This window comes from Sapajus apella, unplaced genomic scaffold (genome assembly GCF_009761245.1).
Source record: "Sapajus apella isolate SASKATOON/1434 unplaced genomic scaffold, GSC_monkey_1.0 scaffold1, whole genome shotgun sequence".
Taxonomy (NCBI): Eukaryota; Metazoa; Chordata; class Mammalia; order Primates; family Cebidae; genus Sapajus; species Sapajus apella.
Genome location: NW_022436941.1, coordinates 85,051,570 through 85,195,748, shown reverse-complemented (window position 1 = coordinate 85,195,748; position 144,179 = coordinate 85,051,570). Strand labels below are relative to the sequence as shown.

At 38.7% G+C, this 144,179-nt stretch overlaps 3 protein-coding genes and 1 long non-coding RNA gene across 7 annotated transcripts in view; 3 read left to right on the top strand and 1 right to left on the bottom strand.

Annotated features, from left to right (window-relative positions):
• Positions 1-17,611, top strand: part of ITGA1 (integrin subunit alpha 1) — a 106,308-nt gene extending 88,697 nt beyond the window's left edge. The window contains exons 25-28 of the mRNA XM_032281092.1: positions 38-142; positions 6,409-6,501; positions 8,933-9,049; positions 13,620-17,611. Coding sequence (XP_032136983.1) covers positions 38-142; positions 6,409-6,501; positions 8,933-9,049; positions 13,620-13,664 — 360 coding nt within the window. The 3' untranslated portion in view covers positions 13,665-17,611. The remainder of the gene's footprint in view (positions 1-37; positions 143-6,408; positions 6,502-8,932; positions 9,050-13,619) is intronic.
• Positions 9,056-12,992, top strand: LOC116553610. The gene is made up of 2 exons (XR_004269837.1): positions 9,056-12,266; positions 12,435-12,992. It is a non-coding gene; the product is annotated as an uncharacterized LOC116553610 (long non-coding RNA).
• A 21,095-nt stretch (positions 17,612-38,706) lies between the features above and the next one.
• ITGA2 (integrin subunit alpha 2) lies at positions 38,707-138,719 on the top strand. Of its 2 annotated transcripts, XM_032281079.1 has the most exons (31): positions 38,848-38,936; positions 52,695-52,817; positions 70,474-70,594; positions 86,049-86,158; positions 88,581-88,672; positions 92,008-92,122; positions 92,284-92,411; positions 94,752-94,900; positions 98,485-98,635; positions 98,936-99,101; positions 100,934-101,010; positions 105,141-105,279; positions 106,131-106,276; positions 107,989-108,132; positions 110,187-110,390; positions 111,106-111,242; positions 112,076-112,215; positions 115,044-115,195; positions 116,827-116,937; positions 118,507-118,589; positions 119,009-119,150; positions 120,254-120,346; positions 120,932-121,008; positions 121,092-121,175; positions 124,921-125,023; positions 126,632-126,742; positions 127,689-127,793; positions 130,540-130,653; positions 134,296-134,385; positions 137,560-137,676; positions 138,129-138,719. In XM_032281079.1, the coding sequence occupies exons 2-31, from the start codon at positions 52,760-52,762 to the stop codon at positions 138,207-138,209; spliced, it is 3,540 nt and encodes a 1,179-aa protein (XP_032136970.1). In that variant the 5' UTR covers positions 38,848-38,936; positions 52,695-52,759; the 3' UTR covers positions 138,210-138,719. The 2 variants fall into 2 exon arrangements, with proteins under 2 accessions (XP_032136962.1, XP_032136970.1); XM_032281071.1 differs by lacking the exon at positions 52,695-52,817 and having other exon boundaries at positions 38,707-38,936.
• Positions 138,720-141,740: 3,021 nt separating this feature from the next.
• The window catches only part of MOCS2 (molybdenum cofactor synthesis 2), a 16,532-nt gene continuing 14,093 nt past the window's right edge, over positions 141,741-144,179 (bottom strand). For all 3 annotated transcript variants that reach the window (XM_032281099.1, XM_032281098.1, XM_032281101.1), the window contains one exon: positions 141,741-144,179. This exon is cut by the window's right edge and continues 2,415 nt beyond it. The gene's annotated coding sequence lies outside the window, so the exon portion shown is untranslated.

The window sequence follows — 144,179 nt, the reverse complement described above, 5'->3', positions numbered from 1 at the left end:
CGAGAATACTGATATGTATCTCTGGACATTTAAACAGGACTGCAGTACATGTAAATTTTCTACCATCACATGTAATCTCACTCCTTCTGACATGAGCCAAGTGAATGTTTCGCTTATCTTGTGGAAACCAACTTTTATAAAAGTAAGTAATTACATTGTTCTATGCACTGATGAATAATATCAATAAATGTTTGTTTACCGCTTAGAATATGCAAGGCACAGTGCTGCTGTTGGAAAGAATGTGAGACTAGAAGTCTAAGAGAATGTGACGAAGCCCCAGCTCTACTTAACCAGCTGTGTGTGTCTCATTTCCCCATCTGTTAGGAACTAAGTTATTACCAAGGTCCCTTCCAGAGAGATATACTTTTTTCAATCTCTCTTATCCTTTTTCTTTGTACCTTAAGAGATGAATGCCTTTCCAGTACCAAAGCTTACCTTAATACGTTGGAACTCGGTTAATGTATAGAGAATTATAAAGTGGCAAGCTTTGACCCCACCAACAAAGGAAACAGCTAACATATACCACAGACTTACTGAGTTTTATCAGACTTGTATTATATATATATATATATTTATAATTTTATAATATATATGTATATATGAAGACATTTTAACCCCTTATTAAGCCAAATCTGTCTGACGATAAGCTACTTTAAAACTTTTTACTGTATTTTGTATATTTGTTTCTCACTTAGGAAGTATTTAGTTGACCATATGACATTGCCATTTTTGAATTTGATCATACTAAGTTGCTATTTCTGTGTCATTAACTGTTAATATTGGCAATTTCATTTTTAAAATTTCAACTTTTGTTTTAGAGGCACAAGTTTGTAACAGGGGTATATTTGCATGATATTGAGGTTTTGGGAACAGATTCCATTGCTCAGGTAGTGGGCCTGATACCCAACAGGTAGTTTGTCAATTCCCCCAAGTAGTGCACAGTACCTGTTGTTCCCATGTTTATATCCATGAGTACCCAATGCTTAACTCCCACTTATAAGTAAGAACATGTGATATTTGGTTGTCTGTTTCTGTGGCATTCGCTTAGGATTATGGCCTCCATCTGCATTTATATTGCTGCAAAGGACATTATTTTGTTCTTTTTTTTATGGCTGTGCAGTGTTCCATGATGTATATGTACCATATTTTCTTCATCTAGTCCACTGTTGATGGGCAACTATGTTGATTCCATGTCTTTGCTGTTGTGAATAGCACTGCAATGAAGATATGACAGCATGTGTCTTTTTGGTAAACAGTTTATTTTGGATATATACTCAGTGATGGGTTTGCTGGGTTGAATGGTTGTTCTAAGTTGTCTGAGAAATCTCCAAATTGCTTCCCACTGACTGAACTAATTTACATCCCCACCAATAGTGTATAAGCTTTTGCTTTTCTCCACTGCCAAACCATCATCTGTCATTTTTTTATTTTGCTTTGCATTTCTCTAATGATTAGTGATAATGAGCGTTCTTTGATATGTTTGTTAGCCACTTTATGTCTTCTTTTGAGGAGTGTCTATTCATGTCCTTTGCTCGTTATTTAATGTGGTTATTTGTTGTTTGCTTGCTGATTTGCAAAAGTTCCTCATTCTACATATTAGACCTTTGTCAGGTGCATAGTTTGCAAATCTTTTCTCCCATTCTGTAGGTTATCTGTTTACTCTATTGATAGTATCTTTTGTTGTGCAGAAGCTCTTTAGTTTAATTAGATCCCATTTGTCAATTTTTGTTTTTGTCTCAATGGCTTTTAGAGACTTAGCAATGTCAGGCAGGATATTTCCTAGGTTTTCTTACAGCATTTTTATAGTTTATGGTCTTACATTTAAATCTTTACTATATGTTGTGTTAGTTTTTGTATATGGTGAAAGTTAGGGGTTCAGTCTCATTCTTCGGCATATGGCTAGCCAGTTATCTCAACGCCATTTATTGACTAGGGAGTCCTTCCATGGCTTACTTTTCTTGACCTTCTCAAAGATCAGATGGTTGTAGGTGTGTGGCTTTATTTATAAATTCTCTATTCTGTTCCACTGGTCCATATGGCTCTTCTGTACCAGTACCATACTGATTTGGTTACTGTAGTCTTATGATAGAATTCAGAGTCAGGTAGTATGATGGGTCTGGCTTGTTCTTTTTACCTGTGCTCTTTTTTTTTTTTTGGATCCATATAAATTTTAGAATTTTTTTTTTTCTAATTCTGTGAAAAATGATGTTGGTACTTTGATAGCAATAGTGTTGAATCTAAAAATTGCTTTAGGCAGTATGGCCTAATGATATTAAATGAAGGTTTTTCTTTTTATTTGTCTAATCTCTGATTTCTTGCAGCAGTGTTTTGTAGGTCTTCTTTTAGAGATCTTTCACCTCCTTGATTAGTTGTATTCCTGGTATTTCAGTGTTTTTTGTAGCTTTCGTAAATTGTGTTCTTTATTTGACTCTCAGCTTGAACATGATTGGTGTATAGAAATGCTACTAATTTTTGTACATCTATTTTATATTCTGAAACTTTACTAAAGTCATTTATGAATTCTAGGAGTTATTTTGGCAGAGTCTTAAGCATTTCCTAGGTATAGGATCATATTACCAGTGGAAAAAGATAGCTCGACTTCTATTTCTATTTGGATGTCTTTATTTCTTTACTTTGCCTTATTGCTCTGTCTAGAACTTATAGTACTAGGTTGAATAGGAGTGGTAAGAGTGGGTATCGTTGTCTTATTCCAGTTCCCAAGGGGAATGGTTCCAGCTTTTGCCCATTCAGTATGATGTTGACTTGGATTTGTTATGGATGACTCACTATTTGGAGGTATGTTCCTTTGATGCCTAGTCTGTTGAAGGTTTTTATCATGAAGGGGTGTTGGACTTTATCAGAAGCTTTTTCCCCATCTATTGAGATGATCATATGGTTTGTGCATTTAATCCTGTTTGTGGGGTGTATCACATTTATTGATTTTCATGTGTTGAACCAGCCTTACATCCCAGGAATGAAAACTACTTGATCATGACATGTTAACTTTTTTGATGTGCTGCTGAATTCGGTTTGCCAGTATTTTTTAAAAATGTATCTCTGTTCATCAGGGATATTGGCCTGATGTTTTATTGTGTATCTGCTAGATTTTGGTATCAAGAAGATGCTGGCTTCATAGACTGAGTTTGGGAGGAACCACTCCTCTTCAATTTTTTGGAATAGTTTTACTTGGTACCAGCATTTCTTTGTACATCTGTTAGAATTCAGCTGTGCCTCTGGTTCAGAGCTTTTTTTTTTTCATTTTTTTTTTTTAATTACTGATTCAATTTCAGAACTTGTTACTGGTCTGTTCAGATTTTCATGTTCTTCTGGTTTAATCTTCCTATTTCCAGGAATTTATCTATTTTCGTTTTCCATTTGCATGGTAGATTGTTCTCCATCCCTTTACTTTGACCCTGTGGCTGTTGTTCAATGTAAGATGAGTTGAAGACAGCATACAGTTGGGCCATGTCTAGTTACACATCTTGCAACTCTATGCATTTTAAGGGGATGTTTAGCCCTTTTACATTCAGGGTTAGTATTGACATATGTATAAGATTTTGATACTGTCATTGTGTTGTCAACTAGTTGTTATGTAGATTTGATTGTGTAGTTGCTTTTTAGTGTCTGTGGGCTATGTGCTTAAGTGTGTTTTGGTGATAACAGGTGTCATTCTTTTGGGTCCATATTTAACACTCCCTTGAAGACCTCTTGTAAGGCTTGTCTAGTTGTAATAAATTCCCTCATCATCTGCTTGTCTGAGAAGGATTTTATTTCTTCTTTGCTTGTGAAACTTAGTTTCATGGGATATAAAATTCTTGGTGGAGTTTCTTTTCTTTAAGGATACTGAAAATAAGTTCTAAACCTTTTCTGGCTTGTAAGGTTTCTACTGAGAGGTCTGCCACTAGCTTGATGAGGTTCCCTTTGTACATGACCTGACCCTTCTTTCTAGCTGCCTTAAGTTTGTTTTTTGTTTGTTTCTTTGTTTTCTGAATTAACCTTTGTGAATCTGATGACTGTGTGCCTTGGGGATGGCCATCTTGTGTAGTATCTAGCGAGGGTTCTCCATATTTCCTGAATTTGCATGCCAACCTCTCTAGCAAAATTAGAAAAATTTTTGTGGACTATATCCTCAAATATATTTTCCAAGTTGCTTTCTTTCTTTTCTTCTCTCACAGGAATGCCAATGAGTTGTAAATTTGCTCTTTATAAACTATGTAAATAATATCGTATTTATTGGCGGTTTTGTTCACTTTCTAAAATTATTTTTAAAATTTTTGTCTGAGTTAATTTAAAAACCCAGTCTTCAAGATCTGAGATTCTTTTCTTAGCTTGATCTGTTCTACTGTTAATATTTCCAGTTGTATTATGAAATTCTTGCAGTAAATTTTTATCCCAGAAATTCAGTTTTATTCTTCCTTTTTGTGGGGGTGGGGATGGTTCTTTTCTTTTCCGTTTTTTTGTAGAGACGAGGTCTCACTAGGTTGCCCTGGCTGACCTTGAACTCCTAAACTACCATGCCTGGCATTTTCTTTCTTAAAATGGCTAGTTCATCTTTCAGCTTTTGGATTGTCTTACTGGATTCCTTGCATTGGGTTTCAACATTTTCTGAATTTTAGTGAGCTTCCTTGCCATCTAGATTCTGAATTCTGTATCTGTCACTTTAGTCATTTCAGTCTGGGTCAGAACCATTGCTGGGGAGCTAGTGGGCTCATTGGAAGTAAAATGACATTCTGGCTTTTTGAATTGCTAGAGTTATTGTGCTGATTCTTTCTCTTCTCGGGAACTGACGTTCTTTAACTATGGTATAAGTTGAGTGTAGTCAGTTGGGTTTGTTTTTGGATGATTTCAGAGGGCCAAGGCTCTGTACTGGATCTTTATTTGTGTGTGAATTCTCACAGGAATGTTTATTAGCAAAATAATTTTTGGGTTGTAATTTGAGCTGTCATCCAGTAGAGGATACTTAAGAGCAATGGCCAGTAGATAGGCTCTTAGTTTAGTCACTCTTGTATTTGCTCATCTTTGCAGATGTGCTCTGCAGTGGGCGGAGAGAGGCCTTCTCCAATCACTGGCACTGTACCCATGTTTCTTTTTTTAGGTTTTCTGAGCCACAGGCTCCCTCAGGCAGAGACCAAGGCAGAGAGATAGGTGACACCTTTTCCGAACCAGGCCTGTGGAAAGTAGCATGCCCTGCTCCCACGCTGGCCTGGGGCTGGATCATAAGTCCATGTGTTACCTGTCTCAGTGCTCTGAGATGGGGATTCCTCCCCCACTTGACCGTCAGCCACATATCTCAGCTTGGTACTCCTGGGCTGGACATGGCATCTCTGAGTCTCCAGGGCACCCCACAGCTCAGACTCGGGCTCTGGTTGCTTTGGAGGATCCGAAAGGCTCCCAGGTCACAGCGAAAGTAATCAGGTGGTGCAGCACCCAGGCTGGGCAGCAGAGACTGTGCTGTGCACATGCTCCTGTGGGGCAGCTAGGCAGGGACCCTAGGAGAGGCCGGCAGGCAGGAGAGGCCGCAGAGCAGATATGCCCCAGTCCCATGGGGGAAGCCTGCTCTCTCCTGGCTTGTGGTCACCTAGGGCTAGAGCCTCTCTGAAGGGATGGGCACCTATGTCTGTGCTTTGCTCACAAAAGCTCTTGGGCTCCCTGCTAGCTGAAGCCCTGTGTCTACCTACTCCCTGGGAAAATCCACCTGCCAGGTCACACATCCATTGGAGATGTGGGTACCCTGTAGCTTAGATCCCAGAGATCTGCGGAGAGAATGAGCTGTCCCTCAGTCCCCTCCATCTCCCCTTATTCAGGAGCCTTTGGGGATCAGGAAGTAGCCCAAGCATCCAGGTACCCTACACAGCGTTCCCAGCTTTGCCTTCTTCAGCCTTAGTATCTATGTTGCCCCTCCACATACTCTTGGTGTTTTCTCCCTGGAGATCAGATCTGCCCAAATTATGTTGGTCCACTTGATAATTTGGGCTCTCTCAGTGGGAGTGGTGCTTCCTGGATACGTCTAGTTAGCCATCTTGTCCTCCCAGATCATCAATTTCATTTTTTAATCCTAAGTAAGTACCTGGATAAACTTCATCACCAGAGTGTAGCTGTTACATGTATTGTTACATTAAAGATAGGCAGAGTTTGATGTTTGTTTCTAATAATAAATCGATAGAAAATATTTTTAAAATTTTTTTCCATTCCGTAACAAGGATCTAAGTAAGGATTTTCTGTGGCAAAGGATGGAGGATGAGTGCACGGTTATTATTTGATTCTACCAGTTCCATTTGGAAGCTAACAAAACCAGAATTTCTAATCTTTCAGAAAAATCTTTGCTTTTATAATTGTCCTACTCAAACATGACTAGCTCTCATTTTGATTAGCATAATGTATTAAAAACAAATCCTGTTTGCTTTTCAGTCACATTTTTCCAGTCTAAATCTTACTATAACGGGAGAACTTCGGAGTGAAAACACATCACTGATTTTAAGTAGCAGCAATCAAAAAAGAGAGGTAAGTACAACAGTGAGTTTTGAAAACATGCATTTCACTCTGAATTTTGTGACATAATGTTTTATAATTGTTGATACTCCCTTAAGCAGTGACTGGTATTGCTCTCGGTAAGTGACAGACACTATTTGCTTCAAATTATACTTCATTAGCTTCAAGTGTGATTTTAGTCTTATGCTTCCTTCTAAGAAACTGGGAAAATCATGATATTTACAATTCACATGCCATGTTTGACTTTATCACTTTTCACTATCACAGTAAATGGATGTTTTTACTTTCACTTTGGTAACAAATGATGCAGTTGTAACTTTCCTCCTTAAAAGCTGACATTATAAAGTGCAGTTGACATCTGAGGAGGAGCCTCAAAAAACAACTTCTTTATAAAAAGTGCCTTTATAATGTACAAGAATACATGTACTTTTTAAAGTTTTCTTTCAAATTTCACGGAGAAATTTGAAACAAAAATGAGATGGTATTTCCTAATACAAATTCAGGTTTCAGTCCTTGGTAAAAATACAAAGGTTTGAGTTTTCCCCTCTTGTCCTTTTTATAAATTAACATGCCAAGGTGACAGAGTAAGACCCCATCTCTAAAAAAAATAAAATAAGTACTTGTTACACATGCAGGCACTTCAGCATGATCTTCCCTCTTCTCGTGGGAGACTTTAAATATCCTATGCAGATAAACAGCACCACACGAATCACAAAATTCAATTTGGAAGCTCCCTAACTTTCACACATTCTTTTTAAATTGCTTATTTCAAATTATTCCAATGACTTCTGATAAGTATACACCTTTCAAGAAAAGTCATATATCAATGACTTCTGATAAGTATACACCTTTCAAGAAAAAGAAAAATACATGCATATAATGTTTACTTATGTCATAAAGAGCACCTAGCATAAGCACGCAAAATTCAAAGTTGTTCCTTACACAGAATAGCCAACAGTTCACTAAAACCTAAAAAAACTGAGTATGGCTTATATTGGCAAAGTGCATTTGATTCCTAAATATATGTGTTAAAATTTTATCATTATATCATCATAATTTAAAATATCATATATATCATCATATATATATATTTATCATATATATCATCATAATTTAAAAATAACATTTTATTTCCCCTAAATGTTAGTTAAAAACTGCCCTGGAAATATTTATTCTACATTCATCCTAAAGGAAAATTATACCCATATTGATAAAATTACTAAAAGTGACAATTTTGTAATTGTATGATCTGAGGAAAGTCACTGATCTTATCTAGATTCCAGTTTCCATATCTGTAAGTTCAGGGAATTGTTTTACATGTGCTTAAAATCTGCCTTGCTGGGCATAGTGGCTCATGTCTCACCCCAGCTACTCGGGAGACTGAGGTGGAAGGATCACCTTAGCCCAGGAGTTTCAGATCAGCCTGGGCAAAATAGTGAAACCCTGTCTGTGTTTTGTTTTGTCTTGTTTCATGAAACTGTCATAATGGTCTGATGCTGTGTGTGTCTACATTCTTGCCAGCTCTGTGACCTACCTGGAATGATTTGAGAGGTTTTGATTAGTATCATGTATATACAAATCTCTCCCGTTAGCTTCTTTCTCTACCCTAATCTTCCTTCTAGGTAAAGAAATCGAGAAATTATTACTGTTAAGGGCAAATACAGGGCTTGAACTATTATTAGTCATTAATATCTACCCTGAACTAAATTTTTTCAGATATCCCAGGGATGGGACACAGAGCAGATAGGTTTCATTGATGTTTGAGCGCCACCCTGGGAGAGGTCGAGTAGCTGGAACACTAAAAGTGGTCCATTTTACAGGTTTGCTATAAATCACTTAAGACCTGATTTATAGATGTGGACCCAGTGATAAGTCAAGTAGAAGAGCCATTGTGATATAATGAAGAGCACACTGGGAGTGAATATATATGCAAACATTCACTTATCCGTACACTTGACATTTATGCATTTTATTATATGATAATTACACTTTCAATTTATAAACAAAAAATGAAGCACACTAGAAATAAAATAAGAGGACCTCCTCAAGTTTTTATGACAAGGAACTGCAACATTTCAGCCTAAACTAATGCTGTTATGATAATACAGTACTCTACTAATTAATCTTTAACACACATAATACGTTGGTATTCCCCGAGTTAAACAGAAATTCACTGCTACCCTTGAGCATTCTGATTCATTGACATTTAACTCTTTATGTATAAATTTCTGAAGGATAAGTTTATAAATACCTTTTGGTAGTAATAAATTTGACAGAGATTGAAACTAGATAAAGGGCATTTTCTAATATAAACTTAATGTTTTCTCTGTATATAGTAACAAGATGAATGCACTGGTACAGAACTGTAGCCTGCAAGAACTCAGTGTTCCAGAAGTTCTGATAGGTGTTTATTATGTTAACAATCTTGTTTAATGATTTTTAGCTTGCTATTCAAATATCCAAAGATGGGCTACCAGGTAGAGTGCCATTATGGGTCATCCTGCTGAGTGCTTTTGCTGGATTATTGCTGTTAATGCTGCTCATTTTAGCACTGTGGAAGGTAAGCACCAAAATTCCTTTGACTTTCTACTTCAATCATTAACAGCAAACTGGAGAAATAAACTATAATATATTCAGACTATGTAGTATAGTATTACTTCAGCAATGAAACAAATGTTGAAATGATGGCTAAGAAAAAGAAAAAAGAAACAGTCATATTTCAAACACCACAGACAACTTGATCCAATTTTTATAAAGGAAAAGAAAACTTATTTTGGGTTAGGCATATTCAAAAATCACAAAAGTATCTTTCTAGAGTTTAGGATGATAGGGGACTTTCATATGCCTGTAACAATTAAAATTTTATAATAAGTATGTATTTCTTTTATAAACAGGGAACAGTGAAAACTGTCTTTTATAGAAAAAGAAAAGAACAAATTCCTATTTCAATTTAAGGGTATATAAGCAGTAGTTTCATGGTTAAAATTAGCCTTGTTTTAATCACACATCTCTATGTGTCTTAAATATCATAAAATTATTTAATGTTTAAACAGACATGGCACATTTTAGATAATAAATTGTGTGCCTGAGGGGAGGATAAGGGATCAGCTGATAGAGGGGAGATCTCGAAGTTTCACAGACTCCTATTTCAAATTCTATGGTAAAAGTGAGTAACCACCTATTTTGTGTCAAGTAACTCTGGATATTTATGTAGATGTTTTGCTTAGGCTGAAATGGGGACGATTTTAAAAACTCTTAGCAGCTGTACAATTTTCACATTAAGCAGAACTGAGATAACAGCTTTTAGGATAAGCTGAATAGAGAATAACATCTCATACACAGTTAAATTTAATGTTTTTTCAATTAAATATCAAATAGGCATTTCTTCTAGCATAATATCCCTCTATGTCTTATCTATTATTTTGTTAAATGGTTAAACTATGTTAAAAATATAGGTTGTGGCTACATATTAAGTGTTCTATTACCTGAGCAACGTAATTATTTAATCAGATAGTTTAAATAGCAGTTTCTCTCCCACTGAAATACCACCTGTTCCTATCCTTTCTTACTCTCCTGTGGCTCACTTCTTCCTTTGAGGGGCTTACTCTCAGAGGAGACAGCGAACAAAGTCAGATGTAAGTCAGTGGCATTCAATTCAGTAAATAGAATCCATGGCGTTTCTCCAGCAAAGTTCCCAACACAAAATCCTCCACTATATCCAATGTCCAGCTCCTCCTTCCACTTTATAAGGGGTGTATTCTCTCTGTAATTCCTAGCTTTGCCACACTGTGGTACCCAAGGCCTGGCTTACTGGTGTCAACGTTGCACTTGAAATATAGGAAGTGATTTCTTCATTTATATGCACCTCTAATAGAGAGTGTTACTGTTGATTTTTTTCAGCATAGTCTTCTATTCTGAGCACTGCACTTACCCTTATGGTTTTAGGACATCACTGACAAGAGAAGAGGAAAGCCAGAGCTGATATTTGGATAGGTTCTTTCCGGCCTTGTTCCTCTGTTTCAGACAAAGAGAAATTTCAGTCAACTGTTTTTCACTAGTCTAAAAAAGCATAAATATAAAAATAAACTCATTGTTTCTTCCAGATAATGATGTGTTGATACATTCAGATAGCTTCTTAGGTTATTATTACTGTAGGCCCAAAAGCAGGTCATTTGACAAAAACTTTGGGCTCTCTTACCCGGTAAAAATAGTTCCGCCACTTGACTGGGAGGCCCAGCAATCAGAACTGTGATTCCAATGTAGAAGAGAAGGAACCAGCTCTTATTGAATGCTTACTATGTGCTGGGAACTGTTTTAAACACTTCTGCTTTAAGCATTCCTACTTAATACTCATATCAACCTTATGAGGTCTTATGAAATTCCTCTTATAAATGAGGAACATAAAATTAAGTAAATTTCCCAAAGACACATAGGAAGATTCAGAGTAAGGATCTGAATCCTGTGCCAAAACCACTGACTGTTATCACTATGTGTTCTCTCTTGCTTCCATTCACTCTGGTGTCCTCGCGACAATCTTTTCGACCAAGTATTTTAACTACATTTTATACCCGAGGACATTACAGTGAAGGGAAGTAAATACACCTGAGGACATTAAAGTGAAGGGAAGTAAAGTAACTCTCCCACAATTAGTAGCTAGTAAATGACTAGATTCAAGCAATGATCTACAGAGCTCATTCTTTTTCCGATATATCCCACTGCTGCAGGCTGTAGGGCTGGCCTCTTTACTCTGGAGCTCCAGGAGTTGGGTTTTGTTCAAGAGGGTCATGAACTCTCTGAAACACAAAATACTGTCTGGTTTTAGATGAGGGTCCCTGGTTGGATTCAGACTTTCAGTAGTTCAATTATATTAAGAAAGCTAATCCCACTTGCCCCTACTTTAAAGTTCTGTTGGAAGCTCCCTGAAGCATGAGTTCAGTTGCAGTGGGCTTCAGAAGGGCTACTCTTATTCCCAGACATTTTTTTTATACTAACTAGATCTGAACGAGACACCTCAGGACTATCCCTTCCTCCTTCTGCTCCTGAATCCCACCACTTTGGAGGTTCATTGGAACTCCCAAGTCTGAGTCTCTGTGAAAGAGGCAGGCCAAAAATTTCTCTTAGAGCAGAGACTCCATTTCAAAAGACACGGTCTTTATATCTTTGTCTTCATCATACACGTGGCAAAAATTAAAGCTTGACAAAGTGTTAGTAACTGCTTAATACACTTCATGATTGATGGGAGGAGCCTTGTAGGGGACATAGTGTAAATGGGTGGAGAAACTTGTCCTGAAATATGGTACCACATGCTGGGGGAGATGCCCAGCCAGAACAGCATATCCAATAGAGTAGAATGACATCAGCCCACGTGGAGCCATGAGAGACTCAGAACATTTCTCTCTCCTAGCTTGATGTCATAATGATGCCTGAAGTTCCTCAGCTGATGATTTATATATTAATCCTAAAGCTTAAGCCTAATGGTTTGTGAATCTGAGACTTTTACAGTTGGCTCACATAAAACAAGCCTGAGACATGTAGGAGAGCTGATATTTGGGGAAGACAAACTTATTGTTTTCATGTGTATTTGTTCTGTTACCACTTCTCCCTCATCTACCACCAACTAGATGATGGTGTGACAGAAGACATAAGCCCTGAATAAAGTTTCTAGCCTAAAAGTGCACATTTTTGAGGGCTTATCCCCTCTAAGTCCTCAATTGTTTAATAATTATTTTATAAATATATAGTTTCTTGGCATAATTTGCCATAATTTCATGATTAAAGTGATATAGAGGCGTGCACCTATAGTCCCAGCTACTAGGGAGGCTGAGGCAGGAGAACTGCTTGATCCCGGGAGGCAGAGATTGCAGTGAGCCGAGATTGCACCACTGCACTCCAGCCTGGCACCTGGCAACAGAGCAAGACTGTGTCTCAAAAGAACATAAAAAGAGAAGATATAGAGGTACCACACTTTTAAAGAATTAACTCATTGCCTTTGCTCGATCTATTATGGCCCTCCCTCAAATTTAAAAATATATACAAATTTGAAAAATCACCCATCTGTGACCCTTAATTTTCTTTTTTTAAAAAATAAGCATTTTAGGTTAGATAATTGCAAAGATCCCTTCTATTCCCCATACTTAGTATTCTATAGACTAGGAAACAATTGCAGCACTTACAACTTTTTATGATGTCCCAAATTGCAAAGCATAATGAAATACCACTCGCCATTCTCCACAAAGTGAAATTTTTCTTATGGTCAATGACTTTAGTTTTTATTTCCAAATGATATAGTGTGTTTTCAAGAGGCTTTTCATATCAAATCTATATAAGCAGACGTCCTGATGCAATTTAAATTAATACTGACAACTCAGAAATCTCCCTAATGCCCTAGCAATGATATATACCTGTCAGATTCCCTGCCATCTCTAATGACCTCAACTTATAGTGATTGATCATTTGATGGAAATTTCTCTGCCATATCCCTGAAAAAAACAAAAAAGATGATGGCAAACTAGAGACAATGCTATAATAGTAGTTTGTTTGTTTCCCAAAATATTTTCCCAGAAACTTTTAATTCAATGTGTATACTATATTTTACTAGAAGTCATGATATATTTAACGAATAAAAACGTTAAAAATGAAACAGCGGCCGGGCAAGGTGGCTCACGTCTGTAATCTCAGTACTTTGGGAGGCTCAGGTGGGCAGATCACAAGGTCAAGAGATCGAGACCATTCTGGCCAACATGGTGAAACCCTATCTCTACTAAAAATACAGAAATTAGCTGGTCATGGTGGTACACGCCTGTAGTCCCAGCTACTTTGGAAGCTGAGGCAAAAGAATCGCTTGAACCCGGGAGGCAGAGGTTGCAGTGAGCTGAGATTGTGCCACTGCACTTCAACCAGGCAACAGAGAAAGATTCCGTCAAAAAAAAAAAAAAAAAAACCAGCAATTTAATAAATGTTATATTTTGACTTGAATATTAATAGGTGAATGAGAAAATATTTCTTAATTATATTAGTTTCATGCCCAGCATTGCTAATATATTATTAAATTTAATTCTATTCAAAAGGATTAATATTTATTACCTAAATTAAAATAGTGAATTGTGTTATGTTTTGTATTTTCTCAACAGATTGGATTCTTCAAAAGACCACTGAAAAAGAAAATGGAGAAATGAAATATTTTTCAAAAGAAAATAATAATTATTCAATGATCTATCCTCAGGTTTGCCTCAAATATGTGACAAGAAATGTATAATTCATGACATAGTTACATAACTATGTAATCCATCAGGGAGTAATTACTTGGAAAATGGCAGGTCATGCATTATCCAAAAACAATACCAAAAAGACATATTTTATAAAATGATAAAAAATATTTTAAATAATTACTCATTTTTGTTGAGTAAGCAAAATTACAAAGTGTTTTTTAAAAAACCTGTGCAAATATGTTTATGTATTAAATCATCATCCAAAGTATTTAAGGAATACATAAAGAGATTTTTATAATCATGGAAACATTTACTTTCAAAACAATATGAATTAAGCTTTTCCCCTTGATTCCCGGTGGATATTCATGTTCAGCATGTCAGTCAGTGCTTGTAAATGCCAAGAAAGGAATTAGCTGAAAAAGATAATTTCCCCCAGTTCAAATGAGAAAACTTTCCTTTGGTAGAATCCATATGCAATATGGACTGAAAATTAAGTCACAAAGAATACATTTAGCATCTTTGTGTTGGGTTTTATACCTGAAAAGTTTTTTTTTTCCCCTCAAGGTGATTGGAAAGTACTGCAATTGAGCTGAAATTTTATCTAGGATAGAAAATCAGGATAGACTCATTTAAAAACAAGTATGCTGAATGGGATAAATTACGTTTTTACAAAACATGCTTAATTTTGATATTGAGCTCTAAATGCAAAACCCTTTTATACTGAAAAAACACTTAAAGCAGTTTTGTGTGGCATCACAGTGACTTGTCATGAAAAGCCATGTATGGAGGATATGCTAAAATAGCTTCTGAATGAAACATGGCAGCAGAGAAGGATGCCGCTGAAATGCTGAAATTATCTTTGCTGAGCAGCTTTTGAATGCTAAGCGTTGCAGCATGTGACCCAAAGAAGGAGTTGTCTCAACTCCTTGGTACAGGGTTCATTCAAACCCCCAAGCTGTGAGAGTGTGTTTATTTTTAATTTTGTAAAGGGTATTTAATTTCCAATCACATTTCTTATTTTTATGAAAAGACAGTATTCCATTTCAGTATTACATTTTACCAACAAGTCACTGCATTTTAAGTGTGGTGCATCAATATTTAAATAGAATGCCAGAGATGTATTTTAAAGAATTTCAGATTTGAAAGCTCAAACCAACAGAAAGATAACATACCTTTGTATGTACTTCTTTGTTCTTGGAGTAGTCGTTATGGATCATTGGAATCTACTGTAGCATAAACTCCTAGGTTGCTCCGTTTCTTAGGAAAACAGCAATGAATGAATGTATAGTAGTTGCTTGTGTGAACTACTGCTGTAAAGTTTGCTCACATTTCTGTATCAACTCCATTTCTCCACCTGATTTACCAGCACCTGTAACAAGACCAGAACCTGTATTTATCCAGAAACTCCTGGGCTCTGCTTTGCTCACAAAGGAGCAAATCCACATAGAAATTAAATGACATAAATTTAATTTTTTTCAAAGTAATTTCCAAAGAATCAGCTGAAGACTCAGAGTCAGCCTACCTCTGGACTCTCCTTATCTACATCTAAGATCACGAAGGCCAAAGGGATGTGACTGTGGGATGCCAAAGCCATCAGTAGCTGGAAGAAAGAATCTATCTTTCTAGAGATTTGGTATCCTCTTGCTGGCCTGTTATTATTCAGAAATATGTGCTTTTGGAATTTCCTTCATTTTTGCTGTCTCCAGGTTCAGAAATCATACCTTCCACTTGTTCTTTCTTTGCCCAATAAAACTCAGGGTTTCTCTTATTCAGAGTTAACGTGTTGCACACCTCCCGTGCTCAGCCTGCCTAGAAGCCCTGCTCTGATCTCAGCAACATCTTAGAAGCAAAGCTAACAGATCCATTGAAATTCATACTCTGCATCTGTGACTGCTAGACAGAGCCCATTTACTGAACCATGAGTGTGTACTTTAAATACATTGTTAACTGAAAGGGAAAAAATAAAAACGAGGGCATTTTGAAGTTTTTAGAAAAGAGAGGAAGAGCTGTTGGCCAGATCAAATAGGCACTTATAAGCCTGGCACAATTTTTAACATAAGTCATTCCTGGTTATTAAGTAAAATATTTCATAAACCAGAAATCCCATTTCTCTAATATTATAACTAGTTGAGGTTTGTGTGTGTGTGTGTATGCAAATGCAGACACATGTACACACATAAATTGAATACAAAATACCTCTATAACACCAAATAACAGAGTTTACAGAAAATAAACACAAAAGCTTTACATGCAAGACAAGTTTAATTCACTTTTCATATCATTTCATTTTTATTAATATTTAGATTTAACTTATAGTTCTGCAATTATCTAAAAAGCAAAGCATTTGATTTAAAAAAAAATAAGTCAACAGATGTTTCAAAATAGCTTCGTACAAATAGTATGTTTGAAATGGTATATTTCAAAATAGCTTTGTACAAATCTTAATGATTAAGAAATATACTAGACTCTATCATTAACTTTTAAAGCATTTAATTAGAAAAACAGGTGATGTTTAAGACTATTTATAAACTTATTGGCTAAATTGCCAAAAACTTTCTTTCTCTCTCACTGGTGTTCTAAATAAATGATTATTGCTTCCATTGCAAACAACCATGTACGCAATCTCTTTTCTGACCAAACTACGATGGCATATTGGTAAATTATTTAACAGCACACTGTACTGTACAGGAGGGAAAAACAAAAAACAGTCTCTGATTTGTATTATTTGTCAATTTCTATGGTCTAAATATTCTCCCTCCATTTTCAAACCACCAAAGTGACCCTAATTAGCTTGCAGAATTTCTGGAAGTGTATCTGTCAGCTTTAGCAACCAGTATGAGCTGACTTCAGCACACCACTTAGATTACATGATAGATGATAGATAGATAAATTGACAGATAGATAGATAGATGATAGATAGATAGATAGATGATAGAAATCGATAGAGAACATGTTGTGTCTATATGTGTATCCAATGACACACAGTATAATCATATTTTAAATTATGCCAAAAGTGCCAATTATATCAAGCCCAGTAGACATAATGCTACACAGCACCCATTCTTTAATTTCGATTTCCAAAATTGTAACCTTCCTTTGATATTAATAAAATTGTTATGAACTTGCAAGGAGAAGGAAGGAGCTGAAAGCAGAGAAATATAAAAGGTGATCCACAGTGCAAATCAGACCTACATAGCAGCCACAAAAAAAATTGTCTCATATTCCCAAGGAATCTATAGTCCTTCAAGACACATTACAAAAGGTGATACTTTGTAAATATTTTTTACTTCTATGATCCAGTTTCAACTTCATTGATCCAATGTGTCAAACTATTTTTCTCTAAGCACTAGATTCATGGACAAGTTAGTCTCTGAACATTTTCTGTTGTAAGTGTGCTTGAAAAGTGGCTTGTAGTACAGAAATATTTTTACAAAATTTGATGCTTCTGCAACCATAATAATTTTATGTATAATGCATATATATATATATATATATACACACACACACGCATACACTCACATGCAGATATTTACATCTATAGATGTTCCCTTTTCCTTTTATAAAATCAAAGTCTAGGCTCAATTGGAAAATGGAAATATTTGCACCAAAAGAAAAAAGTGGCAGTGTCAGTGATCAGTGGAGTAAAGCTGGGGTATAGCAGAGGCTGCAGAAGCCCTGCCCATGTTCTCTCCAAGGCCACAGCTGGTACACTGTGAATGGTGGCCCCGCTGGCTCCATGGAGTGTGCCTTCCCACGGGGGAATGTCTTTGTCCAGCACGCTGTCATCTACTCCATGTGAATTGACTGTCTTGCACAATATTGAGAAACAGGCCCAGAGCCTGTCTCAGGTGCCAGGTGCAGTCATTGTATTGTTCAAATAAAGTGGCTTCTGACAAATCAGTTTTTGGAAATAGCATCCTATGTACTCTCCATTGTTTCCAACATCTCTCAGGTCCCCTTTGCCAGTTTTCTCCCCCAGGGGAGACTTTCAAGACTACTGGAGAAAAATCTGTTAAAGCATTTGCTCAGAGTACCAGCCTCAGTAACTCAATTATTTCTACAGGATTTCAGTGTTTGATTCTGCAGAGGTACGATAAAGGGTTCACACAGTATAATGGAGGAAGGACAGAGCAGAACATACTTCCGAGCTGGAGCATCTTTAAGACATTTACAAACTGTTAAACGGGACACTGTCAGTAACTGTGCCTGGGGAAGCTAGCAGGATTTAGCGCTTCAATGGCCCTCCAAACACCCTGCGATCGCCAACCTCACCCATGGAAATCATCTAAAAAATGAAAAGTAGGGCCTTAAAAACCCTCAAGTGGGCGCTGTATTTTATAAGCAGTATGTACAGTTTAATTATAAACAGAAGGCTTTTAAATGCAAACAGCATTAAGGTGTGTCCTCCCGGCTTCCAATCGGACTGCTAATTCTCAACCACTCTCACCCAGAAATTCTGAAACCACCACCAGGTGTTAATTCTGTTAACTGCAGTGAAAGGAAACCCAAGGCACATTACAAAAGGCTAAATACTGCTGTTTCTAAACGGAAGCACTGCTGTACAACAATCTTAGGTAGAATAAGAAAAATAGGGTTAAACTGTAACATTGTAATCTGATGAACAAATCAGCATCTTTGATCCTCACGTTAAAATTTAATCTTAAATTTAGAAATTCAAAGTAACAGCCTTTAATCATTAACCTCGAGGAAAATGTGAAGTAGCATCTGAAGTCTCTTAAGCCCCAGCCCTGTTGTCCCCTACAACATCTGGCACCTAGGAAGTCCAGTTCCTAATTAATGGGAATGGATCCTTCTCCCATTATAAAGGGCCTAAGCTTAACCCTTGAATCCACTACTGTTCTTATGCCCTAAGATCTACACCTTACATCAGGCAGCCAGGAAGGCTTCTTATTGAACTTTTACCATACCAATAAATATGCAAGGGTGACTCATCACTCCTAACTTTGGACTCCTTGCTTTAAGATCAATTTTTTCCTTTCTCTACTTATAGCAAAAGCTTTCCCCAGTAGCTATTGAGTTTAAAACTTTATACAAGACTTCCTAGCATTTTTCTTTTCCCACAGGCTGGAGAATTTCAGTGCTATGAGACTGGGCAGTAGGAACTAGAGACATTTTGCAGGATCTCTCTTCCTTCTGCCTTCTGGTTGGTTTCTCTTCTCAGCTGCACATTGGGGATGCTTTGTTTTGATTTGGGGCTTCCACAGCAAGGCCATTCTCTGCCTTGTGTCCATAGCAGGGCCTCGGGTGGTGGCATGTTGTCTTTGTTGGGGAGCAGACACTCAGAGATCCTTTAAGTATCTGATACACCATGGAAATCTTGGCAATAGACTAGGGACCAGAGACATTCATAACTACAATTACATTTGGCTTTTACATATTTCAAGTCATATCTTTATGAAAAAAGACAAAGTATGGAATTGTAGGAACTCCTTTGCAATAGGCTGAGATCCAATCTTTAATTGTTTTATTTCAGTTTGATCTATGCCTTTAGATTGGGGACAAATTTTTGAAAATAAATCTTCCAAATGACACCACACTGAAAGCCAGTTGTGCTCTTGAAAAATCCCTCCATTGCATTACTTGTCCTCACCGTTGTTTTTTAAGAGGTGGAGAGAGATTAGTGGGGAGCAGTGAGCCAACATAATTGTCCCTTTCCTCTACAGAGTAGCTGAGCAGAAGGGGGCCACCACACTTAGGTCCCATGCCAAGTGACAATCTTTCTGTCATGCTGCTGCAGCATTTTGCACCTTGAGAGACAGAGAGCAAAACTGGGGATGAGGGAGTGGGAGATAGATAATGAAACTATTTGTCTTTTATGACTACATCCTTACGCCTCAAATCACTTTGAGTGCACTCAGACTCCATATACCCTGCCCACAATACTAACACATGTATTTTGCATAAGTAAATTGTTGATTAAATAAGAGCAAAAGTATATTCTTAACTGTAGATTAATGAAGGCTAATTTCCTGGAATTTAACACACTTTGGGTCCAATCACTTAATGCAGCAACATCTCAGACCCTCTTCACGCTAGAACCATTTTACACAGGAGAACTCAACGTTTACTGTTTTATTTCTGATACTGCCTGCTGTTACTCAAGATGCAAGAGACGCTCTGCATTCCTTATTAGGAAACAGTAGCCTGTAAGGAGAATGGTAAACTGTGTATTACTACTGTGAGATTGTAAAATTGTTAATGGACAGTGTAAAGAATTGTATTCATTTTGTTAGCAAGAAAAATATTGCATACAAGAACTACTGCCCTGAAACACCCATCGCTCCAATAAACGGTTCTGCCTGATCTAACGTAAAGTTACATTTCAATGCTCGTTTATTATTTGCCTTGGAATAAACTCACTAAAATGAATAACTTAAGGGAATGTGCATTTTTACAAGACTTTTATTGGATAAACTCATTAGAAGAAAATATTCTGATTGCATTCAAGAACAAAGAAGTATAACCTTTGTTGACTTTAGTAATTTATTATATGCTTTCTTTAAACCCATTTTTTAAAGAAATCAGGTAACAGTCATTTAATCTGATATAATTAGAAATAGCTGAGCAAGTAAAAAATCGTGTTGAATGTCCTATGTATGGCATATCCTGTGCACTGATTTAAGGTCAGAGCTTTGGTATTTTTGTATAATTCTATCTTATCTGGTGCATCAGCTATGTACTTTACGTCAAGGTAAATGAACACCCTGTCTTATATGTTAAATTAAAAAATGACTTTTTCAAAGAAGAATGTGATTGCTGTGATTTTTAAGTGCATACATTTTATCCAAAATTAGTATGACTTCATCTGAAGCTACAAACTTTTATTTTAGCTCTTTGTTAGGTTTTCACTTTAATGCTCTAAAAGATAAAAACAAAAAGCAAATTAAGTCTGTCTGTGGTGCTTCCTGTACAAGACTTAGCAATGTGATTAGTTTTTTGCCAACTTGAGACAAAAACCACGGGATCTATAATGCTATATATCTTCTTCTAATGAGATATTTTAATAATAAATAATCTGCAGTATAATCATAGATTGTACCACAGAGGTGAGACCAAAAAAAAAATCAAGAAATTTAAAAATAGTTATTTTCTTTATTCAATTTATAGTTTAAAGAAATAAAATTATTTAATATATTAGGGCTAGAAGAAAATACAGGAAGAAGTTTTAGTGGAAATAACTCATGACTTCCTTATTTAAAATTTCATCCTCGTACTAGGCTGCCAGCTGAGTGGGGCTATTTTTACAGAAGACGCAGACTGAACCATGAAGAGATTATCTGTCAGGTCATCTATCTAAGACTTAGCAGAGCATGTTCTCACTGCCCTATCTTTTCCCTCTTACTATAAAGTAGTTCTTCTCTCTCTTTACCCCTTATCCAGGAACAGAATATGGTGAAGTCACTAAGGAAGAATCTGGATATATTCATTGGAAAAAAAAATGATATACATCAAGATTTATTATTTGTACGTCCAGAGAATAGCACAACATTTGCTTCCTTACCTTTGTTTACTTTGACTATAAAAATAATGTGATTCTCATAGGCAGATGTCAAGTGTAATATTCACCAAACAGAAGTGATCATGAATTAAGAAGACTGAAGATGATGTCTATTTATTCTTTATAAAAGCAATATTCTTGTTATTGCTTAAAAATAGGTGAATATTAATTTTTAAATCAGGAAAACATTTATAGTAAAAGGTGGACATATACACATGTAGGTAATTTGAAAACCACAAGAAATAATTTAAAAATAGCCATCATACCAATACCAAAAATTACATGTTTAAAATCATAAAGAGTGTCAGGCGCGGTGGCTCAAGCCTGTAATCCCAGCACTTTGGGAGGCCGAGGCGGGTGGATCACGAGGTCAAGAGATCGAGACCATCCTGGTCAATATGGTAAAACCCCGTCTCTACTAAAACTACAAAAAATTAGCTGGGCATGGTGGCGCGTGCCTTTAATCCCAGCTACTCAGGAGGCTGAGGCAGGAGAATTGCTTGAACCCAGGAGGCGGAGGTTGCGGTGAGCCGAGATCGTGCCATTGCACTCCAGCCTGGGTAACAAGGGCGAAACAACTCCGTCTCAAAAAAAAAAAAAAAATCATAAAGAATATAGTACCCTGTACTTTTTAAAAGTATATTTTTTAAATTTTTCTCTAGTAAAAAGAGGGTAATGGTCATCAAATACGTTCCCTTGCTTTGAAGTTGACAATAAGGTAGAAAATTACCCACTCACCTCCTCCTGTGCCAGTAACTGTTGAGAAACAGTAAGTTTACCCTGTGGCTCCCTTGTGGAGAATACCTTTTAGTTTGTAATCAGTGGTAGGTGGCTAATAGCTGCCTACTTGGTATATATTTGAGTTATGAGTAAATACAGAACACCTGTTTATTAGTAAGAATCACCTGTTAAGAGAAAATAAATAGCTGAATGAGAATCTCCTTGGGGCCTTCAGCCTGGAATACGGTCAGCCCCTGCGGCTCTCAGGCTGTTGGCTCCCCAGGTAGATCCACTCTGTTGTTCTATCTGGGTGTCTGCCTCTCGTTACCTTCAGCACGGCCTGGATGGAAGTCTCCCAACCAAGCTGGTACTCAGTAAGTAACCACTATACATATACACGTATGCCATACTATAATTCTTCATAGTCTGCATGCAGAATAATTACTTCTTTACCTACTTCTTAAGGCATAAGCGGGGTGGGGCAAAAAGTGGAGGGGGAAAGATGGGTAAGGTAATGTCACTAAGAATAGTAGCATATTTGACCCTGTTTACTATGCAAATCAACTGGATCATTTTATTAATAATCCCAGAAAAAGAAATAATTTTTGCCAGAAACAAAAGACCTGGCATCATTACAAGCATTAGCAAAAAGAAGACAGCAATTAAGGAACAGAGGAGCACATGAGACAAGAGACATATAGAAAACAAACAACAATATGGCAAATATAACTCTGGCCATATCAATAATTACATTAAAGGTAAATGATCTAAACACCCAAATCAAAAAGCAGAGATTTTCAGACCAATAAAAGAATAAGGTTGATCTACATGCCCTCTAAAAGAAAGAGACTTTAGGTTGAAAGGTGCAAGTGAGTTGAAAGAAAAATGATGGAATAAAAATACACCATGCAAATAGTAACCATAGGAGAGCTGGTGTGGCCATATTATACCACACAAAATGAATTTCAAGATGTGTCTAGTTCCAGGCATAGGAAGATTGTAATCTTGTGAGGGAGACAGAGAGCCCTAGAAATCTGCTTAGCATGTAGAAATTCTAGATTTTTCCTTGGATTGACTTCCACGTCCTGTAGATTTTCAAGGACATTAGCAACTGAAATTGGATTGGATTAAGGAAGAATCCATGGAGTCACCCCACTTTGAAATTTGTCTTATGTTCATGTATAGAGGGATCCCTAACCTACACAGATTCTGGTTGCAGTGGTCTAATTCCTACCTATTGGAGGAACAGCAGAGCAGGCACCATAGTCAGTAGGCACCAAGGCTTCCAAGCACTTCACAGATGTATGCAGTTTGGTCATTTGCCAGGTCTCTAGTTCATACCTCACCGGCAAGTGCTGGCTTGAATTAATAAAAGCAGCATTGAAATATCTGCGGGTTTTGTCTTTAGCTTCCACTTCACTCAGCTATTATTTTGTTTTTGTAGTATCTTTCAACTGAATGTGTGGCATGAATTCATTTAGATACCACAACTCAGAGTGGCATTCCAAAGGCAAGAGTGGAAATGTCTCAACTTGGTAAATAAAAATAGCAACCAGATTCAGCCATCAGACGGTAATTAGTGAAGCTGGAAGCTAGCCATGTCAAGGACTAACTATCCTTGATGAAATGCCCAGGGCTCTTTAGCTTTGCATGCTGAGTCTCTCCTTTTCTGTTTTCTTCCTTCCTTTACTCAGATTTTTCTATTCTATTTCACTCAAGTTCCATCTGTTATTCTTTTTCACACACTTTTCAGACCCTTCTTTTATTCCTGCCCATTCTGTATACCTCATCATTAAAAGGCGAGTAATTCTGCAAAGATTCCAATTAGTGTATTGTTTGATAGCTGATCAGGTTTTCCACCTTTTAAGATTAACCACTGAATAAATGGTGAAAAGAATGTAGTCTTGTGTTGCCAACATCTTGTCAAAATTTTTTTTGAAGTTTGAGTTTACTATTGTCCACTTGAGTTGCCATTAAGCAGAATATATACCTCTGTGTGAATATGTCTGAGCCCATATGTGAGCAAACACATGAATGAAGATTGTATGTTTAAATGGAGAGTCATTTGAATTCTAAAAGTGGCAGGACGTGTAAGGCAGTAATACAGGGAAAGTAGGCAGTTTTGAATGAAACTGATGGTGACTGGTGAAGTCTCCCAATTTTCTATTTTTTCTATGGCAGGGGAAGAAAGGTAAGAGACTAACATTTGTTGTCTGCCTCCCACATGCCAGGCATTAAGCTAGGCAATTGTCCAGCATCGTGCCTTTTAATCCTATTGGCAACACTAAATGGTGGAGTTATTATTATTTCTATTATACAGTTGACGTAATTGAGACCCAAAGGACTTAAGGAGCTAATTCAAATTTATAGAAGTAGTGACATAGAAATAAAAACCAAAGTATATCTGAGCCCAAAGCTATTTTCCCCAGGGGCAGGAACTTGAGAGAAAGTCACTGGATGAGAAATGAAAACACAGATGTAAAGGAGAACACACATCTATCTTAGTAATATTTGGCACATAGTAACATTCAATAAACATTCTATTGCTGAATGAATGCAAGAATTGATCAACTATATTAGAGATCTCCAGTGACACTGAGCTAGTAGGAGAGATATATATAGGAGAGATATATAGGATATATATGTGTGTATATATATATATACACACACACATATATATAATTATCTTCTATATGTATGTATAGGAGAAATATCTATATCTTATACACACCCACATATCTATCTATCCATCTGGAGAGACAGAGATTACAGGAACTGGTTCACGTGACTATGGAGGCTGAGAAGTCCCATGGGCTATGGTCTGTAAACTAGAGACCCAGGAAAGCTGGTGGGGTATTCCAGTACAACACTGAAAGCCAAGACCAGAGCTGACGATCTAAGTGGTGGTAGAAAGTTGGTGGTGTAGGTCTAGTTCAAGTCCAAAGGCCTGAAAATCAGAAATGCCAATGGTATAAGTCCCTTCTAAGGAGACAACTGATGCCCCAATTCAAGCTGTCAAGCAGAGAGAGCAAATTCTCTCTTATTCTGCCTTTTGTTCCATTCAGGCCTCCAATAGATTGGATGAGGACTAAAAACACTGGCCATCTGCTTTCCTCAGTCTACCAATTCAAATGCTAATTTCACTCAGAAACACTCTCACAAACATACCCAGAATAATGTTTAAGCAAATATCTGGGCACCCCATGTCCCAGTCACACTGACACGTAAAATCAACCATCTCAAGTCCACCTCTGTCAACCTGTCACCTTACACATCTCCTTAAGCCATACTTAACCGCGAACAAAAGGCAATAACAAGGTCTTAATTTCACCAAACATGATACAACTATCCTGCATGCAACTAAAAGCGCACTAACAGTTCCCCAGAAGAGGGACAAAGTCTTTGAAATTTATCCTTCTCCTTGATGTCTTGTAGCTGAAATACTATGATTGAAAATTATTAATACTTAACTACGATATAAAGTCAATACATCCGGTGTTACAAGTCAAAGTAATCAGAAAGGAAAAATCAAAGACATTTTCTTCACACATACACATATAACTATATTTAAAACATACTCACATTCTAACCAAAATAAGGAAGACTATCCGTAACAATTACAATCCTCTTTTTTCTATAACTGGTCACCTGCAGCTGATGTTTATAACTACTTCCGCTAGCCGTTCCATATTCCTTTTCCCTTCAGAAAGCACCTTACTTGGTCACGGTTCTTAACCTGGTAGAATGACCCAAATCTTCATTCCTGAGGGGTCTGAGCCATCCTGGACTGGGTTGTTTTAGCTTTCCATTGATTATAATCTCAAGATATGGTAATACTCAGTGACACACTAAGGGATCTCTTGGAATTCAAGCATGTTCTTTCTTACCTCTATTGTGGAGTAGCAACTGAATTTCTCCTCTGTAGTGCGCATCAGCCACCTCACCCAGCATAGTGTTATAACTCACTTCTTTGCCTATTGATTCAGAGGCCTGAGAAGCTCAAAGGGGCCAGGTGACAGTCTTAATTTCCAGTTCAATGGAAACATTTTTGTGTCTCCTTGTGGAAACATTCTTCCCTTTGGAACTGAGACCCCTAGGCCATCAGAGCATAAGGTCATGAGAACAGAAAGCAAAAACTTTGCTAGTGGATCACTGAGGATAACAGTGAGTGGAGCCACTCCTATTTCTGCCTTTGGTTCTTGGACTCATGAATCCTAGCTATTGGAGAAACAGCACTAATCACTGGAAGGTGATTCAGAGTATGTTCAAGCTTGTAGAGAATCTTGCCTATGCCCTCTGAGGTACTGCCACCTAGCTGGTGATACAACTGAGTCTTCAAAAAAGGACACTCCACTGTTCCATCAGGCCAGCTGCTTCAGAATGGTGGAGAACATGGTAAGACTAGTGAAGTCTTACCATGGAAGAGAAATAAAAACACAGAGATACAGGAGAACACACACTTATCTTGGTAGTACTTGGCACATAGTAACATTCAGTAAATATTTGTTTATTGCCCACTGCTGCAGTTATTTTGCAGCAAAGTGAGTTCCTCGGTCAGAAACAATGCTATGGGAATACCATGATGGTGAATAAAGTTTTATAGTTGTATTTTTCAGCTCACTTAACATCTCTTTGGCAAGGAAAGCATGAACATACAGAATAGTCATGAATTATAGACTCAAACCCTTGGAGGCAGTTAAAAAATCACCCAATACTGGAAACTTCTTTACACCATCCCCAACAGTGAAACCTGTCTATGCTTGGGCACTTCCAAGCATAAGGTCCTCACTACCCCAGCTGCAGCTTCTGTTCTGCTTTTGTGAAGCACCAGTTATTTGAGAGTATGTCCTTTCATTTCAAATTCTAGTATTAGCTATGCACAAACAAAAGTCTCTCTAGTTATCTAAGTGTTCTTTAACCTATTAATTATAACTTAGGGCAATGATCCATAAACTTACTACTTGCTGTGCAAAGTAAGACTTTAATTTTTCCTTTTCCTTATTAGTTTAATTTCTAAAATTGCCTCTCCAGTTAATATCTCTCAATGTATTTACCTTCTACCAACTGTCAGAACTCTCAACCAGTGGTTTCATTCATCCAAAAAATAAAGAAGCAGTATTAGGACTGTAATATTAGGATAAAATATAGCAATATTAGAATTATTACTATTTAGCCGGGTGTGGTGGCTCACACCTATAATCCCTGCACTTTGGGAGGCTGAGGCAGGTGGATCACTTCAGGTCAGGAGTTCAAGACCAGCCTGGCCAACATGGTGAAACCACATCTCTACTAAAAATACAAAAATTAGCCAGGCATGGCAGCACATACTGATAATTCCAGTTACTCAGGAGACTGGGTCAGGAGAATCGCTTGATCTCAGGAGGCAGAGGTTGCAGTGAGCCAAGATTGCACCACTGCACTCCAGTCTGGGTGACAGAGTGAGACTCCATCTTACAAAAAAAAAATTATTACTATATAATAAAATATTAAACTATTATAAAAATCAAAACCATATAATACTGCAAACATAAGTAAGTCATAGTTATGATGCCTTTTGCATCTAATGACCTTTTCTCACAGTGATAATACAAGTGGGTCCTTGAGAGAAAAGTTATAAGGTAACAGAAATGAATTTTACAGTAACACAATAGCTTATGTATGGTGCTGATCCAAAAAACGCTACCAAATTAAGGTCTCAGGTCTTTGTATTAATAAGAGAAGAGGTAAAATGTTTTACATCACAACTACTCTAACATTAGCAGACTTGCTTACATCTTTAACACAAATTGAAAAATGGTGAAACATCTTAAAATGGCATTTAGAGGATGGGGAATTGAGGCTTTGAAGAATTCCATCTCCAAAAGTGCCTTTAATATTTTTCCAAAGTTTTAAATAATATCAAAGCTATAATAATCAAATATTTAAAGCATTAAGACAAATCATCTTCCATTAGCAAAAAAGAATAAATAAAGATGTATTTGGCCTCATTTAACAGAAAATTCAATTTAGGATGGCTTAAAATTGAGCGTAATTAAATAAGCTATGATAGTGCCATGCAATGGAATACTACTCAGCAATAAAAAGGGAAAGACCTACCGATATTCAACAACACAGTATAATCTCAAAACCGTTAGGATAAAGACCACATTCAACACAACATATTGAATGATTCCATTTGTATGAAATTGTAGAAAATGAAAAGCTATAGTGATAGAAAGCAGAAAAGCAGGGCCGGGCGCGGTGGCTCACGCCTGTAATCCCAGCACTTTGGGAGGCCGAGGCGGGTGAATCATGAAGTCAAGAGATCGAGACCATCCTGGTCAACATGGTGAAACCCCGTCTCTACTAAAACTACAAAAAACTAGCTGGGCATGGTGGCGCATGCCTGTAATCCCAGCTACTCAGGAGGCTGAGGCAGGAGAATTGCCAGAACCCAGAAGGCGGAGGTTGCGGTGAGCTGAGATCGCGCCATTGCACTCCAGCCTGGGTAACAAGAGCGAAACTCTGTCTCAAAAAAAAAAGAGAGCAGAAAAGCAGTTGCCTGTGGCTGACACGAGGACAGGGTTGACTGCACGTAACCAAGAGAGAAGTTTCTTGAAGTCATGGAAAATTTCCATGTCGTTATTATGATGATACTTATACGACTGTATGCAAGTCAAAACTCTCTCAATTTGCAGTAAAAATTGGTAAATTTTGCTTTATGGACACAAACCTGATCCTTACAAAGCTGAACAAAAAATAAAATAAAAAAACAAGAATTTTCAAGAGGAAATTCTAAGTACCTATACATTTACAGAAAATCATCAGCTCAAAGAGTGGTAATGAACCTAAGTGTCACTATTTCCTCAAAGAGATATCAAAGGATGCTTTTTGTTAGCACAAAATTCATTTCTGACAATTCTTTGGGAAATGCTTTTTGCAGAGATTTGAGTTGAACGTCAACTCCAGAGCTTAGATCCTCTCTTTCTTAGGGAAGTCTTAAGCAGGGTCCTCTATGACGTCTCCCTCTTCTGAAATTCAAAGGCAATTAGAGTCTGTCCCAGTCCTTATGGCATAAACAGTATTTTATTTAACTGCATTTACCCATATAATATCTATTATAGGCACACGTGAAGGTAAAACTGGGCTCATATTAACAGTCACAAATATCCTTGGATATATGGACACTCTTTCTGTGAACTGCAGTCTCCCAGCTCCTGGCCCTTAGAAATAACCTCTTCCAATTCTTTCTGTTCTTTCTGTTTTAGCTCACCAACAGAAGCCAGGCCAGGCACTTTTCAGTAATCAAAGTAGTCCCTTCTTTCAGATTCTAGGTCATTGCTTTGTCTATCTTCTTAATTGAGGTAAGTTCATCATTCATGCGGCTCCTCAATCCAGGCAGTAAGTTGACTCCCAGTGAATTCTCTCACCAATCCTCCAGACCGGACAGGCAAACCCCAGTCAGAGGCTCTTACTGCATAAGTATGTCTCACCCCACAGCTGAGCATCAGCTCCCTGAGGAGAGGATGCTTTACATTTCTGTTTCTCCCTCACTGTCCTTTTCGTGCAGTAGTTGGCCACAACAGAAACTCAATAAATACATGCCGAATGGAAGGAAACAGGACCTACCTAGCGTGAGGGAAGAACCATTCCTTACTGCACAGGGTTCAAAAGCTGGCTGAAAGCAAAAATGAAAATGAACGCCAGATTTTCCAGCACGTGATTGAATTGAATTTGATGGTATTGTCAGGGAGATTTTTTTGGACTAATAGAAATAATTAAGGAAGAGGGACTGACTCAGACACCCTAGGGGCTACTTAGCTCTCCAGTGAGGCATCTTGCTTTTATGTTTAAATATTACTTTCACTGATTATAAAAAGAAACATCCGTTCTCTTTTATCACTTTCTAGGCAAGGCAGCCAAATGTGCTTAGATAGATGGAAAATGCCTTTTAAGTAAGTGATTAACTATGAAGAATTAGTCTCTCTTCTTTCCTTTCCTAGACATTGTGGCATTAATATTGGCTTTTTGTTTCTTTAAATTGCATCCTAAGGTCCACTTCCACCACAGCTCCTTCCCAGGCGGCATTACCGTAGACCAGACTTTACCCCACTCATCTCTTTTTCTAAAGACTTACATTTTCTTTTTAGTTTGCACTTTTCAAATTTCAGTCATAATTATTGGGATATTATTTATACACAGTAAAGCTTACCCTTTTCTAGTCAATAGTTCTGAGTTTTGAAAAACTGATATAGTCATGTAATGAACACCACAATCAAGAGGTGAAATCTTACTATCACTTCTAAAAGTTTCCTTGTGCCCCTTTCGTGAACTACCTCTCCCAATTCCCAGCCTCTGCAACTGATGTGATTTCTGTCACTTTAGTTTTGGCTTTTTGAGATTGCCACATGGATAGATTCATAAGGTACATCACCTTTTGTATCTACCTTTTTTCACTTAGCATTCATTTGTGTTCGTGATTCAGCCATGTTTTGTTGCATGTATCCATTGTTCATTCCTTTTTATTACTGAGTAGTATGTCACCCCATGGGGGGATTTTGTGATCATGCTTATTAGTTTGTTTTCTTGTATTCAATATTTGTATATGTGGGGGTTGGAAAGGATTTTGTTTATATCTTAGTTGGATTTTTTTTTTCACTTTGTATTTCCTATCCAACAATATGGTCCTCTAGGAAGACCTGTGCGTGGTATTGAACATATTTACATGCTTGCATTGTTCAGGAGGAAATGTACTCAGTTCCTATAAGCTGTATAAATGACTTACTGCATATATGCGATGATTCTTTCTATAGTTTTAAAGAGCGTAATCAGGGATTTTGTATCTCAAATTGTGCAATTTAAAGATGTGCAGTTTATTGTTTTTTGGTTATACCTTAACAATGCAGCTGTTAAATAAAATATATGAAATCACTATTAAAATCTTAAAAGAAAAATATACATATGCAGCAGGGATTTGTGGTAGGGTTGGAGCTGAGATTTAGTGATACATGTAATGTGGAATTAGGTAGCTGAAGAAGGCAGACAATGGAAAATGACAGAAGCCAAATTGCAGGGAAATATGCAGGGAAAATTCTGAGCCAGATTCAGAAACAGAGCCAAAGGTCAGGAGGAAATGGCGTTTCTGAGTCTACAGTGGTTCCTCTCGTTTGAAGGCTGGTGGCCCAGCTATTCTGGATGCACACAGGTACCCTGCGGGTGGGGCGTGGGGAAATGCCTGCAGTTAAATTAGAATGTGTAACACATTGGGGCATAAGAAAGACTACTCTGGAATCCCTCTAAGAAAATGTCAGTCTGAGGGAAAGCACCAATCTCCTCATTTTCAGACAGACTCACAAGCAGACTTGGCACAATAACATCCAGTGTCATCACAAGTTGTTGAAATAGACAGGGATCCACTCCGATTTTGTGATGGAAAAGTGCATGGGCCGCCAAATAACAGGCCAGCAGCAGCCAGGACCGATCTCCAAGCACAGTGAGAAATAACTCAGGGGATGAGGAACTTAGTCCATTTGTGTTGCTACAACAAAATACCACAGACTGGGAATTTACAAAGACAGAAATTTACACTCTCACTGTTCGGGAGGCTGGGCAGTCCAAGATCTAGTTGCCGACGTCTGGTGAGGACCTTCTTGCTGCAGCCTACAAGGCAAAAGATGGAAGGGTAAAAAGGAGTCAATCTTCCCTTTCAAGCCCTTAGTCCATTCATGAGAGTGGAGATCTCACCTCAACACCCACCCAAAGTCTCCACTTTCCAACACTATTACATTGGGGATTAAGTTTCCAACACATGAATTAGGGGTGATGCATTCAGACCACAGCAGACCATAGCAGGGCCCTGTACATACAAATGGAAACAGTGAGAGGAGGACATCTGGGCCTTTGCATGAATGGGACCTCATATGCACTGAGAGACTGGTGAGGCTGATAATTTTCAGTTTACAAATGAGTAAAAGTCACTGCCTCTAGGTATATGGGCCATGGCTATAAGAAGGAAATGGGCCCCTGTGTACAGGTCACAACTACAAGGAGAAAATAAATGGCATTACCATGAAATACCATGTGAAAGTGTATGGTCCTAGTGGCTTTTAAAATGTTAGTTCCTCCCAGATTTAAACCTTAGAACATCGTCATTTATCTACCTGTGTAGAGTTTTTTGATGGTACAAGCCACCTTCCATGTAACTGTACGTTCTTTAAAGGTTCCTGCTGCATCTAAAGAAAACGTGCCTAGGCTGGGCATGGTGGCTCACGCCTGTAAATTCCAGCACTTTGGGAAGCCAAGGCGGGTAGATTATCTGAAGTCAGGAGTTTGAAAACAGACTGGGCAACATGGCTAAACCCCACGTCTACTAAAAATACAAAGATTAGCCAGGTGTGGTAGTGTGTGTCTGTAGTCTCAGCTACTTGTGAGGCTGAGACAGGAGAGCTGCTTTGAACCTGGGAGGCGGAGGTTGCAGTGAGCTGAGATCATGCCACTGCACTCCAGCTTGGGCGAAAGAGCAAGACTCTGTCTCAAGAAAATATAAAAGGTACTTAAATGTTCTGTCATACTACTGAATAGCATAAACTAGGCTAAATTTCCATATTTTCTGCTCATATACAAGCATATTATTTCAGCTAGAAAAACTCTGAAGACAGTATCTGGTAATGAGATTTCAAGCCCATTAAGCACAGCCACGGAAGATGGTCAGGACTGGTCCTCAACACGGTGCTTGGCTCGATACTTTGCACATGGTAGATGCTAAATAAATATGTGGTAAGTGAGTGACTATTACAAAACTGAAGAGATTGCAAGATTCTCAACTTAATACAAATGAAGGATCATGTTACAAATAATAAGAATCTGTGAGGAAAAGAGATAGAAAGACTGGAGAAGAATTATGCAGAGAACTTAGAGACAAATATTAGAAGACCATGAAATGGGCCACCCTTTGTGAGCCAGGAATGCTAGCCGTTGCTTTCTCATACGGCCTAGTAGGAAATGTGGAAGAGAAAACTGAAGTTCAAAATCTCTCTAGGCTCTCAGCTTCACTGATTCTCTTCTTTTGATGGGCAAAGTTCACTAGTCTGCCAGTCAAATAGATGCTAATGGTAAAATTGGCTCTGTTTGACTTTTCAGTGTTAGACACATTTGAAATGTGTTTCCATCTGAAAGGACAGGCTCCAGTCTAAATGGTATCAACAACATTACTGCAAACAAAGTAGGAGTTAATATCACTCGAGATGCACTAAAAGTTAAATTGCAAAATGGCTGAAAAGGAGAGTCCTTGGCTTCAGAAAAGAATAACAATTACCTGAAGAACAAATGTTTGTGTTCTTGGCAGGGGACTTTAAGAAAAGAAAAATCGTCTGCTGTGGTCATATAGCATATCAAACTGAAGAAGAACCTTTCTTTACTGAGTTAAAATTAGGTCTTATAGAATCCTGACTGGAGACAGACCATGGAACACTAAAGGAACTTGCAAGTTGAAGTTATGGGGCAATGGAGAGGATGAGTAATTAAGGAGGAAGTCAGTCTGCAGAGAAGAGAATAGAGCAGGTACACACGGTGGAGCAAAACCAGCAACTCATGCATTCCCTAAGAGCTGCAGAGAGTGAATCAGGTCCTAATCTTCCCAGTCTCCACTTTTAAGTACCCAAGGGCAATAATTCCTGTCTTTGGGTTCTCAAAAATTTCTTCATATCCTTGCAATTAACTATTCTTTGACTTGGGCTAGCTTAAATATGATTTATTTCCCCCTCCTTGAAAAATAACTGCTCTCTAACTGGGACACGCAAGTTTTCCAGACAGAGCAGAGCAGCAGATAGCCGTAAGCAGCCTTAATCCTTCGCATGACACATTTCTTTAAAAAAGCCTGAAGTGCAGATGAACAATGTTTCCCCTTTGTTGAGCTTTTCCATGTTCTAAGAGATAAAATTCTTCTTTTTTGGTGCTCATCTTAACAAATGAAGACATTAGTCATTAGTTGAAGAGTATGTTTATTCATTTGGGGAAGAAACATTTATTGAGCACCAATGCTGTGTCAGACCCTATTTCAGGAACTGAGAGAAAGAAGGTAATGAGGCATGTTAATTTGGAAGTCCTTAAGATTTCCCATAAGAGAGACAGATATGTCTTAAAGGTAGTCTAGTACAAGGACTAGAAACCTGCTCCAATTAGCTTCAGAGAAAAGGAGAAACTATTATTAGGTTGGTGCAAAAATAATGGCAGTTTTTACCATTAAAAGTAATAGAATGATAAATGGATATTTCATGGAAGTAAACCTAAGAAGAACAGCCAGATCTCACACAACTGCAAACAAAATTAAAAGAACTAGAACAATCTCTCTGTGTGTCTCTCTCTTTCTCTGTCTGCCTATCTGTCTGTCTGTCTCACGCATGCACACTTCAGTTTCTTGGTCTCTCATCTCTCTCTCTGCTTTTCATCAGCAGTGCAGATTGGCTTTTTCTATACTCATTAAGAAAATGAATCGGCCAGGCATAGTGCCTCACTTTGGGAGACTGAGGCAGGAGGAGCTCTTGAGGCCAGGAGTTCCAGACCCAGCTTGGCAACACAGTGAGACCCTGTCTCTATAAAAATAAAAATTAAAAAATTAGCCAGGTGTGGTGGTACGTGCCTGTAGTACCAGCTACTCAGGAGGCTGAGGTAGCAGGATCACTTGAGCCCAGGGGTTCGAGGCTGAAGCGAACTGTGATCACACCACTGCTCTCTAGCCTACGCGGCACAGCAAGACCCCGTCTCAAAAAAAAAAAAAGAAAAGAAAATGGTTGTACAAAGTGAACACAAATTTCCATTCCACGTGTTCGGCAAAGATTCTGGAATCTCTGTACCATGAATATAAATCCTTAAGAGAAAGAATCTGATTGATCGAGTTTGGTCAGGTGTATTGCCTTAGTGACAAGGAGACAGGATTATGTGACTCACTGACTTCTAGAAGGGAATCATGGAAGACTCCAAGAAAGCTATGTTGGCAGGGCTGACAAATCACTTTGCTTGTCTGCCACACGCATGAAAACAAGTAAGGCCAGTTGTTTGTAGTTGTGCTAGAATCAAAAAATGAATACGACTCACAGGTATATTGATGGGCCCAGGAAGATAGGAAGCCTGGAATTAATTTGTTTTGTTTGTGTTTAGGAGCATCTCTTTCATCCCCAGCCAGTGCTTAGAGCCTTGCATGTGAGTCAAGCTCAATGGATTCTGAGCTTTGCTCACTCATGTCATGGATTCATTGACTAACATTGCAAGAGTCACTGGTTACTTCATTTCAAATGTATTAGGACTTACATAGAAGTTCATATTTACCACCCTTTTCAAGTGTAGGGAGAAGAATGTGGAATTGTTAGGAAATTCATTTCAATGTATTATAGCAACTATTAATATTTATTAGAAAGGTATTTATCAGGTATAGGACTAGACTCTTATAGCAAAAATATGTAAGATTTCAGAGACCCAGCATTTAAATAAGGTAGAGTATATACATATAACTAAATTTAAGTTACTCGGTAATACATACAAAATAAAGGTTATTTGGGGAAAACAAAAACAAAAAAATTAGAGGAAACTGGAGCCAAGAAAGAAGAGAGATTAGTTTTCAATGAAGAAGATAGGGGAGGCTGGGCTTATAATATGAAATTTGACTGGAGTCTTTAAGCAGAAGTTTGAAACAATGGAAGGAAAAAGAAAAGCCATTCTAAGCAGAACAACAACTAAGAAATTGGCAACGATGAATGGGAAAGGCAGGCCAGTGAATGGGTGAGTCTGGCCTAAAAATAGTGTGCAAGAGGGAAAGACAGGCACAGGGCCTGCAGAGGTGAGCGGGGCCCAATCGTGACCTTGATTTAAATACTAGGGTACTTTGAATGTCCTGAAGACATCCAATTATTTTCAGCCAATCAGTCCTGCATTTTAGGATAAGTGTGACAAGAGGTATAAAAGATGAACTGGAACAGGAGAGGAGGAAGCACAGAGAGATCATTTGGGAAATTGTCATCGTGGTGAAAGATCAAAAGGGTTTGAACTAAAGAGAGTCGCAGTGGAACAGGAAATAGGAGATGGCACAGAAAACCCTAGCAGGGGGTAAAGACAGAATTGGTATAGGGTGTTGGCAGGGGGCTAGCGGTGCACCTGAGAAGAAAGCAGGAAACACTGGGGAAACCCATCTGAGCCATCTCCCCCAACAAAACTCTGTCTTGAGCTAAGGAAAAGAAAAAAAGGGAAAGGCCGTACCTCACCCCTGAGTGCTTTTCAGAGTTGGGTCTCTGGGTGTCTCAAGATCCTTTCAAGTGGCCAGGGAAGTCAAAGCCATTTTCATAACAATGCTGAGACACTATTGTCTTTTTCATTGTGTTGACATTTGCCCTGATGGTGCGAGAACAAGGATGGGGACTGGTCGTCATTGTAATCTTCATAGCTGGCACTCACAGGAAGAGAAAGGGAGAGAGACAGGGAGAGGCCCTCAGGTCAATGAATTTCAATGCCATGGAATAGGAAAACCCATTGATATGGTTTCAGATTCACATTGCAACTTTAAGAAACTACCACTGGTTGAGTTTTGGTGTAGTATCAGAGAATTATCCAGAATTACCTCCTCTCTTTCTAAGTCCATATTTGTACAACACGAGATGAATCAATATAATTTCACCAAAACTACATGCCACAACAGATGGAATGCAGAAGATGATCTGAGAATCCAAATGTCTGTTTTTAAGCCAGATATTTAAAGAATTAGTAAAAATGTAAAGACATGCTATTCTTCTCCTGGATTCTTTCACTTGGAAAATATGGTTATTTTTCATAAAATATATATTACTTATGTTCACATGTAATAGACTTTTTGTTAAAGGATTTACTGAGTAAAAGGCTCTTGAGACCAAAGAGTTTGAGAAGCCCCAGCTTAACCTTCCATATTTCCTGCTCTGAATGCGGTATCCCTCACAACTGCACCTAGGCAGGAGGGCACCTCGGAAGGGGCTCTCAAACTGCTTTATCTCAGGAACCCTTCATCCTCTTAAAATAAATGTGATGCAGGAGTTTGTTGTTTGTTTCTTAAAATTTTTGCCTGGCTCTGGAAAGTTGTAGCTCCTGATTTATCTGCACTTCATGCCAGTGTAAGGTTAATTTGTCCAGTTCTGAGAACAAAAACCAAGAAGGATGCATGTTACTTCCCCCCACCCCCAGAGATAAAGCACAAATTTCTGTCTCACATTAAAGGAACTGTCCTGCCTCCCAAACCCGGTCTGTTCCAAACACTTACTCACATTTCAGTGAGTCAGAAGGAAACAGACAGATATTCATCTCCCTGAAACCTGGCTCACTTCCTTCAAAAAGTCTGTGAGGAGCGTCAAAGTTGTGTCAGGGGTTAGTGAGCGGCCACCTAAAAGCTCTCCGTGATAGCTGGAGTTTTAGTGAGCAGGTGACTCCTGCAGACAGGTCAGAAAAAAAATGCCTTAGGTGTTTGTCAAGGTGAGTCAGTAAATGACAGATAAGAAAACAGGAAAGAGCCTGAGGCTATATAATTTGGGTTCAAAGGTTTTAGTCATAACCCGTCAGCAGCAACATCTGATCCATACCAATTTAATAGTTTAACAATGAGATACTTCAGCCCCACCTATGGTAAAGAGAAGCGCTTGATTTTTATGAATTATTAAGTCCTTCCCACCTTGAGCCACTTTGCTTCCTAGAGGCAGTATCTCAGGCATCCCACTCTGCTCATAGTAGCATTCCATGAGATCTGGAACGATGACAGTAATGATGATTATTAGACTCATAACTCCTTAAGCTTGATTTATGAAAACATTTTGTTCCTTCACAAAAGTAGTCACTGGAAGAATTCTGGTTTCGGCAATGTGCAGGGAAATTTGTGGCTGAACTTAGGGATAAAACATAAGATTTAGAGAAGAAAAATGAATTTCCTATTTCTTAGGTTTTTAAGTAAAAATCTTGGATATAGAATGTTCTCTTTCCAGATGTGAGGCTGAAATAATGGAAGAAAATGGTCACAGTCTACATCACGGTGTACTATAGGGAGGGAGAGTCACAGTGCATGTATGGGCTCTCAGCCTTCTCTCTGGCCTTGAAGTAAGTCTCCCGAACTCCGTCATTAAATTAGCTCTTTAATATCTCCGAGGAGAGGAAGTAATGATGATTTCTCTCTCTCTCTCTCTCTCTCTCTCTCTCTCTCTCTCTCTCTCACACACACACACACACACACACACACACACACACACACTCGCACGCAGCTCTTGCAGCAGGTATTGCTTAAATATCACCTCGGATAATCATGACCTGTGAGCAGATCTTCTTTCCTGATGAGTTAGTTTCTAACCTGGTCATTCTAAGCTTATTTTTGTCCCTTTCTCCACCCACTTAGGAAAGAGAGAAAGCGACGCACCGCGCAGCCCCTAGGCACTGTGGTTTAGGGCTAGTGCCCTCGGCGCCCGCTGCCAGGAGCCAGGCGCTGCCGAGGGCTGCGGCGGGGCCGTGTCCTCCCGGGGACTGGGGCATCTCCTGCGGGCTGGCGACAGGCTGCGGGGGCGGGCGCTCGCCCGTCGGAGGTGCCCACCCGTCCCGTCCAGAGCAGGAAAGCCTGCCAGGGCGCCATCCCCATCCCCACCGCTTCCAGGCTGGCGGGGCTGGGCCGCTGTACCGGAGCCAAGGTGCGGTGCCCCGGGCGTGGACTAGCAGAGGTGCAGCCCGCGGGGCCGGGTGGGGCGGGGCGCGGCGGGGGCAGATCCGGTGTTCGTACAGGGGGGGGGGGGGGGCGGGGGCGGGCCCTCCGAGCTGCCGGAGCTGCCCAGCAACTTTTCCTTGCTCTCACCGGGCGGGCGGGGGAGAGAGGCCCTCCCGACAGCTTCTAGAGTGTGCAGGCTCTCCTATCCTTCCATCAAGGGTATCCTCCGCAAACCCAGCGAGGCTACGGTCCCCAGGCAGACCCGGGATGGGGCCAGGACGGACAGGGGCCGCGCCGCTGCGGCTGCGGCTGGTGTTAGCGCTCAGTCAAGGTAAGAGGGGAGTTCGCTCCGCAGCGGCTGCAGGAGGGACTCGCGCGGGTCCCGGGGGCGCGCGGGAGGGATTGGGAGCAAGCTCCGTGAGTGTCCCCTTGGATTCCACGTGGACTCGTGCCCCCAGCCATCAGGAGCCGCTTGGAAAGAGAGACTTCTTACTCCCCTTCGTGCTCTCCCAGTCCTTGCCCCTATTAGGCGTGTCTGGCCCTGTCTGTTAAGCACTTTCCAAAGTCATCTCGGTGAGTGCTTTGGTTTTAGGTATACACACACACACACACACACACACACACACACACACACACCTGCACGCACACACTCAGGCATGGGCAGTGTGGGGATCCGCGGCTGTCCTGGAGCCCGCGGGTCCTGCAGCCCAACTTCCCCTGGCTGGGACAGGTGCTGCGCCTGCCAGGGACCAGGGGAACCCGAAATCCAGTGCTGACGGCGGCCTGCAGCTCCCCAGCACAGTGCTTTGCAGAAGCCTATGAGCCCCAAAATGCTTATTTTTCAACCCAAGGATGTGAATAATGCCTCTGTTTCTTACTTGAGGACGAAGCACTGTGTTTCTTCTCAGGGGGAACTTGGAATAAACCAAGCACCACTTAAGTACTTGGCAGAGGGGAATTTTTCCTTCCCTTCTGCCTTCCTCTTATTGTTGTAAGTCGACTATTCAACGAATGTAAACTTAGCCAGGAAAAGTTCTTTCCATTTGTGGATCCTAGATGCCATAATGAGAGAATGAGCCGAGCAGCGGCTCTAACTGTACTGCTGTGGCGGTGGGGCCCGCCCACCTCCTGAGTTCTTTTACACTAAGAGGAGGAAATAAGGCTGCGGTGGGGAGTTTTTGTGGGACTACTGCGCACACGTGAGTACTTTTTTCTGACCATTAGGCAGAACTAGAGTGTGCTCAAATTTAAGTACGTTAGTTTACTTGGAGGGAGGAGTCACATTTGTATGTTATAGTTTGAACAGTGATCAAAACAAAACAAAAAAAAGTCTCTGATTTTAAAGTGTGTGTGTGTGTGTGTGTGTGTGTGTGTGTGTGTGTGTGTGTGTGCTTTTTTTACAAAGGAGGTAAATGCTTCCTAAGCTGTCCTCCTTTGAGACTGGCATTGAGCCACTTGCTATTCTTTATTGTAGAGCAATGAATCCTAATCCACGTCAACCTGGTGGCATTTTCTCCAGGTCAGAGACAAGAAGGAAATAGCGCCACTGTCCCCAGCCCCAGCAGACAATGGGCATCTTAGGTTTTCTCTCTCACCTGTTTTGGGTGCTTCATAGATACTTTCCCCGGGAGCAACAAGAGTTGTTTTGCGGGACCACCAACCCTAATCTAGGGGTTTCAGGTAAAGTTGTACATCACATTGAAAATGAGCTAATAGAAATATAAACCCAAGCTTTTCATCCCTCTGTAATTAAAAGAAGCTATTGGAACATATTAAACAACAGTATTAAAAGAAGCTATGGAAACATAACGTCACTTTATCTTTGAGGTGTTGAGGCTTGTTCTTTAAACAGCAGTGAGCAACGCTTTAGTGGAATGTAGTGCTGCAAGGCATGAAGGTAGGAACAGAGACTTAACCTGGCATTAATAAGGACTCACCAGGGCAAGCAAGCAGAGATGATCTAAAATAACATCTGCAACAGTTCTGTGTATTTATTCCCTCCCCCTGCTCCAGTCATTTGTATACTCAGGGAACAGGTTTTCTCTTAATTTCAGATCATCATAAGAAAACTCTGTCATTTGTGGTATCACTTGAGGTGCCTGGAGAAGCAGCATCATTCTTTGATACCATGAGTATCCCAGGTTAACACGAATAAGTGAAATCTCTAGCTCAACGGTATTTAAATTTTGTATGGCATTACCCTATCTGTATAACATTTCTCATTCACTGTCACTACTCACACATACAACTATTTAAAAATTATATGCATATACAATTGCATAATATGAACATATACAAAGGTTCAAATTTATAAGTTATGTGTGTGACAGAGCTTAATTATGATGACCTTAAATTAAGAGAAAACCTGTTTCTTGAGTATATAGTTGTATATACATAACATACATGCATATACGTGTTAATATGCATAAAATACATGTGTGTTTACACATCTGACATCCTCTCCAGAGTGCATGCAAACCACTTTAGAAACATATCACCTTCAAATCTCATTTTAACACTTACATTCAATTTGCTTTCCAGAAACCTTTTTACAGGTACTTAAGAAACTGTACTCATAGTTTAGCCCCATATTTATCACCTTTCATTGCTCATTTTTAAGGGCTTAATATCATGGAAATGGTAAATGGGCAGTTTGAGGATGAAAAAGACAGAACGTCAGATGCCTAGGTAATCTGTGAACTAAATATAGGCCCTTGGAAGAAAGCAAGTGTAATTTTAAAATGAAACATTTTCTTTAGTGTGTTCACAGGCCAAGGATATTCCTTCCAGACAGGTTCTAGATCACATCTTTTTCATCAGCCCTAAAACCCTGACCCAGCAGTCAGCCCTCTTCAGTGCACATCTTCAGATTCTCTCCCTCATGTAACTTCCCCTCAGTCTGTAAATATTCTAATTTTTCTCACTGTAAAAAAGTATTTCTTTCAATATTTAATTTCTTCCTGAAACACCCTGCACTTCAGGCCTCTGTTCTCTTCCTGGTTTTCTCCTTTCCTCCCTTCCTCTCCTTCACAGGCTCTTTTCTTGTTGGTGTTTGCAGAGTTTCATCCTGAATCCTCTTCTTCATTCTACAGAGTGTCTCTGGGCCCATTCCCTGCACAGGTCACTATCTCCAGCCAGACTTGCTTCCTGAGTTCCAGATCAGTATTTCCATCAGCCACCAAATTTCTCCAGCTAGATAGTCTGTAAATAAGCCAGATTCAACATTTCTGAAACTGATTTTAATTAGTGCCTTCCAAAATCTTCTCCTCTGTTGGCTACCATTGTTTCACGGCAGTATGATCATCACACAAACACGGAAGCCAGGAATTTGTCCCCATGTTTTGAACCTCGCAGCTACTCTCCAAGTTCTTTTGGTTCTCCTCCCTTCATGCAGCGCCTACTACCCAGATAAGTCCCTCATCTTCTGTGTGTATGTAACTTTTAAACAGGGTTTTATTTCTTATCCCTCCAACCTATTCTCTACATTTTCACCAGCGATATCTTTCTAAGACACTTACATGTATCCAATTACCACTTTGTTTCCAATGTTAGTGGCTCCTCAGCTCATGGAGGATAAAGTGCAAATTTCTTGGCATGTCATAAAAAGGTTTATTCTACCTGTCTAATCTTTCTTTACTGTACCCTTTCCTGAACACAAATACACATTCACACACGCACCACACATGTGCCCACACGTGTAAACACTCTAAAGCTGTCCATATACACCATTCTTTCTTATGACTACGTCTGATTATACCGTATTTAGTGTGAAAATATTTTCCAAATACCCCCTTTGCCTTCATTGCATTGTTGCCGTTGTCCCTTGTCAATCGTCTTCTAGCGTTATCCAAAGCCAGAAGACACAATCCCAAGCAAAATTATAAAGTAGAGAAGTTTTACTTTTGCAACAAAAAGGAAAGCTTGAGTAACCTACGTTTGCGGGGTCCACCCTAAACCACCTCTCTGCTCTCACCCTCCGCCCCTTAATGGCCTTAGGCCGCCCCCTGACAAAGTAGCTTCTCTCTCCCGTGGCTTAGCTATACCTGCCCAACCTCAACTAAGCGTTGCTCTCCTCATACTAGCTCCTGAGCCACTATGCGACTTATATTTATGGACTAGGGTTCAGGATTTAGTATTTACAATGACTCACATCTTTCTGATGTGCAGTCTGGTTTGGAAGTGGTTGTTTAAATATCATCACTGCCTCCCCCACTTCCCTAAAATTAAAATTCCAGTGTTACCCATACCACCTTGTGGGATGACCGCCAAGAAGGTAGATTTCAACACCAAGAGACCGCATCTGTGAGCGGCTGTGTCAGTTAAATGAATTCTTTCCAAAGTGGTTGATGACAGCTGCCTGTCTTCATGTGCTGACAGCCCTGGAGATATTAAAAGGGGGAAGCTTGTTAATGTAAAGAGATGAGCTTCTCATGATGGAATTTTAGGTATTCAGCAAAATGAAGACACATGTTCAGTCAGTGAGCATAAAGGTAAGAATTTCAGGAAGAATGGGGAAAATATTTGAGGTCAAAAGTGTCCAGGTATCACATAAATTCTATCATTAAGGCCACAAGTTTTATTTATTTTTTATTTTTATTTACCTATTTTTTTGAGATGGAGTTTTGCTCTTGTTGCCCAGGCTGGAGTGCAATGGCACGATCTCAGCTCACTGCAACCTCTGCCTCCAGGGTTCAAACAATTGTCCTGCCTCAGCCTCCTGAGTAGCTGGGGTTACAGACATGTGCCACCATACCTGGCTAATTTTTTGTATTTTTAGTAGAGATGGGGTTTCACCATCTTGGCCAGGCTGGTCTCAAACTCTTGATCTCAGGTAATCTGCCCACGTCAGCCTCCCAAAGTACTGGGATTATAGGCGTGAGCCATCGCACCTGGCCGAAAGCCACAAGCTTTAGTCTTAACTGACTACCAACCCTGCTCAGCTTGGGATATTACTAAAAGATTTAGCACAGCATAAAACAGGAGAAACCATAGAAGATCGTCACTCTGACTGGCAAGTGAAAGAAATGGAAGGTGGGTGGGCTTAATTTTTTTCTAGTTGTTACCAGTGATTTACCAGGAGAACACACAGAAGAACGGCTCTCTACAGGGGAGAATCCTGGTATTGCAAATCATGAGGCAATAGACTCTGTGTATGACAGTGATTCCCATGCCCCTTCATGTGATCCATAGAGGCTTTATTGATTTGGCTACAGTAAATTTCATAAGACTAATATTTGATCATATTCTTATAAGGTATCTACTTTACGTAAGGCTGTGTGTTAGGTTCAAGGTAGAATCAGGGAAAACTTGAAACATGGTCAAGAGAGGTTGGAGTTTATTTGGAAACAAATCCAAAGATGGGGAAAAGAAATTATCTCAGCCCTGAAGCATACTTAACCAATTTCAGCCCTATGCCATCCTCCTTTCTAGCAGAAGTCCATTTATTGAGTTACCATCCTCTGCATAGCTAAAAATTGAGGTGAGGCTGAAGGGTGATTAGACTGGTCCCATGCATCTGGTGTGTCTGATTTAGCCATGGTCACATAATGCAAGATTGGCCAGCAAGATCTGCTGTGTGACTTACAGGAAACAAATTTTCATTCCTAAGAGATATTTGTTAAAGAAAATACTGTCAGGTTTATATGTGAAGTTTGGAGCAACTACAGCCATCTTGCAACTGTGATGTCAACTAGCTTAAGAATAAAGTCAGTATAATGTTAGCTTCATGGAAAGAAATGGACTTTGATGTTGTCTTTGAACTTCTGAATTATTGGAATTTAAGACTATAGTATGTCTTGGTGTCTTTAAAATTTTCATATAATTTAAAACTTGGTTATGTCATTTTCTATAACTTAGAGGCCTGTAACATAAATTTCTATAGCATAATAGATGTCATGTGTTCACAACTGATGAGTGGTACAGATAACATGTTGAATTCAGAGGTTGGAGGGATATCATTGTGATGCATTGAAGCGTCGAGCCTCCTCAGACGTCCTTCTGCCATGAAGAACCTCAGAGATCCTGGAGTACACTTTCTCCCTTTTAAAATGGATAAAAGTGATACTAGAAAAGAAACATAACTAACAATAGGACTCATTTCCTAGTTCCTGGGGCAGATGTTTAGGTTGTTGAATAGGATACTGCTGCAATGAAAGCAGATGGTCGTTATGCCCAGAATGTGGTATTCAAGTTGTTCTCAGAGAGTGAAAGCTGAGTTGCAACCCCCAGACTTTGAAGGGGCTTGTGAATCATGATATAGAGCAAGGGTTTTATCCTGAGGACAATAGAAAGGTTTTGAAGGTCCTTGAGCAGGGGGCTGACATGATCAGATGAGGACAGTGCATTGGTTGGAGGCCAGGTGGAAGGCACCAAGACCATTTAGGGAAAAATATGTTTGAGTTTTAGTTTGGTAGACCAGTTGTGAGATGATGGTAAAAACTCAGATAGTGGCAGTAGGGAAAGAGAGTGCAGACTTTATTGGAAAGGCATTAAAGAAGAAGAATGAACAGGATTTGATGACTGACTTACTGTGGGGGTGGAGAGAGTGGGAGAAGACAAGGCTGATGCTCAGGTTTCTGATATGGATAAGTCAGTTAATGTTGTGCCATTCTCTGAGATAAGCAGTGCTGAAGGAGAGCAAGTTGGAGGAAAAAGATGATCAGTTCAGGTCAACAGGTTGAGTTTGATGTACACCTGGGTGTACATGCCTAGTTAACAAATAGTTATATGTAGTGGTGTTAGGAATAGGCAGGAAAGTAAGATGAGGATAGAGATTTGGGAGTCACTGGCACCTAGAGAATAATTGAAGACATGACATTAACAAGATGAGGCAGAATCTAAAAGATGGCTTTGGCCATGACTTAAGGAACTGCTTTAGAGGGTCAGGTGAGGAGAAGGGGGAGGTGGTGAATAGGGTTGACTTTTTCACAGAAGTCAAGCAAGTCTGTCAGCCTTAAAGGGCGGTCTCCATGGAGTGCAAAAAAAAAGAGAAATCAGAACAGAGTGTAATGAGAAGTAAATGGAAGATGAGGAAACTTAGAGAGTGTCAGAAAGTTTCATATGATAGTAAGAGGGAGGGTAAAATAGCAAGAGAGAGAAGATGGGAGCAGCTGCCTTTAAACAAACAAACATGGGAAAGGCTTGCATAAAAATTATTATAAGGAGATTTTTTATGTCTGTTACTTACGGTGCTGCATGGTATACTCATTATGTTTTAAAATTGCATTGAGGTATCTGTATGTGGCAGAGATCCATTGCACAAAAAAAAAACTGAGGGAACGGGAGGAGCTTTGATGACTATACAAAGGATATTATCAGAGACAAAGGAGGGGAAGAAAGTTAGATGTCCAGCACCAGTAATAGCTCTGGCAGAAAGGAGCCCCTGATTAAGGGCTAGGGGTGATCATGGGAAGGGAGGCAAAGTAGGCTCTAGACTACGAAATAGAGAGGATATTAGCTGATCAGAGAAAGGTGAAGTTGATCCAGGTATGCAAAGAGGTAAGAAAGCAGAGGTATGGAAAAACATATTTCCCATCCTCCAGTGAGGCTGCTTAGATTGATGAGCCTATTTTACACATTTTGGTTTCAAAGATACTTTTCACACTAATGTAGTTATGATTAATAAGCTGTTTTTAAGGCATGTAATATATAACATACCAATTCCAGTGGTAGAATTAGTATCAGTGCTTTAGTCAGATTTCCTGAAAAACAAACAAGTTCTTTTAGAAATATAGATTTATGTCTCTCCAGTTAAGCTTTCAATTCCTTATTTCTATCTAGTTTAATAAAGATCCCCAAAATAATCTTTTTAGAAATAATTGTCTCATATATCACAGAGAAGTAGTGTTGGTTCTGAAAGATTTTGCTAGTAAAGTGTGAAAGCTTTTTGTCCTGTAACTTAGTGTTGTTTTCAAAGCATTTTAAAACATTTTCATTGAATCATAAATTAGAAAAGAAGTTGATGTCTATTCTTAATTTTGTTAGTCATAATTAAAGTGCTTATATTCAAGTGTTTTATCTAGTCTATGCCTGCTAACTCTTGAACACGTAATTTACATTTTATAACCAGTATAAACTTGAACTGCATATTTGGCTAATGTTTTCAGCTCCAGAGACTGTTGGGACAGTTAATTATTTTCAAATATATTTTACTTCCTTTGAGAGACTTGTCTGTTCTGTTGCCCAAATAGGTAACAGAAACTTCGCAATTCTGTCAGCAAAGATTCCTGCATTATTATCTTGTTCTGAAAAGGTGACCGCAGTTCTTCCATTTGTTAAAGTGTCTAGAGGCAGTTTTTGCAACAGAAGCCACACATAACTCCCAATCACTGAAAGGCTTTCTGTATAAAAATGAGGTTAATGTTTAAACAGAGCAGTGGAAATAAAAGAGTGTTCCAAAAAAAAAAAAAAATGGAAATAAAAGAGTCACTGTATTGTCAGCATCGGAGATTACTTCATTGTGTTTTGAAAGGCATGAGCAAAGCTATTGCACTGATGGACGCCTCGAACATTGGCAGTTGTCATTCTCCCAGATTCATTTGAAGGTGGCCTTTGTTTGTCTTTGTGCAGGCCTGATCTCATTTCCATGGATACCATGTAGAAATGCAGACTGAACACAAGCTGGCTTCGGGTCAGTTCAGTCAGACAACTCTATTCCAGATTGTTTACCAGTTGTCTTCGGGTCCTTTAACCAATAGCTCCTTGGATGCTTGTTAGAATAGAGACCCCAAACCATCCTGGATTTTGTAACCTCTTCTAAACCATACTGTGAATGTTGGTGCATGAAAATAGATATTTCAAAATAATTGACTTAGTTTTCTATGTACTTATCAACATTGTTCCCTGGGTGGTGGAGGGGAGGAAAAACTTAGCCTTGGAAATTAGAGCAGTTTTGTGTGATCTTTATTATTCTTTCAGGATAAAAATGTAATGAATAACCTTAATGAGAAAATCTAATGCCACATTGAAAAATGATTAAAAATTTATGTAAGAAATGCGTTTATTATTATATAGTATTTAATTTTTGCCCCCAAATAATCAGCTTAATATATTAGTGTCATTTTATTTTATTTTATTTTTGCTGTGGTTCAAGCAAGCTATCACCTTAGCTCTTTTTAAAAGTGAAGTCCCAGACCAAGTATCATGGATCATGCCTGTAAGCCCCACACTTTGGGAGGCCAAGGAGGCTTGCCTCCACCTGGGAGGTTGAGGTCAGGAGTTGGCCAACAGGGTGAAACCCCATCTCTACTAAAAATACGAAAAAATTAGCCAGGCATGGTAGCAAGTACCTGTAATCCCAGCTACTCGAGAGGCTGAGGCAGGAGAATTTCTTGAACCTGGAAGGTGGAGTTTGCAGTGGGCTGAGATCACACCACTGCACTTCAGCCTGGGTGACAAAGCCAGGCTCTGTCTCAAAAAAAAAAAAAAAAAAAAGAAAAGAAAAAAGAAAAAGAAAAGAAAAGAAAAACAAATTCCCATAAGTTCCTGCCTTTGTCCATGTCCTCTCTTTCTGGAATACTCTTTAGCTCCAACCTCCATTCTGTGCATTGCTTAAATCTTAATTTCACTGGGGTTCATGCACCCTGAGAAGCCTAGCAATCCTCTAATCCAATTTAGGTATCACTCTTCACTTGGACCCTTCCATAGCAGTGTCACATTCTGTTTTAATAACCCATTCAGAACTCAGCTATAGCTCCTACACATTGCAAGCTGAGAAGACGGGTCCAGATCATCTTCACTTGTATTGAGGGTCCTTGGCAACATTTTATTCAATGACTAATGAATCTATGAGCCATGTATGACAGCTACTGTAACAGGATTAAAGACATACTTTCTGAATGAAGGCTAAGCTGAAAAATTTCTGCTTCTTTCCAATTAGTATATGCAAAAATAATTCTATCTGTAAGTGTATCTAAATTTGCTAAAATATTCCTTTAGTTGACAAATTTCTTTTCACTTCTTTGACAGAATTTGTTTGCTTTTAAAATGTTTTTCCTTTTTCATGACATGTCTAACTAGGATAACTCTGTTGACAAGTAACAAGATTAATGAAAGTATTAGGACAGTACAGATAACACATTTTTCCCCCAAATCCTTTTCTACTCTTGTAAATCAGCACCATAATTTATCTTCAGCTTGGCTGTCTCTCCCACTGAATACATCCTTTATGATTACCTTTTGTCCTATTTATCATTGTATTCCCAGAGCCTAACACATAGCCCTCAGAAAAGTATTTAAAAAGAAAGAAAAAAACAAAATTCAAGTATAGTAAACTTTAAAACCTTTGTTTATTGTAAAATGTAACATGCATGTAGAAAAATGCATTAAAAATAAATGTACAACTTTTTAAGGCTTGGGTTTCATTTTACTGTACTTAGAATTAGTAATTTTGTTTGTTGCTATTTCACGGGTGCTGGCAGAAGACATGAAACTTCTGGGTCAGAGACAAAAGTCTTTATTACTCATTGCGCGGCAAGCAACTTGATCAGCATATTTGTGCGGGTACCCTTCGCCTGCCAAGACACAGAGGGGCAACACAGAGGGCCCACGTAGATGCCTAAACAAGCAGTAGATTGCGTTACAGAAAAGGAACACTGAGCTTGGTGAATCTGCTGTTTTGTAGCAAGTCAGAAAGTCTGTTCTTTGTCCCACAGGGAGTTGTTACCTCACTCTTCAAAGCTGCTCACTGCAAAAACAACCCTGAGAAATACCATGGTAAAGAGTCACCAGGGTCTTGCATCTCAGGCATACTCAGCAGATATATAGGTGTGTGAGATAGCCATGGAAGCGTGTCTTACAGCTTAACACATTATTTTTTAAAATGTTGTGTAACCACAACTCAGGTCGAAAAAATAAATAAAAATAAAATATTTCAAGGATCCCAGAAGTCCTCTACATGTTCTTTCCCAATCACAAATCCTTTTAATTTCCTTGCTTTCATTTATACTCCTACTAATTAAATATACAGCTATATTCAAGGGTTTAATTTTGCTAGATTTTAAGTATACACACAAATACAGTTATAAAATACATATTATTTTATTTTTGACTTTTTTAACATTGTGTTTGTCAGATTAACCTATATGTTGCACATAGATGTAGTTCTTTCGTTTTCACCACTGCATAGTAAATAGCATAGTATTTTTATCACACAGTTCTCCTTCGTCACTAGATTGCTAAGAGATAAAGTTAGAATTTAGTATTAACTTTTATAAATATTTTTCTGCATCTATTGATGATCACATAAATGTTTCTTCTTTAATCTATTAATGTGGAAAATTATATTGATTGATATTCAAATATGATGACAACCTGATATTTGTGGTATAAACCCAGGTTGATCAACATGTTCTTTTTATAGGTTGCTGGATTTTGCCTAGAAATTTTGTATTCATGTTCATGAATGTGGTTATTCTATAATTTTTTGTTTCTTACTCTCTCTACTATATCGTCCCTCCATATGTCTGCCTACATTTCATTCTGGTTAGTTTCTTTTATCCTATATTACTATTCACTAATTTTTGTTTCAACAGTGTCTATTCTGGAGTGAAAACATTTACTGAGTTCTTAATGTTGGTTACTATATTTTTCAGTTTATGAGTTTCTATTTGGTTCTTTTCTAAATTTCTTTGCTAAAATGTTTAAGTTTAGCTCGTTCCCTTCACAACTTTTATAAAGTTAGTGCTGGTTCTCATTTATATTGCCTTCATTCCTCTGGTGACTGCTTATCTTAGCTAGACATTATATTAGAAAAAATTATTCGACAAAAGAGTTTGAGGCTGGGGATGATATTTTTCTATAGAAAGAGTTAAGTATTTTTTAGATGAAGTCCAGCTCTGATCCCCAGGCTGAGTGCAGCGATGCAGTCTTGGCTCACTGCAACCTCTGACTCTTGGATTCAAGCAATTCTCCTGCCTCAGCCTCCTGAGTAGCTGGGAATATAGGCACGAACCATCAGGCCTGGCTAATTTTTGTATTTTAGTAGAGACAAGGTTTCATCATGTTGGCCAGGGTGGTCTTGAACTTCAGACCCCAAGTGATCCACCTACCTTAGCTTCTCAAAGTGCTAGGATTACAGGTGTGAGCCACCACGCCTGGCAAGAAAGCATTTTCATTTGCTTCTATTGAGACAATACCCTAGAAGCTTTTCAGTGGCAGTGTGATGACCAGTGAGGTTTATCTGAGGCTTGATTTTGCTAATTAAAGCAATACCCTGGAGGTACTAGAATTCCCCATCAATTTCATACAGTCTTAGGGCTTAATATTTTTTAAGTTACCCAGACTATCCATTCAAGGGTTGCTTTACTGATGGTTCACATGTCATCTAAGGAGCAGTGGTTTTGAGCATAAACTCTATTCCTGGGATGCTTTATCAGATACCCCACTTTTGACAGGTCTTGGATTTTACTTTTCACGTCCTTTTTAGGATTGGCGAATCCCCTTTCTCACTGTCCTCTAGCAAGACAAAAAGTGATTCAACTCCCCAGCAGTTTGGGAAGCCAAGGCAGGAGGATTGCTTGAGGCCAGGAATTTGAACCCAGACTGACCAATATAGTGAGACTCTGTTTCTACAAAAGAAAAATTTTAAAAAATTAGCCAGGAATGGTGATACATGCCTGTAGTCCTGGCTACACCGGAGGCTGAGGCAAGAGGATCATTTGAGCCTGAGAGGTCAAGGCTGCAGTAAGCCTGGGTGACACAGCAAGGCCCTTTCTAAAAAAAAAAAAAAAAAAAGCCAAAAAAACAATTTAATTGCCTGCCTGAGTCATTTCTCTGAACTTCTTTCTTCACCCCATCTGCTTAGCAATTTGATGGTTTAGAAGACATCTTAAGTATCTTTTTTTTATATTTCTTCCAGATTTTTCAGTGATGATCAGTGGGAGAGTTGGTTAAAATAACCAAGTCCTTTAGAATCTAGAGTACTGTTTTAGAGCCCACTTTAAAAAATATATTGATTTTTAATTTTCCAAATTCCCCTCATACTATTTATTGATGAGGCATTTTCACTGATAGAAAAGTAGATATTTTTCAAAATTGACTAAAACAATATTTGTTATTGGTTGGTATTCTAAAAATTTTATAGTAGAAAATATTTTTAGCTAATAAATTCAACTCACTTTTTAATATATATCTGTATATTTGCTTGTATTATTTACTCCCTTTTCTTTAACTGTGAAGTAAATGTGTCCAGTGAAATACTAAACTTGATTAATAATTTTATTTTATGGATTTTTTCTATAAAGCTGAATATTTAAATAGCTTTTAAAATATCTTTGCAGAAAAATGACACATACTAAAATACTCAATAGAAAAAAATTTATGCTTATTTCTTTTGATATTTACATGTGCTTACATGAATATAATCTTTACATAGATATACTCACTATTTACATGCAGATAAATACTGCACTTTTTTCACTTAATATATTTTGCACATACACTTCCATGTGAGTTTTATATTTATAACTTTAATGCATCCTGCCATGCCATGGTTAACAACTGTCCCATTGTTGGATATTTAGGTTGTTTCCTGTGGGATATTTTGCCCCCCATTGTAAATAATGTGGCTATAAACATCATTGTGCAAGAAGTTTTTCCTTTTCTTTTTACTTTTGGATCATTTCCAGAAGGGGCATTACTGTATCGAAGAGTGGGTATATTTTTTAGCTCTTGTTGCAAGTGGAACAGTGTAGCCATCTGTGATGGGGGAGTTTACCAATTTCACCAACATAAATTTTCATTTGCTCCTTGAAGTTTGACGGATATAAAGTGGTGTTCCGTATTTATTTCCATTCTTTTTATTCATGAGGGTGCATTTTTTCAAGTTACAATTTAAAAATGCTTATCTGCTGACAAAATATTTTTAGATTAGGGTATTCTAGAATTTTGACTTAGAAGAAACCTCAAGATATCTTCTAGTTCAGCGTCCTGCTTTATTCTTATGATAACCAGCTTTGAAATGACTAAAGCTCCGGACTCTATCTGGACAGAACACTCCAGCCAGTGCACTGTCCATCATTGTAAGCTACCCACTGGGTCTCCCTCTCAAAATCTCTTTGACAAACTGCCCTTTGTCTTTTATTCCCCACAGGGGCTGATTACAATCCATTTTGACTTGAGGAATGGCAATCTTCTAGTTAAGATTTCCACACTTCCATGGGTCAGAACCCTTTAAGGGAGAGGGAAGACATTCTGTTTGCCAGAGCACTTGACTGTGAGTAACTGAATGTATAGATTGTTCTGGTTATCCCTTGACATGTAACCAGTCACCCCAGAATTTAGTGACATAAAACTACAACCTCGTATACTATCTCTCCTGGTGTCTTGGGTCGGGGCTTTGAGAATGGCCTGACTGGGCAGCCTCACTCGAAGTCTCTCGCATACCATCAGAGGGAGGCAGCTCTCTCTCTTCCTGTGATATCCTCAAGCCTCTCCACATGGCACCCTCTGAGTAAGCTGACTTCTTGCATAGTGAGTAGGGCACCAAAGGAAACTATCCCAAAAGAAACTGGCAGAATGGATGGGCTTTCCTGACCTTGACTCCGAAATCACACAATTGCATCTATTCATCAAAGCAATCACAAAGTCTCACCTAGATTCAGGTGGAGGAGACTTAGATTCCACCACTGAATGGGAAGTGTCAAAAAATTCCTGGACACATTTTTAAACAAAGTAGTAACTTAATGAACTTAATGGTGCTCACAAGACCGTTCATTGTTTATTTTTATTTTCTAGAGACAGGGTCTCACAATGTTTGCCTGAGCTGGTCTTGAACTCCTCGGCTCAAGTGATCTGCCCTCCTCAGCCTCCCAAAGTGCTGGGATTACAAGCTTTGGAGAGACCAAGCAAGGCCCCATTTGTTGCTTAGACCAGTGTTTGGACACAGATATTACTGACAATTGGGGCCAGATAATTTTTTGTTTTTGAAGTAGCAGGGTAGGGTGGGGGTGTCTGGTCCGTGCATTATAGGTTACTGATCAGCAGCCCTAGCTTCCACCCACTAGATGTTAATAGCAATACACTACTCCAGCTGCCCCAGAGTAACAACCAAAAATATTCCCAGACATTACTAAATGTCCTCTGAGGGATAAAATTGCATCCAGTTGAGCACCGCTGCACGAAACAAACATGTATTAAGCACATTTCATGTTCATGGCAACATAAAGAGAATTCCTACTCTGAAAAGTAAGTTAAATGCCATCATTTTTCTGGGTGACTTTACATAAGTCACAGGCAAACAATTCCCTACCTTGTTGGGTCAAGGGGAGGATCAAAGGGGATTGCAAATGAAAAAATATTTTGCAGATTGTAAAAGCATATGTAACATTAAAAAAAAAGGTCAGTATCCTTGGTATGTATCCATTTTTATCATTTGTTTATTTAAGTGACCTTCTTAAGGGACTTTTATGGAGTGCCTGTCATATACCCACAGAGTGTCAGACCTGGGGAACTGGAGGATTGAGGCAGCCAGCCCCCTTCCAGAAGCTCTTCTTTCCATTTCTAATATCACCTGTACAGGAGAATAGTAGCACCTAGATCCTTAGTGAATGCAAAGTTTTACACTTAAAGCAAGGACTTTTTAAGAAAATAGCATCTTTCTTTTTTTAATAAAAGAAGCAAGGGGAAATGTGATGCCACTACCTTCCAAAAGCAATTGTAAGTGTCCTTTTGTGCTTTTGGCTTTTCCTCTAACGTTTTAAGGGCTGAGCCATAAGCCAAACATTGCAGAGCTTAAAACTTTACACAGTGTGTGGTTATTTCCAAGGGCCTACAGCTTCTAAGTTTAGTTGCTTTGTTTTTGGGGGGGAGGGGGCTTTCCAGTTGCACTACTGTCCTTTCAACATGAAGACAATGCTTTTGCAAAATGAGATTTCCTGTGCTGATGTATGTGTTCAAAAGATTCAATGTGACCTATGACCATTTCCCGTTGCCATACACACTGAGTAATGATTAGAAATACTTTAGAGTTTAGAGTCTATTTGCTTAGGTTCAGAGTCAGGGTCTGAGTAACCCCACTTCCTGTTTGTTTGACTTCCTGGAGGGTCCATGGACAGATAATATTTTCTTGGCTTTTGTGGTGTGCTTCTTGTGTGTCTCAGCAAAAAGCAGCAACGTGTCATCCTCCTACCCATTAGACAGCAATTTTCAGAAACTTAAATAGAAACTTGCTCAGGATATACTTTTTATGTTAGAGATGAAAGTGGGGGGTGGGCACGGTGGCTCATGCCTATAAACCTAGCATTTTGGGAGGCTGAGGCAAGTGGATCACTTGAGGTCAAAAGTTTGAGACCAGCCTGGCCAATGTGGTGAAACCTCATCTCTACTAAAAATACAAAAACTAGCCAGGCATGGTGGCGGGCACCTGTAATGCCAGCTACCTTCCTAGCTAAGGTAGGCACCTGTAATGCCAGCGATTCTCCTGCCTCAGTCAGGAACCTGGGAGGCAGAGGTTGTAGTGAGCCAAGATCACACCATTGCACTCCAGCCTGAGCGACAGAGCGAGACTCTGTCTAAAAAAAAGAGAGAGAGAGAGAGAGATGAAAGTGTGATAATAAATTGGTATGCCTTATAAAATTTCTCAAGAAGTGTGCCCCCTCAGTAATGCATAATGATTCTAATCGTAAAAACGAAAACAGTCTAAGTATTTACTATTTGTTAGACATTGGGTCTACAGTTTTATATGCATTGTCTGACCGCAATGAGGTAAACGTACACATTATATCTATTTTGCAGATGGGAAAGCAGTGGCTTATACAAAATAAGAAACTTGCTCAAGGTCACAGAACTATTCAAACCTCAGAGGCCAGGCTCTTAGGCACTATGATATAGTGTTGGCTTTGCTCAGTTAATAGACCTTTCAGTTTAAAAAATGCTGCACATCACAAACTAACACAGAAACAGAAAACCAAACACCACATGTTCCCACTCATAAGTGGGAGCTGAACAATGAGAACACATGGACACAGGGAGGGAAACAACACACACTGGGGCCTGTCGGGGGGGGGGGGGGGAAGGGAGAGCATCAGGATAAATAGCTAATGCATGCAGGGCCTAATACCTAGCTGATGGATTGATAGGTGCAGCAAACCACCATGACACACATTTACCTAAGTAACAAACCTGCACATTCTGCACATGTGTCCCAGAGCTTAAAGTAAAATTTAAAAAGAAAAGTTACAGTTGTGAAATTTAAAAAAAGAAAAATGCTTTACATCTTTTAATAGTATTTGCATATGTCTGGCATGGCATCACTCCATAATATAGTCAGTCTTCTTTTTAGGGTTCTCCTATAACTAGATTTTTGAAAAAAGTTAAATGTTCTGTCAAATTCTAAATAGAAAATACAGTGTGTTTGTTTGCATGAACATATGTATGTATATATATGCATATATTTTTAAAATTAATATATATTTTAATTCATTGATGTATATACCTGCACAGTAGCCTGCATTCCAGCATTTTCCTTTGAATCAGTCTAGAACTCTGAGGATTTATTAGTTACTTAACCTGGTCTTTATTAATCTCCTATTACATGCGTAACTTATTGTTAGGTGGAAAGGTGAAGCAATCAGTGTTTATTCAGTAATTGTTATTGAACCATGACCATGTGCAAGGCATTATTCTAAGTACTGGGGAATACATCAGTGAACAAAGCAGACACAGCCCCTCTCTGCCAGGTCAAAGGCAGATTTATCATAAAACAAGTGAAGCTGAGGTTTCAGGGGCCCTCTCTGTGCACTTCCCTTCCTGTGTTTTCACAGTGCCAGATATTTTCATTCAACATGCAAGAAGTTAAAGTCACCATCTCTTTTGTATCCCAACACAACATATTTCAACAACAAGAACATCAAAAACAAATTCATTAATCGACTTCATCGATTCAGAGGTTCTGGATGAATCACTGTAAAACAAAGCATGAGGCTTGCTTTACAAACCTCCTATGTTTGAAATGCTGTAGCTCTTATGCAAACTTAGAAAACAGCCCTGTTTTCTAAACATGTGCATGACATTACAAATACGGAGATGTGAAAGTGAAAGGAGCTTCTAGTAACTATGAATAATGATAATTTTAAAAATTCAATTTAGCATGTTAGAAGAAAAAAATGAATTCTATTATTCTCTTTAGAGAATATGACTTAATAAAACTGCTGTCTCGTGAAGAGGTGATCAAAAGCTCTAGAGCCCCAAACTAGGAAAAATCGTGTTACATAAGTATGTCAGGCAATCAGATAGATTTCCAGGAAGTACACTACAATAAGAGCTGCAAATGGCATCAAAGGAGTTGGAAGAAAGGTGGGTACAGGCTGGGATGGTTAGAAAAGATCCCAGGCAAAAGTTTGTAGAGAAGTGGTCTGTCAACAGGGATATAATAAAAGAAATGCTAACTTCAGTTATGTCTGTTTTTTCTATACATTGCCTCAAGATATGTGAGACGGATCCTGCTAATGAGCAAGTGAGATGACAGGCACTGACTTGTGCAAAATACGCTATTTTGAGAGAGAAAGAAGGGGAGAGAGAAAGAAAGAGAAAATTTATCCTTTCACATAGAAGAAATTTAGGAAGAAGTGGAGAAGTAGAAAGTGAATTCATGACGTGGTATTTCTAGTAACTCTTGGGCCAACACACTTTCTTCTGCATTTCACTGTCTTCCTCTCAGCCACTGGGAGACAGCAAGAAATGAGGAATATGCTGTGGGAAACTGCTGGAGATGTCCTCATTATACAGTGGCAGAAAATTTGGCCTAATTGGGTTTTACAGTTGTGCAGAAAGCACACAGTTTTTACATAAGGAACTTGCATACTTAGCTGAGCAAATTTTCAAGAAAAATGTTCACGCTGTAGACTGCTTTTTCCCTGCTTGATATAGTAAATTGTGAGAGGAAAGAGAGAACTTGAAGGATCAGCACTTCATGATGTGGCAAAATCTCAGCCTATCAGATTGTTTTACATATATGTATGTAAAACATAACACTCAGCATATATATATATATGTATATATGTTTTACATATATATATTTTACATATATATGTATCTGTGTATATATATATATATGCTGAGTGTTATGGGCTGAATGTTTGTGTCACTCCAAAATGCATGTGTCAAAATACAGTCCCCAGTGTGTTGGCATTTGGAGGTCACGTTTTTGCAAAGTAATCAGGCCATGTGGATATGTGGATAGGGCTCTCTTCCTGCCTTGTGAGAATGCAGCAAGAAGTCAGCAGCCTAAAACTTGGCAGAAGGCTGTCACCAGAACTGGACCATGCTGCACAACGTTCTTAGACTTCCATCTCCAGGACTGTTAAGAAATAAATTTCTGTTGTTTTCAAGCCGCCCAATCGATGGTACTTCGTTGTAACAGCTGTAACTCAGACACTCATTTATAAGGTAATTGTTTGGAAAGCACGCTCTGAAAGCAAAGGGTGTGGCTAGACATCCTTCTGTGGAACAGATTAGGTATGTGGTTGCTGGATCCTCTCAACCATCTCAGCAGCAATCAGGAACAGAGATGAGGTTATCCAGGAAAGATTTCCTGTGGAGAGCTCTTTTGTTCAGTGGCATGAATGAAGGCTACAAGTTTTTTCAAGAATGTTATCTCAGCGGAAACATTGCCATCGTTGACTGAAGGTGATAAAGAGGCAAAGGCCGGAGGAGCTGTTGAGGGCCCAGAGGCCTATGATGTTGCCATGAGCCCGGAGAACAGAGGCCTGAGCAACAGAGGATTATCTTCAGGCCTTGAAATCTAATGGAAAATTTCTTGCTACGTATCAGATTTGTTTAAGATTGGTGATCCTTTTACTTATTCCAATTGCTGCCTTTTGAAACGGAATGTCTATTAGATGTCCGCCCCACCATTATATTTTGGAAGTCAATAACTTGTTTTCTAGGTTCACAGGCCTACAGATGGAGAGGGATTTTGCGTGAGGACAGATCACGCCTGGCATCTCACTCACACCAAATTGGATGATGACATTTGGGACTTTTCAGCTGACAATATTTAGATGAGATTTCGAGCTCAGAGTTAATTGTGTCATGGGTTGAACCATTTGGAAATGTCGAGACACCTTAATGACTGTGTTTTGCATGTGGCGTGAATGTGAATTTTGGGAGGCCGGGTGAACAGAGTGTAGTGGCTCCCCAAAAGATATGTCCATGTCCTAATCACTGGAAGCAGTGATTGGAAAAGGGATTTTACAGAGGTAATTGCTAAGGATCTTGAGATGAGAACGTCCTGGATTATCTGGGTGAGACCTAAATCCAACGACAAATGTTTTTGTAGGAGTGAAGCAGAGGGACATTTGATACGTGTAAACGGGAGGAGGTGATGTGACCATGGAGATAGAGATAGGAGTGATTCAGACACACATTAAGGCATGCTCACGGCCCCAAGAAGCTAGAAGAAGCAAGAAATGGATTCTCCTCTGGAGCCTCCAGAGCCTGCCGACGCCTTGATTTTGAACTACTGACCTCCAGAACTCTGAGAGAATAAACTTCTGCTCTTTTAAACCACAACGTTTGCGGTAATTTGTTACAGCAGCCAGAGGAAACTAATGCATCCATTAAAATGTGTAAAGGGGCAAGAGACCCATAGAGGACTGTCTTTCCTAGCAGACGAGTCCTGTAGTTCCTTTATTTCACCTAAAAGGTTGAATTTTCTTCCTTAGCTTTCCCACAGAATCATTCATACAAAGCCTTTGTGTGTGGAGTGAGCTTTCACCGAGGTGTGGTGAGATTAGGAGGCAAGCCAATGATAGCAATACAAACAGACTCAACTACCGTGGTAGGCGTTCCCGTTCCTGCAAGTTTCCAACACCGCTATGATGCTGGTCATCCTTTCTTTCCCTCTTGTCATTGTTCCTTCCTCCCTCAAAGTCCTGTTCAGTATCCTCCTTAGTGGCCCTGCCTCTTTATTACTGGTACCCTAAAAGTTTTATCTGCACCTCAGTTTATCAAGGATTTTTCCACACAAAGATAGTTTCTTCTAATCGATTGCACCAGAGTAATGGTATTTAAAAAGAACTTTGGGAGATTCGATGTAGTGATGGTGAATACGTGAGGAAGGAGGGAGTTGAGGGTACCAGTAATAAGGGAGGAAGGTAGGATGGGACCAAGAAAACCTGGAATCAGAAAGATTTTGGAATTAGAACCAGTCAGAGCTAGAGATGCAAGGTCTTCAAGGCTTAGAATATGGTCTTATGCATCCAGACATCAAAGTTACAAAGTGAAAGAATTTACCCACTTCAAATGTAAATAATGAGTGTAAGTAATGAAAATTTGTCATCATTGATTTTAGCAACATCTGTGTAAATTAAGTACAAGAAATTGTTATGGTTATTAAAAAAAACTCCTTGGGAGCAGTAAGGGGCTATTTATATGTAAAATATCATTACAGTCTTAGGAAGTTGAACACAGCCTGGCCTTCATTCTGTACCCCACACTAGAGTGGAGATTCCCTCAGGATGAGGACTGCATTTTGAGTTTCAATGATAACTAACAGTTTCTCCTAGGTGGGAAAATATTCTCCTACTGTACACTCTTGCTGAGAATTTGTAATGTTTGTGGATGCATTTGAATTTATTTGGATAAAAAAGGATGAGGTTGTTCCTAATACACATGAGATAGATTTGGTTTTTTGTTCATGGCACCAGATAGCAACATAATATCCAAATGGTGGCTTGGATTGACTGGAAAGCTCTAAATAACATTACAAAAACTAATTTCTATTTTTATTTTTAGAGAAGGAAGAAATGATCTTGTCTTAAGCATCAGGATTTATTGCTTTCTATTATTGTTATTTTTAAACAATAAGACTTGGATTCGAGTGTGAGGTCATGCTGCCTTTATTGAAGTTAGTAACATATACCTAAGGGTCTTATCGGATAATATAGCTTTTCTTAAACTTTTATTTCAGGTTCAGGGGTACATTTGCAGGTTTGTTATATAGGTAAATTACACGACACGGGGATTTGGTGTACAGATAATTTTATCACCCTGGTAATAAGCATAGCACCTGATAGGCAGTTTTTCAGTGCTCAGCCTTTTCCCACCCTCCACCCTCAAGTAGGCCCCAGTGTCTAAAGGCCCCAGTGTCTTCCCTTCTGTGTGTCCATGTGTATTCAATATTTATCTCCCACTTACAAGTGAGAAAATGTGGTATTTGGTTTTCTGTTCCTGCATTAGTTTGCTTAGGATAATGGCCTCCAGCTCCATCCATGTTGCTGAGCAGAACATGATCTCATTCTTTTTTTATTGCTACATAGTATTCCATGGTGTGTGTGTGTGTGTGTGTGTGTGTGTGTGTGACATTTTCTTCATCCGCTCTACCATTGATGAGCATTTAGGTTGACACCATGTCTTTGCTATTGTGAATAGCACTGCAGTGAACATAGGCATGCATGTGCCTTTATGGTAAAACAATTTATAGTCCTTTGGGTATATAGCTAATAATGGGATTGCTGGGTCAAATGGTAGTTCTGTTTCAAGTTCTTTGAGAAGTCCACAATGATAGAACTAATTTATATTCCCACCCGCACTGTATAAGTGATCCCTTTTCTCTACAACCTCCCCAGCATCTGTTATTTTTTTACTTTTTATTAATAGCCATGCTGACTGGTGTGAGATGGTATCTCATTGTGGCTTTGACTTGTATTTCTCTAAAGATGAATGGAGGAAAGCATTTTTTCATATACTTGTTGGCCACATGTATGTCTCCTTTCCTTTGCCCACTTTTTAATGGGGTTGTTTAGTTTTTGGCTTGTAAATTTGCATAAGTTCCATACAGATTCTGGATATTAAACCTTTTTCAGAGGCATAGTTTTCTAATACTCTCTCCCACTCTGTAGGTTGTCTGTTTACTCTGTTGATAGTTTCTTTTGCTGTACAGAAACTTTTTAGTTTAATTAGGTCTCACTTGTCAATTTTTGTTTTGCTGTAATTGCTTTTGGCGTCTTTATCATGAAATCCTTGCCAGATCCGATGTCCAGAATGGTATTTCCTAGATTACCTTCCAGGGTTTTATAGTTTTAGGTTTGCATTTAAGCCCTTAAATGTATCTTGAGTTGATTTTTGTGTATGGTGTAAGGAAGGGGTCCAGTATCAATCTTCTGCATATGACTACCCAGTTATCCCAACACCAGTTAGTAAATGGGAAGTCCTTTATCTATTTCTTTTTTTTTTTTTTTTGTCAGCTTTGATGAAGATGAGATGCTTGTAAGTGTACAACTTTATTTCTGGGGCTCCCTATTCTGTGCCACTCATCTATGTGTCCATTTTTGTACCAGTACCATGTTTTTTTCATTACTGTAGCCTTGTGGTATAGTTTAAAGTTGGATAATGTGATGCCTTTAACTTTGTTCTTTTTGCTGAGATTGTTTTTGCTATTCAGGCTCTTTTTGATTCCATATGGATTTTAAAATATAGGTTTTTTTCTAATTCTGTGAATAATGTCATTAATAGTTTGATAGGAATAGCACTGAATGTATAAATTGGATTGGGAATTATGACCATTTTAACTATGTTGATTCTTCCTAGCCACAAACATGAAATGTTTTTCCATTTGTTTGTATCATCTAGGATTTCTTTCAGAAGTGTTTTATAAGTCTCTGTAGAGATCTTTCACTTCCCTGGTTATCTGTGCTCCTGGGTATTTTATTCTTTTTGTGGCTTTTGTGAATGGTATTATTTTCTTGTTTTGGCCCTCAGCTTGGACGTTATTGGTGTACAGGAATGCTACTGATTTTTGTGTGTTGTTCTTGTATTCTGAAACTTTGCTGAAGTTGCTTATGAAATCTAGGAGCTTTTGAGCAGACATTATGGCATTTTCTAGGTATAGAATCATATCACCTGCACAGAAATAGTTTGACTTCCTCTCTTTCTGTTTGGATGCCTTTTATTTCTTTCTCTTGTGTGATTGCTTTTATGGTAAATAGAAGTGATGAGTTAGCATCTTTGTCTTGTTCTGGTTCTCAAAGGGAATCCTTTCTGCCTTTTCCCATTCAGTATGTTGTTGGCTCTGGGTTTGTCATAGATGGTTCTTATTACTTTGAGGTATGTTTCTTCAATGCCTAATTTGTTGAGGGTATTTAACATGAAAGGACGTTACATTTTATTGAAAGATTTTTCAGCATCTCTTCACATTATCATGTGGGTTTTGTTTTTAGTTTTGTTTATGTGATGAATCACATTTACTGATTGGTATATGTTGCACCAACCTTGCATCCTGGGATAAAACCTACTTGATCATGGTGGATTAGCTTTTTTTTTTTTGTTTTTTTTTTTTTTAGACGGGGTTTCACTCTTGTTACCCAGGCTGGAGTGCAATGCCGCGATCTTGGCTCACCGCAACCTCCGCCTCCTGGGTTCAGGCAATTCTCCTGCCTCAGCCTCCTGAGTAGCTGGGATTACAGGCACGCACCACCATGCCCAGCTAATCTTTTGTAGTTTTAGTAGAGATGGGGTTTCATCGTGTTGACCAGGATGGTCTCGATCTCTTGACCTCATGATCCACCCGCCTCGGCCTCCCAAAGTGCTGGGATTACAGGCGTGAGCCACTGCGCCCAGCCGGTGGATTAGCTTTTTGATGTGCTGCTAGATTTGGCTTGCTGGTACTTTATTGAGGATTTTTGCCTCTATGTTCATCAGGGATGTGGGCTTGAAGCTTTCTTTTTTATCATGTCTCTGCCAGGATTTGGTATCAAAAAAATGCTGCATTCATAGAATGAGTTAGAAAGAAGTCTCTCCCCCTCAATTTTTTGGAATAGTTTCAGTAAAAGTGGTACCAGCACTTCTCTATACATCTGGTAAAATTCAGCTATGAATCCATCCTATCCTTGGCTTTTTCTGGTTGGTAAGCCTTTTATTACTCATTCAATTTCAAACTTCACTATTGGTCTGTTCACACTTTCCATTTCTTCCTGGTTCAATATTAAGAGGTTGCATGTTTCCAGGAATTTATCTATTTCTTCTAGGTTTTCTATTTTGTGTGAATAGAGGTGTTCATAATAGACCCTAAGGGTTTTTAATATTTCTGTGAGGTTGCTGATAATATCCACTTCGTCATTTCTGATTGTGTTTATTTTAATTTCCTCTCTTTTTCTTTATTAATCTAGCTAGCAGTCTATCTTGTTTATTCTTCAAAAAAAATAGAACTCCTGAATTTGTTGATCTTTTGTAGGGGTTTTTGTATCTCAATTTCATTCAGTTATGCTCTGATTTTGGTTATATCTTTCCTTCTGCTAACTTTGGAGTTGGTTTGCTCTTATTTTTCTAGCTCCCCTACGTAGTTGTGATACTAGGTTGTTAATCTGAGATCTTTCTAACTGTTCCATGTGAGTGGTTAGCACTATCAACTTTCCTCTTAACATTGCTTTAGCTGTGTCCCAGAGATTCTTCTGGTATGTTGTATCTTTGCTTTCATTAGTTTCAAATAATTTCTTGACTTCTGCCTTAATTTCATTGTTTACCCAAAAGTCATTCAGGAGCAGGATGTTTAATTTAGACGTAATTATTTGGTTTTGAACAATCATCTCAGTCCTGATTTCTATTTTTATTGTGCTGTGGTCTAAGAGGGTGGTTGGTATGATTTTTGTTTTTGTTTTTAATTTGCTGAGAATTGTTTTATGTCTGATTGTGTGGTCAGTGTTAAAGTATGTGCCATGTGCAGATGAGAAGAATGTGTATTCTGTTGTTTCGGGGTAGAAAGTTCTTAGATGTCTATTAGGTCTATTTGGTCAAGTGTCAAATTCAGGTTCTAAAGATCTTTTTAGTGTTCTGCCTCAGTGATCTAATACTGTCAGTGGGGTGTTGAAGTCTCCCATTATTATTGTGTGACTATCTAAGCCTCCTTTTAGGTCTCTAAGGACTTGTTTTATGAATCTGGGTGCTCCTATGTTGGGTGCATATGTATTAGGGTAGTTAGGTATTCTTGTTGAATTGAACCCTTTACATGATGTAATGCCCTTATTTGTCCTTTCTGATTGTTGTTGGTTTAAAGTCTGTTTTGTCTGAAATTAGAATAGCAGCCTCTGCTTTTTTCTGTTCTCTGTTTGCCTGGTAGATTTTTCTCCAACCCTACTTTGAGCCTGTGGGTGTCATCACATGTGAGATGGTTCTCTTGAAGATAGCGTACAGCTGGGCCTTGCTTCTTTCTCCAACTTGTCACTCTGTGCCTTTTAATTGGGGCATTCAGTCCATTTACACTCAAGGTTAACATTGAATTGTGCAGATTTGATCCTATCATCACATTAGCTGACTATAATACAGACTTGATTATATAGTTGCTTTATACTGTCAATGGTCTGTGTACTTAAGTGTATTTTTGTGGTAGCTACTAACAGTCTTTCCTTTCTGTATCTAGCACTCCCTTAAGGACTTCCTGTAAGGGAGAGGTCTGGTGGTAACTAATTCCCTCAGCATTTGCCTTATCTGAAAAGGATCTTATTTCTCCTTCACTTATGAAGTTTAGTTGGCTGGAAATGAAATTCTTGGTTGGAAAATCATTTGCTTAAGAGTGCTGAATATAGGCCCCAAATCTCTTCTGGCTTGTAGTGTTTCTGCTAGTAAGGTTCGTTACTAGCCTGATGGGGTTCCCTTTATAGGTAACCTAGCCCTTCTTTCTAGATACCTTAAACATTTGCTCTTTCTTTTCAACTTTGGAGAATCCAATGACTTTGTGTCTTGGGAATGATCGTTTTGTCTGGTATCTTGCAGGGGTTCTCTGCATTTCCTGAATTTAAATGTTGGCCTCTGAAATGAGGTTGGAGAAATGTTCTTGGATGATATCCTCAAATATGTTTTCCAAGTTGCTTTCTTTCTTTCCCATTCTTTCAGGGACACCAATAAATCATAGATTTGGTCCCTTTACATAATCCCATATTTCTTGGAAGTTTTGTTCATTCTTTTTTATTCTTTTTTTAAATTTTTATCTGAGTTAATTCGGAGAACTGGTCTTTGAGCTCTGAAATTTTTTCATCATCTTGGTCTATTCTGCAGTTAATGCTTATGATTGTATTATGAAATTCTTGAAGTGACTTTTTCAGCTCTATCAGATGACTTTCTTTCTTTCTTGATATAGTCACTTTGTCTTTCAGCTCCTGTATTATTTCATTGTATTCCTGAGATTCCTTGGATTGGGTTTGACTTTCTCCTGAACCTTAATGTTCTTCATTCCTATTCATATTCTGAGTTCCAGTTCTGCCATTTCAGCCACTTCAGCCTGGTTAAGAACCTTTTCTGGGGAGCTAGTGTTGTTGTTTGGAAGTAAGAAGACATTCTGGCTTTATGAGTTGTCAGAGTTCATTGGCTGTTTCTTTGTCACCTGTGTGGGCTGATGTTCCTTCAGTCTTTGAAATTGCTACTTTTTGGATGTGTTGTTTTTTTGCTTTTATCTTCTTTGATGCCCTTGGAGGGTTTGATTGTGGTGTAAGGTGGGTCAGTTGAGTGGCATTGTCTCTGTGATTATAGAGGACCAAGGCTAAGTCCTGCCCTCCTGGGCTGCGTACTCTAACTCTGAGGAACTGGTGCTAGGCCCCTGGGTTTGTTCTCTGGTCCCTCAAGTTTAGGAATCTGCTCACTGGAGAGGCCAAAGCGTTCACAGTCTGTTGTCCACAACACTCTGATAGGTAGTGCTAGCCAAAGTTCTTCATTGGGGTGGTGGCAGCAGGATCCAATGCTCACTGTTGTATGACAGCAGCTGTCTCAGCATGGCCCGGTGCACATGCATCAGCTGGGTTAGGGCCGCCGAAGGAGCAAGGCAGCAGCATTCCTACATGAGCTCCCGCTGGTGGTGCATGGTAGCAGCACTGCAGGGGTAACATTCCAGTGAGGATGAGATTGCCAGTATTTCTGTGTGCATTCATGCCAGCATAGGAGGGTGTCCACATATCAACCGGGGATATGGTAGGGTGAGCATGCACTGGCATGGCAGGGGAGACAAGATTTTCTGGCATGTGTAGGCCAGCAAAGCAGCGTTGGGGGGATGTGGAGGGGTGTGGGGTGTGCACAAGTGTGTGCTGGCAAAGTGGTGGGAAGAGGCTGCAGTCAAGGGAGGCTGCAGGTAAACTGTTGTACATCGGCAGGGGCTGTTCTGCTGGAGCCCTCTGATGGCCAGGCATGGTCTGCCAGTGCAGGAGCTTTGATGAGGTGCCCTAGGAAGCACTCTGGTTGGGCATCTGAAGCTACTCTGGAAGCCACCATGGTCAGGCTGGAGCTCCAGAGAGGCCAGCAGACAGGAGATGCTCAGATTGGACTGGCCGCATCCCGCAGGCGAGACTGCCCTGCTCTGTCCAGGTCCAGCAGTTACCCTAAGGCTAAAGTCTCCTATAGGAGTGTGGCAAGCCTTGAAGGATGGACGTCCTTGGTCATGTTCTGCTGTTGTCAAACCCTCTGTGCTCCACACTGGCTGGAATCCTGCCTCTGCCACCTCTCTAAGCAGCTCTCTTTGTATCAGCTCAGGTGTCCCTGCAGGTCGCGAGTTCTGTTGCTAGGTGCCAGAGGTCCATGGCAGGAGCAGGCCACTCCTCACCTGTTCAACTCTCCCCTGAAGCTGCTGGGGGCCAGGAAGGAGTCCTGGTGCTGGGCAGCCCCGGGAAGAGTTCCTAGCTTTCTCCCTTTCAGCCCAGCATCTGCGTCCTCCCTCTTCCATTCTCAGTGCCTTCCCTGCAAAGACCTGTTCAGAGTGTGTGCCAGCCTTCCCAATGCCCTGGTCTCTCAGCGGCAGAGGTTTCTCCCGGCTGCCTCCAGTCAGCCACTTGGCTCCCGTCTTGATATAGTTTTTGAATAACACAAAGAGGATTCCAGAAAAGATGTAAAAATATTTGTAGAAATTACATTTATTCTTGAAGAGGACATATCTAAAATTAGTGAAATGCCCTTAAAAACATTTTGTTTTTTAGGCTGGGCGTGATGACTCATGCCTGTAAATTCCAGCACGTTTGGGAGGCCAAGGCAGGTGGATCACCTGAGGTCAGGACTTTGAGATCAGCATGACTAATATGGTGAAACCTCGTCTTTACTAAAAATACAAAAATTAGCAGGGGATGATGGTGCATGCCTGTAATCCCAGCTACTCTGAGATAGGAGAATCGCTGGAACCCAGGAGGCAGAGGTTGCAGTGAGCTGAGATCAATCACACCACTGCACGCCAGCCTTGGTGACAGAGAGAGACTCTGTCTATAAATAAATAAATAAAACATTTTGTTTTTTAAATGAAAATAAGGGTACCTTATAAATTAATTTTAAAATAAGTTGAATCATTTAAGATGATTCAATGATTTATCAAACCATTTAAAAAATTATTCAATGATTTATTAAACCACAAAGGATAAAAGAAGTAATTCATATACAATAAGCAACCTCATTAATTTTTTATCTTGAGCAAAATATATAAATTAGTTACCCATGGTCACCTGCGGCCTAAATATATTAAATGGAGAATTCCAAAAATAAACAAGTCCTAAGTTTAAAATTCTGTATCTTTCTGAGTAGTGTGACAAAATCTCACTCCATCCTGCCCGGAATGTCAATCATCCCTTTGTCCGGCATTCTGTCCATGTCTCCAGCCCATTAGTCATGTAGGAGCCATCTTGGTTATCAGATCAACAGTCATGGTGTTGCAGGGCTTGTGTCTCAGTCACCCTTTTATTTGTTTGTTTGTTTGTTTGTTTTGAGATGGAGTCTTGCTCTGTGGTACAGGTTGGAATGCAGTGGCACGATCTCAACTTACTGCAACCTCGACATATCGGGTTCAGGCGATTCTCCTGCCTCACCCTCCCAAGTAGCTGGGATTACAGGCATGTGCCGCCATGCTCAGCTAATTTTTGTATTTTTAGTAGAGTTGGGGTTTCACCATGTTGGCCAGGCTGGTCTTGAACTCCTGACCTCAGGTGAGATCCACCCGCCTCGGCCCCCCAAAGTGCTGGGATTACAGGCGTGAGCCGCCGCGCCCAGCCAAGTCACCCTTATTTTACTTCCTAATGGTCCCAAAGTGCAAGAGTAGTAATGCTGGCATATCGTTATAATTGTTCTATTTTATTATTAGTTATTGTTTTTAATCTCTTATTGTGTCTAATTTTGTAAGTTCAATGTTATTGTAGGTATGTATATATAGGAAAAACCAGTATATACCATATACAGTTTGGTATTATCTATGGTTTTAGGCATCTACTTTGGGGCAGAGTCTTAGAACACATCCCCTGAGGATAAGAGAGGATTGATGTAATTATCATTCCTGCACTAAGAACAGAGTTTACCACATCATAAATACTCAAAAAGTTTACTGAGTGAACAAAAAATAAATAGGAAAATAAAATCTGTTTATTAACTGTGTATATAAATTCATTAGTTTCGTACTATGGACAGTTTTGAATAGAGGGAGGAAAGCTGTAGAATCATGGAGAAAACATCACAAGTTATCATACAGTTATGAACAAGTTTATACAAAAGACTTATTACAAACATAGAATTCCATGGACTTGGAAGTGTTATTATGTGACCATTTGAGTTACTGAGACTAAAGATGTTTGTAACCATTGCATTTTTAAGTCTATAGGCATAAATGCAGGGATCCAGTTGTTAGGACATCCCTAGCAAATGAAAGTCAGAGTCAAATCCAACCCAATGGGCCAGAGTTTCCCTTTTTATATTATAAATGACATATTTATGTGACAATAAGATTAGACACTGCAAATAAGGTTGAAATAAAATACTTCATGCTTATAGTACTGCTAGTCTAGGGTAAGAGAAGTAATTTGCTTTCTTCCTTTTTTATCCTGATTTTTTTCTTTTTTGAGATAGAGTTACCCTCTGTTGCCCAGGCTGGAGTGTAGTGGCTTGATCTTGATTCACTGCAACCTCCACTTCCTGGGTTCAAATGATGTCAGTTTTAAAGAGTCCATTCTGTCTTCAGTGTCTGAAAAGGTAAATATTGATCTTAAGCAACATGAAGCATATTCTCATCTCCAGAGAGAGCATTAATATCTACACAACCTTCTTTCTGTAGGATGAAGAGCTAGCAGCATGAATGCTGTCAGTGCCAGACAGAAAATCGTGATTAGCCTTATTCCTCTCCTTCATTCCCATTCCATCAGAAATAAGAGCTTTCAAAAAAAAGAGTCTATCAAGGCATTATCTGCCTTGGTCTATGTTCTGTTTTTTGAATTCATTAGCATTTCTCAATCATTCAGCAAGAAGCATCAAAAACAAAACCACTTTTGACAGTTCCCACTGGAATAAAAAAGATATGACATCGATCCTTACATTTTCATCCTCAAAAATGATAATAATCCCTTCCGAAAGAAAATGGTACAATTTTCAAGGAGCTGTGATTTTCTGTTTCCTCTGATGTAGTTATCAATGCCTTTTCAACAGATGCTTCATACAGAGTCCAGGTCAAGATATTCACGGTGATTCAGAAGAAATAGATGATACCCTTCAGACCCTGCTCTTGGGTGGCTTAGAGTCTTGTGGTTTGGGAAAGACAAATAGAACTCAAATTACTTGAGAATACTTAGAGGTAATTTAATGGCTTTAAGTCTTGTGTTCAAATTTTGCCTTTATCCTTACCTCTTTCCAGCTGTGAGATACACTTATCCCCTGGAACCTCAAAATTCTCTGCCAAACAAAGATAATGTTAGTAACTATCTCCTAGGGTTGCCAGGAAGATTGATAAGATAATGAATCATGCATATAAAGTATTTAGCTTGGTGCCAGACCTCCAAATAAGTACTTAAAAAGCAGTAGTTATTTTTACTTGGTAAAGGTTGATAAGTAATAATTGTTAGGTCCAGCAAGTTTTCTTCCAAGTGGCCTTTGAGAATTATATGACACACTTATATTCATGAATTGTAAATATGTACTGTTTCATATTTTCTTAACAGGCATTTTAAATTGTTGCTTGGCATACAATGTGGGTCTCCCAGAAGCAAAAATATTTTCCGGTCCTTCAAGTGAACAGTTTGGCTACGCGGTGCAGCAGTTTATAAATCCAAAAGGCAACTGGTAAGAATATTCTCTTCTTTATGGTTTCAATAAAAATACAAAATAAATTTCATATTTGACTTCAATTGCTTTTTCAAATTGGTGCCTGACTGTACTATAAATGGGCAGCCCTCAAATATCCTTAAATGAACAATCTTTCTTTGAGAGTTGACAATGCAGGCTGATCACTAATGGGACGGTATAATCGTTCATTTTTAAAACCTAGATAGAAAATTTTCTCTATTTGAAAGCAAATTTATAATACCAGTTTTGACCATTTAATACATAGGTAGGTAGACTGATAGAATGATAGATTTGTATTCATTTCTTATCATGTAAACTGACATTCATTAAACTTTGTAAATCATCACCTAGTTATTAATGCTATCTCTGAGTCATTTCTAAATTGTAGAATTGTTACCTAATTTCTTTTTTTTAGCAAGGTTTTGTCTACTCACTTCATTCTAAAGTTAGCCTTCTCCCTTCCATGTGGTAAAGGGTCCTCACAAACATCAATGCAAAATGTACAAAGGTGACTTTCTCTAGCGTATTAACACCTTTCATTTTTGCCCCAAAGTGCCCCCAGTTTTTTCATGCTGTGTGATGGTTACATTTTCAAACCATGGCTGTTCTACCCAGGTGAAAAACAACCACCTCAGTGGAGATGGAAATATAGATTCACATAATAATAATGCAAATGAACCCCGAGAGATGAGGTAATTAGAAAGGTGTGTTGGGAAGTCGAGCTGCAGCTCCTGCTCTGCCAGAGTTAATGCACACTTGTGGACACGAGTCCTGCCACGGGGACCCCATCTCCTTCTTGTAGCAGCAGGCTCCAGGCCATCCCCACTCACCCTGGAACTTCAGATTCTGAATCTGCTTTCTAGAGCTCTTTTCAAAGCTTAAAGAGGCTGTTGGCTTATCAAATAAGAACTGTAATGTATGGATTACAAGCAGTGGCTCACACTTGTCATCCCAGTGCTTTGGGAAACTGAGGTGGGAGGATCACTTGATCCTCGGAGTTAGAGAACACCTGGGCAATATAATGAGACCTCATCTCTGTTAAAAATCTAAGAAGCAGCTGGGTATAGAGGTGCATGCCTGCAGTCCCAGCTACTCGGGAAGCTGAGGTGGGAGGATGGCTTGAGCCCAGGAGTTTGAGGCTGCGTTGATCTACGTCGGCAACACTGCAAGCCAGCCTGAGTGACAGTGAGATCCTGTCTCAAAAAAAAAAAAAAAAGGAAAAACCATAACTGTAATTCATAACCCTTTTTTCTGTGTGAACTTCTGTTTGATACTCTAAACAATTGAATTCAAATAAAGGTTCAGGGTCACATGTTGGGGCATATCTGTCTGTTTGATGAGGAAACAAAATGAAATCATCCCCTGAGAGGGCAGCATTTCTCATGAGACATCTTGAGGGATGTGAATCGTGAGCTGGGTTTTAAGCAGTGGGGATGAAGAGGCTGGAGGTGATATTAACTAATGTGAGGAGACCTGGAAAGCAATGCAGGTAGAGACAGTTTGTCAATCATCTTGGAAGGATAGAACATCTGGTTGGAAACCAAAGATTAGCAATTAATTACTACAACCATTTGGGATACGAGAAAGGGTTGCATGTCTAACAATTATCAGATGAAGCTTTGATAATCATAAAGTGATGAGGATGCTCGAAAGATGATATGGTTGGTATATTTTGACCTTGGAATCTAGCAGATGAAGTAGCTATGACCCACAGTTCAGCCCTAATTATTTTCCTCAGACTGCTATGTGAAACAATACATTCAACATCTCCACTTTAATGCCTCATAGACATTCCAAGCTTAACTGAGAGAACACAGTATCTGATTTTTTGTGCAAGCTAATGAGGCCCAAAATCTTTGACTTGTCTTCCTCCTCTCCTATATCTTATCCATGAGCCAGTCCTGTTAATCCTATCACCAAAATACTGATTATACCTGGCCGTTCCTCACTGTCTCTCCTGCTGCCACCTGATGGAAGCCAACACAGCTCTTACAGACACCCCTGCAGCAGCTCTCCGCCTGCCTTCGGCTTCCCTTCCTGCCAGGTTTATTCTGCTCTCTGCTCCAGCCAGTGTGAACTGTTAAAAACACAGCTCAGCTGGGAAGAGTGGCTCACGTCTGTAGTCCCAGCACTTTGGGAGGCTGAGGCAAGTGGTTCACTTGAGGCCAGAAGTTCAAGACCAGCCTGGTCAACATGCCGAAACCCCATCTCTACTAAAAATACAAAAGTTAGCCAGGTGTGGTGGCGGGCACCTGTAATCCCAGTTACTTGGAAGGCTGAGGCACGAGAATCGCTTGAACCTGGGAGGCAGAGTTTACAGTGAGCCGAGATCACGCCACTGCACTCCAGCCTGGGTGACGGCAAGACTCCATCTCAAAAAACAAACAAACCACAGCTCACTCCCTAGATTAAAATTCCTTGAAGGATGCTCTGTAATTGGGTGTCAGCCTATTTCTCCTATTACCATCTTTTACCCCTTCTCCTTTGCTTTCTAGCTCCACGGACCATGTCTTTTGTCTGTTCCTTGCATATATCTGTCTCATTTCTGCTTCAAAGCTTTTGCGCATTCTTTTCTCCTGCCTGGAAGAGTCTTCCCCAAGATCATCACTTATATGATTGGTTTTCATCTTTCAGTGTCAGCTCAAATGTCTCCTCCTCACAGACCTGTCAGAACAGCCTTATCTGTATAGCCCTTGACTGCTCTCTGAGTTGCTCTAGCCTTACAGATGGATTTATTTTCTAACAGTTGGTACTATCTTAAATGGTCTATACTTGTTTATATACTCATTATTGGTCTCCTGCCAGTGTCTCTGAGTTCAGGGACACTGTTTTGTGGACGGCTGTGTTCTCAGCACCCAGAGTGATATCTGGCACGGAGTAAGGGATCAATAATTATTTGTTAAATGCTAAATGGAAGTGCTAATTCTACATGATTCATCCCAAGTGCTATACAAAGTGAACTACAGTAGACTGACTTAGGAAGTATGTGCTGAAAGGGAACTTCAGAGGAACTCCACTGTTTTACTTCATAGACATGGCCTAGCTGAGGACATCTGGCACTGAATTTGAAGTGAGTCTTTTAAGTAACAGCTTTCCTGAGCAGAGTAAATCTAATAGAAAGAGCCACCACCAGTAACAGACATTATCGAAGTTGATGAGCCTTTCAAGGATTGTAAGGGAACTCAGCCGCTGGCCATGCTGCAGGCTGGAAGTTAAGACCAAAAGGGGCACAGAGTCGAGAGGATCCCACCAGGAAGAGTGCTGGGAATGTGAGAGGCAGCCATATCTCTTTTCTCTACCCAGGATTCCCTCTAAGTATCCAAGACATTGTTAAAAGGCAAGTCTATTTGCAGTTTATGGTGAGATTCTAGTGCTGGTAAGAACAGGGACACTGGACATTTCTAAATCCTGCCTTGACCTTCTCACGACATCCCTGAAAGAGGTACCAACACAGGACAATAGGTCTGTGGAGCAAGGTGCCAGTTTATTATCGGCTGGGCTGGTGCTTTGAACTCCAGTATTGAGCTTTCCGGCAAGGTGTAGCACTGAGTGTAGGCTCAAGGCCTAACTACCAGGTGATACAAGCAAACCCCACCATGCAACTGTCTGACCTGAAGGGCTGAACCATATGGAAGTGAGAAATAGGAAGGACAGAGAACAAAAATTGTCCAGGCAAGCCTGTCTGGGTCCTTTCATTGATCTTGTCTTATGAAGCAAAGAAACAAGAGAGGTAAAACCATGGGCATGATCTTAACTGTGTGAGGTGCAGAAAGTGCAAAGCATAGTTGTTGGCCTTAAGGAGTGTGGAGCAGAGTCAATGAGGGAAGATTTATATGCAGAATAGGCAACTTTGAATAATACAGAAGACATCACTCCATGTAAACCCCTTGGAGTTCACAGTGTTTGTTTTCTTTTAGTGTCACTAGCTGTATTAACTTAATATTGAGAGCTCATTTTTTTCCCAAGGCCTGGATCATTAGAGAGACAAGGTTTTCTCATGCCCTCTGTCATTTGCCCAGCCCTGCCAAGGTGCCTTGCCACCGAGGGCTGTGGCCAGGATCGAGGTGGGTTGGTTATCCCAAGACAGGGCTACAGTGGGCCACATTAGGACAAGCAGTCTTCACAACTCTCAAGCTCAAGGAAAATTATATGAAACTTGGAACCCAGCATTGCCTGTTTGTTTTGACGATGGGCCCTGTGCCCTTCTCTACTCCTAATTTATGACAATTGCATAGGCATTATGGAAGTAGCAGATGTGGGAAGGGCTGTTTAAACATTACCTTTCCTTCTGATACTAATCAAGTTAGCTTTGGGCACAGAAAGTGGTATGACCGTGAATTCCCTTAACAAATCATTGAGTCCTTTTTCCATGGATTTATCATATAGTACGTGTATGCACATGTGTGCACACCACACACACACACACACACACACACACACACACAAATTTGTTTTCTTTATTCCCCTACTGTTTATTCTGAAGCTATCATTTTGGTACTTTTTTCTTTTTTTTAATTTTTTTTTTTTTAGTAAAAAGATGGGGTTTCACCATGTTGGTCGGGCTGGTCTTGAAATCCCAATCTCAAGTGATCCGCCCGCCTTGGCCTCCAAAGTGCTTGGATTACAGGCATGAGCCACCATGCCTGGCCTTGGTACCTTTTTCTTCTGCTTACTTTGACTTTCTTTATAATCTGTCTATCTAAACCCTGACTTCACACCTTTCCCTCAGACAACTGATTGAAGACTCCAGTCTGAGTATCCTTAAATCACACTCTGTTATTTTTAAAGTACAATTTTAGCTCTTTCATGTGAGCCATGTTTCTAAGAATTTATAGGCATATTTACACCAGGATCTACCAGATTTTAACAAACTCATTTTAACTCTTGTGCTAGTTTCGTTTATGAGATTTTTATTGCACTATGAACGTCAACTCTAGAAACAGTGGTGATATGGCTTTGACAATTCTGGAGACTTTTTAACAGTCTCAAGTGAGCTGGATAATTTTAAAGCGAGCTGCCCTCCCAAGCAGAGTACCTGAGCAGCCCCCTGGCTGTCAGTAATGTTGTGGTTGGTTCTCTTTTTGGTGTAGGCGGAGAGTCATCCTGCTTCAGAGCTCTCACTTTGCACACAGGATGTTCCAGTGTGGATGATGCAATTCTTATCACAAACAATCTACAAAGGATTGAGATATGTTTAAAATCATTTCCTGGAGTTTGTGGTGATACGCACCCTATTTGTCTAATCCTAAGGCCTGTTGCAAGAACAATCTGAGCTCATTACATGACTCAAAAACCAGAGAAACTGCAATCACTTGTGTGACGATAACTGACTGGGAATTAGGGTATTCCCAGGTGTAGAAATGTCTTTCATTCTAGCAATGACAAGTGCATTCTTTTTCCTTAAAAAGAGAGGAGAAATGTAAAGAGCATGTGTCATAGGAAAAAAAAATCCACCTATATATGAACTTATAGTTTTAACTTTTTAATTGAGAACAATTTTAATAAAGCCCTATGTGTGTTATAAATATACCATTGTCGTCCACAGATGTGCCTATGAGAGAACTTTAAATTAAAAAATAAGAAAAGATGTTTAATTCCGTAACAGACATCAAAGATTATGTCACATGATACTTTGGAAATAACAACACCTGATATTTATTGAGTACTCTTTCTTTGCCAAACATGTAATACCCATAATGACTCTAGGAGCTTTGCAAAATTATTACCCCATTTACAAATGAGAGGAGTGAGACTCATTAAGTAATTAACCTAAGATTACAGAGCTGATAAGTAACAAAGATAGGGAAAGCTAATGCAAAATGAGATACAACGCTCCAAATGTACATATTTTTATAAGTATCCAAGAAGGAGAGTGACAGGATGTAATTGGCATTTATAAATAATATTTAGATTTTATTTTCACATAAATTGATGAAGTAAGAGAAACTTACAGGATCTTGAATGGAAAATTCTGTTACAGAATTTCTAACGTCATGGGCTTTACCATCATGTGTTTCCTGGGCAACGATGATAGTTATCATCCATCTTTTCAGCCTCTCATAGACAAGAACTTCTCATATTAATATACTCAAGAGCTGGAGCACAAAGGTTTTACCCTGAGCTTCCTCACTACTCCCTGAGTGACTTTAGGAAAGTCATACAACTTCTCTGGAACAGAAAGCATGCCATCCCTACCAAACTGAAATGTTATGCACACCTTGTGTGAGAATAAAAGTGAAGTACTTCAGTGCCGGGTGTGGTGGCTCACGTCTGTAATCCCAGCACTTTGGGAGGCCAAGGCAGGTGGATCACTTGAGGTCAGGAGTTCAAGACCAGCCTGTCCAACATGGTAAAACCCTGTCTCTACCAAAAATCTAAAAAATTAGCTGGGCGTGGTGATGGGCACCTGTAATCCCCGGCTACTCAGGAGGCTGACGCAAGAGAATCGCTTGAACCCGGGAGGTGAAGGTTGCAGTGAGCTGAGATCAAGCCACTACACTCCAGTCTGGGTGACAGAGCAAGACTCCATCTAAAAAAAGAAGAAAAAAAGTAAAATCCTTAAAAAGGAAAGCACTGTGTATAGGTGAGGTGTTCTCATTAGTACTTTATAAAAAGTTAGAGAAAGAAAATCAGATTTTTATAAGTGGGTCCTCCCTACCTCTTCACATCACGTCAACCAATTCTCATCTTCATGGATTGGCTTCCATGCATATTGGATTAGCTTCAGTCTATTTCTTCTTCTTCTTGGCCAACAATGCTATTCCAGTCCCCTTTCAAAAATAATCATGTCTTTGTCTGTTATTATATAGCCTTTCAAATATTAGTCAATTATCATCCTTTCTGTCTCTTTTCAAAGATAAAAGTCTCTTGCCATTAGGTTGTCCTGGAAGTGCCATTTAACATGCCAACTTCATTTATTCACAGAATGTGCTTTTATTTTTATTTTATTTATTTATTTATTTTGAAACAGAGTCTCACTCTGTCACCCAGGCTGAAATATGGTGGCTCAGTCTTGGCTGACTGCAACCTCTGCCTCCCAGGTTCAAGCATTCTCGTGCCTCAGCCTCCCAAGTATCTAGAATTATAAGCATGTGCCACCGTGCCCAGCTAATTTTTGTATTTTTAGTAGAGATGGGGTTTCACCATGTTGGCCAGGCTGGTCTCGAACTCCTGGCCTCAAGTGATCCCACCTCAGCCTCCCAAACTGCTGGGATTACAGGCAAGAGCCACTGCACCTGGCTCTGCTTTTGTTTTTAATTCATAACATATATGTATTCTTTTTTCCTTCCATTCAATTTTATTTTTTACTAATAACTAAGTCCAGTGTTTGAGTCTGTAAAGATTTAACTTTGAAATACTTATTAGTAAAATGATTGTAAATAGTTATTAGGCTATTGCTGTACAATTAAGCCATCACTCAGCACTATTAATACAAGTATCCAGAGTGGTGTGTCTCATATCAATATTGACAACTCCCTGGAGGCAGAGGTTGCAGTGAGCTGAAATCACAGCACTGCACTCCAGCTGGGGTGACAGAGTGAGACTCCATCTCAAAAAAAAAAAAATCTATAGTAGGAAGGACACTTTAAGTATCCCCTGATTTGCTTCTTCATTCCTTCACTCTGGATACAAGTTTGTGTGTGCACCTACAAACATATGAATACATATATACCATTGTTTGTGACTTGCACCTGGGACAGATATGTTGCTCCAAAATGTCTGTGGTGCTTTAATGATCCATAAAAATCCTCCATGCTTCACCAGCAAGTCTTATAATTTTAAGCTTTTCTTTGTGATAATGTGTGAATGTCTGTTTCTGGTATAAAGTTCATTTACAAAGGTGATTGGGACTTATACACACACCTTTCTAGTGTCTGGTTGTCTAAGACATTTCCTTCCCTCTAACTCCATCTTAAGAAGGATCTAGGGAATGCTAAGTGGCACAGGTGGAAACTCCTTATTAATTTGCTATGCCCCATATGATGGGAAAGCAAACAGTGCTTCTCTAGAAGAGTTCTAAGGAAACTTAATGTGGTAAAAAGAACCAGCAATTTTGAACAAAAGGACAGGGGTATACTATGTAGGCTTTGCTTTCACTTAGACCCTTAGAGTTAGTTTCTTTAAATGAAAGCATACATAGTTATACACTTGACCTCACAGAGTGTTTATAAGGATCAAAGGAGATAATGCACATAAAAGTGCTTTATGAGCTGTAAAGCAGTTTACAAATGTTGCTATTCCAGTCTTTATCATTGATGAAATGACCATCTGCCAAAGCACCTAGTTAAAAGGTACTAGCTCATGAGCTTTGATTTGCAAAATGTGATGGTCTTAAAATTGTCCTCCTCTCTCCCTGCAATAGCCAAGAATAGGAAATTGTATCATCACGAGGCTTGAGGGTTAGTATTTTAGCTTTTGATTGCAACTTCAGGGAAACTGCATATTGGATGAGAAGAAGTGATATAATCACTTTTTATTGATTATTTTTCTTCTAGTGCCAAAGCTAATTTCTGGACTTTTTATGAGGCAGAACAGTAAGCTTAAGATGTTTTAACAATAGTGAAGTTGGTGTACTCTTTATCACGAAATGGAAAGACGTTGAGGGCTTAGCCATCCCGCTAATTGAGGAAACAATGCGGAAGCCTAAGAAGTCTGAGGCAGCATAATGAGGCCTAAATACCAAAATTACCTTTCAATATATGCCAAAGAATTTAACTATTACATTTATAATAGCAGTATTTCCAACTAAGACCTAAAAAGCGAAATTACTCTCTTTACCCGTCTTCTTTCTTCCCAGAGATGTGCAGCCTTCACGCGTGAATTCTTTCCATCTCAAACTCATTTTACATTTACCAGCAGAAAGGAGGTACCATTTAGAACTCACCACGCACCTTGTGTTGTCCATGCCTGAAACTAAACAATATAAGAAACAATATTTATATTTATATACTGTAGGCTTTGAAAATTTTTACCTCTACATAGATATCATTAGATACAGTAAGTTTCTAATCCAAAGTAAAATATCCCCTTGGATAGGTGGCTCATCGACCTCAAACTGAAAATATCTCACAGTGAACTCTTGAGCTCCCCCCATCACAAAACCTTGCTCCACCGACAGCACGCCCTTTAATCTGATGGTGGTGACTAGTTTCTTTTAGTTTCTCAGCCACACATCTTTAGGCTCTTTGACTCTTATTCATTCATTCATTCATGCATGCATGCATTCATTCATTCAACAACAAACTCCTCAAGAAGTCCTGTGGCCTCTACCATCACACTACATCTAAAACAAGACCACCTCTTACCACTTTCCCTTCTGCCAGCCCTGGGTGAGCACTCCAACATCTGTTGCCTGGGTGATTGCCGTTGCCTTCTAAGTGCTTTACCTGACTCACCTATGCTCCAATACAACCATTCCCAACAGCATGGCCTTCAAAATTCTTCTAAAATATGTCAGATCACATCACTGCTGTACCCAAAACACTCCAATGGCATTCTCATTTCCCTCAGTCAGAAAGCTGAGGCCTTCTATTAATAATTACATGCAAGTCACTACATAATCTATCATTACCAGTAGGACTACCGTCTCCTTCCACTTCACCCTCATTCATTCTGTTCCAGCCTCAGGGCTTTTGCATTCGCTGTTCCCACAGCCTGGACTATACTTCCTCTGGAGTCTTAAGGTTCATTCTCTAACCTCCTTCCAGTCTTTACTTAAATATTACCTTCTCAGTGAGGCCTTCCCCGACCGTTCCAATAAAGATTATACTGCTCTCCACCTCACACTCTTAACTCCAGCCTGCTAGTTTCTCCCAAAGCACTGATCACTAAAACTGTATGTTTTATTTACTTATGACATTTATTGTCTATTTTCTCTCACTAGAATGTAGGCTCCACAGGCTACAACTTTTTACTGATTTATTCACTAGTATATCCTCAGTACCTGAAGGAGGTTTGGCACATAGTAGGTCTGGTCACCACGTATAGGACTGTATCCTACCCAAGGCCTGAACACACCATTCAAGGAAGGGTGTCCCCTGGAGTTGTGTAGCATTTCAGTCCCGAAAAGCGCAATAAACATTTGTTCTAAAATTGAATAAAAATGCGTTGCCCTACTATTTCAAGTACACCTCTGTCAGCAATCTCTGGTAAAATCTCTAGTATTAAAGAAGCGCTTGGAGAATTTACAGACTCACAGACCAAAGGAAGATATTTATAACAGTCCCTAGATTGTGGGTTTCAAACTGCCCTACCTACACCACCATAAATACCGCTTACTAACTAAACAAAGTATTTTGAATTCCACTGGAGGTAGGCAAATTGGCTCTGTTTTGGAAGCCTACATAATCACTATTTTCCCACAAGATAATTGAACAGTAAGTGTTATTTAAAGTAGTCTTGGAAGAATTCCCAGTTTCACTGGAGGAAAAGAAAAGTTTATATCTTGGGATTTTGTTTTGTTTTGAGAATCAGCACACACGCCTGTTCATGCAACTCTTTTGTCTGGTTGGGATTAAATTAAATCCATTACTTCAAAGAGATTTCACCATACTTCAATAGGTATACTCACCGACATATCCTATTTCCCACTCTGGTAACAGTCTCTTCTGGTGTGTCTCTTCCTGCAAATAAAATTTTATAGAGAAATAGAACAGCCACCCTCATCTTGCTGTCCGATTAATTTCAGAGTGTTACGATTTTCTTGGAATAGCCATTGGTGATATCATAGCCTCTTCTTATCAGGATGAGTTGACAGGAACTAGGATTTCACTGAAGCCTTAGGGTGTAAATGAGGAGGAGAGTCTGCTGGAAATGTTTCCAATAAAGGTGGTAAGCAGAGGCTAGTGACTTCTCTGTAGTCACCACCCTGACCTGTAGCCTACTTACTAATATGGTTCACAATATTTAAGAATTGAGTTATATATGATGAGGAAACCCTTGTTCTTCAAGAGTTACCAAAATGGTCTGGTTTTCCACTGTTTTCTATTGCCTTGTGTTAAGAGTTTAAGATAGCATGAGACTGTCAGAGATGTATTTATTTGTGTCTTTCAGGGAATTTCATGTGCTCTCACATCCTTCTTAAGTGGCACGCAACTGCACAGATGCTTACTTTTTTTCTTCTTTCTGATTAAGCTAGAAGAGCTGCAGTTTCTGTAGAGGTGGAGGTGATGTTCAAACCCCTCCTGAGCTGCAAGGTTACCAAATCCTGAATTCTTAGATAAGGTGGTAGGAGGTGAGGGGAAGAGTGTCCAGCGAGTGCTTAGCTGATGGAAAAAAACCAAACGTCTTCTCAGGGAGAAAACGGCTAGTTGTTGCAGCTTAGCTGCTGAAGGCTCTGATGAACAAAACAGTTAAACTTTAGATCAGACACACTTCTCTTTTGCTTCTCAGCCAGGCTCTCTTGGGCTGTGGCGAGGATGGTTGGAACTGTGTGTAATAGAATCACCCGAATTTGGCATTTGCATTTGGTATTGTCTGAACATACCCTGTTCCCACCTGCCATTGAGGACAATGTAGCCTGAGCCTCACAGCGTGGATGTGTCCTCACAGGACAGCTGTGCCTAGTGTTCAGTCTGCAGCCCCTTCACATGTCACACAGCCACACACCCCTTCAGTAAGTGCGGCCTGACCTCCTGTGCCTGTTTTCTACTCCATGCTAGTTCTAGAACCCACCTCATCTGCTAAAATCATTTTCCCAACCTGGGCCCTGTGCCAGGCCTCCTGCAGCGAAGAGGAAGGACACTAGCCTAAGGATTAAGAACCTGGGCTTCAGAACTTGGTTTTCACTAGCTATGTGAACATAAGCAAGTCACTCATCTCTCTGTGTCTCAGTGATTCCATCTGTAAAATGGAGATAAGATCATCTCTGGTGGCCTGGCGCAGTGGCTCACACCTGCAATCCCAGCACTTTGGAAGGCTGAGGAGGGTGGATCACTTGAGGTCAGGAGTTCCAGACCAGCCTGGCCAACATGATGAAACACGGTCTCTACTTAAAAAATACAAAGCTTAACTGGGTGTGGTGGTACATGCCTATAATCCCAGCTATTCAGGAGGCTGAGGCAAGAGAATCACTTGAACCTGAGAGGTGGAGGTTGCAGTAAGCCAAGATCACACCACTGCACTCCAGTATGGGTGACAAAGCAAGACGCCATCTTGAAAAGAAAAAAAAAAAAAAAGATAATCTCCAGCTTCTTTTGCAGATGAAATTAGATAATCTTTGGAAAGCCTTACACATAGTAGATGTTGGAAAATTTACTATAATTAATAGGAATTAATTAATGAATGCCAAAGGGCAGAGCCACACTTCCTATGATAGTTTCTTGCTATAAGGTGCTATTTTATTCTCTACATTTACATTTTAAGCTTCCGTTTGAGAAAAAAAAAAACACACCAGCTTGATGCATAATAGATATGCAGAGACTGAGTCACAAACAGATGACACAACACCACAACTGTCACAGTATGTACGATGCTTTCCTCTCAACTTGATTGATTTTTTTTTTTTTTTTTACTTTTACTTGGATCAAACAAGCAAAAATACATGCTCCCCAGTAAGAACAGAAATAGGGATTTTCTTTGGGAGGCTGAGGTGGGCAGATCACCTGAGGTCAGGTGTTCGAGACCAGCCTGGCCAACATGGTGAAACCCCCTACTAAAAATACAAAAATTAGCCAGGTGTGGTGGCACGGGCCTGCTGTCTCAGCTACTTGGGAGGCTGAGGCAGGAGAATTGCTTGAACTCAGGAGGTTTCAGTGAGCCAAGATGATGCCACTGCACTCCAGCCTGGGCAACACAGTGAGACTCCATCTAAAAAGAAAAAAACTAAGGATTTTCTACTCAAATTTTCCTTAACCTAGAAATTCCTTTTTAAATAATAACACAGAATCACCCATTCATTTGTTCATTTTTTAAAAACTCATTTGTTCAACAAGTGATTACTCATTGCTGTAGCCACAGAATTTCTAGCCCTCGTGTACCTTTCTTCTCTAGTAGGGGATTTAGTCAGTAGGCAGGCATCTATGAGGCAATATCACTTCTTTTTTAAAGATGGAGTGTCACTCTGTTGCTCAGGCTGGAATGTAGTAGTGCGGTCTCAGCTCACCGCAACATCTGCCCCCCAGTTCAAGCGATTCTCCTGCCTCAGCATCCCAAGTAGCTGGGACTATAGGCAGCCACCACCATGCCTGGCTAATGTTTGTATTTTTAGTAAAGAGGGGGTTTCATCCTATTGGCCAGGCTGATCTTGAACTCCAGACCTTAAGATCCGCCAGCCTCGGCCTCCCGAAATGCTGGGATTACAGGCATGAGCCACAGCGCCTGGCCCTGATTTTTTTTTCTTTTTTAATGGGATTGGGAGATGTCAGAGGCTATGCAGGTACTTAGGAAAAGCACTTTAGCAAGAGTTAAAAGAGTCATGGTACTTCCTAGAGGAAGTGGTGTCAAACAGGAGACTTAACTAATGAGTAGACATTGCCAGGCAAGAAACAGCATGTACAAAGGTTTAGAAGCAACAGAGACTCTGATTTGAAGGAGGAGCAAAGTTCAGTAAGACTGAAAGGTGGTTTCATGAGGACACATAGAAAAAAGGTAGGCTTAGAGAAGAAAGTTGGAGTCAGATTCTTTCCTTTTTACACTTTAAGATCTGTCCAGCATGCAAAAATCAGAGCACATGTTGTGTAGTACCACTATGAAATGCAGACCTGTACAGATGGAGAAAATCAAGGCTCTCAAAGACAATTTTCTCAGTGCAGACTCTATCAGATTCCTAATTCCTTCTGAGCTGTCATGAATTTGAAGGACATCAGATTTGCTCAAGCACGCATTCCAATTCTGTACCGGCTCCCTCCCTACGTTAAAGTGACTATTGGGACTTACTAATATCCAACATTCAGATTTCTATCTTTTTCAAAAGCCTTAACCTAGCTGCCTGGTATTATTGTAAACCTGATTATAGTGATATTTTAATAAGTAAATTATGCTAAATTGTTTGCTCATAAGAAGAAAAAAATCTTTCAACTCTAACATGCATTAAAGCTAACTGAATTAAAATATGCTAGAATAATTTTATAAGATGAACAAGGAGGGAACTTATTACTGAACTATTAACTTTCAAAATAATCTGTATTTTCCTTTTTACATGATTGTTCATGCTATTCTGCCTGCTAAGACTTCAGACTAAAGCCTTTATTCTTCAGTGTCCATTTTAATGTTTTTTGTACCAGAAAACTAGGTCACATATTCCAGGTCATTTGAATTTTTATGTTACTTGTCGCGTATGTCTAGTTTTACTAGATTTGAAGACAGCAGCCTGCTTTAATCCTTTTGTATCTGCTATCCCTCTTAACATAGGGTATATGTTGCTTAACTGATCATTATAAAATATATCTACAGAAGGCTCATGAAAGAATTTTAGTTTCTCAGATATGTTAATCCTTCCCAACCTTGACATGAAAAAAATTGAAGCAAATATGTTTCCATGTTAATTGAATGCTGCTGAGTCACTAACCTGCTGCGGTTTCTAAAGGTAAAACGGATAGTGGTTCTACTGGGCTCTTTCTGTCCAATCGTCTGTGGTTCTAAGTGCCAGATGAGTGCTTCTGCAGGAAAACCCATAGTCTCTAGGTGAAGTTCTGAAGGAAGTGAAACTAACCAAAGGAAAGATGTGAATGCCAGTCTCATCCTGCATTCTAGGTACACGCATGTTGTTATAAAGGGAGCCTGTAACATATTTGTTGTGTATTTTTGCTAAGTATCCCCTTATAAAGACAGTTACCATAAAGCCACTAAGATAAGATATCTGCTCTCTAAATGAGTCAACATATGAAAATGCTTAGGACACAGAAAGCACTTAACAAATGTTAGTTGCTGCCCTTGGTTTTAATTTTGTTTCATTCCTTAGAGCTGTGCTGAACAATACATAGCCATGAGCCACAAGTGGCAACGGAGCACTTGAAATGTTACTTTTCCATATTGAGATGTGTTCCAAGTATAAAACCTACACTGAAGTTCAAAGACTTAGGAAAAAGGAATGTCAAATATCTCATCATTAATTTTTATATTGATTGCATGCTAGTTTAGATATACTGAGTTAAATAAAATATACTTTTAAAATGAACTTCACCTGTTGCTTTCTATGTTCTTTATGTGGCTGGCTACTAGAAAATTGGAAATTACATACGTGGCTCATATTTGTGGCTTGCATTATATTTCTATTGAACAGCATTGCTTTAGAGAGACTTTCTGGGGTGTGTAGCAAAGCAGCAGTATTACAGGCGTTCATCGAGGCTGTTGATCTGTTAAGCAGAAAGGAAGTAGATCAAATAATTACTGAACAAATATAAACTGTTCACATTGAAATTTAAATGTGTTTCTCACTGTTTGTGGTCAGGGTTATCTTTAAGAAACTATACTTAACACTTTATGTCTCATACAAACAAAATTCTGCTTCTAGGTTACTGGTCGGTTCACCCTGGAGTGGCTTTCCTGAGAACCGCATGGGAGATGTATATAAATGTCCTGTTGACCTATCCACTGTCACATGTGAAAAACTAAATTTGCAAAGTAAGTTTAAACTAGCAAGTGATTTGTCTTAGATTCGACTGAAAAATAACATACAAACAATCATCATTCTGTCTGAAAGAAACATAGACAGCTTGTTTTGCCCTTATGTCTTTTGTAATATGCGGCACAATTGTATCCAAATTTCCAGAACAGTTTGGAGACTTGACTTAACAAGATGCATGGAAAATGTGCTGTCTCCTGGACCATTCACCTCCAGACCATGGACTGGTTTCCATCAACATTTAGAATAATTTTGATGATTACTAGCAGAAGTCTGAGGCTGTCCATATTTCTTTCTCTCTTCCTTGCAAAATAAACCATTAAGTTTGGAGATGCCAAAAAATGCTCCGTGTTTTTCTCCTTATGTCTAAATGATTGCATTCTAACAAAACAAATCCACAGTTGGAATTATTTGCTGTTTTAATTATCCACATCTCAGATGCCTCCTATTAATGCCCCCCAAAAAAAATTGCTAAAGCTTCAAGGGTAGACAGCTAAATGAGTGACATTTACATGTAATATGCTGATACAAGTAAAAAGTTGTTCAATTTGATCGTCATCACATCAGCAGCAGCAGCGTCCTAGATAACCAGCCCCGAGGAATCACTGAGTTCTTCTGAAGGGTTGATGCATGAATTAGAAAAGAGTGTTGTGAAAATTAAGGGAAAGAAGAGTTTCAAAAATAGTGATTAAGACTTGGAAACAAGGGCAGTAGTATTTCTTACATATCTCTGTATACCTGATATCTAGAATAATTTATGGCATATAATAGGGCTCAATAAACATATTTTCAGTGAAGTAGAAGGAATATCAGCAGTGTCCAATGCTACAGAAGTTGAAGGGGTGAGGACTGAGTAAATGTCTTCTGCTTTTTTAAGTAGGTTGTGGGTGATCTAGACCAATGACCTCCAAACATTTTGAACACTCAGTATGTGTTTTATTTATATATATATATATATATATATATATATATATATATTTTAAATAATGCAAATATATTCATTTGGAGTGAGTGTTCAAAGTTTTATTACATAGTCCAAAAATTTTAGTATATCACCCCTAACATATCGTATCACCCTTAACTTCTGAACACTCATTCATAATGTATATATCTTTATTTTTAAAGCTATATATGTGTACTGACCTAGTATCTTTCCAATAATACCTTCACATAAAAATAAGTTTTAAAGAATAGCAACATGCCCATAGAAGTTCTATTATTTTCTTTCTGCACTCGAACAGATCTATTTTGTGTCACTTACTCACCTAGGGGATAAATCCACTGGTGTTATGGGGAGAAAATAGGTAACAAAGAATTTAGGAGTGTGTCAGTAGTCCATATACAAAGAGTGGAAGATGACCTCCATTTCTAGAAGTTCAGCAGTGAAGGGAAGCTGGGAAAAACAATTCTATGGGATAGCAGAGTTGGAAGACTTTTCTAGTAAACAGGAGATAATACTCTTTGTAGGGAACATCGAGGCAGGAATAAAAAGGGATAATTTGTCCAAGACAGAGTTAACTGATTGGAATTCATGTAATTTGTATCTGAGAAATCGAGTCTTAAAAAGAGTGCTTCCTTATCTAAGAAGGAAAGAGACGAAAGTTAGGAGTTCTAAGAATGATCTTTACACCATGATTAGAGAAGCTGAGATTAGCCTGAGAGTGTGATTCGTCTTCTCTGCAGTAGTCGTTATTCACTAAGTGACGGGATCTGAGTTGAGGCTGGAGGCTTGTGAAGAAGGGTGAACTTTACAGCAGTCACCCTGGGAAATAAGGGAAGGAATCCAATTAAGGATAAATGACAGAGGCAATGACGGCTTGGCAGAGATAAGAAACAAGAGTGAACAATGGTATTACGTTCAATAACTCAGGAATGGATACAGAGGTGGATGCCCTAGGTCAGTGGAAGACAGGAAGTGGAGGGATTTATTTATTGTACTATATGGCTAGTCTGATTTCCTTTTAACATTCACTCACTATTGCTTTGAGTCAGATTCTATCATAGGGCATCCTTGATAACACTTCCAGGATATTTTTACTAACTCCGAAAATTTAAAGAAAGCACTAGATAGAGCTACTATGACTTTGAAAAGAGAGGAAAAAAAATGATGTCCTCAAATGTGTTTTGGCCAGAATATTGTAGAAAAAAAGTAAATTTAAATGTCTATAAGGCATACCCTCTCCAGAGCCCGCTCCTTACTGTCTTATGCTCTGCAGCCTCACACATTAATGTGAGTTACCAGATCACTGAAGGCATCTATCTCATTTCCCAACACTTCATTATATAACTCAAGTACCTACACTGATGACACTAATTGAATGCTACATGCAAACATGGGTGTGCCTGGGTGTTTTTTTTTTTTAATCTTAAAGTAAACGATGATGATTTAATCACTTTTAAAAATTGTTTTCCCTTTGAAAGCTTCAACAAGCATTCCGAATGTTACTGAGATAAAAACCAACATGAGCCTCGGCCTGACCCTCACAAGGAACATGGGAACTGGAGGGTTTCTCGTGAGTGTTTGCTTCACAAACCATTATTCCTCTCAAGGAAGTGGGTAGTCAGTGTCTTCTCACCATCCCTCCCAATCTGGGGCTTTAGATGCTTAGAAATGGCTTTTTGATCAACTATGCTATTTATTTGACTACCAAATTTGAATATTCAAAATAATGTTGACGTGTAGACTTTTTAGGATATTCAGCAAAACCACTGCCACTGAATGTTTTAAAGAAAAGGGAACAGAAAGTACACTGATTCTTTGCCCTTGGAAAGTGTGCTGAGTATTTGTTGATAACAGCAGAATCCCACATCTCATTTCTACTTCCTGTAGGATCATTCAAGATAGGTATTGCTAATGAAGAAAGCAGATTTCAAAGCTGAAAAGTATTTCTGGTTTTTAATCATTTCCTGAAATTGATGCCTAATCTGGTGTTATGTGAGGCATGGAGCAGTCTCATTTTATATCATGTCAGTGCTCACTTTCATTTAGTTACGAAAAGAGTGAAAAGACATCACAAATCAGTGAAATAGAATGCCTCATTTAGCAAGTCCTTTGGGAACAATTAATTAATTAATATTTACATATTCAAATACACTGTGAAATGAATTGGAAGTTAATATAAAAAACTGGAAAAAATGGAAATTTTCTGAAGGATGGAAAACTTTCAAGTGAATTGAAAGTTAATATAGAAGACTAGAAAAAAATGGAAATTTCCTGAAGGACGGAAAAATTTCTGAGCTTAGAGCTAATAGAAGAAATAATATAGAAAATTGTCAAAAGGATTTGACTATATAAAAAAGGGAAAAACATCACACACCAAAAAAAAGTTTAAAGGCAAATAAAAACACAGTCTTATTTGCAATTTCCACTGGCTCACATAGGTATGTACTAATTGTATAACCCTGTTAAAATTGTCTTAGAGAGGCTGGGCATGGTGGCTCAATGCCTGCAATCCCAGCACTTTGGGAGGCTGAGGAGAGTGGATCACCTGTGATCAGGAGTTCAAGACTAGCCCAGCCAACATGGTTGAAACCCCGTCTCTACTGAAAATACAAAAATCAGCCGGGTGTGGTGGCATGCACCTGTAATCCCAGCTACTCTGGAGACTGAAGCAGGAGAATCGCTGGAACCCCGGAGGCAGAGGTTGCAGTGAGCTGAGATTGTACCACTGCCCCAGCCTGGGCGACAGAGTGAGACTCCATCTCAAATAAATAAACAAAACAAACAAAATTGTCTTAGGGAGCCTAATTCAACTTTACATTAGTTTTACCTAAACTGTTGTCATGCTTCCTTAAAATCCTATGTTTTATAACTGTATTATTCTAAAAATGTAATCAATTTTGAACAATGTCATTCCATTTTTACTAATGGATATTATTATTCTGATGACTGTGCTACCAGTAAGTGAATTAGATATTGCTTGTGATATGTGTTAAAAATAGTGCAAAAATGAATATTGCAATGGATCTTTATGGTTTATGATATTCCAAAGTCTTTGCAATAAGGTTGCTTTAATCTTTTTGCTTGTTTGATTTTAAGCTTGCATACATTTAAAAAGAGAACATATTGATATTTAGAGATTACAGAATGTGCCTCAAAATGTTTAATCTGTAACTCTAGATAAAGTAAAAAATAAAAATTAAAAAGCAAGAGAATTTGAGAGATTAATTAACAGTCCAGGTAGCAAGCAGGGAGGCAGAAAGAGAGAGAGAGGAAGGAAAAAAAAAGATAAAACCTGAAGTTTCCTTTACATACTTAAAAGGTCAAAATCATAAGATACTCTTAAGAATTATGTGGAAAAGACTGACAATCATCACATTTTCTTGGAAAGTTCTTAAGTTCTGGGCTTAAAGTAGGAATGTAGTTCTGGCACTAACAACTGGCATATTTTAATTTCAACTTCTTAATGCTGTTTTCCATTGCTTTTAAAACAAAAATATTTTTGAACACTTCATGAGTCCTTTTTCAAAGTGATCAAAAAGCTTAGGAATGGGGATATAAAAACCAATAATTGATATCTGTTATTTGGTAAACTAACCAAAGATATTAATAATGACTTTCTTCTAATTAATTGGCAAAATAAATCAGCTTTATAGGGAGAAAACTATGCCTTGTTCATTGAGCATGAAATATGGCCAAAACTGCTTCTCCTTTGACAGTTAAACTGGGTCAAATAAGTTTCCTTTTATTTTTCCAATTACTCTTGCAAGCCCACACTCTTCTGTTCAGTTTTAATAACTGATCTACAGCTTTACATAACGTTAAAATCTGTAGGCATTTTTAAAAATCTTAATTAGATTTCTCTTTTGCACTTGTCTCCTTTTTTATCTCTCAGTGTTTAAAGTTATTTAATGTTTCCCGTCTCATTTAATCATGATTTAATCAGGAATTCCTGGCATTCAAGGACTCTTGAAAATGAGAGAATTGAGATTGCATTAATGGAGGTAGGAAGGATTGGAGCAGGTACAGTGTGAGCAGGAAGACAAGTGCCAGCCAGCGTTAGTGACTGCAGTTAATGAGGAAGTGGGCAAAGTCAAAACCTGGTAGTGAGTGAACCTCATTTGTGTTTGCTTAGCGTATGGAATGATTTTGAACTGAATCTTTACACAAAATTTACCTTCTCGGCTCTCTTTTATAAATCTGGCAACACAGCCTATTTCACACCAGTGGGCAGGCAGAAACCACAGTGGTCTGTTCATAGGCATAGGCTCTTCATTCACCATGATGTCTATGCCTGACCCCAAGCCCTCTTCAAGGATTACTGCCATTAGGTTCACGGTTTCTTCTGAGCAGTGTGAATAGAAGGCAGCACAGGAAACTGATGTTCAGCAAGAGCAATGATATTGATAGTAGCGAACAGTTGCTATATAGCCTTTGCTATTTACCTGGCATTGTTTTAAGAGTTTTATATCTATAGATCCATTTCATCTTTATAACAATCTTAAAAGATAGGATGTGTGGTTATCCTCATTTTACAGATGAAGTAGCTGAGGTCCAGGTACACTGAGAGACAAAAATGAACTTGACTTGCCCACATTCTCCTCCTTGGTGTTCTCTGGAAGGAAAGCCCCCGTTTTCTCTAGTTTAATGGGTGACTTCATAGCTCCTTCCTTCACTGACATCTGTTCCCAACGGTCCCAGCACTCCCCCTCCCAGAAGGCTTGGGCATCTGCCACCTTCTCAATCACTTCTGCTTGCCCCAAAGGCATTACTGAGTCATTGGTTTCGAGTTCACAATTATTAGTATCTTGGAAAAGAATAGAGATGATTTCTGAGCTCAGTAATGGAGAGGTAGAAGGTTAACATTTTTCATGTGTTTCCATTAATTGTTTTCTCATTTCTTTGAAGACATGTGGTCCTCTGTGGGCACAGCAGTGTGGGAATCAGTATTACACAACAGGTGTGTGCTCTGATATCAGTCCTGATTTTCAGCTCTCGGCCAGCTTTTCACCTGCAGTTCAGAGTAAGTTATTAAAGTGCAGATGGGGTGAGCAAGGCCTTACGGTTAAAAGAGTGGGGGAAGGTTATCAACTAGTGGCATGCAAACCCTCCGTAAGTCTTGTTTTTTATGGCTGTGAAATGTGACTTACTTACGGAAATCTTCTTTTCTCTTTTCCTGTGTAGCCTGCCCTTCCCTCATAGACGTTGTGGTTGTGTGTGATGAATCAAATAGCATTTATCCTTGGGATGCAGTAAAGAATTTTTTGGAAAAATTTGTACAAGGCCTCGATATAGGCCCCGCAAAGACACAGGTATGGACATCAGAAATGCATAAACTAATTTGTGGCTTTTTTTCTGAAAAACAATATTGTTAGATATGAAGTCTTAATTTTTATATTTGCCAAATCCCCATTTTAAATGCATTTAATGGCAAGTTTTAAAGTCAATTGAAACTTGTACTACATTGGGTTATGCTACCTACGGCTTTGCCCAATGCTGGTCTTTTGACCTTACAGTTCTATTTCTGACATAAGCATTAAGGGTATGGGATCGAACATTTTAATCTTCCTGGAATTGCCTATCTTTCCCCTCTAACACATGAGTTAAATTTTAAAATTCAATATGTATTTTTATGTCCATTTGGACTAAAAATTCACTTCTTTTGTTTATTCTTTACTGGTAAAACAATTATTGAATTTTGAAATTTGTATAAATAAGTCACTAAGCATAGTTCTAACATTTATGATAATATTTTATAGTTATCATATTCTAGTCTAGCTTGCCCTTTTGCCTATGGAAAAGTTCTTTTCAATAGTTTTATATAACTCTCTATATTTTAAGAAGTCTTTACTTTGCTTTAATATCTTCTTTAGGTAAGCAACTAAAACTCAGTAGTATTATTTTAAAGTTCAATTTCCGGTTTGGGGTTGTTGTTTTTTCTGATTTAATCTGCCATCTGATTGGCCTTGTGGTTGTAGCAGTACACTGAACCAGTGCCACCAGGGACCAGTTCACTGCTACCAGTGTGTGTTTGTGGATTGCATCTGATACTCCAATGTCCAACATCTAACACACATCTAATACAAATTGTTGACATTTTTTCCCTAAATGCTTTCCAGCTATCTTTATGGAAATTTGCTTCTCTGCTTTCCTGTTCAGTAGTATAACATGTTGTTATATGTTTTCACCCATTGAAATTGCTCTTCAGTACCAAGAGTATCTCAATACCCACAGAAGCTTTGGAAGTTCCCCTGTGGGCATTTTCCAGGACATGCTGCTAAATAAAACTACATATAGCACTGGTTTCCGGAAAGCACCACTCTTAAAGCCCCTCATAAGTTTTCATATGTATCTGCTTATTTCTTCCATTTCTAAATGAGTTACCCTTATAATGTGACTAATTTTTTTAATAGTCTCCTATGTAGAATTCACAGTTTTCCTCTTTTGTGCCTTCCTACAGCAGCACATCTGATTCCTCTCTAGAAGTGGTTTAGCTCAGTCTCTTTTCTTACAGCCTAAATTTGATGTTTCTGTAAATCCTAATATATCACATTTCTTTAAATCTTTATTGTTCTTTTTCTCACAGAAGTCCTGAGGCTCTGTCATGGGATTACTACCTTCTTCCACTCATATTAGATTTTGAAATTCTCAGAGTTATTTTTTATTCTTTCCTCCCTCTCAAGTCTTACATTGCACCCTAGAGAAAGGGATCTAGGAATATTGTATTTCTCACTATCTTCCCCGTGCCTAGCTTACTGCCCCTTGGCAAAACACAGCAGAGTGAACTCAGAAATCCAGTCCTTGCCTCTTCTACCTCCTTACATACTGACCTGTATTTCAGAGAGCCTCTTACCACTGATCGCTGTTGCCACTCCTGTTCTGGAAAGCCCATCCCCTAGGCTTAGATGGTGATCTGAATGCCTGCAAACAAGGACATTAACAGAAGGGTGTGGCCTTGTTGATGTCTAGGATTAGGGAATGCTCCCAAATGTCTTGTTCAGAAATTCTTTCTTTCCACTCTCTCAAATAAGATGCTCTCCAGCAGCATGTTCTCTGAAAACCAGAAACTCCGTGCCCCACAGGCACATAAAGCATCTTCCTTCCAGAGTTGCTGAAGCCCATAATAGAGGAAATCCAGCACGATAAATAGACCTCAATTGACTACACTAATTAGGAGCACATTGGTTTTTGTTGTATTCAACTCTAATTATTTATTACATAGTTACTGTCCTTTGATGAAATGTTACTCTCCATCTGTGATTGTTTATAATTGTGAGCTTCTGTCCATTGGTAATTAGAAAGTTTATTTATATCAAGTTTAATCTTGCTATTAAAAACCATATTCTAATAGTCATCCACATTAAAATATTATAGGGCAGTGCTTAAAAATTACAATTACTCTTGAGAATCAAATCATACACTGTAGCACATCATCTTTCTTGGCAATAATACTGCTGTTGTACACTGACGGCCTCTAACAGAGAAGAAATTATTCCATCGAAAGAAAAGTAACTACTAAGAACAAAGTTGGAAGTGATCCCTTTAAGCCTTCAGCCCATGTCTAAATATACTTTGGTTTTTATTTTATTGGTTAAGTAGAAATGATTTATAATGTAATGGCAGCCCATTAATAAATGTCTGCTCTTTTGAAGGTGGCGTTAATTCAGTATGCCAATAATCCAAGAGTTGTGTTTAACTTGAATACATATAAAACCAAAGAAGAAATGATTCTAGCAACATCCCATACATCCCAATATGGTGGGGACCTCACAAACACATTTGGAGCAATTCAATATGCAAGGTAAGTTTTGGTGCGAATAGACCAATGTTTTCATAATATGAAAGTGTTAATAAATAAGAAAAAGTAAGGAAAAGTTAAAGAAAAATAGTATACCTGGTACCTAACTTAAATCAGAACAAATAAAGAAAAAACATCTGAGCATTCTATGTCTTGAATACTTTGAGAAGGCAGTTGGGAAAGTTAAATCTTTGGTTTTAGAATTTTTATAAGATATTACATGATTTTTATGTGAATTTATATGAAGTAAATGAAATGAGAAGATCTTAGACTAAAACAGTAGGAAATGGGGCAATCTGTCATAATTTGTTCATATTCATCAGAGATTCAGACAAATTGACCTCATGAATCACTTGGTGCAAATTTACAAAGGACAGGGAATCTTAAAACATATGAGTTTGAATTGAATTGAACAACTTTATTATGCTTATTACAATCAGTGGGAAATGTGAAATTGTAACTATGCAACACTCTCTTGATTCTTATCTCAATTTCTCTGTTTTCACAGATCCACTAACCCTCATCTTCACTCTATTTTAACCAGATACTTTCACAAAAATGCTAAACACTCCCTGTTGTTAAACAAATTAATGAGAACAACAAGCTTGCCTTCCCTTAAACCTGTTCTCTGTCTTTTTTTTTTTTTGTCTTGTGCATTCTTTTCTTTTCACTACCGTAATTCTTTTTGAAGAAAGCAGCTCTATTCCCTCCTTCCACTTCCTTGAAAGATACAGCTCTGTTACTAGGTAAGCATGCCCCTGTTCATCCCCCAGCCCAGTGGTCCCCCCTCAAGCCTCCTCCTTTCTGCTTCCTCTGAACATTTGATAATGATGAGCACATGCTGCTACTCCCAGCCAAGTCGCCATAACACCACAAGCTTCTCGAACGTCTGCCAACTTTTCATCAGCAACTTTCACCTCTTTACTGGCTCCTTTTCCTATTTTTCTTCACTGAGCGGAACCCTGTCTTCTCTACTGCCCTTTTCCTGTAGGAATTCTATCCACTGTCATGGCATCAGCAGCAGCACTGTGGGGGTTACCCCATTGCTACGTTGTCAGCCCTGCACGCTCTCCCAAAACTCACATTGGCATCTAGCTGATGCTGAATCTTTTTATTTGGAATGTTGGCACACTTACCAAATTCAGTCTGTCCTACACTGGCCTTATTCTTTTCCCCACTGCTCCGCATAAACTTGCCATTTTGATTCATGCCACTGACTCTTGCCCAGTCATTTGAACTAAAAATTTGGTTGCCTTTATTCTTTTTACTCTTCCTTACGTCACACATCTGGTCAGTAGCCACATCCTGTCATTTCTATTTCTGCATTTCCCATTTTATCCATCTTCTTTTTCTGTGTGTGTATCTTGGTTGCTACTTCCACCAACTGGTGTCAATCCCACACGTCTCAAAAGCGGATTCCCCACAAGAGAAGATATGATTGGTTTGGTTCATCATTGCTATCTCCATTCAGGGACAATAAAGGTTTTTTGGGCCAGGCAATCTCATAAGCTGCTGGCCAGTCAGTAGGTCAGCTGCCATTAAGTGAAGTGCCCTTTCTGATCCAGCAATCTGGACTAAAAGGAAGAAGCTGAGATGAAAAATGGCCAGGTGTTCAGCAGGGAGGTGGGGGTAGCGTTTTTCCCTGGAAGGAGCCTGGGGCCCTGGAGAGCTTGGTTCTCCAGGACAATGGTCACTGTCCATTGAGGCAGGACTTGCCTGACTTACATCATCTTTCAAAACTTTGGTTTTCGCCCCTATGCCATTGTCTGTCTCCCTCTGCCCATGGTTTCCCAAGTTAACAGGATTTAGGCTGCCTAGTGCATGGAGAATCACCCAACTTTTTACTCAACCTCCTAGAATGTAATTGCCTCTATATTTCTCCTCTCTCTCTCTCTCTCTCTCTCTCTCTCTCTCATCTCTTTCTTTAAAACATTGAAGAGACTCTAAAATTCTTTGAGTAAATATTGCCGTGTTTTCACTCACCTCATTTCCTTCAATGCCTGCAGCTTCTGTTTACTGTTCCAAGCACTGCAGGGAATTAAAACTAATGGGGTACAGTTTCTGTCCTCAAAAACTTCAAAAAGGATGTGATGTGAATACTGTAATTCAAATTTGGCCAAAAATACAGGGTATTTTCTACATTTCTATAGTCTACATTATAGAATACAAAACAGATATTAGGAAATAAAATGATATGCTCAGTTTTAAAGACAGTGAATTTGATATTACCCATTCAAATTTAAAATGTGTGTATTCTCTGTCCCCGTAATTTTACTGCTAAGATTTTATCCCACTTGAAAGAGTATGCCAACATATATACAGAGGGATATTTATTACAGCCTGACTTGTAAAACTCAAAATAGCCTAAACAACCAATAATGGGGAACCAGTTAAATAAAACTGTACTCCTTCATATGGTCCTCCAAATAAAATATTATGCATCCATTAACAAAAGAATGAGAGCTTCATAAAAGTGCTGTATGGAAAGGTCTCCATCAAAGTGAAAAACAACTGTTTAGAATATGCCCTCATTTGATGCAAAGGCATAATAATGATACAGTGGATTCTGGGGACTCGGGGGGAAATGGTGGGAAGGGGCTGAGGGATAAAAGACTACAAACCGGGTTCAGTGAATTCCGCTCAGGTGATGGGTGCAAATCTCACAAATCACCACTGAAGAACTTATTCATGTAACCAAATATCACCTGTTCCCCAAAAACCTATGGAAATAAAAAAAATTTTTTTTAAAGAATATGCGGGTGTTGAACAACGAGAACACATGGACACAGGGAGGGGAGCACTACACACTGGGGTCTGTTGGGGGGAAATAGGGGAGGGACAGCGGGGGGTGGGGAGTTGGGGAGAGATAGCATGGGGAGAAATGCCAGATATAGGTGATGGGGAGGAAGGCAGCAAATCACACTGCCACATGTGCACCTATGCAACAATCTTGCATGTTCTCCACATGTACCCCAAAACCTAAAATGCAATAAAATAAATTAAAAAAAAAAGAATATGCCCTCATTTGGGTAAAAGTTTAAGGGGTAGACAATGCCTATGCCTATATTCCATCTAAATAAAACATTTTCTAGAAGAAAATGCAAGAAACTGATAATGGCTTACTTATGGAGAGGGGTTTAGTGTCACATTTTGGTTTATACCTTTCAAAATACTTTGATTTTTTTTTTACTATGGATATCTATTACTTTAAAATAATATTGAAAATAAGTAAACACAGGTCTAACGCATAAAATTTATGACAAATATCTTTGCTCTGTTGATTTGTACTGATTAATTCAACTTTCTTAGAAGAAAATACTTTGAAGGAATACTGAGATAAATACATGTACACATATATACACGTATACCATGGCATATAAGACATTGTTTTTAATGTCAAGCAAAGCTTATATTTGTATATGTTTCTCTACAAGCTACAAATGGAACATTAAATATGTCACCAAAGTTAATATGGAGTTACAATAGATTGTGTTTAAAGAAGCTAGTTTCATGTTTCTATTTTAAACCAGAGGTTGTCATATTAACTTCATATTTTGATAGCTAGTCTTTAATTTTATCTGCCACAGAAAATATGCTTATTCAGCAGCTTCTGGTGGACGACCAAGTGCTACCAAAGTCATGGTAGTTGTAACTGATGGTGAATCACATGATGGTTCAATGTTGAAAGCTGTGATTGAGCAATGCAACCGTGACAATATACTGAGGTTTGGCATAGCAGTAAGTGGCTCTTCTTTTTACTTGCCTTGCAGCTATTGGGTAAATCTTCCTTTATAGCGTCACTTCTCAAGGCTGCACTTTCCCATTGGTTGTTCATAGTTGAATGTAAAAGAAAGTTCTTGCTCTCTCTCTGCGTCTTCATGGTTTTCAGTTGTGTCTATGACTGAAATAAAGGGTTGTGGAAATGTTGCTTGATTTACTTCTCCAGAGGGGCTATTGTGTTCAAAATAGACTAGAATGTACTCATAGGGAAAATGGAGTACAGCAGTAATGACCTTTTTTTTCTCTTCTATTTTCAAGGTTCTAGGGTACTTAAACAGAAACGCCCTTGATACTAAAAATTTAATAAAAGAAATAAAAGCAATCGCTAGTATTCCAACAGAAAGATACTTTTTCAATGTGTCTGACGAAGCAGCTCTACTAGAAAAGGCTGGGACACTGGGAGAACAAATTTTCAGCATTGAAGGTAAAAAAAATCTCCTTTCAAGAATTTTCTTTTAAAACATTTAAATAATTGTTTATTATCACATATTTGCTCTATCAATGTTAACTTGTATACCTTGTATAAAAAGAGCTACTACAAATCAGTAAGGAGAATGGATGAAAAACATGAATAGTTTATAAGTGATAAAATACAAATGACTGATAAACATAAGAAAATATTCCCAATTTACAAGTATATTTCTAAATACTCCCAGTAAGTATTTAAAAATATAAATTAAACCAACATTATGTTTTGCCTAAAAGATGACACAGAATAATAATGTTCAATCCTGGAGAGATTATCAGGAAACAAAGAAGCTCATACACTGTTGACAGGATGATAAGTTATTATAACTTTGGGGGGACAATATAGTAATACCTATTATAATCATGAATAGTTTTATGTTTTTACACTGTGTTATGTAAGTTTTAAAATTCTTGAATTGTTTACAGTAAGCGTATCTATTTTTTAAATTGGAAAAATACAGCAAAGTTTAATTTTGAGGGAAATATTTTATTTATAGGACTAAAATAATTTACTTAGGTGGTCTTGGAAAATCTAGTTAGTGCAGAGAAATCACATGTTTAGGAGTTCACTGTGTGGGGGACTAGCACATATTTCACAGTTGGTGAAAAAAAAAAAAACCACATGATCCAAATCCTAGTTCTTGTTGGTTAACTCAAATAACCCTTTGCAACAAAGACCTTATGTTATTGAAAACCTATGTATCAGGTACAGCCTTAGAGTCTGGGGCTAAGAGGATTGCATAAATTATTCATTCATATAGTCAGACCTTGACTTGATTATCCACTGGAATTATCCAAAAAGCTGTATTGCTTCTTTAGTATCCCATGGTGCCTGAAAGTTGCATTCAAATCCAATGCAAGCTGAGATAACACAAAATCACTAGGCTATCCACATTGATAACTGTGTTTGTAGGGACATGAATGAGAACAATTGTAATCTACAAGCTAGCTAGAAATGACTTTGAGCATTATCTGCTATTAGGGACTTTGGGGAGCATTATTGTATTTTATTAAAAGTTATCTCTACTCATCCTGTGTAAATTATTTTATCTTGTAACTAAGACTGTGTTGTACATAGTGTCATACATAGTGTTGTACATAGTGTCGGTCCAGTGATTTAGCTTCCTTTTTGTGAGGATTAGTGAAACATAACCATTTTGATCACAGTGTATGGAAAATAAGTACCAACTGGGTCTTACAGTGTTACTGACAGAGGCAAGCAATCACATATATAGAACCAGAACAAACTTCTCAATTGGTAAGATTCCTACTCAGTCTTGAATTCTGGTTCCTAACAGCTAACTCAGTTCTCTCCCAGCTGTCTTCACTACAGATCAATTGCCCAGCCCTTCCAGTTGCATCTGAGATTTGTGTATATTTATCAGTACCAATATTTCAAAGCTAAAAATTCAGTTAGTTTCTTCGCTAGCAATGATCAAGTTTTAAAAAAATCATCATCTCAGATTTCACCTTACCTTATACCTTTTGTTGAGTGTCCTTTTGTATCAGGAACTTCATACTTATTCTGCTAAATACATTAACGTTTAATTAAGATTAGTGCCAACTTTGAACACTACCTTGGAAGTATTATTATTTCCATAACCTGCTAGAACACTTTCTTAGTGATTTCTTCCTCCCAGAATACACATGCTCTGTATTTTGGGGTGAGTATTGGAAGAGTATGTGTTTGTGTTTGTAGGCGTGTGTGTACATCCCGGCCTGCCTGTGTTTGAAAACTTGATTTACAATTACTGACAGTTATATCATTTTTAAAATTTGATTTTTCAGGTACCGTTCAAGGAGGAGACAACTTTCAGATGGAAATGTCACAAGTGGGATTCAGCGCAGATTACTCTCCTCAAAATGTGTGTATATCAGATAGCTTCAAGTTATATTTTCATTTGGCATAACACTTCCGGACACAGTAGCCTTATACATAAAGTGGGAAGACAGCCATTTAGCGATCGGCCCTTCTGTTTCCTAGTCACAATCATTTAGTTTCTTTGTGCTGCTGATTTACCCCTAAAATCTGAATGCTAATAATATCTTCCTTTCCCTGTTCCACAGGGATCTTAAATGGGGTAAAAGTGACAATATACAAGAAAGTCTTTGAGTACTCCAGGGCAGAGACACTATATTAACTTAAGGTATTATTCCTGCAGGAATTTTCTTTTCTTTTTTTTTTTTTTTTTTGTGGTGGAGTCTCGCTCTGTCACCAGGCTAGAGTGCAGTGGTGTGATCTCGGCTCACTGCAACCTCTGACACCCTAGTTAAGGCCATTCTCCTGCCTCAGCCTCTCAAGTAGCTGGGACTACAGGCACACACCACCACACCCAGCTAAGTTTTGTATTTTTAGTAGAGATGGGGTTTCGTCATGTTGGCCAGGATGGTCTCAATCTCCTGACCTCACAGTCTGTCCGTTTCGGCCTCCGAAAGCGCTGGGATTACAGGCATAAGCCACCATGCCAGCCCTGCAGGAATTTTCTTTTTTTAATTTTATATATATATATGATTGCATTTTAGGTTCTGGGGTACATGTAAAGAACATGCAGTATTGTTGCATAGGTACATACATGGCAATGTGGTTTGCTGCCTCCATCCCCATCACCTATATCTGGCATTTCTTCCCATGTTATGCCTCCTCAACTTCCTACCGCCCACTGTCCCTCCCCTAGTCCCCTCCCCCCACAGACCTCAGTGTGTGATGCTCCCCTCTCTGTGTTCATGTATTCTCATTGTTCAATATCCACCTATGAATGAGAACATGCGGTGTTTGATTTTCTGTTCTTGTGTCAGTTTGCTGAGAATGATGGTTTCCAGGTTCATCTGCGTCCCTACAAAGGACACGAACTCGTCATTTTTTATGGCTGCATAGTATTCCATGGTGTATGTGTGCCACATTTTCCCTTTCCAGTCTATCATCGATGGGCATTTGGGTTGATTCCAAGTCTTTTCTATTGTAAACAGTGCCGCAATGAACATACATATGCATGTGTCCTTATAATAGAACAATTAATAATCATTTGGATATATGCCCAGTAATGGGATTGCTGGGTCAAATGGAATTTCTATTTCTAGGTCCTTGAGGAATCACCACACTGTCTTTCACAATGGTTGAACTAATTTACACTCCCACCAACAGTGTAAAATTGTTCCTATTTCTCCACATCCTCTCCAGCATCTGTTTTCTCCAGATTTTTTAATGATCACCATTCTAACTGATGTGAGATGGTATCTCAATGTAGTTTTAATTTGCATTTCTCTAATGTCCAGTGATGATGAGCATTTTTTCATATGTTTGTCGGCCTCATGTATGTCTTCTTTTGAGAAGTGTCTGTTCATATCCTTTGTCCACTTTTGAATGGGCTTGTTTATTTTTTTCTTGTATATCTGTTTTAGTTCTTTGTAGATTTTGGATATAAGTCCTTTGTCAGATGGGTAGACTGCAAAAATTTTTTCCCATTCTGTTGGTTGCCAATTCACTCTAATGATTGTTTCTTTTGCTGTGCAGAAGCTCTGGAGCTTAATTAGATCACATTTCTCTATTTTGACTTTTGTTGCCAATGCTTTTGGTGTTTTAGTCATGAAGTCCTTGCCTATGCCTATGTCCTGAATAGTTTTGCCTAGGTTTTCCTCTAGGGTTTTTATGGTGTTAGGTCTTATGTTTAAGTCTTTAACCCATCTGGAGTTAATTTTAGTGTAAGGTGTCAGGAAGGGGTCCAGTTCCTGCTTTCTGCACATGGTTAGCCTGTTTTCCCAACACCATTTATTAAACACAGAATCCTTTCCCCATTGTTTGTTTTTGTCAGGTTTGTCAAAGATCAGATGGTTGTAGATGTGTGGTATTGCCTCCGAGGCCTCTGTTCTGTTCCATTGGTCTATATCTCTGTTTTGGTACCAGTACCATGCTGTTTTGATTACTGTAGCCTTGTAGTATAGTTTGAAGTCAGGTAGCATGATGCCTCCAGCTTTGTTTTTTTTTTTTTGCTTAGAATTGACTTGGCTATGTGGGCTCTCTTTTGGTTCCATATGAAGTTTAAGGTTTTTTTTCCAGTTCTGTGAAGAAGGTCATTGGTAGTTTGATGGGGATAGCGTTGAATCTATAAATTACTTTAGGCAGTATGGCCATTTTCACAATATTGATTCTTCCTAATCATGAGCATGGAATGTTTCTCCATTTGTGTCCTCTCTTACTTCGTTGAGCAGTGGTTTGTTGTTTTCTTTGAAGAGGTCCTTTACATCCTTTGTCACTTGTATTCCTAGGTATTTTGTTCCTTTTATAGCAATTATGAATGGGAGTTCATTCTTGGTTTGGCTTTCTTTAAGTCTGTTATTGGTATATAGGAATGCTTGTGATTTTTGCACATTGATTTTTTATCCTGAGACTTTGCTGAAGTTGCTTATCAGTTTAGGGAAATTTTGGGCTGAGACAATAGGGTCTTCTAAATATACAATCATGTCATCTGCAAATAGAGACAATTTGACTTCCTCCTTTCCTAACTGAGTACCCTTTATTTCTTTTTTCTTGCCTGATTGCTCTGGCTAGAATTTTCTTTGAATCAAATAACTACTGGAAATGTTTGTTTATAACACATATTCTTGTCATCACTGTCATGGTCGAATTCTGAGTTTTCATGATATCTTTTTCTAAAAGCAGACAGAAAATAGTTGAAAAAATAAGAAGTTAGGAAAAATGTGAGATGGGATTGGAGTACAACACTGTTTTTTCAGCTCAGGGAAATCCATTTCTATTTCTCAGAAACATCCATCTCCTAGGCCTCTGATTCTAATTTGAGTCAGGATATGAGAGAGATAGTGAAAGGAGGAGAAAAGAAAGAGAGAGAGATCCTGGGAAATATTTAAGGAACAATAGGACGTCCGAGGATTTGACTGGCAGATCAGAAGACCAAGAACAACTTGTTTTCTGTCTAGAATAAAAGGAGCTGACTTTTTCTAGAGCATCAATCCTTAGAGATGCTCATAGACGTTATGGACCTTTTCCTCAGAAAATATAAATGAATCTATGCACAGAGAATTTTGCACACAACCCCATGAGGTTTTTGTACATGCCCTGAAGTCCTTTCATGCACCTAAACCCAGAGTCCCTCATTTTATTACAATCATTCCCATAACTTCATGATCTCTTATCCTCAAAGTGGAACACATCATTTCCTTATTTGCTGTTTTTCATGGCTAGTATTTTTTAGTTTTACATCATATCTTTGGTATTTCTAAGAAGAACAAAAAATTAAAAAACAGTGTATCTCATCCAGACTAAATCTGCCTTCCGTGATAATTTATAGCTTTGACTGTTCAGATTGGGTTTTGAGTCAATCCAGAGTAGCCTTCGTCCTTTACCCTCCCAGCAGGGCTGACAGATGGTTATTTTCCTTCCAGTAGATTGAATGTCACAGCTATAGGTGCCTTTCGTAGCTGTGCTATTATCAAATAGATGGGATATGGGAATACACAGGAACATTTGAGAAGTGGCCAGGAAGAAAGAGGGAGAAAGCTGGAAATAAAACAGGTCAGAAGAGGGCATCCTGAGGCGTGTCTGGGATGGCAACAGCATCCCTGTCTCTCCTACGTCAGTACTTTCTGCTTCTCAGGCATGTCTCTTACCTGGCTGTGAGCCTTCCTTATGAATATGTAGGGCTGGAGGCTCATTTCTGACTTTTTTCTAAAGGTCATAAGGGTTCAGCATTTGAATGGCAAATTTGAAGATGACTCTACCTGTCCTGTACTACAGCTTATTACAAAGGCTTGTCTGTATAAATGTCATATGAAATAAAGTCTAAAGTAGCACAGTCAATGGGAAGGCTTGTTGTCTAGCGCAAATATATTAAGACAATTCTGAGATACAGCAATATATGTTTATATATATTTCATCATTTTAAATAAATCTAAACAATTTATTTCAATGTTTTGGTAACCCTGCATTCTTATGCTTTAAAGGTGATTTGTTTTAATGATATTCATTTTTCAATTATTTTAGGATATTCTGATGCTGGGTGCAGTGGGAGCTTTTGGCTGGAGTGGGACCATAGTCCAGAAGACTTCTCATGACCATTTGATCTTTCCTAAACAAGCCTTTGACCAAATTCTGCAGGACAGAAATCACAGTTCATATTTAGGTAAGGCATAGAAATAATTGGCTCAGCAAACGTAAGTTCTCTGGCTTTAAACCAGCCTTGAACTGTCATCTAATTGTCACATTTATTACACATATCTATGTTGTCTCTTTGCTAGTCAGGCCTTAAGGGATAACTGCTTATTGGAATACTATATTATACCCACTAATTTCCTCTGGCTGGTCAAGTGGTCATAATTCCTGGAACATGATTGTGTTCCTCCAAAATGGAAATAGTTCCCAAAAGCTAATACAGTAGGTGATAGTCTTATATTATTGTAGAGCTCTTAGTCTTCTTGTTCTTATAATAAGCAGCCACTGATTTTGCAGACTTACTATGGGACGGTTCCTGAGCTGGCTAGTCTATCTACGTAAACATTTACATCATTCCAGCCAGTCTTTCAGGGATATTTTGCCTTTGAGAGATAGCAAGATTAATAACTTGCCGAATGTCCAACAACCTAGTAAGTGGCAAATCCAGAATTCGAACTTCAGACTGTTTCCAAGGCCTGTGTTCTTTCTACTGTGCAACACTACCTTTTAAATACATTTATTAATTTACTCTAGAAATATTTGTTGAACGCCAGGTTCATAGGTGGCTGATGAGGATAACCTAGAATCTAGAGGCAGCTTTATAGGTAAAAGTTCCACCTACATGGGGAAGTGCTGCAGGTCAAAGGACAGGAGCAATTCATCTTAGAAAAAAGACTTGTCCTCAGTGATGTATTCAGGAGCACTAGGAGCTTTGCATCGTATCTAACAACAGAGGATCTCTGGTCACCTCTGCTCACTTCTTTTAACTTTATCTTGCTGAGATATTCAACGGTACTCACTCTGTAACTCCTTCCCTTTTAGGTTACTCTGTGGCTGCAATTTCTACTAGAGAAAACACCCACTTTGTTGCTGGTGCTCCTCGGGCAAATTATACTGGCCAGATAGTACTGTACAGTGTGAACGAGAATGGCAATGTCACAGTTATTCAGGCTCACCGGGGTGACCAGGTAAATCTCATTGTTTAGCAGGTGAAACTAATTTTATGGGTAAATGAGCAGGTGAGGAGTCCAGTGAGTAGAAATGGAAACCAACATGGCCTGAGTGGCTACTCTGTGACTGGCTCTGTAATCTGAGTTTACTTAGTGTATTCCTTAGATCTTCACAACAATACCAAGAAGACCACCCTCCCTTTTGACAGCTTACTGGGAATTTAGCTAGCTTTCTAAGGTCACGCAGCATCAATGGATTGAGCTGTCACTACAACTCAGTCTTTTCTGGACTCAGAGGCTGTGCTGTTTGGTTACGTCCCCTCCATATTTTTGACTCCCTGGATTAAGCATGGACATTATTTAGCTATGATGGCAGGCCCCTAACCACTGCTTTGTAGGTAAGCACACACTGGGAACAAGGATTTGCAGAGGAAATAATGAGAAGGGAGTAGTATAACATTATAAGGACTGAGCTTCTACATCTGGACCTGTCTTGTTTTTGAAGATTCTAAAAGTAAAACAGTTATCTTCTCTGCCACTTCCTATGGATGGGTGACAGTTTGGTAGTCAGACCCTATGATGAATCCCAGTTGTGGCTCACTACAGCAAAGGTCTGTTGCTAGAGCAAAGGCCAGCTGATTGGTTCCTGTTTCCTTACTAAACAGTTTTGACCCAGGGGCTTGGTGCACATTTAAAATGGGCATCACTGATCCCTGACAACCAGCAAAAAGTGGTTTCCTTCTTAGAGTTTGAGAAACTTACAAAGATTTCTCTTCTCTGGATTAAGTATGATCCTGCAGCTGCTATGGATTTTCTAGGAGTAAGAAGATCTGAGTTCTTGACTTCCTTGACCACAAATTAGCTATGGACATACTTTTACTCTCTTTTTTTAAAATACTTTAAAGAAGTTCTTTTTTAATTTAAAAATAACAGTGACAGTGTTGTGGAAGGAATCATTTCTTAGTCATTTCTAAATCCTTAAAAAGTGTTCACCTAGGCATTCATTGAACATTGAATGGGTTGAATGTTCAAAGTCCCAGCATTTCTTATTTTGGTTTAGCTCCGCTAGTCCTCCTGTGATAGCCTATCCAGCAACTACTTACCTGTTTCACATTATGACATGTACACTTACATCATCACATGTGATGTCCCCCTTCCCTCTGCCTAGAAATCTCGATATCCTTCTTACTTTGCAATTCAAATGATATTTTAGCTTTCTAAGCCTTCGTGACTCTCCTGCTCTCTGATAGCTCAGCATTTGGGACTTGCCTCTATTACAGTTTATTTTACCATAGAAGCTTAATGATTTGTTCTCCCTGCCTCTATTCCTCCTGCCTTTCTCTATAACAGACCTCACGTACCTACGAAAGGTTTGTCTTATGTCTTTGACCTTCTGGCGTCAGAAACACCTGGAATGCTAATTTAAAGTGCTGTTTTCTGAATCACATCCTAGACATTACAACAGAATCTCTAGAAATGGGTTTCAGGGATCTGTATTTCAAAGGCATTTTCTTGGAGATTCTTGTGCACAACTAGGATTTAAGAACCAAGTGTCAGATGGTGTTCGAACCTGAGGGAAGGGACTATGCTGTCTGTCTTCACGTTCCCAGCACTTTGCAAACAGTAAACACTCAATTTTTATGTATTGAATGTGCAAGTAAATGTTCAATGTAATATTAGAAGTATATGAATCCCAGAAATTCTAAGTTTAACATGCTTTATTACTCCAGATTGGCTCCTATTTTGGTAGTGTGCTGTGTTCCGTTGATGTGGATAAAGACACCATTACAGATGTGCTCTTGGTGGGTGCACCAATGTACATGAATGACCTAAAGAAAGAGGAAGGAAGAGTCTACCTGTTTACTATCATAAAGGTAAAATAATCATTCAATTGACAGTTTAATTTGCTTTAGGACTGATGATTTAATCTGCATTTGGAAAGAAAAATTTATTATTAATAAATGATAATTTGCATGGATAGTATGGTTTACATTTCATTATTTTTGAGGATGTCCCCATTAAGTTATGATTTTAAAAATCACATTAACAGGAAAAACTAGAGTTTAATATATAGTGTACAGCCATTTTCCATGAGAGGTCTTTGAATATATTGTCCGTTAGACAAATAAAGCCATTATAAGTACACATCGTTTACTGAAATATGTGCACGTGCACACATGCGCGCACACACATATGCACACACACATGTACACACACACACAAACATTTCGGTATTTCTCTAGTATCACATGTAATTTTTTGCTGCAAAGATAACAATATCAGGGCAATGCTTTCTTGTTATCAATTAACAGTGAAAAATACCAGTCGTATCAGGCACTTTTTTAAATGCCAAATGATCCCAGATGCTTCCTACATTAGTTTGTCAGGAAATGTCATTGCTTAGTGTAACGTTTAAGTATGTGTCCAACTCTTGAAGTATCGAGTTCTTCCACAAAAAACAGCATACATTAACATGGAAAAGCATAATTTTCCCAATTTGTAGACTGAACTCCCTAAATCCACATAATATAAGTATGGTGAACTCCATGAAATATAAAAAAAGAAAAATTAGAGGCACAGATTGACACAGAAAATTATATGACAACACAAGGGAAAGAATGGAAAAAGAGAAGCTGATGATGTTAATGTCATATTATGTTTAAGTGTTGTGATATTTTGTCCCAGCTGATTTATTGACATTAATGTAAAAATTAGCTTTGTAACAACAGAAGTAATTAAAACAATTCTAAAGCAATTATAAATATAAAATGTGTAATTGCATATACAAAGCCTAGACCTTTTACTTGTTTGAAAAACTGACAAACCCCCCATTCTGTAAATATTTCTTACTTGTCAGATATACTGAATTATCATTAATTGTTAAAGATGAAAAGATCTTTTAATGCCATGTCAAACTCAGTAAGAATTTCTGTAAGATTATAATAGAGGAGGAAGAATCAACACTGACCCAGTTTCATGGTTGAGAACATTGCTTTCTTGTGAAGTCATGAAATATTTCCATACTTGATTATAAAATCTCAGAAAAACACTGTGTTTTACAAGGAAATGTCTTCTCCTTTGCACAGAATTATTTAGTGTTTTTTATAATGCAATATTAGCAATCTCATTTTCTACTTCCTGTACCACTATAATTATGTGACTATTTGGTAATTTTTACAGAAACACTAAATTAAGATATTGTGTTTTATTTTCTTCTGTGCCTACTTCAGTTTCATTCAAGATATTAGTAGTTTGCACCAGAAACATTTTAAATCATTTAAATGATTTAAACATTTAAATTAAAAGGTTGGAAATAGGTGAAGATTGTATTATTGAGAGGAAAATAAGACAAAAAATGGATGTTGTTCAGCTACAGTAAAGAGAATTACCTCCTTTCACTGTGGTTTATGAGCAGATATTTATGACCTTAATGAAATTCTTATTTACAATTCTGATCATAAAAAGAGAATTTTGAATTTCAGGTTTAAAATTTTATCCATTTTTAACATTAAAAAATTAGTTTGGCCATCAATTGCTCGGAATCTTTTTTTCTTTCTTATTTTATCATATTTTAATAGATGGGGTCTCACTCTGTCACCCAGGCTGGAGGGCAGTGGTGTGATCAGAGGTCACTGAAGCCTCAAATTCCTGGGCTCAAGCGATCCACCCAACTCAGCCTCCTGAGAGCTAGGACTACAAATGTGTGCCACCACATCTGGCTAACTTTCTACAAAAATGTCTTGCATAGACAGGGTCTCACAATGTTGCCCAAGCAGGTCTTCAATATCAGACTTCAATTAGTCCTTCTGCCTCAGCCTCTGGAGTCTTTGGGATTACAGGCATGCGCCACCACACCCAGCTGCTCCGAATTTTATTTATACAAGTTGTAAGGTGTGCTTTATTCATCCTTTCTTTCCCCCTTTGCAAGGGCATTTTGAGTCAGCACCAATTTCTTGAAGGCCCCAAGGGCATTGAAAATGCTCGATTTGGTTCAGCAATTGCAGCTCTTTCAGACATCAACCTGGATGGCTTTAACGATGTGATTGTTGGTTCACCACTAGAAAATCAGAATTCTGGAGCTGTATACATTTACAATGGTCATCAGGGCACTATCCGCACAAAGTATTCCCAGGTAATCCATGAGCTGCACGGTGATGTATATATCTGTGGGTCTTAGCATATTAGAGATAGAAAGTATCATGTAAACCATGCAGCCTGTCCCTCTTATTTTGTAACTTCATTCTTTCGCTCACCAAATATTAAGTGAGCCTCAACTATGTGCCAAGCACTGGTCTAGACTCTGGGGATGCTGTAAGAACAGGGCAGACACAATTCTGATCTTTGTGTGCCTTACATTATGTTGAAGGAGACAAATGGAAAAAAAAACGAAGTAGATAAGATAAAGTGTTCCAGATAGTAATAAACAATTGTTTTTAAAAGCAAAGAAAACTAAAATAGTAAATACAATTTCAGAAATAGAGGAGTATCCGGTGGTTGAAGGGGTGACTAACGAGGCCTCGCTGAGTAGCCAGTTTTGGAGTAAGACCTGAAGGAAAAGAACTTGCACCTGAACTTGCATCAGTTTGCTCCCAGTCCATTGATCTTTTCATTGGTTTATGATTTTTTATTAAAGATTTATGCTGTCTCCTTGATGTAAATGTGGCTGTAAGAGTGATACAGAGATCATATGACAAGACCTGATTGAAAAACTCGTCCTTAGAATTTGTAGAGAATAAACACAATCTGGAAAATGACTATATAGAAAATGTAATAATGAAATGCAGGGGCTGCCATTTTCTGGTTCGGCTGTTGTGTGCTATAATTTTGTGACAAACTTGCTCTTTTAGAAAATCTTGGGATCCGATGGAGCCTTTCGGAGCCACCTCCAGTACTTTGGGAGGTCCTTGGATGGCTATGGAGATTTAAATGGGGATTCCATCACCGATGTGTCCATTGGTGCCTTTGGACAAGTGGTTCAACTCTGGTGAGTCAGAATGAGCCAGAAACAAACTAAAAATTACCTGCTAAGAAAGCAGAACAGATGTCTGTACTGGTATTATAGAAATGCCACATGCATTCTATGAGAATCTATCTATAGGGAAATGATGTATCATAGTTTGTGTAAAGGAATAAAAAGTGGGAAAAATAGATATATTTTCTTATCTTAGAAATACATTTTTCAATTGATAAAATGGAGGCAATATTTGTTCTGCCAATTTCATAGAAATGTCTTAAGGAGGAAGTGAGGTCATGTGTTAGTTACCTAGAGGGCTGAGCTAGGGTCAGAAATCAGCACTATACCTGAGATGGACTCCTCAACCTTTTTCTGACTAGGTTATTTGCCATCATTATGGCCATATGCCACACTTCAAAGGACCACTGTCAGCCTCTGGACACCAGAAAAACAGCCACAGCCACACTCTTCAGTCCTGCCTCCCTCACCTTCCCACCTTCTCTCTCCCTTACCTTTGTGAGAAGAGTGAACATTACTGCTTCCATTTGGCAAAACACAACAGTGACCATTTTACCTGTCACTTGCCAAGAGGTTGCAGACTCCCATCCTGTTCTCATGTGTGTGTTTATTTAATAAAAAAATTAAACATGGATTGTATTGGTGATGCAGTCACAAATTTAAAAAAAAAAAATTATCCTGTCTTTCATCTTAAAGCTTCCAAATGTAAACTACTGCTAAAGTGCTTTGATAGAGAGTGGAGAGAAAAATTCAGTAATGCTGGTACTGGGTCCTTTATGATAAAGGATATAATATGTGTGTTCAGTAATAACATTCATCCATCTGTTTCTGTTTATGTCTTTTAGGTCACAGAGTATTGCTGATGTAGCTATAGAAGCTTCATTCACACCAGAAAAAATCACTTTGTTCAACAAGAATGCTCAGATAATTCTCAAACTATGCTTCAGTGCAAAGTTCAGACCTACTAAGCAAAACAATCAAGTGGGTGCGTAGATCTGAAATCATCTGCATAGAAATTGGCTTACAGAGTTTTAGACCTGAATATATTTTGGTTTATAGGCCAAGGGAAATAAGGGCCTTCAGTTAATAGAGGCTTAAGCTGCCGTACATTGGAGATGCCTGAGAATGGTTCATTAATCATGGAAGGTTTGTTTAGCTCTTCCTTCCACATCTCTAGAAGGTTCTGCTGCAGTTAATTGTAACCTCTATGACATAACCAAGGGCCCTCATGCTTCCATCCTTTGAGTTTCTCTTACCTCCAGTTCTCTTACATAAAACCTTGAGCACGCACAGATTATGCTAAACTGCCACTTAAATGAGCATACCATGTTGGCTGTGCCATGATCTATATAGGACAGGTTCAGTAAAAGTATCAAGTATTTTTCAAATCAATGTACTTAGATGACCAGTCAAGTTCTTGAGGAATTAGTAAGCGTAAAATAATGAAAGAAAAAATGGAAAGCAATATATATCTTTTGCTAATACATATAAGCGAAAGTGAGGTGAGGAAATCATTGTGGCCAAGTATCAGTAGGAATTGTCTTTTTTCTTGGGCTGGCCACATTGTCTTTCAAGGCCTGGCAAAGGTCCTGCCTCCTCTTGGAAGCTTTTTCTAAGCACACTATTTAACTTTCATCTCCCCTGCCCCAATTATCTTATCATGCTCAATACAAAGCTTGCAATTTAGCACTTGATTCAAGGCTAACTTCTTTCATTAATCGCTGCTTCATGGGTCCTAATTCCCCTTCCATCAGAATTTGGCTTTAAACTTCAGAACCTGTAGTTCCTACAGGAATCAGCTAAGTGACAAATAAATTAACTTAAAGCTGAAAATATGGAAGCAGGTTATTTGCCATAATTCATACCGAGACACAAATTAGGTGAGAACACAAAGCAAAATTAGATTCACATCTTAACACACTTTCCATGTTGTCCACTTTTCATATCCATTTGGAAGTTTTCCATACAGGTGTTCAAACATTGACCCAGTTTTGAGTAGCATATCTCACTTGACCTGCCTTGTAGCACATCTAACTTAGCACATGTGATCGTTAAGTCAAAAACCGTTGCTGTGTAAACATTGTGGCTAGTCTGCCTAGTTAAGTCAAAAACCGTTGCTGTGTAAACATTGTGGCTAGTCTGCCCAATAGATTAACTAGGGAAATATATTAGTTTGCAGAAACAGCTGGCTGGTCAGCTCTTCTGGCCCTGAAGCATAGATCTGTCTCATGTATCTTCCCTTTTTGAATATACTTCAACCCTTATGGCGATGCACACTCAAAAATTCTACTTTCAGAGAATTTCCTTCCCATCCACTGGTTGCCGAGGGTTTCTGGCCTTCCTTACTGTTGGGCATCTTTCCCTGTAAATCTTTTTCCCTGATGCCTTCAGGTCCACACAGACAAGCCAAATGAAATGATTGCGAGCTCATTTATCACTTCATTGCTTGGCAGTAATAGTATGTAAGACATGAATCCCATCTACACAACTGTGAAAAGTGAATGTATAAAGCATATGGTTTCTATCATTTATTGCATCAGGTGCACACTCCAGTTTAAGATTAATAACATAGCCTATGAAGCTATGTATCATTTTTACAAAGCTACTTGAAAAATAAAAGGAAAAGCATTATAATGTGGACTTTGTCCTAACTGCACTCACCTTCCTGCCATTGTTTTTCCTTTACATCATCTTCACTACTTATTTTTAGTTTATTTAATTCTTTAATATTTTATCTATGTTTGTGGGCATTGTTAAGTCACTGGAGCAAGGAAAATTGTACAACATATATAATAAATTTTTTCAAGGTAACATGTAGAATTCATGTTTTGTGAAGGATATACAACTTTTAAAATATTGAATATAATAAAATAAGATAAAGCAACCCCAAATAAGGCAGTTGATGCTGTGAACGGCACCAGGGGTTCTCTCTCAATTTTGGACATTCGGCCAGTGGACATTAGTTGAAGACAATAATTCTGATAGTTTGGACATTGGCTACTGACATCAGTTGTTACCACTTTTTTTTTTTCATGGGTTGGTATTAGGAAACAGCAGTTCAGAGAGGGTAAGTAAGTTGCCCCAAGTCACAGAGCTCATCAACTGCAGAATTAGGATTCAAACCAAGTCTGCCTGAGTCAGACCTTTTTGCTCAGCATTGCATGTGAGCATCTAGAATATGCCAGGCACCGTTCATGTTCCCTTAGAGTAGCTCAGGTAATCTTCACAAAAACAATTCATTCTTAAAACTGCATGGAAGCAGAAAGAACATGAGCTCTTATTTCCAAAATGGCCAACTTTTTCTTCTGACTAGCTGTGTGAACTTAGGTGACTTATTTTACATTACTTATCCTAATTTATTATTTGAAAAATAAGATAATAAAATTCACTTTCCGGATTCATTGTAAAACTTGTATGGCATATATGAGAATGTGTCCAATCGCAGGCACTCAGCCACTTATCCTTTCCATTCTGTGTCTCCGTGTTATGAGTAATGAAGCTCGTGCTTGCGGGAGTGAGCAATTTGCCCAAGTTCATCACACTAGGTTTCCTGGCGGCAAGTCCAGTTTTCTTTCCACTGTTCCCAGCCACATTTCTCTGAATCACATTTCTTTGTATGCACAGTCACCTACATCACATCAGAGCTAGAATGACAAATGCTATGTGGTGCTATGGTTCACAAGCCACCAATATGAAGACTAGTTCCATATTTTCTTGATATGAGATACTTTGTCCAAGAAGACACAATGAAGCAGAGATGCTTTTTCCTATAAGCTTATTTGGAATAACATTTCTTTATAATTTTTTTCATAGCCATTGTGTATAATATCACACTTGATGCGGATGGATTTTCATCCAGAGTAACCTCCAGGGGGTTATTTAAAGAAAACAATGAAAGGTGCCTGCAGAAGAATGTGGTAGTAAATCAAGCACAGAGTTGCTCTGAGCACATCATTTATGTACAGGTGAGGCCTCAGGACCATCTCTCTTCACTTTATTTCTTTTTAAAGACAAATGAGTGGTAAAAGACTAAAATGGAAGCATATGAGTTAGAAAATGCTTGCCCTTCTAATGAATGCCTGCCTTATAATTCCATCAACAAGAAGCATAATTCCTTTATGCTAATACTTATGGTCACAATCTATTATTACATAAGTCAGCATCATCAAATTTCACTTGGAACTGCAATGAAAGGGCTAAAAATATGATTCTTAAAAAATCATAGATACAGTGCTTTCTTAAATGTTTAACAGAACTTTCCATTGGCAATAAATTTTATTTTGATATTTTCCTATCAGGGAAAAAATTCTATTCATTTTTCAGCTACTGAAAAATAATTCCAATTGTGGTTTCTATTATTAGATTTAAGTTAACATAGATAAAGTGTAGCAGATTATGAGATAACAATTATTTGTTCTAATTGTATGCTATAATTACTGTATTTAACATGGATTTTGAAAATTTCCCAAGAAAAACGCTTTTCAGGAGAAAACTTCCACCCAGAAATTTATTTTATAAATGATGTGACTCTTTCCACCTTGGAAACCACATAATGACATTTGAAAGGGTAATTTACTCGGGAAGCCACTTTTTTGAAAGGCTATTTAAGTACTTTCTTAGAATACAGTTCTCAGAATTTAAGGCGCAAAAGAACTGCTGGGGAAACTTTTGTGAAATGTATATTGGGTCCCTATCATCATAAATCTAGGTTTGAAGGCCCAAGGAATATGCAGGTCTGAGGGCCCCAGGTATCCAATGTAAATAGATGCTACAGAGAGATCTTACTTCAAGAAATGCAAAGTATAAACACTAGAAAAACATAAAGTTGACGATTAGATGAATTAAAATCAGTTGAGTTGTTTAGTTCGTTTTTCAATCTGAAGGTTTCTTGTTTGTGAGGGCCTTGACTTTTTTTGTTGTTAAGGTGACAATTTTACAGATTCTTTAAATGGAAAAAATCTTGTTTTCCTTCTCTCCTATCCTGTGCTAAGTGATGTATCAGATTATACATGTAATCCCTAGTGAGGGAATGAAGACAGCCAAGCTGTTTTTCTTTAAAAAGGAAAGAAAAGAAAAAGACCCATTTTGACTATTTGATGTCAATACCAGTTAAAGTCCATTCTACTTGCTAAGCCCACAGCCAGCCAAGAAAACATCTCCTTATAGTCTAGAGCTGTCATGTTAGACAGGCCCCCAGAAGGGTTCAAGAGGCAGGAGTAAGCCCTGCCTGTGAATGGACTAAAGAATACCAAGATACCCCTTCTGAAGAAAAGGCAAATTCAAATTTTTGGGTTTCATGTGTATAGACATAGTGCTTTCTCGACAAGAACTGATGAGCTTAACTAAGAATTTCTGCTTCAAATTCTTATAAAACCCAAGCCTCCTTCGATTTCTTAGTAGAAGAGAGGCTGAAAGCAGAATGAGGATGGAAGAGAAGAAGTAAGGATCTTGAGCATTCAAAACAAAGATATTCTACCTGATTGAGAATTGACTGTGTTCCTAATTATAAACATATTTGTAATCATTTTCTTGTTTTAATGCTGCTATGCCCTAATAAACTGACTCTCTCTCTCTCCTTGTATGTGTGTATGTTTAGGAGCCCTCTGATGTTGTCAACTCTTTGGATTTGCGTGTGAACATCAGCCTGGAAAACCCTGGCACTAGCCCTGCCCTTGAAGCTTATTCTGAGACTGCCAAGGTCTTCAGTGTAAGTGCAGCTTACCCCTCATGGATTTAGACTGGCCCACAGAGTTTCACAGTCACTGCAATAGTGTCTGAAGGATACTTAGGATGCAGCCTGTAAATTCAACATAGTATTGGAAGTTCTGAGTAAAGCCATCAGGCAAGAGAAAGAAATAAAAGGTATTTGAATAGGAAGAGAGGATGTGAAATTGTCCCTGTTTGCAGATGACATGATTGTATATTTCGAAAACCCCATCGTCTCAGCCCAGAATCTCCTTAAGATGATAAGCAACTTCAGCAAAGTCTCAGGTTACAAAATCAGTGTGCAAAAATAGTAAGCATTCCTATACCCCAATACTAGACAAACAGAGAGCCAAATCATGAGTGAACTCCCATTCACAATTTCTACAAAGAGAACAAAATACCTAGGAATACAACTAACAAGGGATGTGAAGGACTTCTTCAAGGAGAACTACAAGCCACTGCTCAAGGAAATAAGAGAGGATACAAACAGATGGAAAAACATGCCATGCTTATGGTTAGGAAGAATCAGTATCGTGAAAATGGCCCTGCTGCCCAAAGTAATTTATAGATTCAGTGCTATCCCCATCAAGCTACCAATGATCCTCTTCACAGACCTGGAAAAAAAAACACCTTAAACTTCAGATAGAATCAAAAGAGAGCCTGCATAGCCAAGACAATCCTAAGCAAAAAAAAAAAAAAAACAAACCACAGCTGGAGGCATCATGCTACCTGACTTCAAACTATATTATAAGGCTACTATAATCAAAACAGCATGATACTGGTACCAAAACAGAGATATAGACAAATGGAACAGAACACAGGTCTCAGAAAGAACGCCACACAACTACAACCATCTGATCTTTGACAAACCTGACAAAAACAGCAATGGGGAAATGATTCCCTATTTAACAAATAGTGTTGGGAAAACTGGCTAGTTGTAGACAAAAAGCTGAAACTGGATCCCTTCCTTACATCTTGTACAAAAATTAACTCTAGCTGGATTAAAGATTTAAACATGAGGCCTAACACCATAAAAACACTAGAAGAAAACCTAGGCAATACCATTTAGGACATAGGCATGGGCAAGGACTTCATGACTAAATTCTTAATTTTCTAAATGAAATACAATTACATATATGTAAAATTCACTAACATTGAAGTTCCATGACAGCAGGGATTTTTGTCTTTCTTGTTCACTGCTGTATTTCCAGTCCCTAAGGCAGGGCTGGCCCATTGTATGTGTTCAACAAATACTTGTTGAAGAAATAAATAAAAATAAAGTAAATGGCTTGTGCTTACCAGTCAAAAAATGAAATATTACCAATACATATGAAGCTCTGTGTATAGCTGTCCCCACCATAGACACTTTCATCTAGCTCCCCTATGCAAATGATTATCCTGATTTTTTTGTTTATTAATGCTTTACTATTTTGCTAAACATTTATATATTCCTGAAACATTATTTGGTTTTGTACTTTATGTAATTAGAATAATACCGTATGTATTCTTTTGTAATTTGCTTTTTCAACCCGAGAGCAAACATGCGGATCTTTTTTTTCCTTTTTTGTAGATTCCTTTTCATAAAGACTGTGGTGAGGATGGAGTCTGCATTTCTGATCTAGTGCTAGATGTCCAACAAGTACCAGCTGCTCAGTAAGGTTTACTTTAAAGCTTGTTGTAAAATGTAGAAATAAAAAACGCAGTAGATTACTTTATTCAAATCAATGTTTATGGAGTTTTTCTACAAAAGAAAATTCACAACTAATAAAGACCTTTAAAAACTAAATTTCAATTTCTACCATCCACATGGGAGTAAAACAATAAGAAATATTAAATTATCTGTATTTAAATGGTTCCATTCCCTCTAATGTAATAGCAACAAAGAACAAAATCCAATTGTATTTACTTATTGTCAGTATCATTTTAATGCAAAGATAGTTTATTATGCAGCAATTTTCTCAGTGCTCTAAATAAGTCTAAAGAGTTTCAGATTTTAATGAGTGAAATTTTGAAATACTGCCCTTTTTATTGAACAGTAATGTTTTTTCCCGCCTCCTTTTGACTTTTAACAGAGAACAACCCTTTATTGTCAGCAACCAAAACAAAAGGTTAACCTTTTCGGTAACGCTGAAAAACAAAAAGGAAAGTGCATACAACACTGGAATTGTTGTTGATTTTTCAGAAAACTTGTTTTTTGCTTCATTCTCCCTGCCGGTATGTGATGAGACCCTCCACTTCCCTCCGCCACATTTCCTCCTTATCAATCACTGTCCTCTCTATGTCCTCTGAGTTGTTTATAGAAGCACCTTAACCCTCAGCATGATCAGTCTGAACTTCATGGCTTCTACTAGTTAAACCACATGAGAACATAGTCTGGCTCTATATCTAGATTCTGCTTGACAGCTTGGGTCAGTTTTTCCTTTACCCTGAGACTTGGCAGCAGTAGCCAGACACTCGCATAACTCTTCTTGAACCATCAGTGTGATGAGGCTGCTGCATTCTGCACAGATGTAGTGCACTTGCTCTGAGACATTTACGTCCCAAAGCTTAGCCTGAGCTTTGCAACTACGTTTCTTGCTGCTGCCAAGATGATGCACGCCAGCAAAGCCAGTTAATCACATTGACTTGATTGCTATACCAGGAACACGCTTGACCATGAGTGCTCCCTGGTCACTCCCCTACCACCAAATAATGAAGAAAAAACGGGAGAGAAGGGAACGCTGAGATTTTCCAAATCAACTACTTGATTAAAGAATTAAACAATGGTTTCATTTAATTTAAAGTTAATGTGACCTTAGTAGGTTTAGAGTTCTAAACCTATCCTGACCTTGGTTTTTAAACATCCTGTGCCAAGTGGCAACTACTTTTTTAAAGGGGAAAAAAACCTGAAGAAAGTGAAAAAAGACCCTTCAAATTGTTTAAAACACAAACACCAGTATGTGATTTTATTTTCTTCTCTTGAAAATGTTTCAAATAAATTGAGAAAAAGGTATTCCTAAAGCCAGCATTTCTAAATATTGAATTAAAGCTATTTGTGCATCTGAAATATAAAAACTATTATTTGTTTCTGGGGAAAAAACTACAGTATTTAATCTTTCCTTAGGTTTGTTGGATATCCTAGGTATCTTTAGGATTAGCAATAAAAATAGTATATTAGCCACCTGGGCAGTATACAATTTCAGGTCTTGAAATAAACTATTTCAGTATGAACCAACCTTACCGCTAAAATATCACTGCACCTCTTTTACCAGGTGTGTGCATGCACACACAAATGTTGCAAGGCAACTGATTGTTATTGTTTCCTTGGTCTTGTTCAGGTTGATGGGACAGAAGTAACGTGTCAGGTGGCTGCCTCTCAGAAGTCTGTTGCTTGCGATGTAGGCTACCCTGCTTTAAAGAGAGAACAACAGGTACAACTTGCATTTCATCCTCGAATCTATGCAAGCCCTCCTCAGCACACATGTTCATTTACCAGCGTAACATCTTGCTATCATCATTTGATAGGCATCACAAAATAATTGGCTGCATACTTAGGGGAAGTTTTCAGTATCTGAGTGTTTTCTTTAAATTATTAATAACACGTGGATTTTCTCCACATAATTCATTCCAAAAGGCACACACAATATGGAAAGTTCTTTTTGTCGGAATATGTTGAGTAGCATTGGTCAAAGCACTATACACAGAGTCACAGAGATCATTCATTTACCCCTGGTAACAAGTTTCACATCAGCTCAACCTTCCAGATTCAGACAGGTATAATATACGCCTGGATAACTTACATGTGTCACTTGAAAGTCAAGCTTATCTAATTCTAACGTGAGGCATAGTAAAACAAGGTGCACAAATCAGTAAAGATTTTCTACAAATTTGAAAGCCTAAGGTATATAAAATTCAGAATCAAATTTTTGGGAAACTTTTATAGGAAACATTTTTTTTTCATGTTGGCCCCTGAGTATGAAGCATGATAGACTGACAAATTTTAATTTTGTGTATAGGTGACTTTTACTATTAACTTCGACTTCAATCTTCAAAACCTTCAGAATCAGGCATCTCTCAGTTTCCAAGCCTTAAGGTAAAACATGATGAAGTCATGAATGGAATAATGGATAGCTTTATATTTCTCTTTAAGTAATTTCCTTATGTTTCTTTCAATAGTGAAAGCCAAGAAGAAAACAAGGCTGATAATTTAGTCAACCTCAAAATTCCTCTCCTGTATGATGCTGAAATTCACTTAACAAGGTAAGTGAAGCAGTGAGTAGCCTGTTACCACTGACACCAATTCTAGATTAGAAGATTTTTGGCTCATGGCTAAAGAAGTCCTCTGTATGCTCATTCTTTTTTTTTTTTTTTTTTTTTTTTTTTGAGCCGGTGTCTCACTCTGTCACTCAGGCTGGAGTGCAGTGGTGCAATCACCTCACTTTAACCTCCACCTCCCAGGTTCAAGTGATTCTCCTGCCTCAGCCTCCTGAGTAACTGGGACTGCAGGCATGCGCCACCACACCTGGCTAATTTTTATACTTTTACTAGAGATGGAGTTTCACCATGTTGACCATGTTAGTCTCAAACTCCTGACCTGTGATCCATCCACCTCAGCTTCCCAAAGTGTTGGGATTACAGGCATGAGCCACCATGCCTGGCCTGTATGCTCATTCTTAACTGAAGAATTTGAATTAAAATTCTTGTCAACTAAAACAGAAGTCCACAGGCATGGTGGTCCCTAGGAAAACCTTGAGTGAGTCATTATGTTTATTAAACTAATGAGAGCACCCCGAAAAGACAGAGAAAGACCGCTGTAGCCACACATCACAGGCACACTCCACGTTACAGGCCCTCTGAGTAGCTGCAAACATTCCCAAAACATCGAAACAGAACTCTCAAAGGTCCTGAGTGTTGCCTGCACTTTCTTCTCCCTGCCTACTTCCCACTGTATATGAGATCTCAAGCAGTAGCCCCATTCCTGGACATTGAAGCCCCAAGCACAGTGTTTTGCACATGGTGGGTACGCAATAAATATTGAATCTAGTCACAGGTTGAATATTCAAATATTGAATCTAGATCAAGTCTGGTTTCTGAGTGGAAAATGCCTAACATATCAGATTAGGGTTTTCTTCCAGCCAGGAGGAAACAAGGTTTTTTCCAAAGGAGATCATCCATAAAGAAATGCTTTGTTCCCTGTTTTTACCTGCCCAAAGTGAGCAAACCTGAGAGCAGTGGTGTAAATGTCACTGGTTGATACCAGCTGTCTTTAATTGTTCAGAGTGACGGATGTCTTGGGAAGTGGGTAACATACAAATTTCACAGGTACTAATAGGTTGATATCACTTTAACTCACACTTAGAAGTAAGGTGAGTTCGTGGCACAGACAAACTGGAGCACGGATGCGCAGGTGTGCTGGTCACAGCTGATGCCCTCCTCCAAGCTTGGGAACCAGAGTTCTCTACCTGATGAAGCACTAGGAAAACTTCCCAGCACAGATCAAGGACCTCCAAATAGCACACTGCGGCATTTTCCCAAGAAATCTAGTGACAGCAGGTTTGTCTAGTTTCTACCACATCACCCCAGTCCTAAGAGCATCGAATTTGTAGATATCCAATAGCTCTCTGAGCAAAAACAAAAAGGAAAATATGTCATCATGTCTAGAGCTTGAGACACATGAGCAAAGATGAAAAGAATGCTTCTGTATCGAGTGAGTTGCAAACAGCACAAGCAGAAGCAAAATACAGTCCAAATAATACATCTCTGAAAAATTCATCAGTAACTGCAGACTTCAAAGGATCCCCACTTGCTAAAATAAGAAATTGGAAACAAATGTAACCAACTCAAATTGATGTTCCCACATTATTTGAATTTTTTTCCTTTTTATATTGATCCTTTCTTCTAAATATTTTTGTCAATACAGCCTTTTTATTATTCTACTCTCCTACAATGGCCAATATTTTCCAAGATATTTAAGCATGAAATAAATATAAGATTGAAATGAGACCTTTTTACTGATTATCATCTTAGGCATATATTTTTGTAATGGCAATTCAAATTCAAATGTATGCTAATGTTCTTGAAAATATATCATATCCTCAAAAAAATCAAAATAGAGAATTATAAAGAACAAAAGCTAAAATGGCTCCTAGTCCTACTACCTAGAAAGCCCAACATTAGAGAAAGATATACAGTGAAAAATGAAGTCATCCCTCCTCACCTTCCCTAGTGCCACTCCCCATAGAAGACTAACAAGACTGTTTTCAGAATATCTTCTGGATACAGGGTTGCTTATCTACCGAGATATATGCATATAACACGCACGCACACGTATGCACACACACGTGCACATTTTATTTACCCAAAAGGAATGATAAAACACTCTTCTGTACCTTGCATTTTACATTATCTTGGAAAAGTTTTTATATTAGGAAATACAGATCTAACTTATTCTAGTCCTGGCTGGAACATAATTAATGTAACCAATTCAATATTCACAAGATATTTGGTTGTTTTGCATTTTTATTTTGTTTTGTTTAACTATCATAAGCAATGCTGCAAAATAATTTAACAAACATCTTTGCAAACTCTAGAAAAAAATCCGGAACAGTTATATTGTTAAAAAAAAAAAAAAAAAAAAGATGGGTAGAAATAATGATAATAGTATTATTTCTGAAGCAGGATCCCTCTGAGTATAGATAGCACTACTATAAATATATTGATCAAAACTTACGTAACTTAAGGAACATTTAAGTAACAAATGGAAAAGAGTCAGATCTCTTTAAAATGCAAATGCAGACCACCTTAATTTAGAAACTGGCCCCATTTAGGATCTCACACAAAGATCTTCTGGAAGGCATAGGAAATAATTCATGCACACACAGCCAGGCTTTCTGTTTCAAATCCTAGTCAGTTTTCCCATTTTCCATGTCAGGCTGACAAATCATTGTTTCCTCTCATATATAACCTTGACAAATACATCTATTCAAGTCTCCCTATGACATATTTTCCTTTTAAGGATTTGGAAAAAATCGTTAAGGCATAAAGGAGAGAAAGACATGGTTTTAGTAAAAAGAACAAAACATTTCTACTTCAGAAAATGTCTACCTCAAGTTTTTAAGAAATAGACTCAATATTCTATAATTAACATCAACTGTCCAGTGGGAATAAATGGGAAGGATGTGCATAGTGTTCTGAGACCCCTACCCTCACCACTCATCCCCCAGTTACCACCTGAAGAAACTACTCTGGTTGGAATCCTACCTCAGAGCCCCAGAAATGAGTGAGAAGAGAGAAAGTCTCCAGTTTCATTCTAGTCTGAGTGGTCCTATGAGGGTTTCTCTGATCTCATCATCACTTTGTTTGCATATCTTCATTGACAATCTTAAGCAAAGAAGTCAAGATCAACCAGTGCCTTTAGGTTCAGACTACTAAAACCTCTGGGTCAGCCATCTTAAAGGTGGAAATAGATTTGACCAACCCCATTCAGACCCAAACCATCTGAGTTGGTTTGCAGCTAAAGTAGGATATCAAGAATGAATAATACAGGCATCCAGTAATGAATACTGAAGGAGCTCAATACCCTATTATTACACTTTAGCCACACCAAGGTGATTAATCCACCAAATGGATTATAAATCCATTCATCCAACCAACAAGTACGACTGTCTACTATGTTAACATGCTAGTCACTATAACAGCAATATTGGGAACACTTCTACTATCAGTTCTAAAGTAGTACTTTTGTACTTATTTCAAAACTTGACAATAAGTCAATTCTTTGCAGAAAGTCCATGAAGAAATATGTTTTGAAAGGAATTTATGTTAGTCTTAGAAACACACATTGGACCATAAGCCCATAACAAGAAGTTCTTTTTATTTGGTGCTTTTGTAACTAAAAGTAAAATTTACTTTAACCTAAGCTATAAGTTACTTAAATAAAAGAAATATTAAGCTTCAAGAACAAAAGCAAACTAAAATATTTGGCTTTACAAACATCGTCCAACAGATCCACCAACATAAATTTTTATGAAGTCTCTTCGGATGGGAATGTTCCTTCTATTGTGCACAGTTTTGAAGATATTGGTCCAAAATTCATCTTCTCCCTGAAGGTTGGTAAGCCTGTCCTAAGGATGATAAATCCAGGAGAAAGTGGGAAGAAAAAAATGAGTCTGGAAATAAAAGAAGAAAGTAAAAAGAAATTGAAATACACCGTGGTTCTCAAACTTGGGTGTGCATTGAAATCACCTGGAGGAATTGTGAAGCCACATATGCTGGGCTTTATCTCCATGGTTTCTGATTCAGTAGGTGTGGGGTGAGCCTACACATTTGCATTTCTAACAAGCTCCCAGGTGATGCCTATGTGCTGGTCCAGGTACCATGCTTTGAGAACCAATAGGCTAGATCATAGATAAGTAAACAACTAGGCTTTATGCATAGTTATGTGTCTTGGGTAAAGGACAATTGATATATTTTGAAGGCAAATGTTCAACATTAACCAACAGAGCATTACTATAAAAGCTGTGGGTAAAAGTCTTTGGAATATAATTATCCTTAGAGACCACTTTTGTTTGCATTTACCATTTGTATAGATTTGTACAGTAATACCAGGTAGTACCTAAAAATATTTTTGAACCAAATTCTATTTGCTATTAGTAAGCAATTATTAATCTAATTATTACTACCAGTTATATCGAGATAAAATTTGTGAATGAATTACTATTTTAGAATGTAATAAAATTAAACTTTGGAAAGTAAGAAGAATTTATTGACTATTGTAAGTCAATACCATTTTATTTCTGTTCATTTCTTACTAGCTTGTTACATGGTTGTAACCCTGCAATTTTGTAATTCAAAAAATGATTAGAAGAATTTTTGTGGTCCAGATACTATAATAGAATTTATAAAATGTGAATGGTATTTGGCAACCACATTCTCTAATGGGGTATCTATTCAATTCATGGTAATAAAATAACATTCATAGAAAGTGTACTGAGTACCAGCCATTGTTCAAGTGCTTTACATATGTTATCCATTTAATTCCCAGATTAGTTATGAGCTTGATCTTGTTACTCCCAGGGATGTTATTTAAAATGTTTAAATTACCAGTAGGGTAATAGCCCTGGCCAATTAGAACAGAAACCCCCACCAGTGAGAACAGATATTGTGCCAGTGCCCTGTGCCAGCACATACCTACTGAATTTCTGATCATCTTTTCAAATAAGAAAACAAGCATAGAGAGATCAAGTTCCTTGCCCAACCCACACTGCTTATCAGCTGCAGAGTGGGACACAACACCCTGGCAGGCCAACTCCACAGGTGGCATTTTTAACCATTTATACTGCGTCTCTCAAGGCACAAATTATTTACCTATTCACATTGTAGATGTTGAGTTTTTTCCATTGAGCCATTTATGCCTAGTGTTCCATTATTGGAACACTAAGCATGTGGGAGTTACTTATAGCCTATGCTTACGGTCATCACCAAGGTATGATTGCAATTTTTTTGAAATTGCATATCAGGCATAATTCAGGCATAAATGGGTTTTAAGAGGTGAGACACAGAGACCTGAAGTGTGACTATAAAGTGATGGTTCGCTTTCATTTGCACTCAATCTTACCACTTTATAGTTACTCTTCATCAACACAGGGGTTACTGGTGAATTTCCTTGCATCATGTGCATCCTGTAGCAGTACTGCCATGTTTTATTCTCTACGTAGGTAACAACAGGAAGTGTTCCAGTAAGCATGGCATCTGTAATCATCCACATCCCTCAATATACCAAAGAAAAGAACCCACTGATGTACCTAACTGGGGTGCAAACAGACAAGGTAAAGATTACAAAATTGCCTATAAGAATGTACACTTTAAAGATGTAAATAACCCATGAGATTAGGGTGATTGTGTCTGACATTTTACAGGGGGGAAACAGACGATAACTCCTATGCAGCCCAGTGCTAATTGACTAGCAGTTAATTTCATCTTCGAAGAAAATATTGTTACAAGAAAACAAATGTCTGAGTCTAGGGAATTGCAGGTGGGAGAAATTATTCCAAAAACCCCATTTTGGCCAGGTGAAGATCTGACTTTGACAGGCCCTGTGAGGACTGGGAAGTGAGAGGTGGGACCTACATGGGGAGCATAGCAGGTCTTCACAGCTGCAATAAGGAACTGGTCTTCAAGCAGCCAGCCTGGACTTTCTCCTGGTAATACTGAGCCCTGGCTGTTCATTTTAATCCCTCCATTTGCTTTTATAAATAAGAGTGTCCAGACCTAATCCAGGCAATTAAATCAGAATTTCTAGGGCTAAGACTCTTACACCAGGGTTTTTCTTTAAACATTCTCTGTGGCTCTAGCACACAGCCTGGGCTGAGAAGTACTGCTCTAGCCAAACCCCTTGACATTGGCTCATCTTCAGTCCAGCACTTAGCTGATCAACAGTTGTATTACTCCTGTAGTGTGCTACAGGAAAATCAAAATTCTAAAATGTTCCAGAGAGGATTACCCTGAATTATTCAGTGTTTAGCTATTGCAAATTTGCCTTATTATATGTGGGCTATAAGAAGCTAGCCCACCTCGTCAGTTCACATCAGGAACATTTAAATACTTCATGTTCACCTGGCAATTATATGAAATGTGGCGAGGTCAGCACTGTTGAAAGAAGCCTAACAGACCTTCCCAGGCCTCTACAAGTGACAGTAAGATTTCCTAACATGTTGAAAGGAACATCATAAACTGTTTTGCTTCCGAAGTCTGATCGGTGTTCTTCTTTTATAGGCTGGTGACATCAGGTGTAACGCAGATATCAATCCACTGAAAATAGGACAAACATCTTCTTCTGTATCTTTCAAAAGTGAAAATTTCAGGCACACGAAAGAATTGGTGAGGACAAGTTAATGTGTGAAAGCTCCCCTCGGTCATACATTTACTTCACCTGTGATCAGGGCACTGCTTTTCTCCTACCAGCTGATACCATAGAGCTTTCTTAGTTTGCCTTTGATGGCTTATATAAGTTAAGATTTAGAAAATATTAGGTTGGTGCAAAAGTAAATATGGTTTTGAAACCCATAATTACTTTTGCACCAACCTAATGTATGTTCAAATCTAGGTTACTGGAATTATCTGATGTCATTTCTTATAAAACACAAGTTCCAGACTTCACATGAAAAACTCATGTGAAGCTATTGTGTTTATGCATTGTGCACTTTGGAAACAAGGCAAAGAGGAGGAAAAGTGAAGGAGCTGGGTGTGTGCTTCAGAGGAGAAGCCCCTTGAATCCCCCTTCCACATAATACTGATTTTTTTTTTATGCTTTAAGTTCTGGGGTACATATGTAGATCTTGCAGGATTGTTACATAAGTATACACATGCCATGGTGGTTTGCTGCCTCCATCTCTTTGTCACCTACATTAGGTATTTCTCTAATATTATCCCTCCCCAACCTCCCTACCCCCTGCTATCACTCCCCTAGCCTCCCAACCCCCAACAGACCCTAGTGTGTGATGTTCCCCTCCCTGTGTCCATGTGTTCTTATTGTTCAATACCCACTTATGAGTGAGAACATGCGGTGCTTGGTTTTCTGCTCTTGTGTCAGTTTGCTGAGAATGATGGTTTCCAGATTAATCCATGTCCCTGCAAAGGACATGAACTCATCCTTTTTTATGGCTGCATAGTATTCCATGATGTATATGTGCCACATTTTCTTTATCCAGTCTATCCTTGATGGGCATTTGGGTTGGTTCCAAGGCATAGGTAAGGACTTCATGACTAAAACACCAAAAGCAATGGCAACAAAAGCCAAAATAGACAAATGGGATCTAATTAAACTTAAAAGTTTCTGTACAGCAAAAGAAACAATCATTAGAGTGAACCAGCAACCAACAGAATGGGAAACAATTTTGCAATCTATTCAATTTGACAATGGGCTAGTATCCAGAATCTACAAAGAACTAAAGCAAATTTACAAGAAAAAAACAACCCCATCAAAAATTGGGGAAAGGATATAAACAGGCACTTTTCAAAAGAAGACATATATGTGGCCAACAAACATATGAAAAATGCTCATCATCACTGGTCATTAGAGAAATGCAAATCAAAACCACATTGAGATACCATCTCATGCCAGTTTGAATGGTGATCATTTAAAAAATATGGAGACAATAGATGCTGGAGAGGATGTGAAGAAATAGGAACGCTTTTATACTGTTGGGAGTGTAAATTAGAGCAACCATTGTGGAAGACAGTGTGGCGATTCCTCAAGGATCTGGAAATAGAAATACCATTTGACCCAGCAATCCCATTACTGAGTATATACCCAAAGGATTATAAATCATTTTATTACAAAGGCACATGCACATGTATGTTCATTGCAGCACTGTTTACAAATAGTGATGTGTTTTATTTAGCTGTGAAATATGCTGCTGCTCTTCTCTGTTTTTCAATATTTTGTCATTTCCTGCTCTCGAGCTATGCCTGCTTCTTTGGGAAAGAGACTAGTCTAGCATCTGGCATGGTACTTGGCACATATTAAATATTCAAATAAGTAAACTTTTAGTAAGCAATAACTCCTAAACAAACCACAGCTGTCTGCCATGAACAATATTAAAATTCTCCTGGTTTTCTTGATTTCAATTGTTTTATTCTGTGAAGGATGGTATAAACAGGAATCCAGAAGAATAAAATTATGTTTCTTTTAATGTGTATTAATATACAAGTAGATAAATACATGCTGTAGCAGAAGTGGACCATGCTATCTTTTGGCCTTGAACATAGGCCAATACATCATAGATTTTTAATTGTACACTTTCATTTTTTAATACTTTTTTAAGTTCACGGAAGAATTGAGTGGAAAGTACAGAAGTTTCCCATATGCCCCCTGTCCGACACAGCCTCCCCCACTGTCAAAATACTGCACAAGAATGGTATATTTGTTACAATCGATGAAACTACATTAATATATCATCAACCCAAATCCATAGCTTACATTAGGGTTCACTCTTGGCGTTGTTAAAATCCATGCTGTGGATTTTGACAAATGTAAAAATGACATGTATCTACAATTAAATTACAGTATCATACAGGGTCTATTCACTGCCCTACACATCATCTGCGCTCCGCTTATGCATTCTTCCCCCCCTACCAGCCCCTGGAACTGCTGATCCTATTTCTGTCAACTTTTTTTAAAATCGAAGGAGTCTTTCATTAGGTTTGATGACTGAATTGTAGTACGTTTTGTGTATGTTCAACAATTTATTTAACTAGTTCATTGTTGACAAACAAGTTACAGTTTGGGGGGTTGGGGTTTTTAGGTTTTTTTTACTCTTTTAAATAGTAATGTAATAAACAGGCTTGGGGTACTTCGTTCTGCACATTGCTGATTATCTCCTGAGGCTGTCTATACAGACAGGAAATGGATGGGGCAAAGGGTGCGCACTTTGTACATTTTGAGATGTAGTCCCAAAATCCCTTGAAGGAAGATAGGAGGGTTATAACTACTAGTAGCTCATGAGATTGCCTGTTTCCCTAGATGCATCCCAGCACTGGGTTTTATCTATCTTTAAAATGTTAGCATTTATTTTGAACTCCTACTAACTCACTCTCTCTTTTACCTTTGACTCCATGCTACAAGAACTGCAGAACTGTTCCCTGTAGTAATGTTACCTGCTGGTTCAAAGACCTTCACGTGAAAGGAGAATACTTTGTTAATGTGACTACCAGAATTTGGAATGGGACTTTTGCATCAGTAAGTATCAGTACTATTTGTTGGATTTATCAATAGCAAGGAAACATAAGGCTGCACTGACAAGTTCTTCCCCTTTGACAAAAAGTATTCTGGCTAATGTCTGCAGTACCCAGATAACCCAGAGCAGTTTTACCCTGTAAGGCAGCACACTTCTATCCTTTTCCAACGTTCATCCAATTCGGCAGTGCCTCAGAGTCACCTGGGGTACTTGTGAAAGGATCAGCTTCTCAGACTCCTTGTGACCTACCACATCAATGGGAATGGTGTCAAGGTCATCTCTGCAGCCCTGGGCTACAAGGGGCGGCCCGCTTTGTTTCCCTCTAGAAGCTCCCCTGATATCCATCTTCCCAGTCTCCTCCGCCACGCCCAAATCAAAATGCCTATGTCTCTGTCTTACTCCTTGAGCTCTCAGTTAATTGTATGATTGATCTCAAACCACCCAGTAGATGAATCTAGCATAAGAATATGTCTTCCTGTATTACAGCCAGGTCATCACCCTGCTCTCCTGTTTTGCCCTTTCCCTGATGGAAAAGCACAGTGGGCACATGACTTTCTAAGTCATCTCAATCCCCAAGTAAAGTATGAAGAAAAAGCCAAAACAATGTCAGTGTTTTTTTTTTTTTTTTTTTTTTTCCGTATGGCAACAGTGAGTCTGCTCTAGCGATATTTGCTTTCAGCAGGGATTTTGGTAGCCAGAATTTCAGTCTGGCATGAAACAGTGTAAGAATAGACAGGCCTGTCCTTAAATTTGACAGCTTGTGTGGCTAGCATCCCTTTTCCTGACATGGGCTCCAATTGAGGAAGAAAACAGAAATTAGTCTGAAACCTCCTGGGGACCCTTGTGGCACTCACTAGATTTTTTTTTTCTTTTTAACAAATAAATCAGTTCCCAAGGTGCTTACCAGCAAACGCTACTCATTTTTTTTTCTTTGAACCATTTCACGATCTCTCCAATAAACCTCACTTTCTGCTATAGAGTTTTGTAAAACTGGAGAACTGAGCACCCTCCAAACTCATCCCTGGAGTCAAATATAAGCAATATTCTTGGATAAAGATATAGAAGAAAAAGGAATAGTAAAAGGTTATAAAAAAATGCAGAACTGGGGGAATGGGGAAGTGAGAAGTTGAATATTTCTTTTGGCTTGCTTGCCTTCACTTCGCTTTCTTGTGAGTTGCATTTGCTCTCAAGCCTGCAGGACAATTCTACATCCTTAAAGATGTGAAGTGTGCTGTCAGTTGTACCAACTTCCCAGCTGCTGCAGTGTGGTGCTCAGTTTTGCTCCATTGATTTTTGGCTCCTTGGATTTGAGGAGCAAATGTTTTCATAGCAAATTTTGCCAACTGGAAGGAACACTGACTGTTGCAAGTCAAAATGCACTCACGCCAGCTCTGTAAAACACATTTGTTTTTTCTTGAGTTGGTTTAAGGCTACATCATTTTAACTGTGAGACTTTTTAAAGTACCTTCCCAACAATCTTCAGAAGCAGTAGTTTATTTCTGGGAGCAAACTTCTTAGAAAGTATACTATTTGTGCTGCTTTAATGTGGCTATGGTGGTTAAGCTGAGAAAACACCCTTGAAATGTCAAGGTATGCCAAATCCTTCACATCTCCTCCTTCGTGAAAGGTCAAGTGTTTATCCCCACCTTGTTTCCAGCTATTAAGGCAGCAAAATGGATGTCTCTCAGACCACCTAGGAATCTAGTCTGAAATATGGATCTCATTTCCTGTATTAAAACCCACTGATGCACTGCCTTCTGTTGCTACCCTTTCGATGATGTAGTGCAAGTAATTTCATTACAAAGTGATTGCTCTGGGAGGGACGGTGGGGGGTGGGGAGCTGGGGAGAGATAGCAAGGGGAGAAATGCCAGATGTAGGTGATGGGGAGGAAGGCAGCAAATCACACTGCCACGTGTGTACCTATGCAACAATTTTGCATGTTCTTCACATGTACCCCAAAACCTAAAATGCAATAAAATAAATGGGGAAACAAACAAACAAACAAAAGTGATTGCTCAGACCTCCAAATTGATAACAGAGTTGTTGCCATTTGTAAGGAGAACTCTTGATGAGTGCTAGCAGGCGTGTTACTTCACTCTCCAGATGTAAGTGGCATGCCTACCTCTACCTTCAACCCTGCAGGATACTGTGTGCCTGTGAGAAGGACCTATTTTGAGAATACTGTAAGAAAAATTATTTCATCTTTAGTCTTTGGGGATTATGAAACCAGCATTTACTTAACTGCTACTTTTTTTCTTAAACCAATATGAATACTCTTAATGTTTCCCCCAATAATATGTTTAAGAGACTGGTGAGCATGATTAATTTCTGATCCAATCATCTATCTTGAGAAAATTAACAGTAACCAGAGTCAGAGCCAGTAGAAAGGAAATAAATGGCTCAATTTTTGGAAATACATTATTTCTGGCTCCCAGATATTGTTTAGCAAATTACCTCATAGAGTATGTCCAATAATGTGCCCTGGTAACCAGAAAAACTAAGTCATAGCATGTGAAAGCAGCTCTAACATCTGAGCACTGCATTCTACTTCACAGTGGCATCAGGCCTAATACAGAGAAAATAGTGACATATACACATCAATAATATTTCTATTGAAAAATGCTTTCTTTTTTTTTGAGATTGAGTCTCGCTCGGTTGCCCAGGCTGGAGTGCAGTGGCGCAGTCTCAGCTCCTGCAACCTCCCCCTCCCAGGTTCAAGTGATTCTCCTGCCTCAGTCTCCAGAGTTGCTGGGATTACAGACACCCACCACCACCCCCAGCTAATTTTTTTGTATTTTTTAATAGTGATGGGGTTTCACCATGTTGACCAGACCGGCCTTTGAACTCCTGACCTCAGATGATCTAACTACCCATTTCAGCTTCCCAAAGTGCTGAGATTACAGATGTGAGCCACTGTGCCCAGCTGAAAAGTAACTAGATGGAGGAATGGATGTAACGTTATTTTGAATTAGGAGGTTACTAGTAATGACAGCATAAAATATCCTTCCTATCTATATGCCTGCCCCAAATTAAGTATTATTTGATAGAAACACTCAGATTAGGAAATCTGATATTATTACTGATGTGATAGAATATGCCAAAACGTTCAGGGCCTTAGGTGGTCAAGTTCAAGTGCACTTTCAAACAGTATTATTTTACACATATGTACCCATAAGGAAAATTCTCTTCTCTTTTAAATGTTGGTTTATTTAGGTAAGTATACAAAAATGTCAAGTTTACAATTTTCTCTCATGTCACAAACTTTATTTTTTAAAAATCTGAACTATGATCTCCCCCAGTTAAAAATAATCATTTTTGAATCCTTGTTTTTCAACCCTGTTCTCAAGTTCAGATCTGCTCAGGGATATATTTTAACTTGCGCATGTGCAGATTCCACCCCAGAGACTTGATTTGTGGTGGCAAGGTGCAGGCATCTGCATGTCTTAAAATTTCCTTGGGTATTTCTGACGGGCAGCCCTGTTGCATAACACTGGTTTAAGCACAGTAGATTCTGGGTAGGTCTTCAGAACTGGCATTTGCTTGTCATGTTCCATCAGAAAATTAATAATAAATCATAAGCATGTCAGCTTTTCTGCATTTGCTGCTGCTAGAGTAAAACGTATTCCTTATTCTTGTGTTCCAGTCAACTTTCCAGACAGTTCAGCTAACGGCAGCTGCAGAAATCCACACCTATGACCCTGAGATATACGTGATCGAAGATAACACTGTTACGGTAAGCATATCACACCCTTCCCTGCAAGCCTCAGGGTTAGTGGTGGGCATTCCATTTCTAAAAACCTGGAATAGTCACTCTTCTCACCTACATCTATGTAGAAGAATCTTAATCTTTAAAGTGATGTTTATTGTGTTGAGCTTTTGGTGAGAGTGTGTGCTACTCAAAAAGGTCATTGATGTATTTGCCCTCCTCAATGCCCCCACCCGTGTTGGCAAAGCTGGCTTTCCTAGAAGTGGTGATCCAGTGAGAAGCACAACAAAAGGGCTCTATGTGGCTTGGGACTCCATGGTGTCTCTTCTCCATGACTAAGCCAGCAGCACCGGTTCTTCCTTTCTCCTCCTGCTTCCACAAAATGGTCTAGAGCATAGGCCACAAAACCTAAGTATGCTTATTTAAATCATAAATTGTATTTTGAATAATTTTTAAAGAAAGGTGCTGAAGCATGCTTAATAGATAGTGCATTTATTAGAGGGTGTTTAAAAATATTTCTCCTTACAACTAGACACTGACACTGTGTGACATGTCCATTCATTCGATTTTACATTCTGGAGGACTGTAAATGCTCCCCTTGATAAAAAAGCTTTTACAGAGAAATGTACTCTCACAGAAAACAAAGGTTCTCTGTTCTAAGAGCTGGCATGAGATAATTTTCCTTTGCACTGAATCTCTGGTTAGAATATGCCATATTTAGATACAGTGGGATTTCCATGCTCAGTTAATCTGCTGGCAGGGCCCTGAGCATTTTCCTCCCAAGGCTTGTGTTAGGAGTTGAAAGCCAGTTTAAGAATCTGCCCCCAAAACCAGCTTGGCAGTTGGCCTCATTCCACTGCTCCGACCTACAGACTTGGTCAAAAAGCTATGGCCCCATGAACTCTGGGCCTCCTCACTCCATGCCTGAGAGTGAAGCTCACAGCACTGGGGCCCCACTCTTGTCCAAGGCAAAATTATTCCACACAACAGAGCACACTTCTCTGCCTCTGGTTTAGGAGCCTCAGTGAAAGCTCACACCCTCTCTTCAAAGACTGAAGCCTGGAAAATCAGAAATAGAGCCAAAGGAAATGCAGACTTCAAAATCAAAATGCTATGAACTTAACATAGGGGAGAAGTAGTATAGATTTTTTTAAAAGCTCACTTTAGAAAAACCTAGTGTTCAGACAGTATGGGAAACTCTACTGAAAACTGTTTTTTAGAAAGCAATATTAAATATATTAATTGGAAATTCAAATGAACAATTTTAGTAAACCCATTAGATTCTTCTTTTCTTGTCTTTCTCTAAGCAATACTAATACATAACAGAAGTCAATTACTAGGTGCAAAAGTAATTGCGGTCTTTGCCATTAAAAGTAAAGAAAGGCCGGGCGAGGTGGCTCACGCCTATAATCCCAGCACTTTGGGAGGCCAAGGCAGGTAGATCACCTGAGGTTGTGAGTTTGAGACCAGCCTGGCCAACATAGTGAAACCCCCTCTCTAATAAAAACAAAAATTAGCTGGGTGCGGTGGCACATGCCTGTAATCCCAGATACTAGGGAGGCTGAGGAGAATCACTGAACCCGGAAGGAAGAGGTTGCAGGGAGCCAAGATCACGCCACTTCATTTCAGCCTGGGCAACAGAGTGAGACTCTGTCTCAAAAACAAACAAACAAAAAAGTAAAGAAAAATTACTTTTAATGGCAAAGACTGCAATTACTTTTGCACCAGCCTGATATTATTCAATTGTGTCTATGAAAATTTTTTAAATCTAAATAATTTGGATAAATTTTTGAATAAGGTGTTGAATCTAAAGAATGACTCGACATATATTGTTTGTTACATTTATTTGAATCCCCAGCCCACTTAAAAATCTGACCCACAAAATGCTATAGTCCCGGGTCTGTAGGGATCCGTGGTTCCCTGGGTTTGAAAGCTGTGGAAAAGAGAGCAGTAGGCTCATAACTGCCACTAAGCAGTGACCTACATGAATTTACCATCACTTTACTCATAAATTTATAAAGCCTTATATTTTAGCTCTTAAAGATACAAATGAAAGGAAATACAGTCACCAAGGCCAGCTGCAAGTTTAGCCCAGCCCATAAATTATGTAACAAAAAGCAGCTCATCTGCCACTGCAATTTAATGTTAAATCAAGTAAATGAAATGCATATTATCCCCCTTTTTTTGCTTCTAAATATAGCTCTTTATGAATATTTTCTAAAGAGAATGGTTGAGATTCTTTCCCTATTAAAGAAAACTAGGCCAAGCATGGTGGCTCATGCCTGTTATCTCAGCACTTTGGGAGGCCGAGACAGGCAGATCACCTGAGGTTGGGAATTTGAGACCAGCCTGACCAACATGGAGAAACCCCATCTCTACTAAAAATACAAAATTAGCTGGGCATGGTGGTGCATGCCTGTAATCCTAGCTACTCAGGAGGATGAGGCAGAAGAATCGGTTGAACGCAAGAGGTGGAGGTTGCAATGAGCTGAGATCGCACCATTGCACTCCAGCCCGGCAACAGTGCAAGATTCTGTCTCAAAAATAAAAACACAAATAAAGAACAAGACTGTACAGTTTTACTGTTAAAACTCAGGGTAGCCATTCTATTACAGCATCTCAAAGACTGCCAGGAAGCAGACATAAAGAATCCTAAGCAGCCTCACGGACAGCTTTCCCACTGGAAAGGTCAACTTGACACTTGAGATATTATTTCTACTTTTCCAACAATAGATATCAGCTTGGAATGCGGTTTAAGTAAAAGTAGTGTTTTAAACACCCAATATGAAGCTGTTGTTTAGTCACCATGAAATTGAGTTAATGAGTTTCAATTCCCCTCCCCAAAGTGGTTTGCTTTCACTTGATGATACTTTCACTTGATTTGAATGTATGCCAGAAATAAAAGATTCTATTTCATAAGTGAAATAAGCATCTGACATTGTCAGACATGATGTAGCCACAAAACACTGATGCAGTTAAAGGTGGGAAACTAGACAAGTTGTATATTTTAGCTGGATGGACTTTGCAGGAGCATTTTCTCTAAAACTGTTCTGACGATATTTGAGGTATGCCATCATGAGCAAGTCATGTCGCCTTTCTAGAGATGTAGACCTTCACTTACAGAATTAGAGAACTGGACCAGGCCATCTCCCCTCTTTTTTGTGGTATTAGCATAACTCAGTTGTGAACTTACATTTCCAGATTCCCCTGATGATAATGAAACCTGATGAGAAAGCTGAAGTACCAACAGGAGTTATAGTAGGAAGTATAATTGCTGGAATCCTTTTGCTGTTAGCTCTGGTTGCAATTTTATGGAAGGTAAGAGAGGCATCAGATTTTAAAGTACAGGGCTCCTGAAGGCCAGCCTTGAATTGCTTACAAAACATTAACCTCAGGTTTTATATGCTACCTTCTCTATCACAAGGAGAAAAGAAATGCAAGTTTGTTTACAATGTCTTATTCATGTCTTTAAAAAAAAAGTAAGGATTTTATCTTCTTTTACACCTTCCTTTCATCAAGAACCCTGAATATTTTGCTCAGCTTCAAATAAGTAGATGCTGAAAAATGTAGCTTTATGCATGCAGCTGAGCTCTCTGGACATAAATTTCTTCTGGCGGGTGATAGATACCAGGTCATCAGTCTGCACAGCCCTCTTCAGAGCCTCAGGGATTCCCAGAGGTGCCTCAGAGGATGTGGGCAGTAAAAGCAGTCAGAGGCACCTTACAAAACAAGCCACGGGTGTTAACATTCTTATATCGTCACCTTTACAGCTCGGCTTCTTCAAAAGAAAATATGAAAAGATGACCAAAAATCCAGATGAGATTGATGAGACCACAGAACTCAATAGCTGAACCAGCAGACCTACTTGCAGTGGGAACTGGCAGCATTCCAGCCAGGGTTTGCTATTTGTGTCAATGGATTTCTTTTTAAATCCTATTTTTTAAAATAATGTTAATAGGTAAACTAGCCTGGTATTTTCAGAGAAAACTGCAGGTCAGTTTACAATGAAGAAATTGTGGAGGGGGGAGGGGGAGGTAGGGATATAAAGGGTAAAAGACTTATTTTATATGATGGGGGAAAAAGGTAATCTTGAAACTGGCTGGTCCAGAGTTTACATTCTAAAGTGCATTGTATCAGCAACATGAAATGCTTCCAAGCATGACAACTTTAAAAAAAAAATATGATACTCTCAGATTTTAAGGGGGAAAGTGTTCTCTTTAAAATGCTTGTCTTTAAACAGCAACAACGAAAGTGGAAGTGCCTGATATAATATATGGAAGTACTTCCACTTGTGTATATAATTTTAATGAATATTGATGTTAATAAGAGGGGAAATAAAACAACACAGGTTGTTTTTCAATTTATGCTGCTCATCCAAAGTTGCCACAGAGGATACTTCTAAGTGATAATTTTATTTATAAACTAGGTAAAATTTGTTGGTTCCTTTTAGACCACAGATGCCTCTTCCACATCCTATCTTGCTCTAATGGTCAAAACATGCTTGAATAACGGAGCTTAGAGTGTATCTCCTACTGGGAAAATGTCCATTTAAGTTAGGAGAGGGGGCAACATAGAGACTGAGGCACAAAATTTTGCTTAAAATCCAGAATATAAGATTTATGCAAAATTCCATCTGCTAGAGGACCATCCTGTGCCAGAGAAAGGAAAAGAAGGAAATTTCCTTTCTCTTATAGGAGCACAATGGTGCTCTTTTAGGACCCGATTAGCTGATTGGCAGGATTGAAAGATGAGTAATTTCTTTGGCAACCTTCCCCCTCCCTTACTGAACCACCCTCCCACTCCTGGTGGTCCCGTGTTATAGAAGTCCTCTACAGCCTGCCTTTCTCTCCAGTGGTCCAAAGTTATCACCACCTTTACCCCTCATCCAAAGTGCCCACTCCTTCAGGATAGCTGCTGTGCATTAGATATTAGGGGGGAAAGTCCTCTGTGTAATTTACATACCTGCGTGAATTACTGTATATAAACTCCTTAACTTCAGGGAACTATTTTCATTTAGTGCCAAACAAGTAAGAAAAATAAGCTTGGGTGAATTTCTAAATGTCGGAATGACAAGGGGTGTAAACAATGTAAAGTAAAACATCTCAGGATTTCAGAAGTGACAGATGAGGCATTGAAAGTCACCAAATTAGCAGGTGTAACCTCTGTGCCTGTCTTGTTTCTGAAGTACTTAAACTTCCATAAGAGCGGATCACAAGGTCAGGAGTTCGAGCCTGGGCAACATGGTGGAACCCCATCTCTACTAAAATACAAAAAATTAGCTGAGCGTTGTGATGGGTGCCTGTGATCCCAGCTACTCAGGAGGCTGAGGCAGGAGAATCACTTGAACCTGGGAGCAGAGGTTGCAGTGAGCCAAGATTGCACCATTGCACTACAGCCTGGGAGACAGAGTGATTCTCTATCTCCAAACCAAAAAAAAAAAAAAAAAAAAAAAAAGAGAGAATGATGAATTTGACCTAGGCAAATTTGTTCAAAAGGTAGAGCCTGAGATGATTTGGTCAGATTGAGATAAGGCCCAGCAATCTGCATTTCAACAGGCACCCCAGTCATTGGAATGCAGATGGACCACACTTTGAGAAACACCACCCATTTCTACTTTTTGCACCTTCTTTTCTGTGTTCCTGAGGCCCTACATTCTCTAGGAGAAACTTAAGAGGAAAAGGGCAGAAACACCACATATCTAAAGCTTTGGACAAGTCCTCAACCTCTATAAACCTCAGATTCCTCATTAGAAAATGGGAAAACTGAGTTGGAGTTCAGCAGTGATGCTTTTGGTTTTAAAAGTCTATGGTCTGGATTTCCTATAATACGAAGAGAGAAGCCTCCAAGAATTTGACTTGGAAAAAATGTCAGAGGAAAACAGGCTATCTATCTGCCCATGTGCATATGGATGACCTTAACTGCCCTGGCCTAGCCCCTGTGATGGCAGTTCAGGGCTATCTGTACTGTTTACAGAATTGCTTTGTAGTTGACAACACAAAACAAACAAGAAAAAAAAGGCATAAAATGCTAGGGATTTATTGAAAAAACAGCATGGTATTCTCCAGTTAGGTATGCCAGAGTCCAATTTTTTTAACAGCTGTGTGAATTCATGGCTTCATTCCAACCAAAATTTTATTAAAAAAAAAAAGAAAGAAAGAAAATACTAGAGAAACTAGTCATTAGCTTGATAATATTTAACAGCTAGTGGTACTTGTACGCACCTGCAGCTCCAGCTACTTGGGAGACTGAGGCAGGAGGATTGCTTGAGCCCAGGAGTTCAAGTCCAGCCTAGGCAACATAGCAAGACCCTATCTCAAAAAAAATGACTATTTAAAAAACAATGTGGCCAGGTGCATTGGCTCACAACTGTAATCCCAGCACTTTGGGAAGCCGAGGCAGGTGGATTATGAGGTCAGGAGTTCAAGACCAGCCTGGCCAACATGGTGAAACCTCGTCTCTACTAAAAATACAAAAATAAGCTGGGCGTGGTGGCGGGCACCTGTAATCCCAGCTACTTAGGAGGCTGAGGCAGGAGAATCATTTGAACCTGGGAGGCAGAGGTTGCAGTGAGCTGAGATTGCACCATTGCACTCCAGGCTGAGCAGCAGGGTGAGACTCCATCTCACAAAAAAAAAAAAAAAAAAAAATAGTAAGTACTGTATATATAAATACTAGCTTTTCAATGTGCTATACAAATAATTATAGCATACCCTTTTGTTTTTCTGTCTCACCTTGTTTAGGTGAGTACTTCCTTAGATAAGTACTAAATATACATATACAGAACTTGAAAGCTTCGGTTACCCCTGCCTTAGGTAATCTGTTACCTAGATGACACTGTTTCCAGGGAGTAGTTGAATTACTAAAAACCATTAGCCACTTGTCTCTGCACTATTTAGCACACCAGGGCAGGGTCTCTGAGGCTGGGCACTGCTGTCATTTGGGGCCAGGTGATTCTTCCTCGCAGGGCTGTCCTGTACCTTGTAGGACAGCAGCCCTGCCTATAAGGTCTGGGGTTTAGCATGTTCAGCAGCATCCCTGAACTCTACCTACTACATGCCAGAGCATCCTTCCCCTGCAGTCATGACAGTCAAAAAATGTCTCCAGACATTGTCAGATGCCTTCTGGGGGGCAGTATTTCTCAAGCACTTTTAATCAAAGGTGAGTATATATACAAGAAATGTAGGTGGGGGGGAAACATTTTTTAAATAAGAGTTATGTGTTCCTATTCAACAATACTTTTGCTTTAAAAGTAAGTAGAGGGCATAAAAGATGTCATATTCAAATTTCCATTTCATAAATGGTATACAGGCAAGGACTATAGAACGTGGTAAAAAGCTGACTTGCTTCATACTGCCACACAAGGCTTATAAAATAGTAAGATAGTAAAATAGCTTATGAAGAAACTACAGAGATTTACAATTGTGCATCACTCATTTCAGAGCAAAATAAGAACTCCTATCTGGACAGAAATTTTTCTAGCTAGCAATGTTATTTTTGTAAAATAGTTATCTATTAAAACTGTGAAGAGTAAAATAAAGCCAATGTATTATTGCCACACAAGTGATTATGCTAAAAATTATTATAAAGCGTATCATTTTATAATGTATTTACCTAACCTGATATACAGCTATAACCCAATGTATGAAAATCTCAAAAATTAAGACATCATCAAACAGAAGGCAGAATTCCTTAAACTGAGATCCCTGATCCATCTTTAATATTTTAATTTGTACAAGTAAAACAATTCTATAAACAACTTTGTAGGACTATGCCCTTTGGTGTACATTCAGGCATACTCATTTTAATCAATTTGAAAAGTTAATTTAAACCTCTAGAGGTGAATAAGAAACATGGGGGTAAAGTGTGAAAATATTAACTATGTCTTTGAACTCTAAAGACTGAAACTGTAACCACTGTGTAAATATAGTTACATATGTACCTGTTTATTTTGGCAGACTGAGTCAAAATATGAATGTATATATTGCATAACTGTGTTAGAATTGTATATATTTTAAAGAAATTGTCTTGGATATTTTCCTTCATACATAATAGATAACTCTTTGTTCAAATGTGGTATTTGATGTTTTGGATTAAATGTGTTTTGCCTTTTTGCTTTCCACAAAAATTACAAAAATAAATGCATGTGTGTACAAAAAGCTGCAGAACTCATTTGGTTTCTGAGAAAAATTAAATTGTAGTCAACATAAATTTTCTCATATCAAAGTATAACAAACAGAAAAGTTTCATTAATTGTAAACCACTCTTTTCATACCACATTATTGGATATCATTACAATTGTTTTGAAAATAAAGCTATTTTCTTTGGGCTTTTACAAGTTATATATTTTACCATTTCCATCTTATACAGTCACTTTGCTCCCATCCAGGACTCAATTTAAGAAGACTGAGGCTATAATTTGCCATAGGTGTCCAATCTGTGCTTCTAGCAGTGACCGCAAGGATGTTCTGCAGAACCCTTAAACTACCTTCAAAGTTTTGAGATAGTGTGAAGCATTGTTCCTCAAAATGCGGCCCATGGATAGATGGTGCTGCATCGCCTGGAACCTGTTAAAAGCACAGGTCTCAGGGGCCACTCTAAAACTACTAAAGTCAAATTGGAAGTTCTGCCACATCCCCAGGTGATTCATACTGCACTGAAGTTTGAGAAGCACTGCTCTAAAGCTCTAAAGCACAACTTACCTCTTGAAATAAAACGTGTCCTTGGAATAGAGAGGGAAAAAAATCAGCCAAACTGCTGCAACATACAAGAGCAGAGTCATCTGCATAGTTGTTTTAAAAAAAAAATTGTAGTAAGCATGAGGGTTTAAATATTTTTAAAGAGTAAATATGATGAAATAAATATGCTGGAGTTATAAAATAGGTATGTGTTGGGCTCACAGACTGCCATCGTTGTACAGATGGCAGAGTAATGCAAAGATGGGGTGGAAAGTGTGTACGTGCTGCCATAAATAGCGATGCACAAGCATCTCCATTCATGTCTGCGGTGCTCTCTCAGTGCCTCCCTGCCCATGGCAGCTGTGCTGAGCCATCTCTGGAGGGCAGCTCACTGCAGCACAACCATCAGGTAGTGCGTCTGCTATTTGGCTCACATTAAAATACAATCTTGGAGAACTGAGTGTGGGAATTGCAGCTACTTGGGAGGCTGAGGCAGGGAGGATCATTTGAACCCACGAGTTCAAGGCCCCCTCCCATCTCTTAAAAAACAAAATAAAATATTAGAGAAAAAGAGCACTAAGGTTTTTTTCTTTGTTTTTCACAGAGCAGGTTAGGAAATGCTGTTAAAGACCTGTATTAAAACAATCATTTTGTCCCATAGACTTAATTGGAAAATAATTGTATACTTACAGTAGTTCTTTTTATTTATCCTACATCACCTGTTAAAAACTACAAATTGCATTTTTAACATCCCCTTCCTCATCCTATCATAATCTTTTAATATTTTTTAAGGTGTCAAAGATTGGACATCATCTTACACAAAATCAGGGCCTAATTTTAATTTAGGAACCACTACAGCCTGACTTTAAAGACAATGGCTACTAAACTGAACTTTTGATTCTACACAAAATTAAATCTAAGACTTAAGTTGCTTAAAGAAACTTGACTATAACTTTTACTATGGCCCTGGCTCTACCGCCCTCTGCTGGATGATCCACTTATCATTCTTAAGAGAGGCCCTGACTGTACCAGGTGCTCAGTAACTGTGTAAGATGCCTAAATCACAATTTCTCGAAAAAGGCTGAAAATATACTGTGACTTTACAGTATATTTTTGTTCTTTGGATAGACAAAAATATACATCATA

Excerpts from the sequence above, each read along its gene's own strand:
- ITGA2 (XM_032281071.1), top strand. The coding sequence starts at position 38,873 with ATGGGGCCAGGACGGACAGGGGCCGCGCCGCTGCGGCTGCGGCTGGTG. Across the intron at positions 119,151-120,253 it reads TTGCTTCATTCTCCCTGCCG|GTTGATGGGACAGAAGTAAC; the intron begins GTATGTGATGAG and ends GGTCTTGTTCAG. Across the intron at positions 121,009-121,091 it reads CTCAGTTTCCAAGCCTTAAG|TGAAAGCCAAGAAGAAAACA; the intron begins GTAAAACATGAT and ends TTCTTTCAATAG.